The sequence below is a fragment of the Gobio gobio genome (assembly GCF_949357685.1).
Source record: "Gobio gobio genome assembly, chromosome: 19".
NCBI lineage: Eukaryota > Metazoa > Chordata > Actinopteri > Cypriniformes > Gobionidae > Gobio > Gobio gobio.
In genome coordinates this window covers 32979668-33099888 of record NC_137112.1, presented here as the reverse complement: position 1 = coordinate 33099888, position 120221 = coordinate 32979668, and the positions used below count along the sequence as shown (strand labels likewise).

General features: G+C 38.0%; 1 protein-coding gene across 5 annotated transcripts; it reads right to left on the bottom strand.

The window, feature by feature from the left end:
- Positions 1-28735: 28735 nt before the first annotated feature.
- On the bottom strand, positions 28736-115808 carry nfasca (neurofascin homolog (chicken) a). Of its 5 annotated transcripts, XM_079843997.1 has the most exons (32): positions 115527-115805; positions 96376-96433; positions 88761-88934; positions 81755-81860; positions 80542-80732; positions 78123-78245; positions 76284-76454; positions 75900-75947; positions 73089-73200; positions 72649-72833; positions 72417-72560; positions 72184-72327; positions 71983-72094; positions 65553-65719; positions 65283-65430; positions 64625-64755; positions 63847-63888; positions 63613-63714; positions 62631-62828; positions 62405-62475; positions 62096-62318; positions 61892-62007; positions 60514-60724; positions 60296-60415; positions 59983-60156; positions 59691-59720; positions 55168-55449; positions 50687-50806; positions 47537-47683; positions 43431-43559; positions 42914-42983; positions 28736-33304 (listed from the first exon to the last, which is right to left on the bottom strand). In XM_079843997.1, the coding sequence occupies exons 3-32, from the start codon at positions 88852-88854 to the stop codon at positions 33076-33078; spliced, it is 4140 nt and encodes a 1379-aa protein (XP_079700123.1). In that variant the 5' UTR covers positions 88855-88934; positions 96376-96433; positions 115527-115805; the 3' UTR covers positions 28736-33075. The 5 variants fall into 5 exon arrangements, with proteins under 5 accessions (XP_079700123.1, XP_079700119.1, XP_079700120.1 ...); XM_079843993.1 differs by lacking the exons at positions 47537-47683; positions 50687-50806; positions 55168-55449; positions 59691-59720; XM_079843995.1 differs by lacking the exons at positions 28736-33304; positions 47537-47683; positions 50687-50806; positions 55168-55449; positions 59691-59720 and adding an exon at positions 41789-42804.
- Positions 115809-120221: the final 4413 nt, after the last annotated feature.

Genomic DNA, 120221 nt, shown 5'->3' with positions numbered 1-120221 from the left:
CAACCTGATCTCATGAGAAAATATATTTTACGAGGTTATGATTTTGTGTACGATGTGATTAGTAGGGTGAATTCAGAATTGGGACACTTTTTCCAATTCATCTCAATGGCAAAAAGTGTCCAGAATGGTTGAATTGAATTGAATAATCCTTACCAAATTGTATTGAATAACTTAGTTTACATGGTTTAATTGAATAACTGAACAATTAAGGATTGTTCAATTATTCAGTTAAACTATGTAGCCTAAGGATCATTCAATTTGATGGAATTGTATACTATCAACTGAAATGTGTAAATCTAAACAAATCCAAAAAAAAATTGAGTGTGTATAAGCATGCAGGTCCACCTCAATGGGCAGAAGTTTCTCAGATGTTCTGAAAAAAGTAACAGAGCATTGACGAGATCTCAACAGTGTTCAAAAGAGGTTCTTTTAAGAACTTGTCACTGAAAGGCTCTTTGGGGAACCCAAAATGGTGGTATTGCTGGGAGTAAGCTCATTCATACATTTAACTTAAAATGATCATGTAATCTCAAGTTAAATATTTTTAGAAGTGGAAACTTGGCTTTAACTTATCTGTTCTCAAACTAAGCTCATTCTGTCACCATGATGGTTTTCGCAAACATTAAATACTAAATCCCCCATAACTGTGCAAGTTTTTTTTTTCTTTTCATTTCCCCCCCCCAAAAAACATTAGATATATAACACCTAATTGTAGCATTTACTCTCCCTTTTGAGTGTCATCAAAGCATGCTGGGAAATAGAAATCCCAGCCCAGTTTCATTTAAATTTAAGTTTGTCTAAATTAAAAGAAACTTCATAAAACTCATAAAAGTTCATAAAACTCAAAACACTGAAACAATTCAGATAACTAAAAATGTGTCAGTTTTGTCAACTCAAAAGAAAGTTCTAAATACTCATAAAGTTAATTTGATATACATGTTTTTGTTTAATTTAAGTTGGCTCTACTCAAACCAATTATTTATTGGAGCATCGCAATACAAAGCACAAATTATATATTAATTTTGTTCTAGACTTTAATATGTCAAATTTTGTTTCAGATGTCTATCCTCTGGAGGAATTAAAGGAGAAATATCTGAAAAAAGTGAAACTTTCATGAAACATAACTGAGTTAAAGCTAATGAGCAAATAAAAGAGCAACATCCAAGCAATACAATTCTCCTTTGAGATTTTCTTCACATTTTTATTGGTAATACTTGTAATCACAAGAGATCTGTAAAAAAAAAAAAAAAAGAAAAAACACATGACATGACACATTGGTTGGAAAGATTTATGGCCATGACTCTGAGAGAAAATTTCTTTTGAAGAGCTTTTGTTTTGGCTTGATACTCAAAACTTCAGACTGAAAAGCCAAACGTAGAATATCACTCATTTGATTAAATGCCAAAGGATGTTTTCTTTAGAAAAGAACAAAGATATACAGCATATGGATATGACATCCATTTTCTTTTTTATAATTGGTTTTGAAAAATTGAACACTGGACCACAAATATACAGACATAATTTGATTAAAAAAATAGTTTCAGGCAAAAGTTGCTCAACGACCTAATCCAGTAATAAACTAATCTTGAAATTGAAGTTCAGATGCCCCTGTGAAGGAGACAGAAAACACAAAATGCAATGAGAGATGTTTGGCAGAGATGAAGACGAAGAGATTTGTTAATTGATTGTGTTGTCTCAGCATGAAGTCATGAAAGGAGAGATTAAATATCTGTCAGGCCGTGGCAAATGATGCTGGGGCATGATGGTTTTAAATGAATTTATTCTACAAGATTCCAGGAAGTTCCAGACTCCTCATTCTCCCCTGGCTCTCTTGTACACGGACAAGAGGATGCGATCATTTTTCAGTGCCCTTGTCCCCTGAGACCGTCACTGGCCGTCTAAGCCGGACCTCGTCAGGCTGGTATAAGAGCCTAGCCCCTGATTGACTGCATGCGCCGGTCCCTGCTGTCGTATTAATTTTCATTTTGACTGCTGGAGCCTCTACAAATCTCATCAATGCTGTCACGGACTGTGGCGGCGTGCATGTGATTCAGGCACTGAGCCCGTGTGTGTGTTCGCCTGCTTGATGTGATACGTATTCTGATTCTCTTTGTTCAGGCCATGTAATGAATAGCTATTGATGTCAGGAGAAAACCTGTCACTCCATGTGTGTTTACGTGTTGCTGAAAGAACAGAAAGGCAGAGATCGGAATGGCCATTTGCCAAAAAGAACTTGAGTAAAACACTAGGACTATAGTGAGACTATAAAGACTGTCTTAAAGATGCACAGACACATTTTTTTTCACTTTAAAAAAGTTTTAGAATAGTACAAAAAGTACTTTTAACCAATATGGTTCATTTTATTAAATCACCAAAAATATCAATTTTTAGTGAAATCACATGACTGGTCAAATGCAACTCCCTTTTTTGGATAATTTATTTCATATTTCATATTTTAACTATATATTATGTATATACAAATACACACTCATCCATGCATGTATATACAGTATATATATTTTGAAAAAAAAAAGTCTTAAAGGGGTGGTTGATTATGTGATTATGATTTCACTTTTTAACTTTAGTCAGTGTGTAATGTTGCTGTTTGAGCAACATCTGCAAAGTTACGACGCTCAAAATTCAAAGAAAAGGGAGATATTGTCTTTTAAAGAAATTGCTTTTTAAGGACTACAACAAACGGCCGGTAGGGACTACAATAAGCTTCTTGTGGGTTAGTGACATCACTAACCCTGAAATGTACATAAACCCCGCCCCTGGAACATAAACAAAGGCCATGTTGAGAAGCAGAAGAGTTAGTAATGTTGTTGCCATGCCATTGCAACGCTGAACCCTCCTGAACATTATAATCCAAATATAGCTCTTTGTGCTGCGCATTTCACGTACAGCAGTTCTTTAAAAGCACTTTAAAAGCAGAAGCTGTTGTTTATTGGCCACAACCTGTAAGCAGGCTATGTTTTATTCCTTGTTGATGTGTTTTTCATGAATAGTTTCTATCGTTATTTTTTATGCTGTAGCAATGACGTAAACAAAGGGAAGTTGCAACCCGTTCTCACTCCCAAGGCGTCAAATTCCGACGCATGGTCAAGTGCTTTCCGCGTCACAATAAAGACGCTAAAGGCACCCCTAGGCGTCACTATATCGACGCGCTGAGTGCTCCATTCATTTCAATGAGAAACCTTTGGCGTCAGACACAGTTGGGCATGGGAAAGTTATCGTCATGATGATCATATATTGGGTTATGATTTTGCCATTATGACATGTTGGACTGTGATTCTCAATTTAATCAGCCAGCATCATTTCATTTACGCTATCTAGAGACGTTTTAACATGTTACCCAACCCCATTCCATCCCTAAACCTACCCATTTGTGTGGTATAAAACGCAGATATAACAGGCAGAGTCGACTGCATGCACAATTTATTCAAAAAGTACAAATATTCCGAGGCCAAGCGATTGATTTGTGTGAAGGAAATCCCCAAAAGCGATCAGCGTCTCCATCCGCAGAAGATCACGAACACATTAAATTTCAAATATTGCCGCCGTTACGTCAGTTTTCATAGTGAAATTGCATTGGCTCTAGTATGTCTCGTGACCAATTGCGTCATTACGTCAGCTTTGATTGTAAAATGTCATTGGTTCTCGTGTGTCTTGTGACCGAATGCGTCATGCTAAAGAGGCGTGTGTATTATTTGAATGAGATATGAATGAATGCGTTAACGGAGCGGCGGGATCATCATCTCAGCGATTCAAACATTAAGATCAACTCTGTTCTTTACATAAAGACATCGTGGGACTTCAGAAGACTTGGAATGCAACATGAGTTAATACTTTTATACTGTTTTTGGTCAGTTTTTGCAATAAATAGATGTGACTGTACTTGTATTTGCCTGTTATGTGTTTTATATTGTTTAGAAGTGGGTAGGTTTAGGGTAGGAGTTGGGTTAGCTGCTCCAAAATATAAAAGTAACCTTTAAATATGAATAAAATATTAATAAAATCATATATGCTTTTACAAATGCAAAGAATAAAATGCGTCTTCATCTGACGCATTGGGTAAACAACTGAAATCAATGGAGCACCCAGCGCGTCAATAAAGTGACGCCTAGGGGTGACTTTGGCGTCTTTGTTGTGACGCGGAAGGCACTTGACCATGCTTCGGATTTTGACGCCTTGGGAGTGAGAATGGGTTGGAAATGCTGTTTGGCTCCACTAGCTGTTACCTAATTGCTAATTCAAATTTATCTGACAAAAACCTTCAAAGTTATTTTTAACCCCACTAGCAAAATTCGAATGTTGGTGTTTGTTGGCGTTTAAGTGATCAGTGTAAATGCAGGCACGCTAAACATGGTTCTGTGTGTGATATGGCCACTGTAATAAATCCATGGTTAGTCTTCATAATGGACTCTTCGTCCTGGCAGATATTTGGCTACACTCGTATAAAGACAAAACTAACTGTGCTATACAGTCAGTAGCGATCACTATAGATCCAGTCTGTAATCAAATAATCCTTTCGAGAACTGTAGTATACTTCGAAAAAAGCTGATCAACCAACCCTTTAAATATATACATGCATGTGTATGTATTTATGTATACATAATAATAATACACATACACACACATATATAAACACAAACTTTTATTTTGGAAGCGATTAATCACGATTAATCAATTGGACAGCACTAATTTTAACATATTTTTGGATTTTCTAAGAATGTTTTGCTAACGTTCTTTTAAGTTATGAAAATGTTATTTCTGAATGTTCTCTGCCCAGCAGGCACACAACGTCATAAGACGTTGATATTTGGTTACATTTTGGTTGCGACGTCGGGTGACCAAAATTCAACGTTAGCTCAACGTCTAATGCCAACGTTAATTTGACGTCCAATACCAACGTCAGCTGATGTTGATATTTTGTTGTTTTTAGGTTGTGTTGTAAAGTAACCAAAATCCAACATCGAGCCGACGTCTCAAGCCAACATCATATTGACGTCAGATTCTAACATCATTAGACGCTGATCCTTTGTTGGTTTTAGGTTGTGGTATTAACTAACCAAAATCTAACTTTGAGCCAACGTCTCAAGCCAACATCATATTGAGTTCCGGTGCCTGCTGGGTGAGCATTCAAATATAATGTTTTTGTGCTGACGTTGTAAGAACATTATTAAAGACCAGATAACTTTGAATGAATGTTCTATTGATGTTACTGGAAGAACGTTTGTCCATAACTTTGAGGGAACCTTGCCAGAACGTTCTGAGGACGTTCCATATTAGCTATGGGCTTTTGGTTCATGGCACCTTAAATGAATCATCAAATACCTGCACTTGCACTGAAAATGTTTTCTTTGTCACGATGCGTTGACTCAGTCTCCATCTGCAACATTAAAAAAAAAATACTTACAAAGCCTTTTGACTATGTGACCTGAATATTATGCTGATAGTGTTTCTGTCTGGTCATTCAAGGCTTACTGTATCAGCTGGCTCCAAACCCTCTGTAGGCGAGCTGAGCTCCATCTGTTGCTTTCAGAAGGATCAATAGTTGTGATTTCTAATGATGTCTAAAAGCTCTAGGTAACTTGAGCATTCTGCCCAAAGCCCCACTGCTTGTCTTCAACTGCCACTGAAGAACAACCCTTGTGCCCATGCAGAGGTCACCCAATCTCTCTTCTGGACTGATCAAATGCACAGTTCTGATAGTGCTAATATGGGAGATTAGTTTCTAATATACAGTACATTCCACATCATGGATGTATTTGCTAAAAAAAAAGTTTTATTTTATTTTATTTCAGTATCGCAATTTAAAAAAAGTCGTAATCATAAGGGAACCTTTTTAGTGCTATATAGCACCAATTTTGGTGCTTCAGTGGTTCTTCAGAGGTGCTATATAGCACCTTAGTCAAAGAACCGGTGAAGAACCTCTGAAGAACCGGTGAAGAACCTCTGAAGAACCGCTGAAGAACCACTGAAGCACCAAAAATGGTGCTATATAGCACTAAAAAAGGTTCCCCTATGATTATGAGCCAAGAACTATTTTTGGTGCCATATAGAACCTTTTTTTTTTTAGAGTGTATGAATTTTGAATGATTTTCTCCCAATGGTTAACTCCTAATTTTCAAGTAGGCATGTGTTCTGTGTTATGGACTATTTTGATATTCTGTTTTATTTCCTTTAGTTCCAGTGTTTAGTCTCGGTTTCCTTGGTTACTTATTATGTCCTTGTTTGTCCCCATGGTTTCGTATTATTATCACTTGTGTATCGTTATACTTGCCATGAATACTTCCGCTTCAGTTCCGTTCTTTGTCAGTTCTCTTTATGGATATGGTGGTTTTGCGATAGGTGTGTTCGACTTGAAGCGGCACTGCGCAGACCAATCAATCTATGACATCCGCAAGAGCGAATCAAAAGCATACGGAGCCGTCTACTCTCTCCCTTTCGCGGTAGGCTACTTTGGCTACTTTCACACTCTCAGTCCAAATCCGATTTTTGTGCATCCGATTGGAATCTGATCTAAAATGATTGACCATCCACATTAGCTATGTTTCCATCTAAAGTTGCAAAATTAACTTATGCGCAAAATTGGATAATATACAAAATATTGGTTAAAAAATGTGCGATTAAAGCACCGTTTCCATCCAGTTAGCAAAATAAAACAAAATCATCACTTCCTGATACACTGAAAAATGGATGTTGCTGCAGTAGGAGAAATCACTGTATATAATAATTTTTGTATTATTTATTTTGTAATAAATATAATTTATTATATAATTTATTTTACTGCGAGCCTCCGCTGACTGTGCACGCACCTCCCCAAACGGACGAGGCGCTTATTGGCTACTTGACGCGCTCACCGCTGTACTATATAGAAACTACAGGGGGCAACTCAGAGTAATTGTCCCCTAAAACATCAGGAGTCAGTAGTGAGAAGAATGTACACATTTTAGTACACTTCACCAAAACCACACTACAAAAGAATAAAAGTAAATGTGTAAAACCTAGTAAACCTCGAGATTATTAGAGCAAAATATATGGATGTGAGAACATGTACACAACTAAATGAACAATCTCTTAAATATTTTATGTCACTAACATTTTCATTTAATGAAACATTTCGTTTTCAAACATGGACCTTTATTTTCATTAAAAGGACTCATTTCTGCTATTGTAGGCTATATGTAAGCAACTAGGGTGCCGGTGTGTTGAGACGTACATACTTGGCCAGATTTGCCTCAAAGTCATGCATCTTCATAAACTGAGCAGTGCAGAAAGTTATGAAAAATGTCAGGCCAAATGGGGTCTCGCAAACTCAACACACACGACCGCCCCCACCGCTATGGCGTCATCTTTCGCTTGCGCACCTTCAACCATGTAAATTAGTCATTTAAAGACATATTTATTTTCTCTAATTCCTGTTCATTTTCTCACCAATGTGCAAACAATCAAGTCTGGCATATCCTTTTATTGAAAAAGCCCTTAAATGACACAAACAAGTTTGTTTTATGTGAGTTACAGAGTAATGAATGGCACAGTCTGGAAACCTAAATGTTTGATTCCTGCAAGAATGGCTCAAATTTATAGCCATGAAAAAAAACTCCCAGAGTAAAAATTTCTAGATCTCCCTTTTCATGTCAATTCAATCTTACCCCATGTTACCCAGCATGTATTGTAGGACATACACACAGTCCTGCATGCATGTCTGGACTTACAATCACGTTATCCTGCATAGAAGAATGAACTTATGAAAAAGCAATAAACAGAAAAAAAAAATAACAAAGTGTTCCATTCTCTTTTATTCCAATCGATGGAGCCCTTTTCATTCTGTCTCCCTTTCCTCATCTCCAGGCAAAGGGACAATTAGCATTTAGATAGGAAGTAGCTATACCTTCATATAGCCCAGACACTGCATGGCTGGCCCTTTCTGGAAAACTCTTCATACCCTGGAGACACAGAATCAGTGGCAGCAGCCTAAAGCAGCTCTGCCACTCCTGAAGGATGGCACCTGGATACGATCCTCTAGGGGCTGTCTGTCATATCTCTTAAATGGGCGCATGGCCCCCAGCTGTATATATACAGTAGTGTGTGTGTATGTGTGTGTGTGTGTGTGTGTGTGTGTGTGTGTGTGTGTGTGTGTGTGTGTGTGTGTGTGTGTGTGTGTGTGTGTGTGTGTGTGTGTGTGTGTGTGTGTGTGTGTGTGTGTGTGTGTGTGTGTGTGTGTGTGTGTGTGTGTGTGTGTGTGGGTTTGTTAGCATGACTTGAGCAGAGACAGACTGAGTTGATCAGAGGTCCTGCTGGGCTTTGCCTGTCAGCCTGCAACACTCTGTAAACACTTTCCCAGAGTGGCTAGACATATACACCAAAAAATATGGTTCATTAGTCATATTTATTGGAGAGAGGCTCAATATATATATAATTGTTTTTTTAGTTTTTTGTCACACTTAAATGTTTCAGATCATCAAACAAATTTCAGTTTCTCTAGGCACACCCATTACTGCCACAGCTGTTCTCAATCAAGAAATCACTTAAATAGGACCTGCCTGACAAAGTGAAGTAGACCAAAAGATCTTCAAAAACTAGACATCATGCTGAGATCCAAAGAAATTCAGGAACAAATGAGAAAGAAAGTAATTCACCCTTCGCCGCAAGTTTGATTGACAGGCGATCTGACCAATCCCATCGCCGAATCTGCCGTTTTGTCCGACAAAGCAGGAGAGTTAGTAGATTAATGTTGGTGGACTTGAACTTGGAAAAACGGTGTGTACTGACGTCTTTCCGCGGTTGAAACAACATTTCTTTTAGTGTTCATTCATGCTTATCAATGAACTAGAAGGAAGAGATAATCGGTTCACGAGCAGCTTTAACTGAGGCGCTACAGCGATCACGACACATTAAAGAGCCACAAAACTGTAAATTTCTTTTAAAAAAATGACAATTTCAAAGTTGAGAATTTGTTTCATATCAAAAGTAACTTGCTCTGTCCTGTTTGCCGGCGTGTTGTCAGTGTCCTCTTTGCTCCGCGATGTATTTTCTCTACGTGAGAACATGTTTGTGGTGTGAGAGCTGGCTTGTCGGACATAGCAACAGTAACTAAAGGGGGCGGGTCTTTGCGAACGGTCAATTGAGATCTATCAGGAAAAGCTATTTCTAAAGCTTTGGGACTCCAGCGAACCATTATCCACAAATGGAGAAAACATGGAACTGTGGTGAACCTTCCCAGGAGTGGCCGACCGACCAAAATTACCCTAAGAACGCAGCAACGACTCATCCAAGAGGTCACAAAAGACCCCACAACAACCAATCCAAAGAACTGCAGGCCTCACTTGCCTCGGTTAAGGCTTATGACTCCACCATAAGAAAGAGACTGGGCAAAAATGGCCTTTATGGCAGAGTTCCAAGACGAAAACCAATGCTGAGCAAAAATAACATTAAGGTTTGTCTCATTTTTTCCAGATCCTCAAGACTTTTGGGGAAATACTCTGTGGACTGACGAGACAAAAGTTGAACTTTTTTGGAAGGTGTGTGTCCCATTACATCTGGCGTAAAAGTAACACCGCATTTCAGAAAAAGAACATCATACCAACAGTAAAATATGGTGGTGGTAGTGTGACGGTCTGGGGTTGTTTTGCTGCTTCAGGACCTGGAAGACTTGCTGTGATAAATGGAACCATGAATTCTGCTGTCTGCCAAAAAATCCTGAAGGAGAATGTCCGGCCATCTGTTCGTGACCTCAAGCTGAAGCGGACTTGGGTTCTGCAGCAGGACAATGATCCAAAACACACCAGCAAGTCACCTCTGAATGGCTGAAGAAAAACAAAATGAAGACTTTGGAGTGGCCTAGTCAAAGTTCTGACCTGAATATATTGAGACGCTGTGGCATGATCTTAAAAAGGCAGTTCATGCCCAAAAACCTTCTAATGTGGATGAATTACAACAATTCTGCAAAGAAGAGTGGGCCAAAATTCCTCCACAGTGCTGTAAAAGGCTCATTGCAAGTTATCGCAAACGCTTGATTGCAGTTGTTGCTGATAAGGGTGGCCCAACCAGTTATTAGGTTTTTCACGCAGGGCCATGTAGGTTTGGATTTTATTTTCCCTTAATAATAACAACCTTCATTTAAAAACTGCATTTTGTATTATCTTTGACTAATATTTAAATTTGTTTGATCTGAAACCTTTTAGTGTAACAAACATGCAAAAAAAAAAACGAAATCAGGAAGGGGGCAAACACTTTTTCACACCACTGTATATGACTAATTAATTTCTAGTAGTTGGCTATAGTTAGCCTATGCATATAGCTTATATTTCTTGTTTTCGATTTAGTGAAACATAATTTGGTAAGTTTGAGTGTATGAAGATCGACTCGACTGGGTCAAATGCAATGTGATTCACTGACTGGTGGATCTTTCTCTTCAGAATTAGGTGTTTATTTGGATTTTGACTATTACATATGTTTAAAGTGGACTTTAAATAACGTTGATAGCTTGAATAGAAGTATATATCATGGTAAGTCTGTGGCTAGGTTTATATAGGGTGAATACTGGTAAAGTGGGACATTTAAGCTTCATGATTTCTATCTTTACACGTGTATATGCTTCAATTACTAAAAATAAACACTAAGTTCAACTTAAAGTATGTGATAAAAATATTAGTTATGTGGCTATGACATCTTTTCCGGGGGTATGGCGCCCCATATTCAACAACCTTGCAGTAAACTGGGATGGTAACGACATTGCATTCTGAAGTGAATAATGTCAAGGTTATAAAAATTAAAAAAAAACTCATGGATCGTTATTGTTCTATATTTTGTTATAGGATGTAATGGTAAATCAGAATAAAAAAAAAATCACATACATATTAATCTTTTAATTCTAATGAATTTTTTTTTTTTACAAATTATGCGATTTTGACACTGTCCCAGATTGCCAATGGTAAATTGTTGAACTGGGACAGGGTATTACTCGCAAACTGGGATAGCCATTCAAGTCGTTCTAATAGGGAAATTTACTTCCCTTTTTATGTGTCCCTCATAAATGTAGTTAGCTAGATATTTAAATACAAATTGACTTAAACTGCTTATAAAAAACAATGCCAATTCCAAATAAAGGAAAGATGGAGGGAACAAGCTCAGATGGCTGGGACATTTGCAGTATTTGCAAAGCCAGATATGGTGATGAAAATGATCCCAAGAAGACAGAAGCTTGGATCATGTGCATTGTTTGCAAGGACTGTTTCCATGAGACGTATGGCGAGGAGAATGGCCTCATTGAAGACGGGGAGGCATTCACTTACATGGGTTGTATTGACAACGTGTAGACTAACCTACCGTACAAAACACAGAAATGAAATGTAGCCTGTGTGAAATTAATTAGCCTATAAGAAAAGTGATCTTTATTATTATTGTTGTTTATATTTGTGTATTTGATTCATTAGGCCTACACTTGAATAACAATTGAATGCGTTTGAACTGTCCCAGTTTGCCAATAAAGGTGTCACAGTTTGACAGTAGCGCCTGGAGAAATGTGGTCTGGGGTCAATGTGTGTTTGAGGAAGAGTCATCCAACCCTTGTTTAATGTTTCTTTCTTTTTTTATTCTGTAGGCCTATAGTATAGTAGAGCTCTTAAGATATTTAGAATAGTATCATATGAGGGGCCAAGACATTTGGATGATAAATTATGTACAAACAAAATGTAGGCTAATGCTCAGAAAATGCACAACTGTTTACGGAATTCTCCTCTCAGAGTTTAACTGTGCTGTTGAGATATTTAGCTTGAGAATAAGACATACATATGTCTGACATGAATCCACCAGTGGTCACAAGACGGCTTTTGTACATCTTGCTCTTGAATTGTACACCGCGCTCTATTTCTTTAACACAACATCTCAGTGTGGGCAAGCGTGCCAACGAAGAGCTGTTTATCCCTGCCACCCGGGAACAACGGCGAAACGAAAAACATAACGCTCAGAGCAGTTTCAGCATCTTTATCTTTAGAAAGTGTCAGGCCAGACTGCCTGCAAATCCCTGGACTGGGAATTGAGGATGTGCGCTTTGGCAGTCGTAATGCCATCTGCCTGTGGGGCATATTGTGACGGCTCGCCGGGGCGCTGCCAGGGTGTCGCACGTGATGTGACGCGGAGTCAGCACACACCTGCGTTAAAACAGCTGGGTGGGACACAGCCTACAGGAAAAAATAAGATGAGACAAATATAAGAGCCTTGGATTTGGATTCTGCTTCAGAGTGCGTTAGCACAACAGACCCACATGTGGTACTCTTACCCTATAAGACTTTCTAGCAAGGCTGCTGTTAACTCATTGATGGCAAGATGATTTTATTATCTTATTTAATCGTAATAGCTAATTAAATCAGATTAATCAAATAAGAAACCGAAGTTATATTTAAAAACAAACTTCCTCATCGACATGGCTGCAAATACCTTAACCCTTTCATCCATGGCGTCCACTACAGTGGACAGATGAAGCCATTTTGAACTATTTAAGTTTTAGTCGGCTAAATATTCGTAATATTTTGGGTAACACGTTATTTTGAGACATTCTTCTAACTATAAGTAACTTGTTAAATACCAGTCATTAAAGTATTAGTATACTGTCTGCTTAAAAAGCACAAAGTTAACCCTAACCCTAACAGTCCACTAATACTCTGAGAATTAATTGACATGTGGTGCAAATTAATGAGAACTACTTGACATTTTTTGAGTAACAAACTATTCAAATGTAATAAACAGGCATGTCATACTAAAGTGGATAATTACAAATTGTAAATGCAGAAAAATAACAATAAAATGTATAAACATTTCTGTATATTCATGCAGTATATTCACATTATCGCTTTCTCTGCATTGACGCACACTTGACTTTCTTCATTTTAACACTAGTTCCAGGAAACACAATGGGGTATAATCAAAATCTTTTGTAGAGAAATGTGTGTTCATACTGAGCTCTCGATAGATTACAAAATTAGCCATGCAAACAGAATTAATCTGTCATTTGAAGCAGCATGTGCAGATGGTTGCATATGTAATTCGAGTCTGATTAATTCTTCAGTCCTGATGTGCGTATTGAAAATGTAATAAAATTCTGACATGAAAAGAAGGACAGTTCAGTGATGGCCACAGGTGGCGTGGACCCACAACAGATGAGCCACCAAGACCCTAAACAGACCACACCCCTCGGCTCTTATCACAGTGGATGAATGAATCCCACGGGACACGACCCATTAAACCCCATTATCTAGATAGAGAGAATATGAGAGAGCAGGACCATTGATCCGTCAAAGGAGGGGGGTGGAGAGATGGCTATCATCTCTTGTCTGCTGGCTGATCTTCCTGGGGAGGCTGACATTTTTGGAGATGCTCAGAAGCCTGGAGGTGACACCTCTTTGTCATAAGACGGCTGCTTTGTGTCCGTCTGACGTCGGCCTTGGCCCAAACCTTAGTGCATCGACCATTTTCCAAATGAACATCGACCTTAACTCGGCCAGACGCCCTTTTCCTGATCTATAGAGAAGACTTTTAATTGTAGACTGAGATAAAGTTCCTTTCAGCATGATGCCTTGCAAGAAGCTCTGCAGATGAAAGTGATGCGCAAGCTCTATGAACTGCGTATCCGGAGGAGAGACGTGGCTCAGATACAGAGATAAAAGAACCCCTGTGCGTGACGATTAGCGAGATTGACAGAACTGCAGAAGGCACTCTCTTGCCATGCATGCCCACTACTTGAATTCACTTGTCTTGACAGCTATATGTTAGAAAGAGTAAAGCTAAAGAGTTAGATGTATTAGGCTACTGATCTTTGGTACATTACCACTCAAATGTTTGGGGTCAGTAAGATTGATCTATTACATTTTTTTGGAAGACATAAATACTTGTATTCAGTAAAGATAAATTAAAGGATTAGTTCACTTTAAAATGAAAATTTCCTGACATTTGACTCACCTCCATCTCATCCAAGATGTACGTGTCTTTCTTCAGTCAAAAAAAATAAGTTTTTGAGGAAAACTTTCCAGGATTTTTCTTCACACAATGGACTTCTATGGCAACCAAAATGTTGAAGGTCCAAATCAATGCAGTTTTCAAAGGGCTTCGAAGGGCTTCAAAGGGCTCTGCATGATCCCAGCTGAGGAATAGGGTCTTATCTAGCGAAGCCATTTTCAAGAAAAAATAAACATTTATCAGGGTTGCCAACTCTCACTCATTTGGCGTGAGACACATGCTTTCAGGCTTAGTGCTAAGGCAAACTTATTTATACTTATATATACAGTAGGCTATATACAGTACATATGAATTGATACTGAATCAAGATCGAAACTGATATTTATTTACGTTTTAACCTAAATTGCTTATCTTGCGTTGCTATGCGACGTGCAACGGATTACGCAATCATGCCGGAAAGGTCACACCGTCACGCTAGACGTAGGCGGAAGTACCGCCCCAAGCGAACGTGCGAAGACTAATACAAACGCCCTTTACAAAAAAAATCAATTTCCAACTTCAAAATCGCCTGACAATTTGTTTAACCTTTGTTTTTCTAGCGTGGGCTCTCTGACGTGCTTACATAATCCCTGGCCATTGCAGAGCAACACAAGATGAACAATTTAGGTTAAAAAGTATATAAATGTAATTCTTTTAAGAAAATGACTGATGGTTTCGCTAGATAAGACCCTATTCCTCGTCTGGGATCATGCAGAGCCTCTGAAGCCCTTCGAAGCGATTTGAAACTGCATTGATTTGGAACTTCAACATTTGTCCATTGAAGTCCATTGTGTGGAGAAAAATGAAATTAAATGTTTTCCTCAAAAAACTTTTTTTTCCACTGAAGGAAGAAAGACTTGAACATCTTGGATGGCATAGGGGTGAGTAAATTATCAGGAAATTTTCATTTTGAATCCTTTAAATTGATCAAAAGTGTAAATACATTTATAATGTTACAAATAATTTGTAATTCAAATAAACTGATTAAACAAAAAAAATTATATTAATCAAATAATCCGGCAAAAAAAGTATAACAGCACAACTTTTTTCAATATTGATGATAATAAAAAAATTTTCTTGAGATCCTAAATTCAAATTAAAATACATTAAAGGAAACTTGTTAAATGTTTCAATTGTAATTATATTTCACAATATTACTGTATTTACTGTTAATTAACCCTCATGGTGCTGTGTTCCATCATTTTTGACCAAAGAGTTTTCCATTTTGTTGTTTTAGAATTTTTTAATTCTTCGGAATGGTGCGAAAACAAAGGTTTTGGCACTTGCTATGTGAACACACACGCAAACACACACTAACACGTCTGGTTCGCTATCTTCTCCAGATCCTTCAGGTTTTGGGGCTGTCGCTGGGCAACACAGACTTTCAGCACCCTCCAAAGATTTTCTATTGGTTTCAGGTCTGGAGTCTGGCTAGGCCACTCCAGGACCTTGAGATGCTTCTTACGGAGCCACTCCTTAGTTGCCCTGGCTGTGTGTTTCGGGTCGTTGTCATGCTGGAAGACCAAGCCATGACCCATCTTCAATGCTCTTACTGAGGGAAGGAGGTTGTTGGCCAAGATCTCGCGATACATGGCCCCATCCATCCTCCCCTCAATACGGTGCAGTCGTCCTGTGTCCCCTTTGCAGAAAAGCATCCCCAAAGAATGATGTTTCCACCTCCATGCTTCACGGTTGGGATGGTGTTCTTGGGTTTGTACTCATCCTTCTTCTTCCTCCAAACACGGCGAGTGGAGTTTAGATCAAAAAGCTCTATTTTTATCTCATCAGACCACATGACCTTCTCCCATTCCTCCTCTGGATCATCCAGATGGTCATTGGCAAACTTCAGACGGGCCTTGACATGCGTTGTCTTGAGCAGGGGGACCTTGCGTGCGCTGCAGGATTTTAATCCATGAAGGCGTAGTGTGTTACTAATGGTTTTCTTTGAGATTGTGGTCCCAGCTCTCTTCAGGTCATTGACCAGGTCCTGCCGTGTAGTTCTGGGCTGATCCCTCACCTTCCTAATGATCATTGATGCCACACAAGATGAGATCTTGCATGGCGCCCCAGGTCGAGGGAGATTGACCGTCATCTTGAAGTCCTTCCATTTTCTAATAATTGCACCAACAGTTGTTGCCTTCTCACCAAGCTATTGTCTGGTAGCTACAATTTTACCCCTGATGTCCTTACACAGCTCTCTGGTCTTGGCCATTGTGGAGAGGTTGGAGTCTGTTTGATTGAGTGTGTGGACAGGTGTCTTTTATACAGGTAACGAGTTCAAACAGGTGCAGTTAATACAGGTAATGAGTGGAGAACAGGAGGGCTTCTTAAATGATCGGGGTGATCAAATACTTATTTCATGCAATAAATGCAAATTAATTATTTAAAAATCATACAATGTGATTTTCTTGATTTTTAGATTCCGTCTCTCACAGTTGAAGTGCACCTATGAAAGAAATTACAGACCTCTACATGCTTTGTAAGTAGGAAAACCTCAAAATCGGCAGTGTATCAAATACTTGTTCTCCCCACTATATTTATATTCAACAAATATTCAACCCAACAGGTGACTTAAATGATTCAAGAAATTACGAACTTGCCTTTATGTTTTATACCTTTGGACACTTTCTGATAAAGCAGTATTTTAATACTTCATAACCCCTGTACATTATTGAACTATTTTCCAATTTATATCGCCTATTTCGTTCCAGTCTATAAAATAATTTACACAGATAATAATTAAAAGAATTTAATGTGCAGTTTAAAAGTGAAACAGGTAGAAATAAATGATGGTGGCTCACATCAGAAAACCCAATTATCTGCTGACTTAGAAAACACCAGATGACAGCAGAAGTAATGAAATGCGTATTTGAAAGATTAATATCTCTGACTTTGAGGACCCTAAATGAATTATTAATAGCATATGTATTTATTTTAGTTTCCCTTCCCTTCAGTGGGGTGATTAGTTACTCTTCATTTCTTCATGCTCTGTTGTGAAGGTACCCATGGCACTGTCAAGAATGGGACGGGTGAAGGGGGGGCGGGGGGGGTGGAGGGTTGGGGGGATTCTGTCTCTGTGACATGTGAGCTAATTGACTTCCAATGGCATCCACCCATTGTGCCAGCTGGGGCTGTTCAGTCTGATCTGCTTTCATTTGGCCTCAGGGACCAGATCACCCCCACCACCCCTACTCCCACTTCCAACATACGTGGATTTGAAAGGATGGATGTTTGGATAGACAGACAGAAGGACAGAAAACAACTTTCCATTGCACCTTTCCACCATGCATGGCATTAGCATTGCATTGGTCTACTGCTCACTGGTCAGATGCCGTAAGTGACATTAATTATTGAGAGCTTGATGAGTGATGGAAGCTAGCTTTTAAGCACAGAGTGCCGCCTGACGTTCAGACAAGGCTCGTTTGACAAATGAATGCTAATAAGATTACTCACGGCTGCTTTTTGTTTTTCCTCCTTGATAAATGATCAGTGGGTGACAAATGTTGCATGTCCCTGATTAATGTTGAAAGGTAGAAAGATGCATTTATCACAGCATAGTATCACTGGAATCTCTGGCAGCGTCCTAATTTCTTTATTTATCTCCTTTCTTTATGTACATGGAGGTGAAAAAAAATGGTGATTTGATTGTTTACTGGTGAGAAGTAGAAAGTAGAAGAAGAAAAAACACAAGTTTTTTAAAACACAAGTCTTAGAAATACAATCTGTTTTTTGTTTTTTTTGAAAAATATATTAAAAAAACACCAATATATAATTTTTGAATCATTAATATCAATAAATATATAATACATAAACGTTTTCTTGCATACCTGAACTACCTTGCCTTTTCATAGAAGGGTAAACATATATACCGGTATAGTCAAACCAAAATTTATTCAGACACCTTCGACATTTCTCACATTATCACCGTTTTTGGCTATAGTTTAGAAAATGGTAATAAACTATGACAAGAGCTCGGACATCAAACTCAGTCAAAGTGTCTGAATAAAGTTGGTACCAAATTTTTTATAAATTTTACTGGTAGTCCATTGTATGAAGAATTTATGTGTATATTGATCAGGCACAACATTATGATTAATATTGTGTTGGTCCCCCTTTTGCTGCCAAAACAGCCCTGACCCGTCGAGGCATGGACTCCACTAGACCCCTGAAGGTGTACTGCGGTATCTGTCACCAAGATGTTAGCAGCAGATCCTTTAAGTCCTGTAAGTTGCGAGGTCGGGTCTCCATGGATCAGACTTGTTTGTTCAGCACATCCCACAGATGCTCGATTGTATTGAGATCTGGGGAATTTGCAGGCCGAGTCAACACCTCAAACTCGTTGTGCTCCTCAAACCATTCTTGAACTATTTTTGCTTTGTGGCAGGGCACATTATCCTGCTGAAAGAGGCCACAGCCACCAGGGAATACCGTTTCCATGAGAGGGTGTACATGGTCTGCAACAATGCTTAGGTAGGTGGTATGTGTTAAAGTATCATCTACATGGATGGCAGGACCCAAGGTTTGCATGAGAACAATGTCCAAAGCATCACACTGCCTCCGCCGGCTTGCCTTCTTCCCATAGTGCATCCTGGTGCCATGGGTTCCCCAGGTAAGCAATGCAAACACTCCCGGCCATCCACTTGATGTAAAAGAAAACGTGATTCAACACACCAGGCCAACTTCTTTCATTGCTCCGTGGTCCAGTTTTGATGCTCACGTACCCACTGTTGGCACTTTCGGCAGTGGACAGGGGTCAGCATGGGCACCCTGACTGGTCTGCGGCTATGCAGCCCAATACACAACAAACTGTGATGCACTGTGTATTCTGACACCTTTCTATCAAAACCAGCATTAACTTCTTGAGCAATTTGAGCTACAGTAGCTCGTCTGTTTGATCGGACCATATGTGCATCAATGAGCCAAGTGAAAAATGTTCACTTGTTGCCTAATATATCCCACCCACTAACAGGTGCTGTGAGGAAGAGATAATCAGTGTTCACTTCACCTGTCATAATGTTATGCCTGATCAGTGTATGTCACAGTTTACTTTATTTTGCTATCCTCACATAAATTAACTATAGTGTCCTACACCCACTAGTAAAAAATATATATATATCTGGTGTCTGAATAATTTTTGGTTTGAATATATATATATATACAATATTTTAATAATAATAATAATACAATTTTAAAACAAAAATGCCTCTTTTCTTAATTAATAATATTAAAAGACAATTCCAAAGTGCTTAGGCCAAAAAAGTTGATTTGAAAGGCATTTTTGTTTTAAAATTGTATTATTATTATTAAAATATTGTATGTATGTATATATATATATATATATATATATATATATACATACAATATTTTAATAATAATAATACAATTTTAAAACAAAAATGCCTCTGTTCTTAATTAATAATATTAAAAGACAATTCCAAAGTGCTTAGGCCAAAAAATTTGATTTGACCCATTTCTCAAGTTTGTTCAAGTCATTGTCTGTTTGAATTGGATTTTTTATGCATCTTTAGATCCGGACAAAAAAGATGACTGTGACATCATTGACCCATATCTGTAGTGTATATATCTAAAGTGACATTGTGTTTGATGAATGTCATGCAAACACAATAAACACACACACACACACAGCTAATGTAGTGTAGAATGACTGATTGCATACGGTGCACTCAGTGAGATTGAACACTGACAGGCCACAGAGTCTGGACCAGATGTCACCTGACAGACAGCTGTAGGTCCATCAGCGAGGATCAATATTTCCCTGTTTTTGAGAGAGACAGAAGGAAAGGATTGAAGAACAAGGCATGTTTATAACCTTTCTAGTGTAGAGGACAAACCAGACACAGCAGCAACCACCAGTAGGCCTATTTGTGTTTCTGTGATACCAAAAAACACTATTAGCTCCACAGACTGCACTGTTAAAAACGACCTGTATATTTAACAGTAAAATACTGGCAGCAGGGTTGCTAACCAGTTACTGTAATTTTACAGTAGCGGTTCTGTAATTCTTTGATTACAGTAAATACAGTCAAATTCTGTCAATTAAGTTACAGAACCTCTACTGTAAAAATTACAGTAACTGGTTAGCAACCCTGCTGCCAGTATTTTACAGTAACATTTACAGGCAGTTTTTAACAGTGCAATGTTTTTTAACAAAAAGTTTATTTTTTTTACAAATAACTTGAATTTGTGTATTTGCTATATTTAGAGAAAGCGTGCAAAATATATCCAATATATATTCCTGATTGCTGAATATTAATGACTGGCAGCTGAATTTTAAATGGTAAATATTTATTAACCATAAAGTGCTGTAATTTTTACATTTTTACCTCATTTCTGTGGTCTGACACTTTATTAGAAGAGCTGGCATTACTTTTCCATATGCATTTGGACAGTTAAGCTGAACTGAAGTGTATCATGCCGAGTGAAGTCATCAGAATAGGAGGGGCTTTGACTGATGACTGGCAATTATGAGGTATTGTGTACAGCACATCATCAGACACACATATTTTTTTCAGACTCATTGTTTTACTATGTATATGTAAAAATTAAAAATGTGAGCACATGGAAAGCAAATGGAATTTTGTAGTAATGATGGAACCATAGGCGACTGCTGATTAGGACGGAAGGCAGGATGGCTGATAAAACATTACATTTCAAAGTACAAATAATAAAAATAAAAATAAAAATCCAAATGTACATTTTGTTAACAAATGCCATTCTATTTCTATAAAACATACAGGTAAAATTCTGGTAAATTGGACTGCTTTTGTACAGTAAAATAGTGTCCCAATTCACACTATTAATTTAACATATTCAATATAAAATTGCCAGTATTAAATATGAAACATTTAACTCAGAATAATGGAATTCTTTACCATTCAAAAGTGTGGAATCAGTAAGCGTTAAATAATGTTTTTGAAAGTCCCTTACACTCACCAAGGCTGCATTTATTTGATAAAAAAAATACAGTAAAACAGAAATATAATTACAACTATTTTATATTTGAATATATTTTAAAATGTATTTTATTCCTGTGTGTGATGGCATGATCATCACTCCAGTCTTCAGTGTCACATGATCCTTCAGAAATTATTCTAATATGCTGGTTTGGAGCTTGAGAAACATGTATTATTATCAATGTTGAAAACTGTTTAATAACCAGTTAAACCAGTTTTGTGGAAGCCATGATATTTTTTTTTCCAGGATTTCTTGATGAATAGAAATTTCAACAGCATTTATTTGAAATATAAATCTTTTGTAACAGTATGAAACATCTGACCACAAACTTTTCAATGTGTACATAAAATATAGTACTACTTGTTTAATATTTCCATTTTTCTAATGCAAATGATGCAGATAAAATGAGCTCTTTTGCTTGTGTATGTTCCTGTCTGAACTCAACATTTATTACAACCCCATAGCAATAAGCTAATAGCACAACTGACAAATAATGTGTAACTTTGAAGATGGATGTCAAGCGGTTTAGCTGTCAGCGAAGCTCTGTGGTCTCAGTATCCCACTGACTCTTCGCCACAGAGCAAAGAGCTGGAGAAAAAAAAAAAAGACAGTCTTGGATGAGACCGGACAGTCTTTCTGTCTTCACCTTTGAAGTCGCTGGAGGCTGTGAGACATGTCTGGACTTGCTTTTAAAGGAGAATTACACAATTAAATCCAGCCTTACCTGATGCAACACGATGTTCATTCTTTGATCATATAATTACAAGCAGATTTAACAACTGTCGTCTTCTAAGTGGTCGACTTTGCAGAACAGAGTTATTGGTGATTTTATTGCCCTTATAAAGACGCAAAGAGCTCATGTTTGCAGTTTACAGAGTGGACAGTTAGCCTGATGTCATGTGAAAAATGGTTCACTATATAGAATAATCAATAAACACAAATGGGTTCACTAAAGCATCATGAACATGGATGACTTCAAAGCTAAGTGTTTAGTATAAGTAAGTGTTCGGTCTGTTTCACAACACACATGTAAGCAGGTTTTAAGATGCACATCTTTTTTATTTTGATGCCAATGTCAATAGATTAGAGCATTAACACTACTTGCATAAATGTGCAGAAGTCAACAAAATACATCAATAAATCCTTAGAATATAACTATCCTTAGACCTATATGTGTATGTTAAGTATATAGGCTACATAAATATTTTTTGTTTGTTGTTGTTGGTGTTTTTGTTAACACTAAAATTAATTAAATAAAATATATTTATTCATTTTTGTATTCATGGTGTTAGTTTGAGAAGTAATTAAATAAATTGATTAATTAAATGTAGGGGCTAACAAATACAACACTGATATTAAACTAATAAATACATATAAACAAACAACCCAACATTTAAAAAAAAATATATATATTAATGGTTAGAATTTGTATCCAGCCTCTCATGGAGACTTCAGATGCCCCTGTGATGAGACGACTCGACGCCTGTGAAGAGACGATTCAACGCCAGCGTTGTTTTGGCCTAAAATAACACATGATTGATTAACTTATCCTAACATTTTTCTTTAACATTCTCTTTCTAACATTTTTCAATGTACATTTATGAAATGCACTTTCTGTGAAGCTGCTTTGAAACAATGTGTATTGTGAAAAGCGCTATACAAATAAATTTGAATTGAATTTAATTAGAATTGTAGAAATTTGCGATATGTGGTTACATGTGAATAATTTTTATTCTGTATTGGAATGTGTTTGATGTATCATAGTTATATACGGTGTTATTTTAATTATAGTTTAATTATAGTTTCATTAATATATAATATTTCATAATAATATAATATAGCTTTCAATTTTATATTTTTAGTTTCCATGTTCATTTTAGTTGAATTTTTAGTAATTTTGTTTTTGTATTTGTTTTTTTAAATATTGCTTTTTAGGTTTAATTTAGTTTTAGTTGTATGTATTTCCAGTTAATAATTGTAGTGCTTTAACTTAAACTTACTGCCAAGGCATAATTTCTCATTTTCGTTTATTCATTTTCAACTAATATTTAGCCTGTATTTTATTTTATTCCAGATTTATTTCAGCTAACAGAAAATATAATAACCCTGATTTTAGCATGTGCATTTTACATTTTGAATGCATTTTGATGCGATATCATGGGTATTAAGGGGCTTCTTGTTACTAAAAAATATTTTGTCTGGTGAAGAGCTTCTTGCTCAAAACTTCACTTGTCTTTTTGCGGTGCGAATTAAACTGAATAATGGTTTCCATCCCATTATTAAACTTTCTAAAATATTGCACACTATGCCACAACAAGACCGTCAGCATTGGCAAAATAAATCAATCAGGTTTTTGGCTATGGTATCTGAAGTCTAGCTCCTTGATGGAGAGAAAACTAAATTAAGGAGTGACTTGAAATGCAGGGCACTCTGAATGATTAAACCAGGCTGGACGATCTGGACAGGTTGAAATGTGACGACTGAGTTTGCATCACAGTGTTTATCCAAATCATCTCACAGATCTTCATAATCCTTTCATATCTTTCTCAGGGATCAAGGACTGAAGATTATGAGCATCTTTCTGGGGTTTCTGAAGCTATAAATCTGGGACACATTGACTCTAAAGGGAAGCTCAGGGTGGACTGACAGGCAAAACTGCATAAACTTTAACACAATTCTGTTTAGCTAACATTTATTTACTCATTTATTCAATTTGATTGAATTCAAAACAATTTCAGTTTAATGTTGCGCCACGCTTTCACATGAATCATTCGACTGCACTTTCTCAATGCACCTACATTAAGAGAGTAACTTAACCCCATTTATTTAAAGAAGTAATTACAGAATTCTATCTGGTACTGAAAGGTGGCTTGAAGCTCTGGCCATTGATATTTTAGCTAATGGCGTCCGAGAGAGATATATGTGACAGGTGTTTAAAAGGCCTGGCTTTTCTCTCAGACGGCGGAAGGCAGAGGGCATTAATATTTACCAGTCTCAGGGGGGGGTCAAGGCAAAAATGTATTCATCTCTCCTAAATAAAATATGTCTGGTGCACTCTTTCCTGTCCACAACAGATTTATTGTCACAGGTCTGTTATTCATTTCACCAGGTTTTTTTGTGCCTCCTGCCATCGGAGTAAAAGAGAGAAGTGGTATCGGCTACATTAAGCTGTGGAAGTCATTGTGGTCATCCGGATATGAGCAAAATCAATGGAGAGATGTGGCTCAGTGAAATGTAGTGTGTAACCAAGGGGCGTTTACAGTCTGGAGAGAAAGATGAATAGATCTACATTGTTTTTAATCTAGTGTTAGTCTCCCATGAAAACGAAGACTTTAATTGTGATGCTCACTTTAGATAACTTCATTAGAATATATATATATATATATATATATATATATATATATATATATATATATATATATATATATATATATATATATATATATATATATATATATATATATATATATATATATATATACATACACACACACAGTAAAACAACTAATATATTAGATATTTGTGCTGTCAAATAGATTAATCACGATTAATCACATCCAGTTTGTGTTTACATAATATGCTTGTACTGTGTATAATCATTATGTAAATAATATAAATACACACTCATTCATGTATATATTTAAGAAATATTTGCATGTATATACTGTATATATATATAATATATATATAAATATTTTATAAATAAATATAACAAATGTTTCTTAAATATATACATGCATGTGTGTGTATTTATATATACATGATTATACACAGTACACACATATTATGTAAACACAAACTTTAATTTTTTTATGCGATTAATCGATTTTAAAGCACTGATACACACACACACACACACACACACACACACACACACACAAACACACAAACACACACACACACACACACACACACACACACAACACACACACACACACACACACACACACACACACAACACACACACACACACACACACACACACACAACACACACAACACACACAACACACACAACACACACACACACACACACACAACACACACAACACACACACACACACACACACACACACACACACACACACACACACACACACACACACACACACACACACACACACACACACACACACACACACACACACACACACACACACACACACACACACACACACACACACACACACACACACACACACACACACACACACACACACACACACACACACACACACACACACACACACACACACAACCCTTTATATATACAGTCAAAACAGAAATTATCCAGACACCCGATATATTTTTTTACTAGTGGGTGCAGGACACTTTAGTTCATTTATGTAAGTGAGGATAGCAAAATAAAGTAAACTGTGACATATTATAGCCACAATTGTTCATACAATGGACTACCAGTAAAACTGATACAAATTTTGGACCAAAATTATTCAGACACTTTGACCTGATCATGTTTTGCTTAAGTGTTTTTTTTTTTCTTTAATTCTAATGCAACCTTTTACAACACAGACTAAACAAAATGCTTGGTAATTGGTTGACCTAAATTGGTATTATCTAATTGTGTACTTAATTAACAGCTGATTGGTTGATTGTAATCAATTACATACCTTTCTATCAAATTTATCAAGATAAATTTGTTCTGACACAATTTAACCAACGCTATCTCATAACCAATTTGAACGTATTTGTACGAGGTGGCCAATTCTCACTCATATGAATTCATAAGATTTGTCTATACTGCAGTGATGGGTTGGTTTTAGGGGCAGGGTTTGGGGTAGGTAATTCGTACAAAATCATACAAATTGACCAACTCGTAAATACGTATGATTTAGCAAAAAAGTGTGAAGTGAGGTCATACAAATTCGTACGAATTAGCCACCTCATAAAATATGTATGAATTGCCGTGAGATTGGGTTGGTTTAACTCTTATTATAGCGAATGAACTGTGATAATGTGAGAAAATGTTGAAAGTGTCTGAATACATTTTGGCTTGACTGTATATTTACAGTGGGGAGAACAAGTATTTGATACACTGCCGATTTTGCAGGTTTACCCACTTACAAAGTATGTATGGTCTGTCATTTTTTATCATAGGTACACTTCAACTGTGAGTGACGGAATCTAAAACAAAAATCCAGAAAATCACTGGGTTCAGGTCTGGAGACTGGCTAGGCCACTCCAGGACCTTGAGATGCTTCTTACGGAGCCACTCCTTAGTTTCCCTGGCTGTGTGTTTCGGGTCGTTGTCATGCTGGAAGAACCAGCCACGACCCATCTTCAATGCTCTTACTGAGGGAAGGAGGTTGTTGGCCAAGATCTCGCGATACATGGCCCCATCCATCCTCCCCTCAATACGGTGCAGTCGTCCTGTGTCCCCTTTGCAGAAAAGCATCCTCAAAGAATGTTTCCACCTCCATGCTTCACGGTTGCGATGGTGTTCTTGGGGCTATACTCATCCTTCTTCTTCCTCCAAACACGGCGAGTGGAGTTTAGTCCAAAAAGCTCTATTTTTGTCTCATCAGACCACATGACCTTCTCCCATTCCTCCTCTGGATCATCCAGATGGTCATTGGCAAACTTCAGACGAGCCTGGACATGTGCTGGCTTGAGCAGGGGGACCTTGCGTGCGCTGCAGGATTTTAATCCATGACGCCGTAATGTGTTGTTTTCTTTGAGACTGTGGTCCCAGCTCTCTTCAGGTCATTGACCAGGTCCTGCCGTGTAGTTCTGGGCTGATCCCTCACCTTCCTAATGATCATTGATGCCCCACGAGGTGAGATCTTGGATGGTGCCCCAGACCGAGGCAGATTGACCGTCATCTTGAACTTCTTCCATTTTCTAATAATTGCACCAACAGTTGTTGCCTTCTCACCAAGCTGCTTGCCTATTGTCCTGTAGCCCATCCCAGCCTTGTGCAGGTCTAAAATTTTATCCCTGATGTCCTTATACAGCTCTCTGGTCTTGGCCATTGTGGAGAGGTTGGAGTCTGTTTAATTGAGAGTGTGGACAGGTGTCTTTTATACAGGTAGCGAGTTCAAACAGGTGCAGTTAATGGTAAATGGTAAATGAGAGCCGGAATTCTTACTGGTTGGTTGGTGATCAAATACTTATGTCATGCAATAAAATGCAAATTAATTATTTAAAAATCATACAATGTGATTTTCTGGATCACAGTTGAAGTGTACCTATGATAAAAATGACAGACCTCTACATGCTTTGTAAGTAGGAAAACCTGCAAAATCGGCAGTTTATCAACTACTTGTTCTCCCCACTATATATACTGTATGTGTATATATATATATATATATATATATATATATATATATATATAGACACAAACCTATATAATAGATGTGAATAATCGATTAACCGATTTGACAACGCACACATTTCTGTAAGTTTCTTTGAATGCAATTACATTTTTATATTTTACGTATACTAATTGTCTTTGCAATTCTGCATCCTATTTGCTACGTTAATTGAAATTCAAGAACTGAACTCAAATTGTAACCCTTCTTTTTAATTTTGTATTTTGAGATGATTTGATGGTATTTTTTAATATTTATGCAATAATTATGGTCTATTTTTGCCATTGAAAATGATACAATTTTTTTTGTAATAAAAAAAAAAATATATTATTATTGCAGTAGTTCAGGTTAAAATAGAGACTAGGCCTTCAAAATATTTTTTTTGAAGGCAGATTAGCGCCCTCTTTTGGAATTATTTAAGAAATCATGCAACCATGGGTGTAACCACTATAGGTCTATGGAGAGGCTTAAGAATTCCCTAGTTCTGTTTTGAACACATTTAATGATTTTTTTTTTGTTGTTGATGGATTTGAATATATATTTAAAAAATCTCAAAGGCTATTTATTATAAAGTTTTAGATATTTTTTTGTTTGTTAGAAATATAGATTTTTTTCTGTGAATTTTTGTGTTTTTGCAGATTTCCCATGAATTTCCTATGGTGGTCATTTTTGACCAAAGAGCACAAGTGGGAGTATTTTTTTTATGACCACTTAGCATGCTCGAATCATGCCCTAATTTTTTTGTGTTAACATACCTAATGCTAGAAAAGTCACCAAGTTTCATATCTTTCCGATGAAGCTGTGATTTTAAAAAATTCAAAATGTGGTTCATATGCTCAGTTTTTCATAGGTGTGTATGTATAAGTGTGCGTGTGAGTGAGTGGATGTGTCAATATCACACTCTTGATGTTGTAGTGTGTCACCCGTTTACTGCTGTGTACTTTTTTTCAGCATTGTGGCCGATTTGTAGATTGTACACGCAAATATTGTAATTTTTTGTGTTTTTGCCGATTTCCCATTCATTTCCTATGGTCGGTCATTTATGACTGAAGACAATGAACGCTACTTTTTTTTTACGACCAATTAGCATGCTCGAATCATAACCCCAATTTTTTTGTGTGTTTACATACCTAATGCAAGAAAAGTCACCAAGTTTCATATCATTCCGATGAAGCTGTGATTTTTAACATTTCAAAACAGAAAATGTTCCGGTCAGAAATGACCAAAGAGCACCAGAGGGTTAAAAGAATTGTCAATCCAAACAGTTGAATAGCTTACACTTTCACTTTCCTTTAATAAAATCATCAAAACTCAGATTTCATCCCATCTAAAGATCAAGTGGTTCTTATGAATCAGTGGGGATGTATGAAAGAGCAGGTGTTAACAAGTGGAAGAATTATTTAGTAATCAGAGGCAAGCACAGATCAGAAGGTTGAGAAAATGACACAGCTTTACTATAAAGAAAGGCGTCTCGAGCAGATTAAGTTGCAGCATCTCGTCATACACGCATACATGGTGAACAATAATGATTGACCATTTCTATGGCCAGATTTACAGAAAAAACACTGTTAACCTGCATGATAAGCAATTTTTAAAAAGCTGATCCGATGCACAAATGGCTAAAAATATACAATAACAATAATAAACATATGTATGGGTTTGCTGTATTTAAAAAAATCAAACGTGTCACGGGAACAGCTGTGGCAATTATTGTCCTCTTTGATTTATGGATTCTAGATTATGCATGTTACCAGTTAATAAGTACACAAATGATCTGACATTGATTGGGAGAAAGACAGAATAAGCAATATACCAACAAATATATAATCGTATATATTTTATAAACATCGCCAGGTCCACTACAACTCATGGACGGGGGGAACAATCTGCGAAGACGATAAAAGTGGCTGCAGAAGTTCAAGGCAAGGTTGGACAAAATAGGTTCAAGCTGACTTTGAATTGCCTTGATGTGAAACTGTCTACAGTCTGCAAACACACCGCAACGTGTTATCTGTGCATGGAAGTCACTACTTGCTGGAACAACAGCTGGTAGACTAGGCCTAGCCTACTGTGCAGAAAACAACAGCGAAAGACAAACGAGGAGAGTATTGCTTCGAGGTATACTGGAGAGAAAGCGGATCCAATGAATTTCATTAACACGTATTTCTTTGTAGCGAAGGCATCGTATAGGACATCACATCCCGATCAGGAAGTTACGACCTGATATTCAGCCCTGGGCCGTGTCACAGGTGAAAGGCATTATGGGAGCCTGTGGTGCAGTAATACATGAACAAACGACAAACCATTTTCTCTTGCATAACACAATACAAAAAGGTATCATCCTCAGTGCAGAATGCTACAATGGTACAACTCTACAGCATTTGCTATTTACATCGTTATTAACGGTGTCAGCCAGGCAAAATGGAGAGTGACAAAATGTGTCACCTAAATACAATTCAAATGAGAAAGTCTCATTCGAATACCCAAGATTCAAATCTGTGCGTGGAGTCTTCCATTTTGGGATGCACCAAAAAGCATTTTTTTTTATTATGAATTACTTACTTACTGTAACACAGTATTCCTGCTCCAAAAAAATATTTACAAGATGATCAAGGCCTTATTTGAGGAAAATAAATACACAATATTTCCATTTTATGTTATGTAGAAATGACATTAAATAAATTCGAATATATTAACACAATAGCAATAGTGAAATGACATTAATACTAAAAAGAGCAGCACAATTAACAATAAGACATACTCCCTTTAATGGTGACATCACATTTCATTACTTTACATTGCCACAAACATGATCCATGATCTCTGAAGTATGTTTTCATCCTACATTACACAGAGAAGCCTTCACAATGGGCTAAAATCACAGCTTAGACTCCAAATAGCTGTTGTGCAGTCAGCAATAAATTATTCATATATTAGTCCCTATTCTTTTTTATAAATAAAATCAAGATAAATATGAAGAGGGGTCCAGAAGTTTGAGATCACCACCGTGAAAATGCATTAGCATTATTTTGATATTATCAGCAAAACATTTTATGTTTACCCAAAAATGTAAATTCTGTCAATTACTCACCCTCAAGTTGAAGAATTTCTTTCTTCTGCTGAACACAAAAGAAGATATTTTGAAGAATATGGTTAAACAAACAGTTAATGCTCCCTATTGATCTCTATCGTAGCCTATGGGGAAAATGCTATGGAAGGCAATGGGATCCCATCAACTGTTTGGGTACCGACATTCTTCAAAATATCTTCTTTTGTGTTCAGCATAGGAAAGAAATGCATACAGGTTTGGAACAACCTGAGGGTGAGTAAATGATGACAGAATTTTTAGTTTTGGGTGAACGATCCCTTTAATATTTGGTTGGTTGTGCTTTTTCTTTACAGCTTTAAGTTGATGTAAAACCAGATGATCTCCAGCACAATTTGAGATTATCCAAAGAGACAAGATGTTCTTTGAATCCGGAAGTGGATCTTCCATCAGTTAAAGAGTCACAAGAGACTCACTCAACATTGTAATTTAATTAACGTTCGCTTATTTAATGAAATCTATCGTTTTTTCCTCCCTATATATAAACCCCAAAGCTCAAAATAATTAATTGGTTTGAGTAGAGTACACTTAAACAAATGAGAATTAACTTTTATGAGTATTTAGAATTTCTTTTTCTTTCGAGTTCGCAAAACTGACACATTTTAAGTAATCTGAATTGTTTTGAGTTTTGTGAACTTGTTTCTTTTAATTTAGACTAACTTAAATTTAACTGAAACTGCGCTGGGATTTATATTTCCCAGCATGCTCTGCCATGACACTTGCAAGGGAGAGTAAATGCTAAAATTAAGTGAATATAATGTTTTTTTTTGTGCAAGATTAATGGTGTGAAATATAAATAGTGTTTAATGTCTAAAGTTTTGCTGTGTTCATTTAGAAGAGTTTCTGTAATGTTGGGTTGTTTGGGGGTTACCATCATGGTGACGAGTGGAACATGAGCTTAGTTTGAGAATCGATTTTTGTTAAAAATTCTATATTGCTGTACTCATTCAGCTATTGTTATGCTACGTTAATGCTATCAAAGCATTGTGTTACCAATTAGCAAGTTAGTATTTACTGAATTAGCAAGTAAAAGCTAGCCAAAAATATTTAAGTTGAGGTTACATGATAACTTTAAGTTTAATGTATGAATTAGCTTATTCAAAAATTTCAAGTTATGAGTAATGAAAATAAAATGTTCTGCTTGCTTAATTTTTTGAGTTTTGCCAATGTATTCAGGTTTACAGTGTATTGTGACGTATATCCAACTGAAATGGCTTCTCGGATGAGAGCGGGACTTGATTTTGTGATTGATTACAAAAAGGCACATGAATAAAAAAAAAAGAAATGTGCACAGATAAATCATTTACAATAAACACAGCAATATTGCAACAAAAATGCTCATTGCTCATTTCCAGGTGTTTTTCAATGTGCCCTCAGACTTTTGAACCCTACTGTAAGTACATAGTATAGTGCAGAAGATAAATGAATATTAGTAGTGCGAGAGCACAGGTAGAGAACCAACTAACCAACGTGAGTGGCACTAGAGTTACAGTGGGGTGTCTTCAGGGCAGTGTCTCAGCCGCGAACGAACACTGGATAAACCCAAAAAATATGTACACTTCTCTTTACTGTACTCAGTGGCTGTGTCTATGTTGAGTTATTCATGTCTAGAAATCCTCAAATGACAACCCACTGATGTATTGATGCACCCCAAACTTTTTTAGACTCCTTGATTAAACTTATTTTAGACACCAAACTCATCACCAAGCTTATTTAAAAAAAGAATGAAAAACAAATGTGATCAATTTCATCATCATTATTCTCTTTTGAGGACTATATAAAGCAAGTCTTATAAAAAAAACAAAAAAACGCATATATCATTGTGTATTTAACTCTTCGTATTACAACCTCTCCATTGTCCTTTACGCTAAAATACTACCATGCTTCAAAATAATGTTTTTTTTCTTCATTTACATGTGATGCCATCCGTCTAACCTCTGCCTATAAATATTGGTGGCATTGTATAGTTGCAGCCAGTGAAAATATATTAACAGAGCAACAGCAAATGAAAGCATGATCAGTCCGTTGGCGTATATATATAAGAATATAGCCAGGACTATGTTTTTTTCTTTGCAAAAATCAACGTAAAAAAGGAAACATGAGATTCTAACGTCCGATATTAACCCAAAAGCACGAGAATGATAATACATAGTGCATAGTTTTATAAAGCACAGCAAACCGTGCCAGCACTGTATACAGATTTCATGTTTTTGGACGCATCTATCTGCGGTGAAAAAAGGATCATTCACTGCAGAAATATCAATATGATAAACGTACTTGCCGACGTTCTGCAGTTGAGTCGACACACAGTTGATATGTCACAGGTCTGGTGCTTGTATCTCCGTTTCTTTGATGCTAGCTACAGTAAGAGGAGGAGGGGGCAGATTAAAGATTTCCAAAATAAAAAAAGAAGAGCATAAGCCACATGAAAAGCTTGAAAGTCCGCCCCGTCGCCCTAAAGGCACACTAAAGTCTGTGTGGGGCATGGGGACACCTCAAACAAAGGTTTCCGAACACCGGCTGGCTCCCCATCCCTTGTTCAGAAGGATCATGCACTCCAGTGCGTTGTATGTGAATACTCTTAATTCTCTCTGTATATATATATTTATTTGTATGCGTGTAGTGGCACCCTCCGACCTGCTGGGGGCACCGTGCCACTTTCGGGGTGCTATGCCAGAGAGTAGATGGCATTAACGGGTGATGTGGCTTCTGAGCTTTCGTTTCCTTCAGTCTCCTCTTTGTCCTTCTTAACTGTGTACTGGCCAATGAAGGAGCCGTCCTCATTGAACTGGCCATCTCCTCCTTCACCATAGTCCACGAGACTGTCGTCGCTCTCTTTTACGTTCCCGTCCAGGGATGTTTGGCTGCCCTGTAATGGCTTGTTGTCTTCGTCGCTGCTGTAGGTAGAAAGAAAAAAAAAAGAGTTAGAACACAACAAGGGGTGGCGGTTCGGCTGGTTAGCATTGACTGGTTAGCCCCTGCTTGTAGATGTCATAACTACACCATTTGACTACAAAAGCATGTTTCTCCATGGATAACCATTTTAAAGTAGGCTTGTATTATGATTAAATAAAAACAAGCAACTCACAAATCCTTTCATTGAATTAGAATAAAAAAGATAATTACTTTTTGTCTCATAATTCTGACTTTTTTTTCTCGCAATTGAGTGATATAAAGTTGCAATTGCGAATTATAAAAGTTAGAATCACCAGATATAAATTCGCAATTTTGACGTTTTTCTCGAAATTGCGCCGTTATATTATGCGATTCTGACTTTATAACATGTAATTATAGTGTGAATTTAGAAGAAACATTAAAAATTAAAAGAGAAAAACTAAGTAAAAATGTATTATTTCCTGTGATGGTAAAGCTGAATTTTCAGCATCATTGATCACAGTGTCACATGATCCTTCAGAAATCATTCTAATCATTCTTCTTCTTATTATTATGTCTTCTTCGTATTATTAATGTTGTAAACAGTTGTGCTGCTTAATATCAGATTCTTTGATGAAAAGAAAGTTAAAAAGAACAGGATTTATTTGAAATGAGTAAAATTATAAATGTTTTTACTGTCCCCATGATCAATTTAATGTGTCCTTGATGAATAAAAGTACATTTTTTACTGACCCCAAACTTTTGATCAGTAGTGTATTTCTCCCTTCTCTACACTTTAAAAAATGTTGTGTTGTTTCAACCCAAATTTGGGTCAAATATGGACAATCCTAGCCGTTGGGTTAATTTTTTTATTACATTTTTAACCCAACGGTTGGGTTTGTCCATATTTGACCCAAATTTGGGTTAAACCAATTTTTTTAGAGTGCATATACATTGCCAAAAGTATTGGTACACTCCTCCAAATCATTGAATTCAGCGCATACTGAGGCGCGCAATGCACAGAAGTCGTCAACTTTCTGCAGAGTCAATAGCTACAGACCTCCAAACTTCGTGTGGCCTTCAGATTAGCTCAAGAACAGTGTGTAGAGAGCGTCATGGAATAGGGTTTTCATGGCCTAGCAGCTGCATCCAAGCCTTACATCACCAAGTGCAATGCAAAGCGTCGGATGCAGTGGGGTAAAGCACGCCGCCACTGGACTCTAGAGCAGAGGAGATGAGTTCTCAGGAGTGAGTGATCACGCTTCTCTGTCTGGCAATCCGATGGGCGAGTTTGGGTTTGGCGGTTGCCAGGAGATCGGTACTTGCCTGACAGCATTGTGCCAAGTGTAAAGTTTGGTGGAGGGGGGATTATGGTGGGGGTTGTTTTTTAGGGGTTGGGCTTGGCCCCTTAGTTCCAGTAAAAGGAACTCTTAATACTTCAGCATACCAAATCTCACAAATGCGCTTCTAGAAGAATGGTCAAAAATTCCTATAAACACAAGAAAGCCTTTCCAGAAGAGTTGAAGCTGTTATAGCTGCAAAGGGTGGGCCAACTCCATATTAAACCCTACGGATTAAGAATGGGATGTCTTTAAGTTCATGTGGATGTAAAGGCAGACATCCTAAAACTTTTGGCTATATAGTGTATATTATATATTTATATAAAATTCGGCCCATCACATCAGATGGCATTTACTGCGCAGATGATTGACTCAAAAATGACTGCAGAACTGAGCAAAATAAAAATCATTGCTATAAACACTGTAAATAATTGGGGGCAGTGAACCAAGAAGTCAGGAGTTTTGAAAATCCCTCAAGGTATTTGATGCTTTTGGCCATCTGAATAAACAAGAAACGCAGCGAGGAATATTAAAACGTCAAAATCCTATTACCCAGGTATGTGGCAACTAAATCTGATTACTTCACTATTTGAAGAAAAAGCAAAGCTGTCAAATATTCTATGTAAAAAATGATTCCAACTTGACCATGCTGAGAAAAAACCCCCAACAATGCTCACTTTTGGGAAACATCAAGGAGAAAAGAAAACCCAAGGTGAAAGAGCCACAAATGTATTGCCAAAGACAAACTCTCAGCTCTCTGTATTCTATAAAGGATGTCATGGCTATAAATGATTCATTGCACTACATTATCACAGGTAGATCTTTTATCCCCTGTCCAGTGCATGCCCAAACACATGCGACTCGTATATTAAAAAAGACCTCTGCTAGGGGGGTAATAGTGTCATGCATTAGGAGCTGGGACCTACATCAACCCAGAAGCACCAGGGAAACAGAAAACAACAAAGAAACACCTATCAGATCTTAAAAAACGTTAACTTAGCACAGAGGTCCATCTTTAATTTCATGTAATATCCATGGACCTTGTTGTAAACTGTTTTACAGATGGGCTGTTAAATCAAAATATTGTAAATAGACCGCTTTGTCCCCACACAAAATATGGTTTACAACCAGGCTCCATGATATTATCCACTTCCATGGGTCATAAAAATGCTTTTACCAACAGCATATATCCTCTCTATAAAAAAGAAACATTGATGTTTCATAAAAACTGTTTAAGTAGCAAGATGACATTACCAGATTACCAGATGACACGGTTCTGTGCATGCAGCATGACAACTGGAAAATCATGATCATTTAGTATTTTATCTTTAGATTTAATAAGGCACATTCAGGAAATCTTGCTTTTCCCCACCAAATACACTCTCTGCACCAGCAAGAGTTCGGGGAATTGTGAGAATGGGTTTTTGATTTAATCGATCAGCCCTTACAGTATCACCTGCTTTTCACCTCCAAGAGTGGAAAAGAACCTAGATTTCACATTGTACATCACTTTTGACAGAATATGTGAAAAACTCTAATGACATAAGTGCTGTCAAATCGATTAATCGTGATTATTCACATCCAATATAAAAGTTTGTGTTTACATAATATATGTGTGTGTACTGTGAATAATTATTATGCATATATATATATATATATATATATATATATATATATATATATATATATATATATATATATATATATATATATATATATATATTTATACACACACACAATATTTATATATAATATAAATTATAGAAATAAATATACATTCAAGTATTTCTTAAATATGTACATTAATGTGTGTGTATTTATATATACATAATACTTATACACAGTATACACACATATATTATGTAAACACAAACTTTTATTTTGGATGCGATTAATCGATTTGACAGCAGTAGACATACAAAATTTGGCATGAATCAGGGCTTTTTTTCATACTCCTGATTTTGAGTATGAAATGGATGGATGAATAAACAAATAAATAAATAGGACTGTCAGTTAGTTAATTACATGACATGCAGATGAATCATTCAAATTAATAACATATTAATATTTGTAAATACACTTTTTCTGTTTTTGCTTCCATTTTAATTGTACAAAATTAACACATGAACAGCCCTATAAATAAAGTTAGTAAATTCACTATTAGTGTTGGCACATTGCTATATTGCCACTAAATCAAAATTGAAATCATGAATTATGAATCATGTTAGAATGACAGGAAATGTTATGCGCCTAATGCTTTCAATCATTTATCAATACTAAAGGAGAAGGGCGTGTTAATCGATTGAAATCAAAAACACAAGGCAAAAAAAATGCTTTAGTTCATGACCAAAGTCCAAAGGCAAGGTGAAATTAGTGCAGCTCTTTCCATACCTTTCCCTTTCAAGAGACCTTCATTGGACCAACAGGATGGAAAACACCCAAGAATAAAAAATGATTAAGGGAGAAAAAGTGAGAAAAAATTATGAATAAAACAAAACATTTGTGTCATCAAAGAGGCACAAAACTAAGAGGAAAAGGAAAATGATGCAGTGAACATAATAATTATAAACAGCCCTCAGCAAATAATCTGTTGTTAGCTCTTTGTTTATTTCCTAGATGTGGCATCCCATTGAATGCAGATTACTGACAAAACCCAAAGGCTCTGATCTCCAGCAGACTCTCCTCTCAGATTGGAGGAAATGCATTATAAATTCTGAAAGCCAAAGGGTATCGTAGACTCAATGAACTGAAAAACCATACATTCCGCTAGCCTTGCATGCAAAGTTACGTTCAACCAAGTTTCCTCTGAACAAAGCAGAATCATTTTCAAGTTTCATGCATGTTTCTGTGCATCTGACCATGGTCGCCCTGTCACTGAATGTTGTGTATTGTGCTTTCCATTGAACAACATTTCAAGGGTGTTAAGCTATGGAGGAAGAACGTCTTGGTTACGTATGTAACCCTCGTTCCCTGAAGGAGGGAACGGAGACGCCACGTCGGAGTACCGACGAATAGGAATCTCGCTCGCGAGAGCCAATCTACTTCGAGTGTAACTAAACGAGCCAATGCACATTGGCATGCAATGATTGCACCAGGTGCTCATGCCACGCCGTGCGGGTATAAATGAGACACAGGTGATTGCATCAAATCAGCCTTTTGCTGAGGAGCCGGGTAGGTAGATAGGCACCCCAGCAGGGTACAGAGGGCATGGCGACGGGACGTGGCGTCTCCGTTCCCTCCTTCAGGGAACGAGGGTTACATACGTAACCGAGACGTTCCCATTCAGTCGGTCACTCTCGACGCCACGTCGGAGTACCGACGAATAGGAATCCCTACCAAAGCGCCATGGCTTCTGCCCCCATCCAGTGCCCTGTGTGAGCCATGACCCGCTCAGTGATTATTCGATAACACTGGGAAAGCGTGCCCTAGAGAAGGGAACGCTGCAGAGCCCACATCGTACCCCGAAGGAGTTATGTGGAGTACAAAGCTGAGCCGTAGCCCGCAAGGAGAAGGGGGCTGAGTCCCACTGCAGGGAAGGCTCTCCCAAGGGAAAGACACGGGCTTCCCATAGGAGCGACCGTGGAAGAAAATATGGGATCCCTGCAGGGTCACTCATATGGCCCAAGCCCAATACCGGTTCTCAAGGATTCAGCGGCAAGGGGCCTGATGCCAGACGTTCCGCCACGTCCGGCACCAAGGGCGGTGGAAGACTCACAGAGTTTGCTTCTGGAGAATATAAGCGCCGTAGCGCAGCAAGCCGACAAGAGCCGGGGCCTCTCAGTGCTTCTACCCGTTTGAGATGAGAACACAGGAGGATACCGGCTCTACACGTAGGCTATAGAATCTAGCGAACGTGTTGGGTGTCGCCCAGCCCGCAGCTCTAGAGATGTCTGACAGCGAGGCGCCACGTGCCAGCGCCCAGGAGGATGCAACACTTCTAGTAGAGTGTGCTCGCACCCTGAGCGGACAGGGCACACCTTGTGCTTGGTAAGCCAAGGTGATGGCATCCACTATCCAGTGGGCCATCCTCTGCTTGGAGACAGCCTTTCCCTTCTGCTGGCCTCCGTGACAGACAAAGAGCTGATCTGAGGTTCTGAAGCTTTGAGTTCTATCCACGTAAACCCGCAGAGCGCGGACGGGACAGAGCAAAGCTAGGGCTGGGTCTGCCTCCTCCGGGGGCAGCGCTTGCAGGTTCACCACCTGGTCCCTGAAGGGAGTGGTAGGAACCTTGGGCACATAGCCAGGCCGGGGTCTCAACACCACGTGGGTATCACCCGGCCCGAACTCTAGGCACGATTCGTCGACCGAAAATGCCTGCAGGTCCCCTACCCTCTTGATGGAGGCCAATGCAGCCAACAGCAAAGTCTTCATTGACAGAATCTTTAGCTCTGCTGACTGCAAAGGCTCAGATGGGCATTCTGAAGTGCTCGGAGCACCAGAGCAAGATCCCAAGAGGGTATGGAGGGGGGGCGAGGAGGATTTAACCGTCTCGCCCCCCTAAGGAACCTGACGACCAGGTCGTGCTTCCCAACCGTCTTACCTTCTACATGGTCGTGATAGGCGGATATTGCAGCAACATAAACCTTGAGGGTGGAGGGCGACAGCCTACGCTCCAACCCCTGTTGCAGGAAGGAAAGCACAGACGCGATCGAACATCTTCGGGGGTCTTCTCGGCGAGAAGAACACCACTCGACGAACAGGTTCCACTTCAAGGCGTAAGCCTGTCTTGTAGACGGCGCTCGTGCCGAAGTGATGGTGTTAACTACCTCTTGGGGTAAGTCACCTAGAACCTCCGCGTCCTGTCCAGGGGCCAGACATGAAGCTTCCACAGGTCTGGACGCGGGTGCCAAAGGGTGCCCCGTCTCTGAGTCAGAAGGTCCTTCCTCAGAGGAATCGGCCAAGGAGGGGCTGTCGCGAGGAGCATAAGTTCTGGAAACCAGGTCCGGTTGGGCTAGTACGGCGCCACCAGCAGGACCTGCTCCTCGTCCTCCCTGACCTTGCACAGAGTCTGATGGCGTTACCATCTACCACCCGGCTCCGAAGCAAAAGGTTGATTTGATGCAATCACCTGTGTCTCATTTATACCCGCACGGCGTGGCATGAGCACCTGGTGCAATCATTGCATGCCAATGTGCATTGGCTCGTTTAGTTACACTTGAAGTAGATTGGCTCTCGCGAGCGAGATTCCTATTCGTCGGTACTCTGACGTGGCGTCGAGAGTGACCGACTGAATGGGAACCTTGGCTCCCTTTTGACAAATTAATTTAACCTTGACATCACAGAACTGGCTTTTAAAATATTAACCGTACAATAAAATCCAATGAATCGTGATAACTATTTTTCTTATAATAAAGAGATAAAATTCTTTTATAAGGGAATAAAATGCTTCAGTACTTGACCTTTTATTTTAGGCCAAAGATTTTAATACATATTCCAATTCACTCTCAGATTTGAACTGCTTTTTATGAACATGCAATAAGTTGTAAGAGGTGCAAGGTGACGTTTACAGTATTATACCGTGTCCTAACCAGGCGAAAAGTGATAAGATATGGAAGCTAGTTTCCAGCACAGAATAAAAAAGAAAAAAGGCAACTTTTTATCTCAAAATTCTGACATTTTGTCTCAGAATTGCGAGTTTATGACACTAGACTTTATAAACTCAAATTTATCTGGCAATCCTGACTTTTGTCTCAGAATTGCAGTGACGTCAATTCACCCAAAGCCGAGGTATGGCAAACCCAATCTTACTCCCTTGATTTGATAGTAGCCTACTTCACACTTTTTTCAGCACTTCTAAGCAAAACAAATTCTGAAGTTTTAAGATGTAGGATACATCACTTGATTAAAAAAAAACGTATTTTAAAATCTAAATCTTTTATTACCACTATAGCCAGCTAAATAGTGACCGCAATCACTATTATAACATGTAAAAAATCTATTTTTGAACTGGAAAAGTCAAAAAGTCTCATGAAAACAAAAACTTTTCTTCAAAATGCGAACTAAATTAGACACTGAGTAAAGAGAGCTTCGTAATCACTGAAGTTGTCAGTTCAGCGAGTGAAAACTTTGAATCTTTTAGTTACATCACATCTCCGCTTTGCTTATTATAATAATAGGATTTGTGTACAGAACTTAGTAAACTTGCGCTAAATATAAACCCCTTTAGCGCTTTGTGAGCTGCCTTTTCCCCCCTGAATTGCGAGTTTAAATATAGCAAGTTGTATTGTATAACATACAATTGCAAGTTTATATCTCACAATCCTGAGAAAAAAGTCATTAAAGTCTAGTTTTATAAACTCGTAATACTAAGAATAGCATATCTCGCAATTCAGACTTTTTTCTACAGAGATACTCTCCTTTGTGAGTTATAAAGTCAGAATTGTGGGATAAAAAGTCACAACAAGCTTCCATAGCAAGATGCCACACAATCACAGCCAATTCAAACATATTTTATATTTAATACACATTTAAAAACATCCTGCCACTAGCCACACCAAAACTAAGCTGCTAGCAGCTGGCTTTTAGCACTCGCTGCTTTATCGCATCGTGTTTGGTTAGGACACGGTGTGTTAACTTTCATAAAATTGCTGGATTACGTCCAAAATCGAGGGACCAAGGAGTTTAACACCTTTGAAGAGCAGCAGCTTTAGTCCCTGTTCTACCATCCACATGTAGGCTAACCAATGACATGCTCAGGCTGAGATGATGTGCTGAAACCAAATACCTGTTCTCGTTCCTTAACAAACCAGCCGCCAATTTGAAAGAGGAGGGGGAAGAAAAGGGTTCATCATTCACACGTTAGATGGAGAGAGAAGTTAGTACTAGAGCCGCTGCGCAAGGCTTAGCATTACTAAGCTAATCAGTTACTGAAGATCGCTGGTCTCTGATCTCCTTAAAAAGAATTAGCTTAAGAATTAGGCAAACCATTTAATATCACGTAACTAGCTGTTAATCATAAAACTCTTAGACATATGAGTGGTTTTATTAAAAATGATATAGTCTAAACTGTTGGAGCATGTTTTTCAATTAGTGGTTTAGAGGATTACACTGAATCAACCTACTGTATAAACCCATGGTACACTTCTACAGATATGTCTGTATCCAGCTTTGGTGCAGTGTTGGAGAAGCTAGCTTTAGCCTGCCAAGCTAATCGATCTTTTTTTTTTTAAAGGAGTGAACAAATGTTAAAAATCACGAAAAAAACAGCTAACTACAATGTTAAAGCTAATTATATTGTTATCAAAATGAAAAATGTTAAGTTTGAAGTGTTGATAGAGTACTTTCCCAACACTGCATGATAGAGTACTTTCCCAACAAGTAGCATGACAAGTATTAGCTTATCGAGCAAGAGATATTGGTTCAGACATATAATGTGTTGCCTGGAGCCCTCTCTGACACTTCCCTTTACTCTCTGTACACAGATTATAATATTCACACCAACTTGAAATATGTAGGCTTATACAACAAAACCTTCAACTAATAAGGATGACAGAAAGAAAAATGTTTGTTTGTGAAGGTTCACACTGCCTTAAATGCCAACAGATTCAAACAAAAGCAATAAAGCGCCCATGTTGTTTTTGTTAACTAAATTTAAAACGATTGAACGAATTAAAATAATTAAAATATAGCTGAAATAAACTATATATACATATTAGATGGAAAACGTACACTTAAAAAAATATAACCCAATTCAAAATATTAACAAATACTGTAATAGTAGGCCTATTAAAGTAACAAACTAATGTAGCGCTGGATGTTGGAGTTTGCAGAGGAGTTCACACTGCCCCAACAGAGTCCCACACTTAATTCTTCCTGCCATTATGGGACTGCAGGGTATGAAGTTATGAGATGTGTCTGGTTTAGAGAGTAGAGGTAGAACTGTACAGGAAGGACTAATTTACAGTATGTTGGTTAGGACGGTGATAAGAAGCACACTGGAGAGTTTTTAACTCCATGGCAACCACAGTTTCCTGAGAATCTGGTGCATTGGTTTCCAGCTGCTGGTCAGTGAACTGAGACACACTAGCAAGCTTATTTTATGTTTAAGTAAAGCAAAAGCCTCATAAACAAATGTCTTGGGGGTGTGATTTAGTATTTGTTTTGGTTTAAATGGTTAGTTGTTATATTTGTTTAAAATGAGAAAGACATGTTCCCCTCTGCAGGGTGAGAGCTATGTTCAGGACCTGTAACAGGTAAAACAAAGTGATTCATCAACAGGTTCAACATTATAAATAGCAGAACCTGAATAGCCGCTTATCTTTATGGTAAAAGTGATAGAAAGTGAAAACTTACTGATAGTCAAATGATCCATCTTGGTCTTTATGGTCAACAGGATCTAAGGGAAGGTCTTTCTTCTCTCTCACTGATAATTAAAAAAAAAACCCAGCAGGACATTAAAACAGTAGAAAAATAATTTACATTGCATACTTACAGTATATTGTGGTTAAAGGTTATTAATGTTAACACTGCACTTAGTTTACAAAACAACAACGACAACAACAACATCAATATTATTATGATTATATAATAATTATTATATTATTCTATTATGATTTTCTGATCTGATCTTTCTAAAATCCAAACTAAACTAAAAATAAAATGAAATAAAAACTAAAATAAAAACTAAAATAAGATAAGATAAAATAAAAAATAAAATAAGTAAAAATAAAATAAAAATAAAATATTGACATTTTTGTTACCATCCATAAATGAATAAAATAAATAAATACCAACTAACCAACCCTGGTTTAATATATTACAATGGTTTAAGGAAAGTGATCACGTGTGTTGTGTATTTGCTGGATTGTACCTGGGTATTTTCCTCCACGACTCCTCTTGATGAAACAAACAATGAGCAGAATGAGAACCAATAAAGCGACGGCACACATCAGCCCAATGAACCAGCCCTGAGTAGCGATGTCTTCCTGCTCCTTGTAGGCTGTTAACAAGCAAACACACAGGGAGGGGAGGAGAAAAAGAGATGTAGAATAAAATGTTTAAGTTTCGTAACATAACACCCATTAGCAAGAATGTCAGAAATCAACTCTCACAGATCATTTTACACATTAAGAACTTTGTTCTCTTCTTGTATGATTCATTGAGTCAGGAGAACAGCTGAACACAGTAACACCAAACGGAGACCCTAATAAATCTCACTGACTTTCAGCAACATGGTAGGAGTCAGTTGACAGCCATCCTTTATCAAAAACACATTAGCGGTGAGTGGATCTGGATTTGAATTACCCATCCTGATAATAACATCAGAGCACAGGGCTCTCTTTCTATGAAGAGTTATCTGATGAAAACAGAAACCCAGTAAAGCCAGCAGCTTGGTTTGACCACATCATTGAATACTCTCATTTAAAAAAAAAAAAACATTTTAGAGAGTGATTCTAGAGGGTGGACTAGGTGTTTTTCCAACCCGATCTCACGGGGAAAAAAATTAAGTATATTACGAGGTGGCGATTTCATATACGTACTTATTGTACTAATACGTACTAATCGTACTTATGATTTTCAAACAAATCTCATTATGAAGAACCGCCCCTGAACTTACCCTTCACTGGGGTTTAAACAAGATTGTACGGAAATGTATGAATGAGAAAAATTTGTACGAATTAGCCACCAATTCAGCAAAACATAAAATAGTTACGAATCGCAGTGAGATTGTGTTGGTTTTCCCAGTTCTCTACTGAAAGGTTTTTGGATATACACTACGGTTCAAAAGATTGGGGTTAGTTACATTTCCAAGGCTGCACTTATTTGATCAAAATACAGTAAAAACAGTGTTATTGTGAAGCATTATTCCAATTAAAGATATCTGTTTTCTATTTTAATATATTTTAAATATTTTTATAATTTATTGTCGTGATGCAAAGCTGAATATTCAACAGTCATCATGATTCTTTAATGAATATAAAGTTCAAAAGAGCAGCATTTATTTGAAATATACATGTTTTGTAACATTATAAATACCTTTACTGTCACTTTTGATAAATTGTATTCCTCTTTGCAGAATAAAATTATTAATTTCTCTCTCTTACTCTCCAAAAAAATAATTCTGACCCCAAACTTTTGAACTATAGCATACACTACATTGCATCTTATGTGCTTTTCAAACATTATAACATAATATAGTTCACAGAGGTGTCAAGTAACGAAGTACAAATACTTCGTTACCTTACTTAAGTAGAAATGTCGAGTATCTATACTTTACTGGAGTAATTATTTTTCAGCCTACTTTTTACTTCTACTCCTTACATTTTCAAGCAATTATCTGTACTTTCTACTCCTTACATTTTAAAAATAGCCTCGTTACTCCTATTCCATTTCGGCATTTTTTCATTCCGGCTTGTAAAAAAAAAAAAAAAACTATCCAGATAAATCGCGCCATCCGGACAGAGTGAATTTGATTGTGGTTGGATGAGAAGGATAAACACAAACCATTCCGACACCCTATTGGGTTGTAGGCGATCAATCACGCCTGCACCTGCACAAATCACACACCACGTGGCCAGATAGGGCGGGTTCTCGTCGACGAGCACGCACTTTCAGCCAATCAGCGATCAGCAGGCAGACGTGCTCAGCCTCATTCATGACTTTAGCCGGTTTTTAGCGCGATAACTTTAGCTGTATATTCCAGTGATCGCTATGCCAGTGGCACAAATACACAGTAAGTTGTATCTACAGTAAAGAGTGGGAGAGTGACTCAACTCTCAAACGTGAATTACACCTGTGACACGAAGACTCTTTAAATATAACCGCGACTCCTGTCCATCATCATATACACACTTTGGACATCTGCAACCCCGACAGATGCTGAAAGAGGTTTAAATCAACGATTAATCCGTGTTGACTGTGCTAAGTGCATGTGCCATGTACTTCACAAAAGACGTACTGTAGTTTTGTCAAAGCAAAGTGCAACACAAGGGTAAGCGCATTGTTGTTATTTATTTGTTGACGGATTATTGTACAGTATCAATGAATTACGCATTTTGACAGTGGTGTGTGCATTAACGTGTGAAATGCCTGTTAATTACATTGCTTTTTCCAATCTCTATATTGGGCACTTTTTGCACGTAAATTGGCTTCTTACTGTTGACATTGAAAATCTTGTGTTTTTCTAAGGGATTGCTGTTTTGACAGTTTCTACCTGGACATATAGTCATATTTGAACCGTTTTACTGGGATTTTTTTTTTTTTTAATCATCAATGTTATGCTTTAAGGAGATAAAATGGTAACTTACTTATCAACATTGATTGGTGTGGCAATACAATAATATCACATTATTTTGGCAGTTAAAGTTTTGGTTTTTTTTCTTGGAGTGACTAGTTGCCTATAAGTAGCTATTGTAAGAGGTGCAAAATTGTTATCAATAACCAGGCATGTTATCAATAACCATTTTTTTTAAATATAAATGTACATTTGGTGAGGTTTTTGGGCTGGAAATTGTTGACCCAATCTGGCCACACTGATCACACATTCAAAAAATGGTTATTGATAACATGTCTCTGAATTTTGACTTTTTGCACCTTTACAATATTTATAGGCAACTAGTCATCAAATCTTCCACTCCATGAAACACGTTAATGCTCAGTAGTACACAATATGGTTCTTTAATGTATTTGCATTGTCCTAAAATGCGTTCATTTTCAATGGGAATATATGCGGCTGAAACGCGTAGTCAAGTGCATCTAAAAATGTTCAAAATTAACTTTTTAATATAACATTATAGTCATTATGGCCTTTAGAAAAATTTTTTTTTGAGGAGGTGGGGTATGCACTGTGGCGCGGCCTAATCTTTTGTCCTTAAAGGGATACTTCACCCAAAAATGAAAATTCTGTCATCATTTACTCACCCTCAAGTTGTTCCAAACCTGTATGAGTTTTTGTTCTGAAGATATTTTGAAGAATGTTTGTAACCAAGCAGATAGAGCAACCATTGACTGCCATAGTAGGGGGAAATACTATGGCAGTCAATGGTTGCATATAATCTGCTTGGTTACAAAAATTCTTCAATCTTCAGAACAAAGAAACTCATACAGGTTTGGAACAATTTGAGTAAATCATGACAGAATTTTCATTTTTGGGTGAGCTACCCCTTTAATGGCATTTTTTCCCCTTACATTACTTTTACTTTTATACTTTAAGTAGTTTTGAAACCAGTTACTTTTACACTTTTACTTGAGTAAAAAGCTTGAGTTGATACTTCAACTTCTACAGAAGTCTTTTTAAACCCCAGTATCTATACTTCTACCTGAGTAATGAATGCGAATACTTTTGACACCTCTGATAGTTCATATAATTAATATAGTAAATATAATATAATATAATTTTATATAGAATATAACTAAAAATAGTGGCATTTTTGTGTGGAAAATCACAGAGGGAACAGCGAGAGGGACAAACATTAAAGCTGATGGATTATTATGAGCTCAATCTTCTATATCCGAAAAACACAGAGCAAACATCCCACCTAAAATGACATTTGCACGGCTCAAGGATCCTTATCATCATGATGATCAATATCTTATTGAGCGTGCTCTTACAGAAAATGCTGTGAGATTTCAGCTTGCTTACACCACCTGAGGTACATATGCATCCTGCTGGAAAAATAAGTTTGCTAGTGCAAGCTTTGAAAAATGATCTGCAAAGATAAACTCACAAAATAACTTACCAAGCATCACCTACTGTATGTTGATAACATTTACACTTTTTTTTTACTTTAATGCTTACACTGTTTTCCCGTTTGTTCCCCGGGAATTGAACCCATGCGCTTCTCGTGCTCTACAAGTTACCAGTTACATTAACCCATAGGTAAATAAGACAAAATACTGTTTGTTGTAGTTTTATCTAATTCACAAGGTAACATGTTGAAGCCTTTCTTCCTCCCTTGTGTCTTGGCTACCCCTCACCTCTGCCTGTCTCGAACGTGACATAGTCGCTGCTGATGGAGCGGTGCTCATGGGAATACACCCGCAACCGATACTTGGCCCCGGCCACCAGCCCAGCCAGCTTAACAGGCTGGTTGTTTACTTGTATGCTTTTCATCGACCCATTACCTTCAAGGAGAGACACAAGAGAGGTGTCCATCAAACCGAGCCCATCAAGCTAAACTGACCAAAACTAAGCACACAACACTGGCCTCTTCCACAAGATAGCAGGTCGTGTTTGTTAACTGAGGAAATGTGCTGCATCCCTTCCACTCCGAAGTGAGAATGTATAAAAATAATATTTTAAGCATGCTGGGAGCAAAAATGCTGGAAAATCTTTGCTCAGCAAACATCAAAGTCTGGCACTGGTGTATTAGGGGCATCATTTGCTTTAGTGACGCCTGTTAAAAGCTTTGATGTGAAGTTGCCGCTTAACATCTCACACTGGATTTGCTATAATGAACTCAGGTCTAGAGTGGAGGGAGGTGCACCTTGTCTCAATTATCCATATAGACCTCATCTCATCTCTGAGGAAGCTGAGAAGTGGAGAGACAAATCCCAAAGGCATTGTCAAGAGGTGGACGTGATGTTCCAATGAGGTTCCACGATGTTCATAAGGAATCATCAGGCACCGTGTAACTCATGTTTTGGCATGAGTTTGATGCAAAACCCTGCATATCCAAAATGTGGCCATATACAACAGCCTTTGAAGCAAGCAGCCATTGGATTATGCAATCTGCATTACAAAATTCAATTAAAGTGTCTGAAAGTGCAGACCTGGAGATACAAGAGCTACTAGCTGGAAAGGAAGTACTTATCCTTTTTAGACAATTCCCGTCTATTTATCCATAAAAAAAGAGAAGCTTTTAGTCTTTTGTTTTGTAGCTTTAGCTTTAATTCCAATGCTTGCAAAGCTGTGTGTATTACACCGACATTCTGGTTAGGGTTTGTTCTGCAATTGATGTAAAACTGTAGAAACAGTACATACTGATTTTTGACTGGCCAACTTGCACCTATTTAACCATGAAAAGCTGCCAAAAACAGCAAAACAGCTCTAAAACTAAATTTTAATCTGAATTTACACTAGGGATACAGTTATAACCATTCTGACTAATAACAATTATTATTTGTAAGTATGTTATGGCCTAAAAATAGCCAATATTAAAATCGTACACTGTTTTGTCTAAATTAAATAAATTAAAAAACTAAAATCCACTATTTTAGGCATCACAGCATTATGATGTCAGTATGAAAAATAAATATTTGTTCTGAGGTAATGCTAAAGATGATATTTAACATTTATTAAATTGGTGTTTAAAGATTAAGTTAGCATTAGATGATGATAAAAGGTCATCTAAATGTAAAATGAAATATCCAATATTGACCAATGCCTATAAATAAGAAAAGTCTAATATCGGCCAATAAGTGATATGGTACTATTCTATCATGCATCCTTATTTGTGGCCTTGCAAGGACTCATATTTCCTTCAAATGTTCCTCTAGTTCTTCTAAAGATAAAGGTGCTGGTTATCTTTCAAAGCCAAGGTATTTCCTACCTCTGCATCAGGAGCTATGTGCATCTAAATTCTATTTATTCACATATTACATGCACAAAATGGTCTGATAACTCTTCAATGTCACAATGTCCTGCTTTGAGATCAACAAAAAAATCTCATATGGGCTGCTAGTTGTCTCATTAGACACCATGCCTCACACTGACCGCATGCATCTGCCACAATCTTGACAGGACAGGGTGAGATAATGGGAAAGAGGAAGAAAGAAGAGGGATTGTTATATAATGGTATGGTGAGTCTGCATGGGAAGTACTTTTGGAGAAAGGTCCTGGTGTAATTTAATCCCATAATAATGAAATATTCCTAAATGTAAAACAAATGAGTCCAAAGCCGTGATGCACCTCTTGGATGAAACCCAGATTGCTTCAGTTACATTTACACCTGCTGGGTGGTGTATTGCACCAGCACGTACTTTACAACATGTTTCAAGGTTAAACATGTTACTCTGACTCTCCCTTTGAGGAGAAACATTAACCTCATGTTTTTCTGAAACCTTTCCACCAAAGATAATAAACAGAGGCCTAAGGGGCATCAATCAGATACGGCAGGCTTGCTGGCATAATCATGGGATGGAGCAATGGTGGCCAATATGAACAATAAGCCAAGCAGCTGTGGGCAGTCATACAACAAGTGCTGCTGGGAAGCCAATGGTTCAGGTAAGGGTGGAAGTGAAAAATCACATCTGATGAGCCAAACAGATAGCTCAAGGTCGAAAGAGCAAGCGAGAGAGAGAGAGAGAGCAAGAAAATGAGTGAGAGAGAGAGAGACTTTTGTAGAGGAATATACACTAGTTACGTAATGCATGTCTCTTTCCATGCTGTGACCGGCTTAAACATGCACAGGCACAGCAGAACAGAATCATGTTGACCTGCATAATGACCCCCCTGTCCCCCCCCCCCCCCCCCAAAAAAAAAAAAAAAAATTTTTACTGGTAAAAATAAAAAAAAAAGACAAAAATTCTAAAATATTGCAGTGAGTGCAGAAATGTATATAACAAGAGTGGACTGCAGGGTGCCTAAAAAGTCACCGGTTCTCTGTGGCCCAATTAGAGTCAAACAAGCAGGTCTTGGTCGTCTCTTTTTAAGTCTCAGGGCGTCTCTCCCCCTCATAGATTTAATCAAATCTCTCCCTGTTCTTAGCCACCATTGAGAAATAGAGCTTTCTAAAGGGAACATGCATGACTGCTGATGACACAAAGCAGGATGCAGTATTGCAGTTAGACATGATATTATTCAATAACATTGCAGCAGGACTGCATCAGTTTGGTGTTAAAACACATTTTAAGTTAACAAGCTACACAAATACTGTGGAAAAAGAACATTACAGAGATTCACAGCAGGGAGATATCATAAATGTTGAGCAATTCAAATAACATTTACAATACTTCCCTTTCAAATAAACCTGAGCTCCCTGTAATATTTATTGTGTGATGTTCTGTCAATTTGCAGTGAAATGAGGCCCAATTAAACATTATGAGAGAATGATTTGGGTCACCAGTAGGCTCTGTAAAATCAAGCGTTCCCTTTATAAGCTCTCGGAAGGTGCATCTGGCTCTTACTGTCCAGTGTGAACTCTAGCACAAACTCGCTGCTGTCAACGGAGAAGTTGTGCTTCCAGCTGACGTTAGCATAGTCATTGTTAGCATCCACGGTCAGATTCCAGATCTTTACATTCGGGGCTATGCAGAACAGGTAGGAGAGGAGTACACTTAAATATTTTGATACAGACACTGGTTAGGTTACATATACTTAATCTTAAAGACCCCATGAAACCTAAATTAGACTTTTGTATCTTTTTTGTTAATGTTGATTACTTAGCTATTAGGTTATCTCTATGCTATAATAGTTGACAAACTGTTTAACAAATATATATACACATTTAAAGTGTACAGACTTTCTCGATCCTCTGGGGAAACGGACCAAAAATATGGATTTCATCCTGTTCAAATTTTTGTCTAATACAATGATCTTCTTCAGGCGCAGTCACATTAGCAAAACTTGGACTTCCACTGTCTATTATCAAATAGCGTAGCGATGCATAAAGTACCACGTACAAACTACGTTTTTTATTAGTACAGTAAATAAAACAAATTGGCATGTTGAGAGTTTAACAAACTTGAATTCGATGCAAAATCTGGGTGGGAACACGAAATTCCTATTGAGAGGACTGCATTTTGTCCATGGAATTTCACTGAACAAAGGTACTGCCCGATATACTTCAAGGGAAATTGGAGAACAAACTGTTGGGATGTTATTTAGAAGAAAATTGTTTGCAGTTAAAAACTTTCTGGAAAAGTTTGCTAAACAACTTCGAACTTCGTTGTTTCATGGAGATTGCATATAGGTGTGAGATCTGGGGTTCCACCTTCTCATTCAGTCCTTCACTGAAGAGCTGAGAACTGACGTTTTAATTATAATAAAAAATTCTCATTGCTCAAATAGAAGAACTTTGAAATACTTTTGCTTGTTTTTTTCTGTTTATAATCTGTATTTTATAAAGCATTATAATATGGTGGCCCTTATTGGGGGGTAAAACATTTTTTATTTTTGGAAATGTTAACCTCTCACCCCCTCATGTGTTTCTCCATTAGAAGTATGTAATATATGCAAAATACCATCCAGAAAATGTGATATTAGCTAAGGTTTCGTTCACTGATAAACTTTTCACTGTTTCTGATATCAGATGGCCACTTTGCATAACCAGGATAAAGTATACTTGCTTGGATGCAAGAAGTCTATCAGGTTGTAATCTTCCATGGGGGTATTCGTGGCTGTGTGTGTCCACAGTTTGCAGTGTGTGTTCACTATTTACTACTCTGCTCCTAATGTGTGTGCACGAGGGTTAAATGCGTGCATTGGGTTATATGCGAATATGGGTTACCATACTTGGCCTAATTTACTTTCATTGACAATGTTCTTTGAGTATGTCTTCACCAAATGGGAAAAAGGTACAGTGAAGCATGACGCAACATTGCAGCCCATGAAGGAGCTCTACTAACAACACGCTAGCCTAGAAATTTAGACGCACCCTAGCGGCAGAAAATGTATTTTGCCGCGAGTGTAGTCTAGCAACTCTTGGTAGATCTGAGAGCTGGAAAAAACAAACTCTGGTCAGGCCAATCACAACGTGTGTAGAGTAGGTGGGCGGGCTTAACATAATGACGGCACGTCAGGGCAGAGTTGCGGAGGTTCTGCGTGCTAAGCTGGCGAACAGCGGTCTTTTGAATCGTCTTTGGCCGCAACTCTGGAAGACTTGGAGTTAAGCTTTTCTTTGAGAAAAGAACAAAGAACGGCACTGAAGTCATTCTTAAGAAAAGAAGATATGTTCGAAGTTTTGTCTACCGGATACAGCGAAAGTCTATCAACAAACGTTAGCTCGGCTTCACCTTCTTCATTGCTCTGGTTGGTTGTGGCTGTCATGGCGCTATCCAATCGCGTGCAGAGGGAATTTGAAAGACAACCGTTTATCCCGCCCCTCGGATTGAGCCCGGTCAATGGTGAGTTTCCAGACCCAACATCTAGATCTGGGTCTGGCTTGTCAGGCTACTAATTCGCTGTTATGGTCATTAAGACAAAATTTTAATTTTGTTGAGCACACCCCAAACGTAGTCCAATCTCAGCGAAATTTGGTTTGTTACCATTTCTTGTCAATTGGAGTTGACTGGGCAGGTGAGAGCAGAAGATTTCAAAAGTCCAAAAATAATTGCCACCCTGTAATTATGCCCAATGTCGCTAGCTGAGCAGAAGTACATAGTCACGTTTTACTTGGTCCAAAGTTGCGTCGTATTTTCGCATTAGCATCAAAGGTTAAGAGGTCCATCTATCACTGTTTTCCATGTTCGTAGAGTTCGTTTGTGGAGTAAATATTTATCGTCTATAATTATTTTTTTTTTTTAATGGCAGGTGCAGGTGTTTTGTGTGCGTTTGGTTAATCAGAGTAAAATTATGTCACTTGTTTCTATTGTGCTGGCTTAGACCCTACTATGATGTAAGATGTTTGGTTCCCCCAGAAGAAGCTTCTAGTTCCTGTGGTGCGAACAGGCCAAAAAGTGAGTACTACTGCCAATAGTTCTAGGAATTATGATAAGGTTCCTCCGGTTCAAATACCCCCATTATATTTACTTTTCTCAAAACTGTCATTTTTTGTTGTGTGTTTGGTGTGTTATTAAAAGGACAGCGTGCAGCTGTCAGGGTTCGCTCACTTCGATCTGGTTTATTCTTGGTTTGGTGGCAGAGCCCAAACACTCCTGTCTTCTTGTGAGCATGCGGTTCCGAGTTTGCTCAAGCCATACGCTCTATTGTCTGTGCAATATGTGCAGAGCATGGTTTTCGGATCTCGACACTTCTGTCTAGTTTGGTTTCGGTTCAGTGTCAGGGGTTTGGACATTCATCCTCCATGTTTTGTCTCATGGGTTAAGTGTTCATCATTCAAGTCATTTCACTCGGTGGCCATCTTTGAAACGCCTCTCGGGCATGCAAGTCTAGCTCCAATCTCTTTAAATGGGGAAACATTGAATTCTCCAAAACTGTCTGCCAAGCTTATGATTAAATTTCATATTTGAAATCAACAACAACGTTTTCATAAAAATAAAAATAAAATCTAAACTCTCGAATCATCACCAAAAAACTGCATTTATCAGCCTGGACAAAGCTAATGCGCATGTGCAGTCCTAAGCACGCGTCACAGAACTGTTTTTGTTTCTCAGAACGCGTCTGTTTCTATATCAACCAGAGCTTCTAACGGCAGCAGCAGTGACGCAATGACTTTACTAATCAATGATTGGCCCTTTCATTTAGAAGGCAGGGCTTATTCGCCATATTGGCTGTTGCACTTTCTCCCATTCAAAAGTAATTCAAGTACACAGCCTTCTTACATATATAAAGTCTTCAGTTTTCATTCACTGGCAATGGGCTCTTGTTTTGTGGGTTTTTGTTTATGTTTTTATTGGTTAGGCGGTCATGTTTTCGTGTTCTATGCAGTGCGCGGTTTGTGTTTATCATCGGCCGCATGATTTCTCATCATGTTCTGTGTTGCACACGGGCTGTGTTTTTCATTGGCTGCATGTTCTTGTCATGTTTTGTGTGAGGACATGGCTTTGTTTTGTCTATGTGCCATGTGCTCTGATGTCTATTGTCTTAACCCTGTCTTTCTTGTTACCTGATTATTGGTTTATTTGCCCCACCTGCTCTCCCTTGATACCCTCCTAATTTCCTCTCCTATTTATTCTCCCTTTATTTATTCTTAGGCCTGTGCCAGATCGTTGTCCATCATGTCCTGCTGTATATGTCCTGTCCGGTCATGCTCAACCCTGCCTTGGCCATTGCCATTTAGTTTTTTCCCTATAGAGTAGTTTTTGTTTGTTTTATTTATTTCATTATTAATAAAAAAGCCCACTGTTCCCTGCATCTGAGTTCTCGACTTATCCCTTCATCCACATCTGACAGAAGCACATATTTGAATATTCATCTAAACACCGCTTCTAGCAGCGTGGGTGGTGTCAGAGGGTTCAAAAACATTTCAAACTTCCTTTTACCCCTGAGTATAGAATGAAAAAGAACTTCGCCATGAGTATATCGGGCCTTTATACCATCAGTTAGCAATAGCTTAAGCTATTAAAAATATAGCTATATCCCACGTAAATGTACTGTAAATTACTGTCACTAAATACCGCACACAGCAAAGAAAACTTTCATGGGGTCTTTAAAGCAGCTGAATACCTTAGCTAGAAAATGTTATTTGCTAATATATGTGATATGATTTTACTAAATATCTCATAGTTTAGTGAGCAACATCATGCATTTAATTTTCTAATGCAACTAGACTGTTTGTAAAGCAAATGTCAATACTAATTCTATGTAATCTGAGTGTTGTGTGTCCGTGAGAGCACAGGACGAACATCAATCATGCCCCTGTCCTAAATGGTCTGCTAACATAGTCAAACATACATAATAAATGTCATCTAAACAAGAGGACACACTAATTTAATCTACTTTGTCTGTACTGTGGGCTTTTCCAATGCACACTGTCATTATCAGATACCCAGCAAATTCCAATCCACTTTTTTAGTAGACATGGGCCAGACAGGAAGAAGTGTGGTGGAAGCTGTTGTAGTGGTGGTAGTAGTTGTAGTAGTTGTGGTAGTTGTAGTAGTAGTTGTTGTAGTGGTAGTAGTGGTGGAAGTGGTAGTAGGTTTTGGCGGAGCAGCAGTTGTAGGGCTTGGTGTGGCTGGTTCTGGGGTAAGTATTGTTGGGATTGGGTCAGTGGAGAGGGGAGGGGGAGGAGGAGGAGTTTCGAACATCAAGGCATCTGTAAAGTTAACGGCTGAGAGAAAGAACAGAGAGATGTTATGTGGAGGTTCCAGGGTTCAGCACAAGAGAGACAAAGAGATGCGAGAAAAGACAAACAAGAATGAGTTAATCAAATGGAATTCCCACAATTCCCTTTTCCCAAAACAAATTAGGAGGCTATGTTCTGAATGGAATACTGGCACACTGCTAACTGCATATTATATTGTGTTCTACCTGCTATTAGTATTATCTACAGTAATTTGAACTCTGTGAAAACAAATTATTTTATTGCACTCTTGACTTTTGTATGATAAAATGTGATATATATATATATATATATATATATATATATATTCACACATACACATACATACGGGTACGTTCAAAAGTAATATTTTTTAAGTAAGTAATCAATACCATTTCAGGAAAGGTTGCATTAAAAGTAACAGTAAAGATATGTATAATGTTACAACCGATTTTAATTTATAAATGCTAAATGCTGTTCTTTTAGTTTTCTATTCATCAACGAATTGTAAAATGGTAAAATAATCAAAAATAATCAAAAATTTTCACAAAAATATTAAGCAGAACAACTGTTTTTAACATAACATAATAATAACAAATGTTTGTGAGTATCAAATCAGCATATTAGAATGATTTCTGAAGGATCATGTGACTGGAGTAATGATGCTGAAAACTCACATGAATAAAATGTATTAAAATAGAAAACAGTTATATCACAATTGTAATGTTTTTACTGTATTTTGGTATAATAAACACAGCCTTGGTGAGCATAAGAGACCTGAATTGTTTTTAAAAAAGTTTGAAAACCTTACCATCCCCAAACATTTGAACGGTAATGTATAGTATATGTACGCATAAAAATATATAAGAATTACTAGATATTCCGAGCATACAGTGAAAATAGTGTGCGTGGCATAATAGTATGCTATTCTGAACATAGCCAATAAAATTTTTGGTCATGGCAGACATCTAAATACCATGCTTACATATAACCAGGCATGATGTCATGCCTCAAAGAATATTTGCAACAATGCTTACATTGTTAAGTTTGTAGTACATTCTGAAATATTAGCTTGTAGTACATATACTTAAAATAGTGCACTTCTGAAATTGTAGTACATATACTTTGTGATATTTGTGAGCATGAATGTCGGCACGTCATGCCGCTGAGGAATACTGCAGAGGTTGCATAGAGGGTATCTAAAAATTGATTGTTGTGCACCACCCAGGGGAAATATAGGGTCACTACAAACCCCTGTGCTAAAGCTGTGTAATACTAAAGAGACAACTGCAAAATGCTACAGTATTCTCAGATTTCTTGGCATTTTGAAACTATGAAATATAAAAATCATATCTACTGGGACTTGACTTAAACAATAAACTTGATAGATGTGTGGAAATCAGTTAGAACACACAGTCATTACCATGAAATGATGAAAAAATATTCATTATTGTGCATCTTTGCTTATTGAAGCTTTTACCTTGGAAACAATGAAGCTTTGTGTACCATTAACTAACTCCATGACGAAAACGATATAAGCAGTTTCAAACTCAATCCGTACTATGTTGGGAAGGTTAAGCCAGACAGCTTATGTCAGAAAGCCCCGGAGCGCTTGGTGACATTAAGATTTGCCAGACAAAGAGATGCTAATGGATGTGAATCTTTTGCACAGGGTTTCAGATCAACAGCCAATCAGCCAACAATTCAGTGCACTCTTACCTGTATGTCTCCATCTGACTGACACAAAATAAAAAATGCTCAGTAAAAGAGAAATAAAGGTGGCACAAGCAGAAGCGGTGACGTGCATTGCAAAAGCAACGGACTAATGGTGAGCTGATTTGACACTTATTCTTTTTATTCATTAAGCTGCACAACACTCACTATCTTTTCTGGAGGAGTTACTGGAGACACACTAGAAAACAGCCCATAATTGCTTTACTAATTCACTTATTTACTATTCTGCCATTTTCCTCATGGATGGATTCACAGCCAAACATCATCAATCCATTAATATTGTTCTATAAGCAGCTGCATCTCATCCATATATTAGCATGACTGCATGCAGGCTATTTTTCATTGTAAGCTTGCGCAGCATGATTTTTTGTAAAGCTTAGTCTTGCATGTTCACAGCATTAATTATCTAGGAAAATACTGATAGATTTTACATTTTGGAGTATTCATCATAATTTTGCATCATTTGCATCCACTTTGGAAGAGTCATTGGCACAGGAAATTATTCATTTACATAAATAAAACACACACTGCTCCCTCTCTGACTATCTGCAACACATGCGTTAAATCTACAAACGTTATTTTAATAAAGAAAAATCGCTAATGGTTCAATAGGTACAATGCAATGGGCTTATTGTATAACTGCTATCCTCGCATGCAATATTGTATTCGGTATTCATAACAATTTGCCCTTTATTTCCACAAGAGAAAGAGTAAATTGATATTTCAGTACTATCAACACAAAGCGCATGATCAATGGATCCAATTCCCTTCCCCTAACACAGGGGTGTCCAGTCCTGATACGGGAGGGCCACTGTCCTGCAAAGTTTAGCTCCAACCACACCTGAACCAGCTAATCACGATCTTACTAAGGATACTATAAACGTCTAGGCAGATGGGTTAAGGCAAGTTTGATCTAAACTCTGCAGGACATTGGCCCTCCAGGACCAGGACTGGACACCCCTGCCCTAACACAACGACTGCATAAAAGTATTACCACTAGAGGTCTCTGTTTCCTATAACAACAAAGTGCTTCATTCTAGCTTCTGGCTAGATTTTAAACCAAAATGATGAGAAGAGCATGCTGGGATATGCCAAGCAAGGCACGTGGTAGGAAGTGATGTCAGGGCTAAAGTAGCAAAGTGCCATCAGGGATTAGGGGTCAATCAATAAATCACAAATTACATCAGAGCCACACATGACTTTAACCTTATTTGTGTGGCACTTAAGGCAAAGTAGCATCTTACCAGCATCACAAAGAGATAAAACTTTAATCATCTACACTGAGAGCAGATTCAGTGACTTCACAAAAGTGCAAGAGTGTAGCCCATCCCTGAAAGCACACAGTGGGATGGATGAAGGCAGACAGACAATTGGACGGATTGGGACAGGCATTAATAGACAGTGCAGTTGAGCTGTGTTTTTCATCAAGGGAAATATAAGAGTTAAAGGTGAAGTGGGCAATTCCTGAGGCACGAAGCAAAATAAAATAAAATAAAATAAAACATTTCTCTTTTCAAATTAATTTCAAATAATCTCCTCCGTTTTCCCCAGTAAAAACATCCTTAAAGAAAGATACATTTACTTGAGAAGCAAAATTATGCAAGACAAATTTTGTTCACAAATTTGAGAGCTTAATTTACAATAAATGATATTAAACATATAATAAATACATCATTTCATATATATTCTCAATTATAGCTGCACGATTGGAAATATTTCTGTTAATTGTTTATCACAATTGTTTATTGTGCTTGTTTGTTGGGCTGAACAATTTGAACACATTTTGTGATTATATATCAATATGGCTATATAATAATTATTATTATTGCTCTTGTAATATGTGTATGAGTATTTAGTGATTTTATTTTACATTACAACTGTAAAATTACAATTCTAATACGGATGTCTTAATACATTTTCACATGTTAAATTATTAAACTTTTTATTTGACATTTGAACCCAGTGCCACGCTTCACTCTGAAACATGCATTTCATATTTATTTCATTCAATTGTAGCCTTTGTGATTTGATAATCGCACTAATCCATATCACAATTTTGGTTTTATATCAATTAATCATGCTCTCATATTCAAATACAATTCAATAAACTTCTGAAAAAGTTATATCTTATGCAATTTGCTTAAGTAAATGTATTTTGTTAATAAAATGTTGATAAAATACTGAAAAACAAGTTAACGATTAATAATTCTTTAAAAATATAATCTATAGAAAAGCCTTGTAATACCGATTCATTCAAGCCACAAAAAACAAAAAAGCATTGCAATTCCATTTGGTCCCACTTCACCTTTAATTAAACAAATGTATAACTTCCTAGTGTTGGTAAAACTGTTTAAGAGAGTATTTGTGTTTGGCTATGAATCTCAACTCAGCTGCACAGCCATATTTTTAAAAAGTAGATAGACAGTATTTGAGGGAAAGGCAGACAGAGGCTGAAGCAGAGACAGATTGCAGGGCAAGAGATAGACGGGCAGGCAGGCAGTCCATTCCCCCATTACCTACAACTGTAGAGTCAGTATCTGGGGTGCCTTCAGTCAACACCACAGGAAAGACAGGAGGAGAAGAGGGGAGACAGGTGAGAGCAAGTCAGAGAAGACAAAGAAGAAATCAAGCCGTTAAGAGAGAAACAGATTGAGTTAAAGACACCACAAAGCATCAGGAAACAATGAGACAGAAGAGTATTATTAGAAGGAAAGAGAACGACAGGGTGGAGCACAGACAAGAACACCTAATGATTCTGCTCTCAGATTCACTAACAGCGCAGTGACAGAATACAGAATACTTGCTGACCTTCATTGGCGAAATGTGGCGACTCCACAGCGTACACCTCTCCTGCGCCGACCTGTGTACGAGCTGCTAGGTAGAACTTGAACCGCGTTAAGCGGTGGGGCAGATTCACGGCATACTCCGTAACATTGGGTGGAAAACTCTTGACCTTTCTCTCTCCCGCCTGCGTCCCGTTCACTAGAGAAGAACAAATGGAACAGAATGAACAAATTAGCTTTTTGAAGAAACAAACATCAGGGAAAAAGTTGTGTAGTGTAGTTCTCGAAATGTTTATTCACTCATTTTTGAGGCTTCCTTTGGTGTAAGACGAGCTCACCTGTGTGGTATTGGAGCGTGTATCCAATCAGGATGCCATTTGGTTCCTGTGGCTTATCCCACTTCAGGTGAACCATGTCTGTGTGCCTCTGAATCCTAAAGTACTTTGGAGCCCCTGGCTCTATGAAAGGAATATGAAAGCCATTCGTATTCTTCTTTTTGTTGCAAACGTATCTACTGTAATGCTACACCACTAAAGCAAAGCATGGTGAATCCTACCTCCCTCCTTGGTGTGAAACTCCACAGTGTTACTTTGTGGTCCCTCATGCTCTCTATTAGCCACCACCATGTACATCTTATATTTGCTGTATGGAAAAAGCTCTGTCAGGATGCCAGAGGGATGTTCGGCAGTGGTGAAGAAACCTTTATGCAACTTGGTCTTGTTTACTTTCAGGCCCTTTATGACGCTGGCCTCCCGCCAGTAGTACAACTGAGAATATAATAAAAGAGATGGGAATGCACATCATAATTTCAGTAAAAATGTGTGTTGTGTATACACTGATCAGGCATAACATTATGACCAATATTGTATTGATCCCCTTTTGCTGCTAAAACAGCCCTGACCCGTCGAGGCATGGACTCCTGAAGGTGTGCTGTGGTATCTGGCACCAAGAAGTTAGCAGCAGATCCTTTAAGTCCTGTAAGTTGCGAGGTGGAACCTCCATGGATCAGACTTGTTTGTTCAGCACATCCCACAGATGCTTAATGGGATTGAGATCTGGGGAATTTGGGGGTCAAGTCAACACCTCAAACTCGTTGTTGTGCTCCTCAAACCATTCCTGAACCATTTTTGCTTTGAGGCAGGGCACATTATCCTGCTGAAAGAGGCCACAGCCACCGTTTCCATGAGAGGGTGTACATGGTCTGCAACAATGCTTAGGTAGGTGGTACGTGTCAAAGTATCATCCACATGGATCACACTGGCTCCGCCGGCTTGCCTTCTTCCCATAGTGCCATGTGTTCCCCAGGTAAGCAACGCGCACGCACTCGGCCATCCACGTGATGTAAAAGAAAACGTCATTCATCAGACCAGGTCACCTACTTCCATTGCTCCGTGGTCCAGTTCTGATGCTCACTGTTGGCGCTTTCGGCGGTGGACAGGGGTCAGCATGGGCACCCTGACTGGTCTGTGGCTATGCAGCCCCATACGCAACAAACTGCGATGAACTGTGTATTCTGACACATTTCTATCAGAACCAGCATTAACTTGAGCAATTGAGCCTTGGCTGGCCATGACCCTGTCGCCGTTTCACCACTGTTCCTTCCTTGGACCGCTTTTGATAGATACTGACCACTACAGACTGGGAACATCCCACAAGAGCTGCAGTTTTGGAGATGCTCTGACCCAGTCGTCTAGCCATCACAGTTTGGCCCTTGTCAAACTCGCTCAAATCCTTACACTTGCCCATTTTTCCTGCTTCTAACACATCAACTATGAGGACAAAATGTTCACTTGCTGCCTAATATATCCCACCCACTAACAGGTGCCATGATGAAGCGATAATCAATGTTATTCACGTCACCCGTCATAATGTTATGCCTGATCGGTGTACATATTCTGTATGTTTTTGTGTCATGCAGATGTGTGGTCACTCACCTTGTACTCTTTAAACTCTCCGTTCACAGTGTTTGGGTCCACAGGCACCCAGTGAACATTAACTTTGGTGCTGTTGATCTTCGACACCCTGAGTTCTGTTGGTGCAGCGGACGGTTCTGAAGGGAAAAATAGTATTAGTACAAAATAAACCAACAAAGATGACCATAAAGACTATAAAATGAAATATGAAATGTTAGTACTTACTGTCTTCCCCAGAATAACCAATGACTATGTTTGACTCTGAGCTGTGTCCAAAGTCATTAAAGGCCTGTATTTTGATCTCGTATGGGACATAGGTGTCTGTATTATGGATAATGTGCTTTGCTTTGGTTGTAGTTACGCTAATCCACTCTTCCTCTGTGTCTTTCCTTCTCCAGGAGAGCACATATCGCAGGTTTGGCCCATTCCTTTCTGTGTGCTGAAGGGCCTGTGACATTGTACAGACACATTAGCTCAATAACCGTCACATCTGTCTGCTTTTTCAAAGTATTTCAATAAGCCCAGTTCATTTACCTGCCATGTGATCTCCATGTTGTTCTTCTTGCTTCCCCAGCCTTTAAGACCACCTGGGATAACATCAGGAGCTAAAACAAATCATTATATGTTAGTAAATGTCTCAACTTATAATTATTGACATAACACTAACCAGCTAAAACTTCTATGGCTGCATAAAAAAAGCACAAATGTACATTTTTGAACACATTCTTATCAGGGCGATATACTGTAACTGATCACTTACGGGCTCCACTGGTCTGATAGCGTGCAGAGGGGTGACTGGGTATACTCTGACCCACAGCATTGATTGCAATCACTCTGAACTGGTAGTTGACAAAGGGTGACAGCTGCAGGTTAACTGAGTTTAGGTTGCCATCATACATAGACAGGTTCTGCCACTTTCCCGGCTCCCACCTGTCCTCTTCAAACTGGACGAGGAAATCTGTAGTAATGCAGGGAAACAGAGTGGGATCGCTAAAAAAGTGTTTGACAGTTTAAATTCCTGCTATTAGTCATAGAGATATCAATCCAACACACAGTGGGAAACTCAAGTCTCAAGTATTTTAATGGTAGACTATTAATTTTTAAAAACAGCAATTATATTAAAAGATAAAATAATATTTTGATTCAGGTAAAACTCATACTTAAGGCTGAGTAAATCAGAAAAATTACTAATTTGAATCATTTGAATCTATACACCACTAGATGGCGTCATGGTGATTACTGTTTTTTCCCCCTGGTATTATGAGCAGTGTTGCCAATTTAGCGGGACAGATTTACTTAACAGGGCAGATTAGCGTGAGCGCAATTCCAAAAAAGCGCAGATGGGAGTGGAAAGTTCTGCGTGTGATCTACTGACGATTAAAGAACACAGATGCAGCCAGATTAGGCAGAATGAAAATATGACACAATGACTTCACAAATATGCTAATTGCATGCCGTCATCTAGTGATATTTTGTGACTGTTCAAGCAGGCTTTAGCTACTTCAGTCAGTTGGCAACACTGATTATGAGCATATAATCATTCACTCAGAAGATTCATTCAGAGTTGTTTGCAACGGAAACGCACCACAACAGCACAAATTGTAAATGCTTATTTCAATAGGTCATATTTTACTTGACTGATAAACACAAGAGCACCATTAAAAGTGAAAGAGGTGATGACAAAGTTCACTCATTTAACTTTAAAATCCTGTTAAGACATGAGACTTGAACTCTGAGCTTACGCGTAACAGGACTGTTGTTTTCATTCCCAGGCACCCAGGTGAGTCTGACACTACGTGCTGAAGGGTCCGAGAGCTCAAGATCCTGAGGGGGGTCGGGTCGATCTGGAAGAGAACAGTATACTAGTTAACCATGTTAACTTACACAAGCACCAATTATTCGCAGACGTTAAAAAAACAGATTGATTGTTAGAGGCTTTAATTGGACATTAGAAATAACTGTCCTTGTTATGTTACCTGCAGAGGCACTACGATTTGAGGCAGAAGAGATGTCATCCTCTATGAGGTAAAGGTCAAAGGTCAGAGGTCAAGGGTTAGTGTGACTATTAGTAGATAAATATAATAAGAAACAATGGCTGCATCCAAAATCGCATTCCCTGTAGAGTAGGTAATTTTTTTGAATAAGTAATTATTTCATGACCAGCAAAAAAAGTATGTTCTATGAATGTGTGTAGTATAAATCCACTTCATACATGTTGTCATTATCACGTGACCTACAAGCGTCAGTTGCGTCATGTTACCACCATTCACAAATCCTCTCCCGTGGCCTCATGGGATAGTAAAGTGTCTATCGTATGCACACTTCAGAAGTTCGGCAGAAGTAGTAGGTCATCCGGGAACTTTTTGAGTACTGTGAATTTGGACATACTTATTTTGTCACATACTGTTTTTTGCCTATTATATAGTAGGGAAGTATGCGATTTTGGTTGCTGCCAAACACTATAGCTAATGAAGGAGAAACAACAGTAGTAATCTTCAAGCAAACTATTAAGAAAACATGCTTTAACAGGAAATGTTTTTTTTTTAAGTTAAGAAGGACAAATCTGTAAGTTACAAAAGTAAAACAAAATGTTTAGGGAAGTTTAATATCCTCTGGATATGTTACATGTGACTGTTCCACATGCCCATATCCGCTTAGTATCTATTAAGTAAGTTATTAGCCATTAGCAACATGAGAAAGGTGCATGAAAGAGGACCTACATGTATTGTAAGGTGAGTGTGTAAATGTGTGTACCTATAACTGTAAGGCGAGCTGAGGTAGAGTCCTCATCTATCTCAGTTTTGGCAGTGCATGTGTAGGTTCCTCCATCTTCAGGACTGACATTGTGAATAGTCAAGGACTCATCATCCTTTTTAATCCGGCCTCTGAAACATACAGGAATTGTATGTTATGTACAGGACATACAGTACTGTTCAAAAGTGTGGGGTCAGTAAGATTCTTTTTTTTTTATGCATTTATTTAGCAAGGAAGCAATACATTGATTGATCAAAATTGATCATAAGTAACATAAAATACTTTTACAATTTGTTTTTAAATAAATTCTGTTCTTTTAAACTTTCCATTCATCAAAGAATCCTTTGAAAATGTTTCAACATTGATAATAACAATAATAAGACATTTTTCTTGAGTAGCAAATCAGCATAATATTATGATTTCTGAAGAATCATGTGATACTGAAGACTGGAGTAATGATGCTGAAAATTCCCACCACAGGACTAAATTACATTTTAAAATATTAAAATGAAATTATTTACTGTTGGTTAAATAAATTAAGCTTGGTGAGCATAAGATACTTCTTTCTACTGAAAGTGAATTTGGTATATAAGAGTGAAAAATAGTCTTCAGTCTAATTATGATTATATCGTATAAGTGTAATGTTATGTGACATTACATCCAGCCGTAGCTTAGAGGTTTGTCATCTTTCAGCCATGTGACTGCAGCCTGAAGGGAAGAATCATGTTTAACTCGACAGTCAAAGCGAACTGTGCTCCCTCTGGGTTGTGTGATAGGCTCGGGTGCCCGCACTATTCTTGTGGGCTCTGAAATGAAGCACAACAAGGGTTCGCACATGGGCAGTAATGTAATGTTTTCTTGATTAAAAAGTCACAGTTAGTGTGAGAATGTACAATTCTGACATAATAATTAATGGTTCCGATCTCACCTTTAACCTCCAGGCGCACCTGATTCTCCATCTTGCCCAGGATGTTGCTGGCGACGCAGGTGTAGGTGCCTTGGTCTTCTGGCCGGGCCTGATTGATCTCCAAAGTACCGTTGCGGTACAGCTTGTACTGACCACCATCCAGACCACTGCCAAGGCCATTCTTAAACCTGAACACACACATGTATATTAGATTTTTTTTTTAATCAAATTTTTATTCTAATACTCTGCCGTTTAAAAGTTTGTGGTTTTTAAGATTAAAAAAAAAAGAAATAAATTGTTTTATTCATCAAGGATGCATTAAAGGTGGACTGTGTAATATTTAGGAGGATCTATTGACAGAAATGCAATATAATATACATTTTTGTTAAGGGGCCTCATAAGAGCAGTCTTAAATGATCGTAAAGAGTTGTGAGAAAATAAGACGTGTGTGAGATCCGCATTATGTCTTAAAGTGACAGCAGCCACTTATGTTAAAGGTGCAGTGTAGGGATGTCACAAGTACCGGTACTTCGGTACCAAGTCGGTGCTGAAATTTAAAAAATGTGATGATACCAGCATTTCTGTAAAACCGGTAGTACAGACTCCCGAGTATATTCGGTACCCGTAGCTGCGTTCAGTCGCTTCCGTGTTTATCTAAGTGCAGGGCTCCAGATTGTAGCCGAATAAATAGCCTACTAGTGTCTGTGAATATTAAACTGCAAAATACTATTTAAATATTACTCCTGCATGTTCTGCGTCTCTGTGTGAATGACGGGCGGTCGGGCGCAGACGCGCGGGCACACGCGAGTGTGAGACTCGCTCTCTGTCTTTGTAGTCTCTGCCGTGTGTCACTATATGAGGACACGAACCCAAAAACTGTCACTTCATGAGAATTTACCGTTTCATTTGAGAAAACTGTCATATCATGAACACAGACACTCAAGGGCAACGCCAACCCATCTTCATGGCGAACCCGTCAAAATAAAATTTTGTTTAAAAATTGTTTTCATTGACAATATATTAGGCTACTGTTGTAGCCTACTGTAGATTTAGCTACGTCTCTATGTAATAATAATAAGTCTCTACTAATAATAATAATTATGCCTAGATGGTTGATTATTTTTCACTTGATCTTTTTTTATAAATAATGTTTACTTTTAAACAGCATACAGCCTTTAACTATTAATGTATTATTTACTTATAATGATTATCATCATAAATGATAAACTTAATACATTAAAAAATTTTTTTTTAAATAGTTAAATACAATTTAAAGAGCACCTATCATGGAATTTTGAAATGTACCTTTCATGTAGTGTGTAACATAGATCTAAGTGAACAAAAACATCCTGCAAAGTTTGAAATATGACAGTGCACCGTATATATAGTTATTTTCTTTCAAAAGTAAGAGTCGACTCTGAGTAATTTTTAAGAATCGTTAGAAGGCCGAAGCTTTTTCTCTGACTAGATGACGTCAACTTGTCAAGTTATTTGAATACGATACGCCCACTTATTGCGCTCCAAGACACCAGTGAAAACTAGAAAACATCATGGCGACGAGACGCTGTGTTCTGAAGTGCGACTCAAAAGCAAACCTTTTTCATCTGCCCAAGGATGAGCATTTGAAGACTAAGTGGCTTGAAGACAAACCATACATCGTCGCGATTGTGTGTTTATTAGTCTTCAAATGTCTCTATTTGCATGTTTCGCGATCTCAGGAAGCTTTAATTATGGACTTCTATTATGGCACATGGTATCTTCTTCGTCTGTCTGTACATGGACTACATGTGCACAGAGCGCCATCCGGCTGCCAGTATGAATTGAAAACAACACATAAGAGACTCAATCGCTCATGATTAGGCTACATCTGCGCATTTTGAGGAAGTATTGAATAAAAAATACTCCTCTGTTTAGAAATTCGACACAGACATATGAGAATCTATCAATATGTCTCCTCATCTGCACACTTTTGAACTAAAAGCCCTGAGGGATGTTGATTTGTCGCGAGTCTTCGTGAGGAGAAAAGAGGAGTTTTTTTTATGAATGAGATCAGCTGAGGCTCATATTACAATCAAACGGTACCGACGCGGTTTTCATATTCATAACTCCTGACACATATTAACAAATTACTGTCACTATAAGGCTTTGATGGGCATTCCGTTTCCGAAAATATCTGCACAGACTATACCAATCACAACTGACTGGGTCATCGGACCAATCAACGCAGATTAGTGTCACGTAAAGGCGGGGTTTTGAAAAGTGAATCACTAAAGGAATCATTTGAGAATCGCTGTCAAAACAGGTAAAAATAAATGCATATTATAAGAAAACTAAAGTCTTTTTTGTCATTGCATGCATGCAAAACTGTTGTTGGGGACTTCTAAAACAATATTTGGAACATTTTAAATGCCATAATAGGTGCTCTTTAAAAAAAACATTAAGCTGTGGTACCGAAATTGGTACAGAGTAACATAAAATTTTTATGGTATTGGTACCGACTACTGGAATTTTGGTACCGTGACAGCCTAGTGCAGTGTTTTGTATTTATGAGGATCTATGAACTGAAATGCAATATAATATATATAACTAATGTTTTCAGTGGTGTATAAAGACCTTTCATAATGAACCATTATGTTTTTATTATCATTTCATCTACATACACCATGGGTCCCCTTACAGCAGGGGTGTCCAAACTTTTTTTAAAGGGGGCCGGATTCGATATTGTGGACATACCCGGGGGCCGTCCCTTTTCTAGTCTATTATATATATATATATATATATATATATATATATATATATATATATATATATATATATATATATATATATATATATATGACATGTTTTGTTTCTTGGAAACATGACAGATTTGACAAAAGCTTGAGCTGACAGTAGATTCGCTTGAGATAGGACACAGGAAATGTATAGATATTTAACAATATCTGTAAAACTTTCATCAACCAAAAAGTTTTAATGGGTGAAATTTTAATATTATTACAGAGTTAGAACTCTATTCTTATTTAAATTTAATAAGTGCTCTATTTAGATCACCACAGGTAAAACCACACTACAAAACATGCTTTTGTGACTTGGCATTTCTGTCTTTTTTCCCGTCTAAATATATAAAAATTCTTATATCAAGATGCTTTTACTAAGGAAAATTACATATTTTTTCCTGGGGGAAAAAATCTAAATGAATTGAGTTTTTGCTTGAAACAAACTAAATTATCTGCCAATGGATTAGAAAAATAATCTTCCAAAATCTTCCTTAAAGATTCCAAACAGAAACATTATTTTTCTTACCCCATTGGCAGATATATTTGCTTGTTTTAAACAAAAACTCACTCAGAAAACAAGAAAAAATATCTAATGTCATTTAACTTATCTCGTAACATCTTGATTTAAGAATTTTTTGATATATTTAGACTAGAAACAAGACAAAAAATACTAAATGACAGCATTTTTTGCAGTGCACACAAGGCAAAAAGTAATACATACATATATTATATAATAATATAATATATACATACATACATACACACATATATATATATATACATACATATATATATATATATATATATATATATATATATATATATATATATATATATATATATCTAGAATGGTATTTAGTCTACATATAAATTCAAATGCACAAAACTGCAAGTTTATGACAAAAAATAGTCTGCAATTTGGCCTTTATTACTCATTTAATACATGTCTACATTACAAAAATCTAAATAAAATTAGATATTAACCTACATTTCAGACAAATTACCATGGTTACAGCAGGTAGTGTTACTACAGTAAATCCATGATAAATTCGAAATGCGAATTGTTGTTTGAAAAGTATTTTGAATCGGCTCAGCTGATTTGCACGTTCGTGTTGTTGATTAAGTCAGCGCTGTTTAACTGGAAATTAAATCAAATCACCGAGAGATTCACAGCTCGTACCGGAGACCTCAGTGCCGAACTCGAACACTTCTCACGGGCTTCGGAAGGCTGTTTAGTGGTAGCGTGATCGAGACACTCAGCAGGTAAACACATTTTTTCAGAGTCAGAGCTCGCGTGAGTTGCGCAGAGCACAAGTACCGCTGTTTCGTTCCGCTTTGGGCGCTGTTTCCCTGGCCTAAAGTCTAGTACTGCCACCTTGCGGTGACATCGTGGAACTGCATGATTTGTAAATGATCCGTGGCGGGCCACATATAATACATTTTAATAGACGCGCTGCGGGCCGTTTGAAATTCATCCCCGGGCCGCATTTGGCCCGCGGGCCGGACTTTGGACACCCCTGCCTTATGTGGCGTTCACACCGGACGCGATTCGCGCGAATAATTCGCGCTAATCGCGCGAAGGTGGACGCGTGTACATTTTGAGTTTACTCGCGCGATTCCGCGCGAATCGCGTGTGACATTCACTGCACAACAGATGCGAATTCGCGTCATGGGCGGGGCTTCCGCCAGCAGCTCGTCTCGTTGAGAAATGGCTGACATGGGCTGTGTTTACATGTCTTTTTTTTTGTTCATATCTACTGTTAATGTGTGACAAAACGTAGTTTTAAGACTTTTTCAGTCGATAATGTAGTTGTTTAAAGCTCAAATCTGTGGTTTATTTACATAAACAGTGCCTATTTGAACATTTTATCTGCCGTTGTCGGAGCTGTGAGCTCCAGTGGACAGCGCGCTCAGCGCACGTGAAAGCCGGCGAGGGCAACCTTTCCTCGGCCAGTCCTTCTGCCGTCTCCCGCTGGCTCTGATGTCTCTGTGGTGTGTCTCGAGCTATAATTCGTCTTGTAACGGCCGATCTTTGGTCTCATGGATCTATAATTTGTTCCCTGGCAAATCGTTTAGGCTGAGGGCAAAGATAAGTTTCATTACTTTATATTTTTAGGCTATAACTGTACGTTGCAGTTGTAACGTTAGCCTACTAGCACTGACTTTGAATGTTTGACTGCATTGTTGCTTTGTTTCATGTATAGCTTGTTATACATTACTGATACTTTTGTATTATTGATCATACATAAACTTGCATTTAACAAAAAGAGACTGGGTTGTGTTTCATGTAATTTAATGTTATCACAGTGATAATCATATTGTCTGAACCAGATATCAATATACAGATTTTCTCTTCATTGTTGTCACTACTAGAGCAAGCTCCTGATTGGTTAACGCGGCGCGAAATATCCGCCAAAGTTCAGATTTTTCAACTTGAGCGTTTCGCGCGATTCACGCGATTCGCGCGAATCGCGCGTTCAAAACGCTCAAGTCGCGTCCTTCTCGCCGCCTCAATCGCGCGAATCGCGCGAATCTCGCCGCCTCATTCGCGCGAATCGCGCCGCAGAATGCCATTTCGCGTCTCTGCATTGACTTAACATGTAAATCACTCGCGCGAATCGCGCGAATCGCGTCCGGTGTGAACGCACCATTTTTTCTACAGTGAAGTCGCCGTTTTATGCTGCCATGTTTCTACAGTAGTTTTAAAAGAAGAAAAAAAGCTAGCAACTCTCAGCTGTCTCACACAACGACATATTTGTCCTGTGTCGGCCACCGTAGCTTCTCTATGTGCTTCGAAAGGGAGGGGTGTGCGGTATCTTTAGCTGTATCTCACTGCTAGATACAGCTAAAACGTACACAGTGCACCTTTAATCAAAGTTAATCAAAGAACAGAAAGTTAACAGAAAATGACTCACTTCTCTTGACTAAAAAACTTTGGTAGCTTTAAGGTTTGGATTAATCCATAATTTATTCAGTGCAGACTGTTTCATAAATTCAATTTCTGTCGGCATATACTGTTAGATAGGTAGAAAGGCCACAGGCAAATATGACGTATTGTGGGTTTATGTGAGGATTGTTTTAAGTTCACTTAAATTAAAAGTTGTTGTATTTTTTGAAGCCTAATAAATGTTAAAAAAATGTATAGCTTTCAATTACACTGTAATGTTGAATGGCTATAATTAATATTTAAAACTGGAGGGGGGGGGGGTGTCATTTTCATCAAGATATCAGTAGCAGTATTAGTATCAGTGATACTACCTTCATTCATAAAAAGATGTCATTAAATATTTTAAATATACTGTTTTTATGTGTTTTTTCTATAATTTGGAGATTAAATATGAAATTATTATATTATAAAATATATTAAAAACGTAAGTGTTTTTAATCACATAAAAAATGTGATTAATCTAGTTCATTTTTTTTAATCGATTGACAGCACTAATAAAAGTCAAAGAGTAAAAAGCAGCACAACCGTTTTGTGACACTGAAGACTGAAGTAATGAGTTGCTGAAAATAATATTTTGGTAATAAAGTGTAATAATATTTCACAATAATACTGTTTCACCGTATTTTTGATCAAATAAACACAGCCTTGGTGAAAAAAAAAAAATTCTCTGCAACCCCAAAGTTTTGAACAGTAGTGTATATGTTCAAATAATCAAACGTAAGCTCACCAGCGCAGTTCAGGCAACGGTGAGCCAAAGAAAGGGCAGTCGAGGAAGGTCCTGTTGTTTTCAATGACTTTGATCAGCTGGTTCTTTGGGCCTAGCATTCGCGGAGCCATGTCTGGGAAGAAAACAACACTAACTATCTCACAATCTGTGAATTATGTGCTCTCTCGGAACATCTTGAAAGATTAACACCATTGTTTTTACCCAGGATGCTGACAAAGGCATTGGCCAGTAGGTAACCGTGCTCATTGGAGGCGTTACACTGGTAAACTGCGCTGCTGCCGATCTGGGCCGAATGGAACATGATGGTGTCACCAAGAACTTGCTGGTTAGGGTTTGGAAGTGAATCTGTTACACAAAGAGCAGAAAACAGTATGTATTGCTGTTTTGTGGACTATGATTCCAACTGTTAAAACAAAAAAATTAAGTTGACTCACAGGTTCCAATAGGTTCAATAGGTTCCCCATTCACCAACCATTGGATAGTGGGTTTAGGGTTCCCATTGGCACGACACACTAACCGTCCATTCTCATCAGGGGCAAGCACCAGATTGGTGGGCTTATCTAGCCAATAGGGTGCAGCTTTTCAGAGCAATAAAGAAATCATAGAAGTCAGATAAAAGAAAGAGCCTGTATGTCATGAACAAGAAGCTTTTATTCTAAGGCCCACCTTTGACCTGGACTTCAACGGAATGGCGAATGCTGCCGATCTTGTTGCTGGCCATGCAGGTGTAGCCACCAGAGTCTTCTTCGGACACATTGAGGATGCGTAAAGTTTTATTGAAGTTCCCAAGCTTGACTTTTTTTGCTGGCAAGTCTCCTCCTCTTTTGAACCAATTAATTGAAGGAGTTGGGCTGGGGAAGGGGAAGATGAAAAAGAACAGGAAGTTACTTAATTGTAATTGAGAAGTATTTTGTGCTTTTGGTAACTGAATATGCCATGTACACCAGTGTTGTTATTTTGAACAAAAACTATTTAAAAACTTTTCAAGAGTTGTAATAAAGCAAAAATAAAATATAAATGCAAAAAAAACTAATTAAATCTGCTTCTAAATCTTAAGAAATACTATAAAACTATATAATACTAAAATAACACTGGTATACACTCACACTCCAGCTGCTATACACTCCAGAAGAAGCTGTTCCCCTCGAAGCACCATCTTGGAGCTGGACAAGCCCTTTGGAGACAGAAAGGCAGGCTGGGTTTCTGGTACATTACGTGCTGTGGAAAAGAAGGAGAAACATGTTAACATGCACAGAAAAAAAACACTGGTTTGAGTTAGGAACAACGACACACAATTATTATAAGTTATAATATAAAGTTGTGCTGTTATGAATTGACGTTAGATTCAACTTGCACATGAACAATATACTCTTTTATTAATACTTTGTTTGAATTAATAATCAGGAATGTGTTGGTAGCTATAGGTACCCGTTTCCACATCTCAAAATAAAAACTGTAAAGGTAATTGTGAGAAACTTTAAACTCAGAAATAAAGTCACGTTGTGATATATACAGTTGCAGTTGTGAGAAACAATGTCAGAGTTAGTTTCTTCTTTTTTTTTTACTCTGAGGTGGAAACATGGTTCTAATGCTTCCGTTTCTCACATGAAGAAAATGTTGCATTTACTGGAAATACTTTTTTTTATCAGTGATATATTTATTTAAACTTTAAAGAATTCAAGCAAACTAAAAGTAAAAGGTACAAAACTGGTTATACATATATGTTATTTCAAACTATTTTACATTACCATTCAAAAATGTAGGGTCGGTAAATCTCTTCACCTTAGCTGCAATTATTTGATCCAAAATACAGTGCAAACAGTAATATTGAGCAATATTATTACTGTTTTCTATTTTAATAAAGTGTCACATGATCTTAATAAATCATTCTAATCTGCCGATTTAGTGCTCAAGAACTATTTCTTATTTTCATCAATTTGCTGCTTAAATTTTTGTGGAAACTGTGATATATAGGATTCTTTGATGAATACAAAGTTTAAAAGAACATGTATTTAAAATACAAATATTTTGTAACTTTATAAATGTCTTTCACTTTTGATCAATTGATTGCATCCTTGCTGAAAAAAGTATTAATTTCTTTAAAAAAAAAAAACTTAGAGACCCCAAACTTTTGAACGTTATATCAAACAAATATAAAAATAATATTATATTACTTCAAACAAATATAAAAAGTATCATAATAATACACTTTTGTTGTTGTCTCATCATAATTTCAGTAAAATCATTTGAAATCTTTATGCAAAAATAACATCAGCATGAAAGAAGAATCAAGAGCTGTGACGACAGACAGATGGTTAGTCGTGGACATAAAACCCTGGTTATGTGTAGACACAGACATTCTTCTCCCTGAGGAAGACTTGATGAGCATGGCAGTATTAGTCTCTATTGTAATGTATATCTAGCAGTAAGATTAGCTCTCGGCTATTTGCATTGCGAACAGTGCTCTTGAAGAGGGAGTGACAACAGCCTTTGTTGGTGACATTAAGTGGGAGGACAACGCCTGGGAGATTAGACTATGATGCTGCAAGGAACACATGTTTCACGCCACTGTCACGTGTATCTGTGGTGACAGCGGTACCAGTTCTCTGTCAGTGCGACCCCACAATGCCCTGGTGGAGACTATACATTTGAGACAAGAACCAAAATGACTTTAAAAAGCGTGTGTCTGTCAGTGAACCCTGGTCCTGACAATATCGTTATATATGGATATATGAGTGAATCACAAAAAGCCTATCAAGAACCTCATAATTAATCATAATTAACCCCAAAATCAATCAATCAATCGATTGATTGATACTTTTAAATGTAATCTTTAGCAAATATGAGGAATAAATGTCCATTTTTAATACTGTACATTATAATGTTGTAGTACTTAAAACAATTGAGGTTTCAGTGTTTTATTTTTAATATATCTAGATAAAATATGACATTTTATCGGTCATTGTTTATAGGTTATCAACTAACTAGGAATGGCCAATGGTTCATCCTTTTAAAAATATTTATCTCATGCCAGTTTATGCAAACAGAACTACATTGTTAAAAAAAATGTATTAATTAAAAATATACTATATTTAGAATGTTTATCTCCATTACTATAGTCATTCAAGAAACTCAAAGAGTATGAATTTTAATTTAAATAATAAAAACTTATTATTTAAACGAATAGTATGTATACATCATGGTAGTTAATAAAATAAAGTCAAAAATAAAATAAAATAAAAAATAAAATTCTCATTATACAATGAGAATCATTCTGCAAAACATAAAATAAAAAAAACACATTTATATATATATATATATATATATATATATACATAATTTTTTTTTTTTTTTTTAAATTTCTGAAACAAATATAAAAAAATAGAATATATATAGAATTTAAATAGGATATATGGCTTGTTTTTGACAGGGTTTGCGATTTACCCATTTTCTTCATTTATTCAATGCCGCCCTTAGGCCATATCCTTGGATACATATGTGAGGATTTGCACATGGTTATCATTGGATTAATGTTGCTGAAATATTAATGAGCACCTCTAGCCTCTTGCCTAATCTCCTTACTTCCATATATATATCTCCATAATGAGCAACGTGATTAGGATAATTAAAGCAATTACCAGAGAAATTTCAATACTGGTCCTTCAAAATATGACTAAATAGCTGACTCCGGAAACTGCTTAGACTGATGTATTAAAAAAATTGTAAGTAACTGAGTGGTAAGTTCCACGGTCAATACATATTACGTGGCGCATCTTTCTTTACATTGTGGATTACATAACAGACACACTATCTCTGCATTTCCTCTGCTGTATGTGGTTAGAAACATCAGCGCTAACTCCGTTAGTGTTCTTTTACAGAAGCACACAGACAACAGGCTAGCTGTGTGTGGAACTCACCACCATACAGATCAGTGGAGTTGAGAAAGGTGTCATTATAAGGTTCCTCTGCGAATAAAGTTGCAGTTTAATCAACATACAGACAAATACAGAGAGAAAAAATACACTTATTTGCAACTGGGAAGAACAGAACAATACTGATTCAAATGGGAAATGCATAGTCCCTTAAACATATCACATAAACTGTGATAGCGATCAATGAAGGCAACCAAAATAAAAAGCAAAAATACAACCATCACAGACAATTGTCCATTGAGATACTGCAATACTACCTCCTTGCCACTAGATGGACCACAATATTCACCTTAGACAGTGGCACAGCAACATAACAACATGAAATAAAAGATAACACATAATCCTGAATCATCCAAAATCTCTACTCACTTGTTTGCACTTTAAGGGTGTAGGGGTTCTTCTGCTGAATGGTGTGTGTGAACTCGAAGCGAGCATTGCAGCTGTAGTCAGTGGTGGCGTCTTTAGCCAGAACATTGGAGAAGAACAAGTCACCATTAAGGCCCATTGACACCCTCTTGTCCTGTGCTATGGGCAAAATGGCTGTGGAGAGAGAGAGACATTAGAGAATCCAGACTCATTTGTTCAGCTTAATTTGATGTGCAACAGCCGACAGGCAACAGAAGAAATGATGCTCAAGATGAGCGTGAGAATCCCAGGCATGATTATCTTCTTCTGGCCTGAAACATTACAAGGCTCAGCAAATGTGTCACTCAAGGGAAAGGAGCAGTGAGGAGGAGTACGAGATGAAGACAAGACGTTCTGCACTATTTAGCATTGAGTATTTATCTCTGGCCTTGGGGATGAAGGTTTAGTGATCACATACAATTCTAGTAATGGATGTATTATCTCATGTGCAAAGTAGTTAGACGGTATCTTAAAAGTGATGTGAGCAATGCACATGATATCAAGACCAGATGATATTAGATATGTTTCTAATGTATTGTATCAGTTGGAATTGTATATTTAATCATGTGTGCTCATTTCCCCTATTTTTACATTTAGATTACCTTTGCTGTCATCTAACACTCACTAATAATTAAAAATAAATAAATATGAAATTACTTTTAAACGTAATCTTTAGCAAATCTGAGGAATAAATATACATTTTTAATACTGTACATTATAAAGTTGTAGTACTTAAAACAATTGAGGTTTTAGTGTTTTATTTTTAATATATTTAGTCAAAATATGACATTTTATCGGTCATTGTTAATAGGTTATCTACGTACTAGCAATGGCCAATGGTTCATCCTTTTAAAAATATTTATCTTATGCCAGTTTAATATGCAAAGAGAACTACATTATTTTGTATAAATATAATATAATATTATATAATTGTGGCGCTATCAAAACATTTCTTTGTTTGTTTGAGCCTAACATTTACGGAAGAATAAAAGATGATATTATGGAAGATTTTATGCTTTGGTAAATCATAATTATAAGTAACACAAAAAGTTGAAATCATAAGATACTAAGTCATGATTATGACATAAAAGGTCACAATTATGACATACATTGAAATTATGACCAAATAATTATAATTTACAACATAAAAAGTCACAATTATAACATACAAAAAAAAAATCAACTTTAATGTCAAAATTATGATTTAATTTTTTATGTGGCAGAAATGGGCTTCAATATAACAAACACTGGCTTATCCAATAGTGTTAGTTTGAGGCAAGGTTATCTGTTTTTTGACCAACGAAAATGGAAAGTTCAAGTTCTTTATCGAATTTAATACTACACGCAATACTATAAAAGTATGGAAATTCAAGCTAGACGTTACTTCATCTATAAGATCCTTATGTTTAATCCTTCTCGTTTTCACTGACAAATTGCAAAAGAGCCATTTATCACTGTACTAGTGATGACAAACAGTCAAGACGTGTGATAAATGCATTGTAGCGCATGTGTCTATGCTGCTTGATTCTAGGTCTGTTGAAATTTTTCAGTGCCATGCTTGTTTCTGCCCTCTCAGCTTTTTGTCAGGTAGTGCAGATCCGCATACATGCACTAGCTCAGCACTAATGCAGTAACGGACACTGCCTTGCAGAGGACACAGACTGAGAGACTGAGACAGAAAGTAAGAGGAAGTGAGAGGGAGGTTTGAGGAAGAGGTAAAACAGAGCGTGAAGGTGAAGACTGAATGACAAGGTGATGGAGAGGAAGGGTAAGGTTAAGCAGGAAGTAATGAGCAACACTCACAGCTGTCCATCCAGAAGGTTTCAGGAGGGGGGAGACCAGGGGGAGGGTTGCAGGGCAGGACGAGTGATGCCCCCTCACGCACAACCATCGGCTCCAGAACCTCTTTAGGCCACAGCGGAGACTCTGAGCAATGGAGACAAGTTCACCAGATCAGGGAATATAACACAATGACATCACTCTATTGCAAGTGGTGTGCATATTACTTTTAAAGGGGTAGTTCACCAAAAAATTGTGTCACTCTCATGTTGTTCCAAACCTGTATGACTTGCTTTCTTTCTCCTTTTCTTTTTTGGAACACAAAAGGAGCATTTTTAGCTTTTTCCTTACAATGAAAGAGGATGGGTGCTGTCAATCTCAAAAAATATTATAAATCAAGCACCATGAATGTATCATAAAAGCAGTCCAAACACTTTCCAAAAAGGGCACAACAGCTTGTCACAGTACCCTTAAAGGGATAACTGTGTACCTTATTGACCTCTAAATATTCTACATATTAGTACATATTACGGGCTGTGCGATATTGAAGAAAAATGCGATATGCAAAACCTTGTTAAATAATGCGATATTCGATACGATATTGCTTTAAGTGTGTAAAATCTATTTAAATTATATATATATATATATATATATATATTTTAAATTAAAAACTGAGAATGAAGCCATTTATGTGTTTTACATTCTTTCTGGGAAAGGAAAGCATCGCTACAACTTCTGAAAGTGACCAGCAGTGTTTTAGCAAAAATGAATGTCACAAATCTGAAAATATAATTTTAACATCAATGTAAACAAACAAAAACCAAACCAAAAACTCTTTGCTTGACTTGGTCATATATATTATATCAACCTAAAACTTAACATCAAGAACATCCAGGTAAACAAACACACCTGAACTAGGGGTGGACGATTATTTTTGTTGTTTTAATTTATCTTTATTAAAAATAAGAACTAAAAACAGTAGTCTTCACATGAATTAAATATACACTGATACATAATAAAGCTACAAAGGTTATTCAGCCAAGAGCACTGAGTGATTCTCTTTTTCTTTTGTTGTTTGACAGATAGCGGCAGGTTTATTGTATTAGCAGGCTGTCACTTTAAGACCTAATGCACTGATCCTATTGACACGCATTCGGTTTCTTTCCCCAACTGATATCTTTCACTTAAAGCATAACCGACTGTGTTTACATGAATACTCGTCAAGACAGCAATTTTGACATAACTGTGTGTGTATTTGACAGTTTGAGTGTGTAACAAGACACTAAACAGAACTGAAGGGATCACACGCAGACAGTTTCAGACATGTCAGACAGCAGACAGTGCGAGACTGCAAGGAGTTTTTTTTCTCAACCTTAACGCAAAGTTATTGCGTTTAATAACTCTTTTTAACGACACATACATAACAGTCATGTGCCCAGTCTGTTCTCTGCTATATGCGTCGACCTAAAACGTACACTTTTCACAATGTTGAAGTAGCCTATTAAAATCATTCAGATATTGCATGCCGTTGCGATATGCATATCGCGATATGTACATTTGCGATATTTCGATAATTTCGATATATTGTGCAGCCCTAACTCTAACAAACTAATATTACATTTTTAGGGGTAGATAGGGTATAAAGTTGACCCTTTAACAGGGTACTGCCACAGCGACAAGCTGTTGTACCCTTTTATGACAGTGTATGACTCCAAGTGAAAATAAATAAATGATATCGAAGATTCTGAATGACACTGGTTGCTGTATGTTTTGTAACCAATTACATTGTGCTAAATTAGAATGTTGAAACAGATACAATATGAGAGCTAAGGAGAGGAAGATTATTGGTCTGTTCCAAAGCCAATGCTATGTATGACTTCAGAAGACTTAAAATATAACATCATGTGGAGATTTTCCACTATGACAAAATCTTCTACTTTTGTGTTCCATGTAATACAAATATCATTGACCATTTATTATTGTATTTTTAAATACAAATGCATTTTGTATTTTTTTTAATACTGTCAAATCGATTAATCACGATTAATCGCATCCAAAATAAAAGTTTGTATTTACATAATATATGTGTGTGTGTACTGTGTATAAGTATTATACAGTATATGTATTTATATATACATAATACTTATACACAGTACACACACATATATTATGTAAACACAAACTTTTTTTTGGTCGCGATTAATCGCAATGAATCGTTTTGACAGCACTACAATATACACAATCCCGCATCCAACCTCATTATGTCAAGTATACTTACATAAAGTATAATGTAAACCACAACCACAGCGAAAGTCATATGGTTTGAAACAACTTGATGGTGATAGATAAATGACAGAATTTACAATCCATTTACAGTCAGTTTGCATTATGCGCATGCTGTGTACAGTGCATGTTGTGCTTTGACATGTTAACAAGCCCTCACTTGACACTCGAAGCAGGATTTTGTTGGAAATAGCTGTGCCAAAGTCGTTGGTGGCAAAGCACTGGTACTCTCCTTCATAATCTTCCGGTTTCCCGCTGCTCCTGATCTCCAGAGTTCCGGAACGACTCCGCATGGTCACCCGCGGGTCCTTCCCCACGTTAAAGAACTTCCCATTCCGCCGCCACAGAAACCTGCACAGACCGGTCACAAACAGGATTTGAGCCAACTTGACGCTGTTTATGTACTAGGTCCATTGTTGGAGCTTTATATTAAGGGGGTTTACACACACATCAAACCGACAAGAAGAAGAACATGAATGCCTAACCAAACCAAAGTTGACACGAAATAGAAATTCCTTCTATTTTCTAATAGCATGTTATCCATCTTAATTAAAAAAAAATCTTTCTTTCTTCTTTCTTTCTTAATAAAAATGTCATAACTCGATCTTCCAGAGAAAATACTTCTCATTTCGTCCACATAAACCTGCTCTTTCTTACAATTGCTAGTTTGCATTCAGAACTGCATCCATCCAATTAACAACCGATGGATAGAACCAACATTTTTTTTCTTTCACTTGGATGTACGTCACAATATGAAAAAAAAAGATCTTCTGTTTCATTGTGACTTTGAAAACGGTAGGATTGCGTGCCTGGAGTTGACCGGGTGCCATTTACTAACCTACTGAATATTCTGTGAGCGTGAACACTAAACTGAGCGTATTATTAGACCACAATGGTTTCGTGGACCAGGCTGAGTGGAAGGTTTTGTAAAGCCCAACATAACACCAAACAAAAACAGGCCATCTGAATGGCCACACTGTGTTGAGCTGGTCAGGCCTGCTTTTCACAAGCAAGCACAAGGGACCAGAGCCATAGTGAGCGCACCCTGCATATCTGATGGCATGAGAAGGGTACAAGTGGGAGGGAGAGTGGACAAAACTGGCAGCGCTACTGTCAGGTTGGGGCATTGGGTGTCACTCTCACAAAAATGTGCTGGTCTTTGTCATGCCGAGACTAATGGCCGTCTGGTTTAATTAGAGGGCGACAGAAGAGGAAGAACGAGAGAGAGAAGGACAGGGTGAAGTAAGGTGGAAATGGACGTATATACAGTAAGAGGTTGCTGACAAACTGGAAATGTAGAAGTGGCGAGAGATGGAGACAAACAGATAGAGAGGACGAGACGGCACAAAGAAAAAGGTTTCATCCATTCTCACGTTGGCACTGGGTTCCCTTTGGCCTCGCATTCAATGATGATGTTATCTCTGGGGTCCACAATGTAGTCCTTTAGTGACTGCTTCACAATGGTGGGGGGCTGTTTCACTGTGGAGGGAGGGACAAAGAGAGAAAGTCTTATCTCAACGGCACTGTGGAAGAACACTCAACTCAATGTCATGTATACATATGCAAGCCTTGCATTTCTTGCTGCTGTCTACAGTACAAACTAAACAAAAGCTTGTTCCATTCACTCTTAGTAACAAAATATAGACACAATTAGTATAGACCATACATGGGCAATATACGGCCCGGGGGCCGGATCCGGCCCGCATAGTGCTTCAATCCGGCCCCCGCGATGCGCTCGATGTGCTGGCAATTTGGATGAAAGTTGAATTTTTGTATTCAGGATTACAAATGAAATGTTTAAGCTTTTGATCGTTATGGTCGCATATATGAGATTTTTACTTCTGTGCCCCTGAGAGTACGGTCCCACATGGTATTTAGGATGTTCAGTGACGTCGCATGACTGCCGGATTGAAACTGTGCTGTTGCGCGTTGGTTGGCGCTGAGCCAGAGACGGACGAGCTTAGCCTCAGCGCTGTCATATATCACAACTATGCAGTTTTTGTTCAACCTCATAATGTTTATTTTAGGTTTCAGACATTTCAATACACATAAGCACGAGTAAAACAATACATTTGGAGTTTGTAAAATACACACTGATGGCTGTGGAAGCAGCAATAACAATCTATTCAAATATAATTTTTCCGAAGTATATTATACCAGACAAACATAGTAGAAGTAACTATTAAGTTTACTCTATTCTTGTCACAGTTCACCGGCCACTTTCTTGCACGTATTTCGGGAGAAACTGATGACCCTGATTCTCTGGGAATAAAAGCGATGCATCTGTAATGCAGTGTTATTGTGGGTGCGGTGTCACGTGACAAATATGACGCATCGCCATGGAAACATTAAGGGGGAACAATCTAAAATAGGAACCGCCTTGAAAAAACTCACTGGGGAGTCAGTTAGAATATTAAAATTAAGCGTGAAACAAGGGTTAATATATGCATAATAAATGACGCTGGCTTATCTTTTTATTAAGCTAGTTATCAGTGTGTATTGATCATTGATGGTATAACGTTAAGCCCCCTTAACAATTTCACGTGCCCCATTTCATACTGCATTTCATACTGCATGCATGTCCTGTAGATGGTGATGATGATACAGCTAAATCAAATTTAAATTCTGTGAGACGCATTGGACTATTCCATGTTGTTCTTTATCTTTCAAGCAAACATACGTGTGATGAAGTTGATCTTCACTTAAATTGTTCTATTTTATAAAAGATTTAAACAACATATGTTAAAAAAGAAATTACAAAAAAATCAATAATAACAAGTGAAATAAGCTGAATATGTTTTTCATTTAGTGATGAAGGTATCCCCAATTCAATTTTATAATTCCAAGCCAGATTGCCTGAAGTCTGTATGTTAATGTAACCTGCACACATACATTTGCAGTTTTGTTAATAGTTTTCGATATTGAATAGCTACAGCTGGCATGAATGACAGTTGAACAATATGCAGGGTAGTGTAGTAAATGAATCCTTGAAAGTAAATCCAGTTATTGTAACCTTAGAGTAGCCTATGTCAGACAGGCCGCACAAATATATATATATATATATATATATTAGGCCTTGAAATAGGCTGGCAAAAGTCAAAGTAACTGTAGCCTTATACATATCTGCATTTAATTAAGCATTTAATTAAGTACTGCATTTAATTAAGTACGATTTAATCATGTAACTATGTTTAATTGCAATTGTCCAAAGTGTGGCCCTCCGTTTACTTTGCCAAAGTAACTGTGGCCCTCAGACTAAAACTGTTGCCCACCCCTGGTATAGACAGACAGTTAAGTTTTAATGGAAAAACATCCCTTATTCATCTTTCATAACACAAATTCCCTGCCGCTTTACTAAATGTACAGGCTATAGGGTGCAACAGATGTTGCTATGAGGTTGTTAATCGATGGCAGGCCTATATGCTTTTGTTGAAGCCATCATGTGTTTAAAAAATTGTGTTTAACAGCAAAATTGGCCTCATGGGACAGTAAAGTGTCCATTGTATGCACACTTTAGAATCTCAACGGAAGTAATAGGTCATCCGGATTTACTTTTATGAGTACTGTGAATTCTGATATACTTCTATTGTCTAATACTGTTTTTCGTCAACTACATAGTAGGGAAGTATGTGATTTCGGATGGAGTCAGTTTTCCTACGCTCTCAAACTACTTAAATATTTGTAGATACTGAACATGTATATTTTGCAATTAACGTTAAATACTTTGTTTCTATATGCATAATCAACATTTATCCATAGTTTATGTCATTCACAATGTTTCTGGGGGTTGTAGTTCTTTTGCTAGGCTGTTAAGTCTTCTACTATTTTACAAACGTTTAAATACTTTTTTGCTTTAAATCAAAGTTTGTATTGTTTTGATTCACCTCAAAGCTGGCTGGTTTAGTACGTGGCTCACAGCTCTTTCACAATTTTTTTATGGGTAAAATACTTCCGAAACAAAGGTTGGTGAAAAAGTGGGCAGGCACTGCTGCACTCTATTGCATGACACCAAATTGTACCCATTAGTCTCGGTGTTCACTGTATTATATTCATTGAACCTGATGAACGATTAGCCACAAGATTCCTGACTGCTTTGCTCCAGGGCCGTAACCACCATAGACACTGAGGAGGACAAGTCCCCCCGAATAATTAGAAATGGCCAAATTGTCCCCACAATATTTGACATTCTTGATGCTGCTCTGCTGTACTCCATTACACACCGCTCTGTTTGTTGCTAGGATGACAAAAGTCAAATGTAACATTTTTAGGTTGGTCTGCCTCAGCGGTCTAACATCACTCATCAGTGTCAGAATGAGTGAGATGGCCAATCAGATCAAGGAAGGCGGGGCTTACTGTTAGTGCAGTGAAAGAGTGCGTTTTACCATAAAAAAGTTCTGCGACCAACAGTAATATCCAGAGATGCAGACATTTTTTATGAAATTTCACCATTTTGAATTGAAAATAGGACATTATTTATGTAAATCATAACTGGATTAGACATGACAAGAAACATTTAGCATTTTTACATATTAGGCAGATGAAAATAAGACTGAATGTGTGCATATTTAAAAACAAGTTTACTTTATAACTACAACAGAACTTGAATTTTACTGTTCTTATTTATTTTTCCTTAAATTCCTTTTAATCCTTTAATAATTTAATTCCTTTAAATAAACCAATAAGACCAATACCCCCCCCCCCCCCCCTTCCCATGCAAAAAAAGAAAAGAAAATGTTGGCCCCCCCCAAAGACATGGTTACGGCCATGCTCTGCTCTACTTCTAACTGGCTGAGAACTGTGGGTATTCTGGCACGGCTAACAAACCCCTGAAGTAATACTTCGTCTCAAAGACATGGCCTGCCAAACAGACATGCTCTTGGGCTTACATTAGAATATTAATCAGCTTTAATAAATGATAGACTTTATAATTTATCGGGAGTAGCACAGTGAACTTATGGGAGCTCTCTTGAGACTGTGTTTGAGGGTCTTTTCAATAGTTTTTGTGAACTGTATTTGCTCTAATTGTAAAATGAGATTGGGCAATGTCCAACAGCAATAATTCTGTTCTTTAGATTTCTGATGAGATAAAATGTGTTGTAAGCTGTATTAAAACCAGCCGCTGATTTAATGAACAAGTTAATCCGTGTTAATGAAGCACTTACGGTCTTGCTGGATCTTTGCTGTTAGTTCCAAGGAGGGGCGGACGAAGAGAAAAACATTGATTGTGGGAATTGTTAAAAGAGACAGTGAGGAAACATGGGACATGTTAAATAATGACTGTAGAAATGACAACATTTAAAACATTTAATACAGTTCCAAGTTTAGTTAATGGCTGCTAAACTGCAAACTGAATTGCTACAGTTATTAAACACACAACACTATGTCTACTTTAGCATAGTAATACCAAAAGAGCAACCAAACAAATGAACCTACCTGTTAATGGGCCGCCAGATGATTGAAGCGGAGACAAAATTGCAAATAAACAGAGAGGGCATATTAATAAGTTCATTCCAAAAATACATCACTGTCACATTAGCAAATCATAATCGGTGCATTTGTCTTCCCCATATGGCAGCGTATTTAATCTTCCACTGTCTTTCTTTGTCAGTCGGTTAAAGCGACAGGCCCTGCGGGGGTTTCGCTCACATTTGATAATAACCACAATCACGATGATGTTTGTTATCAGAAGAGTCAAGAAAATTGCTTTTGAAATTGTGCTTTGCTAATTAAAGGAATACGACCTTCATCCTCAGGTTATAGTACCAGAAAGCATCCATGTGTCTGTGGTGCTTTTCATCGGATAGCGACAGGTGCATCTCTGGCTCTGTGCCATTCATCATCTGACATCAATCATAGCACATAAGCAAGGTCACGGGGGATGGGACGTCATGAGCAACATATGTGTTAGTGTGTGTGAGCGCATGTGTAAAGTCAGCTGGGAGCCGATGACAACCCTCGTCAATAGAAATCACATTTGGGATGGGGGGTATTAGGAGTGAAGGAACATTAGGGAAATAATGGAGAGACGCTAAAAGACACATCTAAAGTTCAATTTATCTTTTAGCTCAGGGGTCTTCTGAAGGCGGTCTGACAATTATTGTTTGAACTACTAATATCAAACTAAAATGTCTTAAAAAAAACGTTCACCTTTAAATGAAACAGTATGACTGGTCGGCTTTTTCTTTTCCACAGTACGAAATTTTCAATGTGAGATTTTTTAGTTTGTTCCTCACACAAAGATATTTTACTTTACAGAATTATTATACTTCAGTATACTTAGAACATAGACATGAACAAGTCATGGACTACTTTTATTATGCTTTTATGGTGAGTTTTTATTTGTCCTTTTTGGAGCTCACTTTGCCTCCATCCACTTTCATTGTATGGAAGTCACATGGGTGTAGAAGTACATGATGGTGAATACATGATAACATTTGTTCACTTTTGAGTAAACTAAGGCAAAGTGAAGAAGCCAAAGTTCAGTTAAATGGAGGTTTCAATTGCCCCTCCTAGTATGCAGTGCTGTTCAAAAGTAGTTTTTTTTATCTTTTTTGAAAGAAATTAATAATTTTATCCAGCAAGAATGCATTCAATTCATTAAAAGTGACAGTAACGCCTGCTACATTGTTACAAAAAACATCTATTTCAAATAAATGCTGTTCTTTTGAACTTTTTAAATTGATAATAATAATAAATGTTTCTTAAGCAGAAAATCAGCATATTAGAATGATTTATGAAGGATCACGTGACACTGAAGACTGGAGTAATGATGCTGAAAATTCAGCTTTGCCAACACAGGAATCTAAACTGGAATCATTTCACAATATTACTGTATTTTGATCAAATAAATGCAGACTTTGTAAGCATAAGATGCTACTTTAAAAAAAACTCATTTAAAAATCCAATTACCTCCAAACTTTTGAACAGTAATATATTTGTATTGTAAGCATCTTAAAGTATATAAATCATTAATATGGTATTATAATCTCAATTTCATTTTATATTTATTATATACATATACAGTATGTAACTGCTTTGTCCCTATATCCAAACTAGGTCTGAAAATGATGAGTCCAGCTTATGATGGTGCATGTAATATGGAGTATAAGCTTACAAATGAAGACACAACACAGTCACTAATAGCGTGATCAGATGCTTGTCATTTCCCAGTAGCCCTGCTGCTGCATACATTCAGAGAGGTCAAGAGGTCAGAGGGGTATTATGAAGTGTTCAGAGACAGGATCAGTGCTCCAATCTTCACAGATCAATAGAGATTCACACAGACGGGCCCAGAGCCTGTAGTGAAAGCTGGAGAAGGAGGGGGGAGAGTAGTTGCCAAAGACGGAATGCGAGAAAAAAGCAAAATGAGAAAAAGAGAAAGGAAAGCGAACGAAGGAGCCTTGGGAATACAGGCGGAGAAGGGGAGCTGGGGAGGTGCTGACAGCCCCTGGTCAGGCTGAATCTCTCTCTATTGTTGAAGCTGGTGAGCGCGAGCGCCGCTGGGGTTGTCTCGCTCTGTATGAGCTTTCAAATCATTTTTCATAAAAGATAAAGCCAAACCTGGACTGCTATTATTAGAAGGAAACTGAAAAAAATGTAGGGGTAACACAGTAAGACAACAGAAGGCGGAGTGGATTTATTGGTTTCTTTGTTGCAGATGCAGTGCGGATATAATGGATTGTCCTCATTTATTGTGTTTTATGAATGGTATGACCATGGTAGGAATGTGCAAAACTACATATTTTCAAATTGGCTCAGCTGAATAATCAGACTTCTAAGAGAGCATGAAACCACTGAGATCATATTTTGTGCAATCAGTTCTTGTGGCACAGCATTGATGTCCAATGTAAAATCTGGATCCTGATGCAAAACCATTATAATTTAGTGTAGTGCTGTGTTTTTCAGAAAACATCCTAATAAAATTGGTTTAGCAGGGTAATGAAAGCTTGTTTCTCGCATAAAAATATTTGGCAAAGTTGTAAATGGATGTCACGTCTATTATTTAATGCATAATGGCAGAACAATAACGCCATTAACCTTAAAGGGAGGTTTAAAAACCGCACTTAGTGCAGAATATATCATTTATGTTGCGGGTTGAAGTGGCACAATGCAGAAGTCTAAAAATGTCTGCATGTTCGTATATGACGGGGGATGGGACTGCATGTGATTCTCTGTCCCTATATGTATCAGATTTAGGTTAGGTGCTTCTACATACATCAGTGTTATTCAGCGTTTATGGATAAGTTAGCATTAGCGTGTAGGGGTAGGGGTAGCGTTAGGTTTAGTGGAAGGATAGGACCAAATTTTCGGGGCACGAATGTTGTTCCAGGATCCAAAAAAATGTAATAATTATATATACGGTATATGATAATGACTTACGGTCCAGTGGGACTTCAATTGGAGCCGCTTCCTTTGACAGTAGTAAGATTATTGACAACACTGCCAGTGCCGCCCACCGCCCTTGCGTCCACATCTCTCTCCTCCAATTGGATGACCCGTCCCGACCCAGCTCCCTACTGATTTAGTTGCACACTTTTAGCTGTGTTGTGTGATCTGTGAAAAAAAAGAAACTGGTTGTTAAGGAACTTCACTGAATAATCCTATTGACGTTACTGTGACATTTAGGAGGTGCCACTGGCCTTCCAAACAAACAAATCTTCTCATAGAGGCCTGTTTATTCAGATTTTGCAGGGACACAAAATTGCTAAAATACACAGATGTGAATGTGTACTGCAGGCATGGTCTGTGCATGCGTGGAGGTTTTTTCAGCTGGCCTACATTTGCAGTTGACACTAGCATTCCCTGTAGCCAATGACACACCTACACAACATCATACAAACCTCCAAACCAGGAAGAAAAAGACTCTCACTGAGTCTTTTTCGATGCCCCTGTCAATCAGTTCCCTTGACAGGGGCATCGAATCCAAAGATGGAGGACAGGGCTGATATACAAACCACTGAGGTCTGATAGCAGACGTTAACTCCTCTGGCTTTAGCTGTATGCTCTGGCAGCTCTGCACTAGTACATCTGTCAAATCCTGCCTTCATAAACCTGACATTCTCTCCAGACTTTCCTCTACGTTCTCTTTCCCTACTTGAATAACAGCATACACACGGTGTGGAGGTCACTTACAAACAATTCCCTGCAGATACCCTCTACTAGTTGATCTTAGCGCCATTATGCAAATGATGGCAGTCGTGGCCCTGTAATTCACATGCCTAGGGTGGTCTGGGTGGCAAGACCCTTTATTATATGCAAAAAATGCAATTTCAGAAACATGATTGCTGGTTGAAGCATGGCATATTCCTCGCCGCCTCCTTTCTCTCTTCGCTCTACTGAACACAATGAGTCTGGAACAATGATATTCCAGCATTCTGCTCTGGTGTTCAAAGTATGAAATGAACTAAACAGATGGAAAAATGAGAATTGGATCAAGTGCGAAATTCTTTCAACACACTGATGTGATCATTATTAAATATCTGCACACAAACCATCTGCTGCATCTGCAGTTCAAAATACCTCATCAGGCCCCAAGGGAAGATAACACATGCCTCCGCTTCATGCCACTCAAGAAGGGCTAAAACTGACAGTACTGTAACATACATGCTAGGTGTGTAAATCAGAGCTGGGAAAGCTACTTTAAATTTGTAGCTTTTTTAAAATACAAGCTTCTCATAGTTTTAGAGTATGAAAACAAATCAAAGCAAAGAATGCGGGCTTTACTGTTACAGCGGAATGCTTCAGTTGAGTTTTCTGACATCTTACATTAAAAATGGTAAACAACTGACAGTTCGACTTCGTTTTGACAATTTCCCCATTTTGAATTGCAAATACAGCATATAGGCTATAATTTACAATTCATGTAACTCAATATGACCAGGCAAGAAACATTAACAGAGTTTTTGACATGTTAGGCAAATGTTTAAAAATGTGTACGGATTTAAAAATCAAGATAATATTGGCAGTTTAAATTGACTACTTTACGATAAATTCTGGTTATTTTACAGTTCTTCTTTATTTTTCTTTATTTCCTGCTCTGTAAATAATATAAATGTAGATCTATATAAAAATATTTTTTTCTTTTTTGTGGTTATTAATTTTAAACGGAGCAGAATTTGAATCTGAAAAACAATCTCCAGTGTTCAACAATCCTCCAGGTAAAACTGAGCATTGAACTAAATATTATATTATTTTATAAAGTTATTACAATACAAAAAACATGCTTGCAATACAATTCTTGCTATAAAAATATGACAAAAAGCTATTTAGTGAGTAGCTACACTGCTACTTGTTAGATAAAGCAGCTTGTTACAGGAAAACTACATTGTATGGAACCATTGAGTTAAAAGAACCCTATTTCAAAATGCATTTATTAGTAGCATCGCTACTTTTAACTAGTTATTCCAGACTTACTGTATGTGAATGTGATGAGACAAAAATTGAGAGTACACAAAAACAAAATCGAAAGATGCAGTGAACTCGTCTCAAAAACACCCTTCATCTTGACCATCATACCCGTCATAACAGAGTCCAGGTGGTTAGAAAGAGAGACAGTCTGAGGCCCGGAGAGAAGATGGGCTTAAGCCAAAAACAAATCTGCCAGAGAGGACACTGTCTTTTTTTTAATTTCTCGTTCAAACTCTTTCAAAGAGCCAAAACTCTTTGGCTGCCGGGAATCCCATAAGCACAATTACAGGAACCTACTCAATCTTTTACCCCTTTGGTGTCAAGGTAAAAGCGACTTGCCATAATCGGTCTGACACATATGCATAAGCGCACATACACACATTTATATAGCATACATGCCTCCAGGATGAAACTCTGGCAAGAGTTCTTTGGCAGGCTCAGCTGTCTGAGAAACTCCCAATATGGTGAATGTCAGTGATCAAACCCGAATACAGTAAAAAGACCCAAGGAAACCAACAGCCTTGCCAGTCTCACCCCCCTCATCCAACTGAGGCATTCCAGTTTTTTCTAATGGAGCAAACGAGAGATATAGGCACATCTGATGAAGTGTTTTGTGCTCGGTGAGTTGTAGTATATTGAGATTACAAAGAAACATGTGGGCTAATAGCATGTGTTAAAGCCCCCTTCTGTGACCCCAGCAATGATTCGTGGCACACATCCTAGACTGGGTGGAACAGGGTTTGCTTCCTGCCAAAGGCCAGACAAGCCATGAGTTAGTCACTCACTCAGTGAGTCCTTCATCTAAATGTCCTTCATTTAATAACTCAACAACAAGCGCTAAATGAAAATAAAAATAACCTTGGGGAGTAAATACAATAATTGACCAGAAATGGTTAGTCTGACCCTCGCTGACTCAAGCAAATCATATCAAAAAGATACAAAAGGTCTACTAAAGAAAAGCCAAATGACTTCTAATAACGGCACCAATCTTTTTATGACTATGGAAGCATTTATTTAAAGAATAATGTCATTTTGACTAATTATTTCTAATTATTAATGACTAATTATTAATAATTATTTCTTGTAATTACATCTCATAATGTGAATTCCTAAAGTCACATTATGAGATTCCTAACTAAAACCATCAAAAAAATATAATTGGAAATTGAAAAAAAAAACACAAAAAACAAAAGCAAAAAACAAACATTAGGGGCCCTATCATACACTCGGCGCAATGCGGTTCCAGGCGAAACGCAAGTGAATAAAAATGCCTACATTTCATAATGGATAGTCAGTGCATGTATTAGAATTAACTATTTGCAGTAATGACGAATTAAATTCCTACTTATTTAACCAATCGTGGCAATACACACATGTATTTAAACTGACCCGTCAGGTTGAGGGTGTCTATATATTCCACCATGTAAATAGCGAATCCGCCATGGTGCAAGCGCAAATGGCTTTTAAAGGGAATGGGAAATGAGACTCTGATTGGTTTAATGCACGTTATGGCCAAAATACACCCATTACTCATTAAGAGAATAGTGACAACACTTTTAGACCATGCGCCGGGCGCACCGACCATTTACCCCGTCGTTAAACTAGCAAAAGTGGATCCGGACACACCCTAAGTGCACTTGCGATGTACACTTTAGACCATGCACTTAGATTGTTAAAATAGGGCCCTATATGTTTAAATTAACATTATTATTACTTATTTAACATTATTTATTACTTTGGGAACTAACATAAATAAAATAAGTTTAATTTGAAGAACTAAATTACTAAAAATATACAAATTTGAAATATTATTAAATACTATAATAGCATATAAATAATGCTAAAATCACACTGAAATCTATCTGGTTTATTTTGTACTGTGAGGCTTCCATAGAAGTTTTCATGGTATTTTCAAAATACCATGAAAACAAACACTACAAGTCTCGAAGGTACAAGTGATACAAAGGCATGTGCTGTTTAATACATATATAAGAAAAAGAAAATTATATATTCATAGAGAAAAATATCATGGCTACTTAATATTTTTGGACCTAAATTTACTTGACACTGTGTGGAGAAGTTAATTTTGGACACTGGTGTGCATCTTGAAATAACAGCTAGACCCTTGTTAACTCTTCCTCTTATTTAAATTATTTTAAAATTAGACCTCACATTTAATTATGTTAACACCAGCTCATCAATTGCTTTCTGGGATTCATTAATGCTATATAATTAAACAGCCTGTGTGCTCATATTTGCATTGATGTCTAGAGGCATTCGTGTTTCAAATTAGTATCCTTTCAAGTAAGCATCCTTTCATCAACAACCACAAAAAAAAAATAAAAAGATAATTTGTACTGCAGAAAAACAGAAACCTTCAGATGGAGTGTTTTTACCCAAATGGCTTGAGGACTGAGGGGAGTGAGGTGAGGTGGGCTTCAGTGTGGAACTGAAACAGTGATTAACAACATAATAGTCCTGAAACCCACTTGAGCTCCATCAGAGCAGGTGAGTGGGCATAGTGTCAGACTCTTCACTCGTTAATGGTCACGGTTATCACAGCTTATTAATGCATGATGGCAACAGCACCCACTGGAAGACCTCATTCAGAGAGAAAAAGTGATGCATTTTGAAATTGTTTTGATGCACTTCATGGCTGCACTAAAACTACGCCAAGACATCTAGTATTTAGGAAACGAGAATGAACACATGCCCATATTTATACTTCCAGCCAAACCTGACTTCTAAAAGATATATGGTGGTTGTTGCATGTGAGTGAACAGTTCATATGCGGTTCTAAATCAAAACATATCCAGTATCTGGTCCTCTGACCATTTGTATCCGATTCTCCTCTTATTTCACAAATATATGTCATTAATATCCACTGTAACTATATATTTGTTCATCTGTGCATGTCTAAACAAAGTAATGTTGGAGCAATGAGATTTCAAGAGCAGTTTACTGACATCTTTTTCCAAACATTAAAAGAAAATGCCATAAATCAATATGCAAATGTTTGAAATCACAGTCTCTCACTGTCGATAAACCTAAGATGCGCACATTTTAACATAATGTGAAGGACATGAATGTAAATGATATTTTTTCCATTAAATTACTTTTCTGAGTTAGTCAAATGCAGCGTAATAAATGGTATGAGTGAGCATCTTGAATATTTCCAGAAGCGAATATCAGATGAAGAATAATAATGACTTTGAATTTAAATGTATTTGTAATACTCTGTATACAGCAATATTTTTAAGAAATGTACATTGTCAAATGTACAAGTGTCTTCATTTGATGTTTGATGTCACTGTTTCTAAGGACAAACAAACAGACAATAATGTAATGTTTGGTGGTGTTAATGGAGTAATGCCTTAAGACAGGACAAAAGAAAAAATCAGATCAGTGCAGACACGAAAACTAAAATGATAAATAATTAAAGCCCATAACTAAAATTATAAAAAAGAATCAGGAATTTTGGGTGGGAAATATTGAAGGGCTTGTCACATTTTTATTAAAGAGCCAACAGGCTTTTTTAGAACACTGTTTTGCTACAGTACTAGCAAGGTAGTCGGCTGTAGTTGATATTAGTGAGAGGGGATTTGCATCTGATTGAACTCAAATCTTTGTAGTGCAAATGTAACCGGTCCCAATCGACCTGATCTGAGCAGGATTCAAACCGGGGACTCCAGCATGGGTCTCTTGAGGCCAGGGGAGTGAGGTTTACACACACAGCTCTTACTGGCCTACGTCTGCTACACTCACTCCCTAAACCTCACTTCCATCCGGGTCACGGCACCAGATGCAACCGGTCCCACTCCGAGCGTGATTCAAACCGGGGTCTCCGGCGTGGAAGGCAGGCACACAAAAAAGGACACTAAAGACCGCAGCCGCCAACACATCTCTTGAGGCCAGGGGAGCGAGGTTTACACACACAGCTCTTACTGGCCTACATCTGCTACACTCACTCCCCTAAACCCCACTTCCATCCGGGTCACGGCACCAGATGCAACCGGTACCACTCCGAGCGGGATTCAAACCGGGGTCTCCGGCGTGGAAGGCAGGCACACAAAAAAGGACACTAAAGACCGCAGCCGCCAACACATCTCTTGAGGCCAGGGGAGTGAGGTTTACACACACAGCTCTTACTGGCCTACATCTGCTACACTCACTCCCCTAAACCCCACTTCCATCCGGGTCACGGCACCAGATGCAACCGGTCCCACTCCGAGCGGGATTCAAAACGGGGTCTCCGGCGTGGAAGGCAGGAACACAAAAAAGGACGCTAAAGACCACAGCCGCTAACACATCTCTTGAGGCCAGGGGAGCGAGGTTTACACACACAGCTCTTACTGGCCTACGTCCGTTGCACAAGTTTAGTCAATCAATCAATATTGTTACTCTGTTTTCTCAAAATACAAACATTTTCTAAAAGTCAATTTTGTCAATATTAATAAACTTTTTAAAAAATCTAATTTTGATAACCTTCCAGTCTAAAAGCAGCGTAAATGACCATTAAAACAACTTGATGCATATTTGTAAAAAAAAACAAAAAAAAAACTGACAACTAAATGGCACTGTGAGGGCAAATGTCCTTGGTGCCACTGTAGGTCTGACGGTCTAGCAGTCTGGGGTTTCATCTCTCTTCATGTCCCTAGTGTGCTGATGGTAGTACAGCCCCAGGCAGTCTTCTCATCCAAACACACGCACACACATTACCCATACTCGCGTTCTATAAATACTCACATGCCCATCACAGCCAATTACCCTCAGTGGAGCCGTGCCTCTCCGCCCAGACGCCCCAATCACTCCTCCTCGGGCCCACTTCAGCACTGTTCCTCACTGAGACAGATTCAGAGGATGCTGGACTAGATGCCCCCTACAGCTGTCACTTACACACACCATATGCATGTTTTAACATTCCATTTTCAATAGACATGAAAAACGCTACACTCGTTTTACCTGAGGCCATGGAGGAGATTTGCCATTCTTATGTATCCCACAGACACTGTTGACACTATGTATTTATATGTGATACCATATATCCATGAGCATACAGCAACATAACAGGGACATCTGATATCAAAAATAGAAGCTACTTTAAGCAACATCAGCAATCTGCAATCAAATACTTTTTAATGGCCAATGATCAGTAAATGGTATAAATGGAGTTAACTAGTTAACTGAGGGCCACACCTCAACCAATCACCTGACTTTTCAAGTCTACCCCTTACAGTATTGTTTGTCTCATTCTCTCGAACCTTCCCTTTTCCTCCCAATCGACCCCTTTCAACCTTCTTTACCATCCCCTGTTCTCTTCCCTTCCAGGTTGTATTGGGGGGTTCTAATCACTCTGCCTACATTTAACTGAGAGGATGCCCCCACTCTGAGTCTCCCGGCCGCCAACACCAGACTCCCAGATCAGCCTGACTACCATCCCTTTCTCCCTTCCTCCTTTCCCTAATCATCCCTAACTTCTTCAATAAATAATTCTCCAACATTCATGGTTGTGGCGTGGTCCTTGCTCGTGAATTGACCATAAAATAAAATAGCTGCAGAGCAATAAAGATAATAGGTATAAACTTACTCAAAAGGGTTGGAATTTGGCCAATGTCAAGGCTGATGATGGCAGAGACTTCTAAGACCTGTGAAGACAAAAAAGGGACAAAAAAGGGGTTCATGATCATTTCAAAACATGCTGTTTTTTTCTGTTCACCTGCATTCATTTATTGAAATTGCTCTCATTTTAGTCTGTACCTACATACCACTGGTTCTTAATAGAGAAAGTAACATAGAAGCAAAGCTTATTGTCCTCTGCCTGCAGACATGAGGCATTACACTTCACTTAAGTGTACCATCAAAACCTGTGGCCCAGAAGACAGCTGAGATTACGGAGTACTGGACAGGCACTGTGCAATCTTGACCTCTGAGGCATGGGAGCTTGACCTCTGTCAAACAGAGGCACTATAAGGACTTTCCTGACATGACAAAATATTGAGAGAGGAAGGAGAAAAAAAAACAGTGAAAAAGAAACGAGAGAGAGAGAGAGAGACGTGAATAATATAGAGCGATGGATGAAGTGCTGATAGAGAGAGAATCCTGCTGACGTCTCGTTCTCCTGTGGCATGCTGCACAGATTGATCTCTACAGACATTAAAGACACTGAGTAGGAGAACACAGGAAATACACACTTTGTGGGTGTGAGCATGATCAAGACATGCTAGAGATGTGCGACTTGGGGACAGCTTGTCTGTGTCCATTACATTTCCCAGTTGCACAATTCTGAGATGTCTACAATACTTTGCTTCATAACATTTGACCTAACTCCAAACACTATTGCCAACACCATTTGTGCTATGAATATGAATGATATATCATATGGCTTGCTGAGAAGAGGTGAGCCATTACTTTTTTTGCATGGTAGACAATAAAATGGGAAAAATAATCAGTAAACAACCACCCAGAACATGCTAATAACTTCATCGCAACATGAACAAAAACAGTCAGAACACCCTAGAAACCACCCACGACAACTGCATAACAACTAACAACCCCCAGAACATCCTAGCAGCCCATAAGACTGTTTAAAGGTGCAGTGTGTAATATTTATGAGGATCTATTGGCAAAAATGCAATATATTATACTTAAATGTTTTCAGTGGGTATAAAGACCTTACATAATGACCTGTTATGTTTTTATTACCAAGAATGAGCCAATTCTATCTATATACAACGCGGGTCCCCTTACAGTGAAATCGCCATTTTGCGCCGTCCTGTCATGTCTCTACAGTATCCCTAAATGGACAAACTGCTCTACAGAGCGCTTAATTACATGTTAAATGTTTTCCTCCCATAGAAAACTGTTATAAAGAAAAAGCTTAACGCAATGTAGCTTACTAAGTGATATTAAAAGATCACATTTTGCACAAACCAATTTTTCTGTATAGTATGCTTTATTAGTATAGTGTTTACTAAGTTTGGTCTTTTAATGTCTTAGTACATTAAGCCACGTTAAGCGTTTTCTTTATGGGAGAAAAATGCTTAATTAAATGTGTTGCGTCATTCAGGGCTCATCTGCTTTTCTGTACATATGCTTTATTAGTATGGTGCTTATAAGTTTGGTTTGTTAATTAAGCACGTTAAGCTTTTTCACATTTTCATGTTAAGCGTTTTTAGAACGTCCCAGTGGCGATATCATTTTCAACTGATTCACATTATGAAAACTGGTAAAACCTTTAGGAACTTCAAAAAATAAAACTGCAAAACTCATTTCCAATAATTCTAAATTATGTTAATTTTCCCGATTTACCGGTCACATAGGTTGCAACGGTGCATTTGTTCTGCAAACAGTAAGGTGGAGATCCGTGTTGCATTTGTTGAAATTCATCCCTGAAGATTTGATCATGGCAGATTTAGTCACACAAATAGTACAAGTGGCTTGTGAAGAAAAAAAGACTGGCTGTACAACACTTTGTATGAATTTCGCTGTTGAGCTCGCTAAACTCCAGCACACGGTTGTTTTCAGATCATCAGCGCTTCTTCCGCATTTCCACAGAGTTGCCAGATTGCACAGATGAAGTAAAAGACAGGGAAGAAAGTATTAGCCTGGTCTCACCAGACTCTCGTACATTTCATTTGTACAGAGAGTCTGGCCACTCTCCATTGGCAAGTGTTTACTTCCTTGAAGGCGGGTACTCTGTTGAAGTTTAAAACTATTGGATCTGCCCAGAGCCACTCTGGATCTGCCATAACCAATCGCTAACGTTTGGTCGTGACGCATGTCATGCGCCGTTCGTCTTTTGTTTCTCACATGGAAGTCCGTAAAAATAAATGGGCACGCCACCTCAGTGATAAAACCTAAAACGCGTGCATTCGGATTGTGATTTATTCACGCTGGAGGGGAGAGTTTTGTGATCGGGAATGCACTGCTCACGTTGTCCGTAACATGCTTGTATGCTGTAAATAAAATGTAATTTGCTTGGTGTGATAAGAATAAATGCTGCCGTAAATAGCAGCAATTCAAATGTTTACGTGTTTTTCTTCTTTTTATTATTTGAGCGATGATGAAATATATTGCTCTTGTAAATACTTGCCAGCATTTAAAGAAATACAAGTCTTGAAATGCATCCAAATTACAGCGAAGCGCAACCGCATGGTGCTCTGCAGTGGTCAAAAAGTATGTAAACAGTGAATTTTTAAGTGATATATTCTTGAAAACTCAGAGATGTGGATTCGGACAGCAATTAAATTACCACACGACCATGATGTTTGTCAAAAGCAGTAGGTCATTCGGCCTGGGATTTTTACGCGGGTGGTGGGAGACCAACGGCAATAAAATCACTGACTAGTCCCTGTAAATGATGACAATACCTTCCGACCCCACGAGAAACAATTACCGTCCGAATAGGGCTTCAGCCAACTCCTTCACCACTAACAAAGCAAGCTGGAAAATCAAACTTTTCCCGAACCCCGTGGGGAGAAGGGCTACAACATCATGGCCCCCAACAATACTCAGCAAAGATTGTTCTTGCACCGGGCTTTAACTTCTGGATATTCGGCAGCGGTGCCACAACGGAATGAATGGCTTCGCTCGCATCTTTCTCCGCCGCCATAACTGAACTACAACTCAAACTAGCGCACGACATCAACGTCATCGTTTTCAGCCACTCCCTCTGTTCGCTGATTGAAAACCTAAGAATATACCGCAGTCCCAGACGAAGTACTGTAGGAAAATTTAAATTGAGCGGAAGTACGTAGGAGGGCGGAGCCAGGCTAAGAAAGTATATCCTTTTAAGGGAAAAGCTCTATTTGGGGGATTTAAGCTCTTCGCATCTGGCAACCACAAGCATGACTGCTAGTGGAGGCTCATTACCAATCCCAGATAACGCAAATCCCAATGAAAAGGGATTTCACTTTAAGGATAAATAACGAGCGGGCCAATATCGTGACGATTATTTGTAATCAATCGTCTATTAATCGATTAATCGATTAATCGTGCAGCCCTAACTACTGCATGAAAAGAGGGATTTTCGTCAGTATGTGACACTGTAGATTATCGTGGAACTTCAGGTTTACGACTGTACACGGCAATTTGCAGGCAACACCGAAAACTGCCGTAAATTGTCGGAAATTGACGTGGGCCTTGCTTGGCAGTTGTCCCCCCATGACCCCCCCCTCCCCTTAATTCTAGGGGAGGCTTTATCATGTAAATGAATATGCTGTGAGCTACACAAATGCAAATCAGAGTAGCAGCAGGGGGAGTTTTATCTAGGTTCTGAATTTTTTTTAACTAAAACAAGTTTAAAGTTTAAGTTAAAATGTTAACTTAAATTTAAGTTAAATGTACTCGTTTTAGTTCACATTACAACATTTTTAGGGCAACCAGTTTGCTCCAATTTTTTAAGTAGATTCAACTTGTCCGGGCTCACAGTGTAGATGAATTACTCTGTATGTCATTAGCAATAACCAATGTTATGTAAAAAAAAAAAATACAGGACAGCAGTTCATGTCTTCAACCTTTAGAGAGGTTATGTGATGCAACAAGACAATGAACCAAAGCACACAAATAAATCAAGTAAAGCATACAGTTTACATACCAAAATTAATTTTTCCACCCTGCACTGTGAATGATTTCTAAATGGCTATTAATGTACAAAGTAAGAAGTACAAGTTCGTGTGTTAATAGTTAAGTCAGATTGGGTTTTTCTGTAATTGTCATTTAAATTGAGCTCACACCACATTTTATGAATTATCAATGCAGATTTTCAAGAGGTGGTTTCCTGGACAGGGTTTAAATTATGCCAAGAGTAGGCCTTAATCTAGTTAATCGTGAGTTAAAAAAATTGTTGCCTGGAACAAAGATTAAGCACAGATTACTAACACCTGGACTAAGAGTCCTGAACTAAAATAAACTGGATTCATTTCCAGTTTTATCTAATTGCTTACACACAATTTCTGAAAATATGGCTCCATTTCTTGTAACTCTACACACAAAACACACAACATGCAAAACATCAGACATCGCTTGCAAAAGCAACACTTTGTGCAAAACTATTTTAACTCTTCCAAAAATGTTGTTTTTGCATATATCTAACTACACACAAATATGCACAACTGAGGAATTTTACAGTTGAACTGAAATCAACTGAACTGAATCAACACTGAAGTCACTTGAGCTGAATATTGACACTATTGGCTTGTTAGAGCCGGTTTACAGCAGAATTTGTTTTGAACTTGTTACTAAAGCTGCTATGAAACAATATATTTTGTTGTATGCATATTCTTTCTTTTTCAAACCTTAGTTTTGATTTCTAAGTGATCAATTTATGTATAAGTATTTTCACACATGATCATTGGCTTATTCTTGTCTCTATAACTTATGACTTCCTAAAGACACGTTTATGGGTAAATAAAATATTAATAATATAAATAAAATGAATATCAAAACATATTTTAAATATAATGAAGTCATTTTATTATAGCACTCATCAGATGTTCCTGGAAACAAAACAGAGACAGAACAGTATAAACAAACTAAACACCAAATTACAAAAACATTATTATGTGAAAGTGAATAAAGTTGTGTGTGTGTGTGTGTGTGTGTGTTTTCAGTTATAAATTTGTGCTGTGTAAATTAGCCTATATATACTTTTAGAAATTATATATAGCCTAACTTTAAAAAACAAACAATAACCCATATAGATAAATTATAATAATTGTATAATATTAAGCATTTACTTAATATACATTGTAACATTAGGCTACTTTACTCTAGCACAGTAGTCAGTTAAGCAATTAATTAATATCTTATATTAACTGCGTTAATATAAGCTGCGTTGACGCGGACAAACAGTGCGTGTTGACACGGTCAAAAGCGTTTCGTATAAAGAGATTTGGCCCCGGGCGCGTTCCATAGTAGAGCCCTAGTTCAATAACGTGCGAGGTCATGGCCATGACGCGTAGAAGACGAGCTTTATACTTTTTTTTTTTTTACATTTCCTATGTTTTTTATGCTTTCCTTTTTCGTGATCAACAATGACAGGACGCCGTCTTTAACTCCTCTGCATGGACGCGACCAACTTTTTGGACTCATTTTCAGGAGGCTGTCTTCGTCTTCACAACTCTGAGGCAAACTGCAGGCGCTATGAACCAGAGCATGGGTAATGTAACGTTACGATTTAAAGAATATGCTTTTATTCAGCTGTATAAGGAAATGGATGCGTTAATAGATCCGAGCTTAAAACTGCACATTTTGTTTACACAGACTATCCTCGCCTCATAACGAAGCCGTGACCTCTTATCTGCTTGGAGCGATTTCCGCGAGTCCAGATTTAACCGCTGATCACGACGAAATTGTGTGTAAGTATAACTTCTAATGTTTTTCTCATTCCTCACCACTAGATGCCGCTAAAATGTACACAGTGCACCTTTAAGATAATGTAGTCACATTGCGTAAGTTTGAAAGAGCAAGAAACTTAATGTGGCATAATATAATTCAACAAACAATCCATCTTTTGAATGATATATTGTGCTGAAAGCGACTCTCTACAGCTGGCATAGTCAGATCTGAAATGGTGAAGATAACAGTTGCATAGTTTTGTGTGACAAATGTGGACAGTTCTGACGTAAAGGACAGGCATGAGGACATGTCAAACCAAAAACAACCCACAAAAGCCGGGAGGAAGCTGGTTTGAACTTCTGTTTTCACTGACAACCAGACAAGCAGTTAGTCATGCAATCATACACAGTCTCTTGCTCACACTTCACTAGACCTCTTCCCAGGAGGCAGCCGCAGCTCGTCTGTAAGGGCAGATGGGGCAGTACCCCACCAAAATATTCATCCAAAACAAAGACCTCTAAAATGAATCAGTATAATAAATTGTAAATGTGTTCAGCATTCTGCAATATTTTTCAGATATTCTATGTTATTTTAAGTCGTAAAGTAAGCAGTATATATTAAAATTTAGCGCATGGCTTCGGCAGGCGTGTATTATGATGCTAGGCAGGTGCCTAAAGGCCCATTTATACTTCTGCGTCGAGTGTACGCCGTAGTGTACGCCGTAGGCTACGCGCGTAGCCGACGCCGTCGTGAGCATTTATACTTCTGCGCTGTTGTCTGCGTCAATGTGCAATTACACATGCAGACGCTAGTGGGCAGTGTCCTCGGGCATGTTGGTGTAATCAAGACAACAGCCGAAGAAGAAGCAGCTTGATGTGTAGAATCTGTACATTCATGTCGGAATATCAGCAGCAGTGAGAGAGCGGCTTTTCTTGCAGCTTGAGTTGTTGTATCTAATACAAATTAAGCATCTCTAGTTGATTAGTAAAGTTAAATAAGGCGATCTGGCGCTGGAATGCGTTTGTGAAACCATGCGGAGCTCGTGGCCGCTGTTTTCAGCAGCGGTGGCTCAGCAAGCGATTGCTGTTGCGGAGACTTCATTCACAAAATATACCCTAATGTGTCCCTGTTCTTGATATACAATTACTGATTAACATCTTTGGTTTTAATGAGAAAATAAATAAACTATATTCAGCGGATCTATGTATTTATTTACTACCATAAAGAATCGCTGGACTGCAAAATAGTGTGTTATAGCAGACGTAAGGAACTATCATCCAATTTCTGGACACACACACACACACTCCTATCGCAGATTTTTTATTTATTTATTGACCTGAGGGAAGGGTTCTGGCAGACCAATCACAGCGCTTGCGGTCCGCGTAGAATTGACGCGTTGTTACATTTTTGGAGAGGTGCGCGTCAGGCTACGGCGTAGGGTACGGCGTATCCAACGCGTCTATGCGTAGGGTACGCCGTACCCTCTGCGTGCACTCGACGCAGAAGTATAAATTGGCCTTAAGCCCTCCCCAACTCTACAGCGCCCCACAATGTAAAACTGTGGTAAAACTGCCCCACTTATTTTCACGTTGTTGTTTGCTATTTGAATCAACAATAGAGTTTAAAAAATATGACGATGGGCCGACGGCAAGGTTCAAAATCCGTACAGTCCTACGTCACCGGACTAATCTTCATGGTACTTTAGACCACGATGGAAATGCAGACAGCAGCAGGTCTGGGAAAAAGAGTTCCTGGGACAAATTGTTCCGTTATTTCGGGGGAAACGGGGCTCAAGTTAGCATTCTATGTGTGTGTCAGATATAATGATATGCTGAATAACGCAACCTCTGCCAAAAGTGTTCTGCGTGTGTTCAGCGATAACATATCAAGCTTACACTTTTTTTTTTTTTAATCATAAACAGGCGCTAAGACCCAGAAACTGCCTTCCCAAATTTACAGCCAGAAGCCATTACTGCCAGGAGGTCACAAAAGGTTTTCCCTGCCTCCCTTGAAGCGCACTGTTTACATGCTTCTTTAGTTTTACATCTATTGTCTGTTTGTACCCTAAATATCTCAAATTGTCCAGTAACATCTGCTCCTTAAGGAATACTTCCTGTCTGACCTCTGACATCATCCATTACCGGATCTTTTTAGCCTTTACAGGTCAGAAGGCCACAGTAATAACGGCCTACACAGATGGGCGAGACAAATATGCAATGCCATAGCTTGGTTGTGGATGGTTATGCTTTAAAATGAAACCAAAACTTGCACTAAAGATTTAAAAAAAATTGACAAATAAATACGTTATGAAGACTTCAGGGAAGGTAAGAAAGAAGGGTGCAGAGCTATGTGGATCTCATGGTTGGCAGGAGCGATGGTTCAATGTTGCAGAATGACCTAGTTATACCAGGATGGAGAGAATAGATGTGGGGAGGGGGTGGCAGGGAGAGGGAAGGGAGGGGACGGAGAAAAGGGGGACCATGGAGGAACAGAATGAGAAGTAGTTTGGTGAAAAGCGAGAGGAAGTAGGAGGAGGAGGAGGGAAGGATGAAGATGGTGGAAAAAGAATGGAGTGAAAGAGGCATATCTCCAGCCCTAAGGGGAACGATAAATCAATCTCGCCTCTTCCTGATTAGAACCGAAACTCTTCCTCTTCTGCCTCTTCCTCCCACTCATTGCTGTCAATTATTACCTGATGTAAACCCAGAAATAATGTACACCTCTGAAAATCTGGAAAATAACACATTTGAGACATTTACGCATAAACGTTATCCTGTGGATTCATACAATCCTCCTGAGCAGAAGAGGCAAGAGCTGTGTGGATGTTTACCGGAAGCTGCCAGATGCTGACCTACTCTAGTGAAGGTGGCACAGGATCCTTGCGGCAAGGAGAAGATCTGGGTCAGGATGCTCTGAAGAGCTTGTGGTGACAAATAAAATAAAAAAACGTAAAAACACATTTTTGACAGCACGGGTTCCAAATGACCTGAAGGCTTGAATCACATGAAAGTCAAAGACTTAAATACTTTTACTTACTTTAAGGATGGTTGATTTTTGTTTGGAGGACGATATTTTTGGCAGAAATTTATATTTGTATTTGGCAAGAATCATAAATCATAAAATCCTGAAAAAAATTATTACGGTTTCCATATTAGAATGATTTCTGAAGGATCAATGATCAAAACTGGAGTTATGGCAGCTGAAAATGCAGCTTTGCCTTCACAGGAATTACATATCATTACAATTTAAAATAACTGTTTTATATTTTTATATTTCATCATTATAATTTTTACTGTATTTGTGATCAGATAAATGCAGCCTTGAGGGCATAAGAGACTTCTTTCCAAAACATTTTAAAGAATCATACCGATCCCATGCATTTGAGCGGTAGAGTATAAGTCGATATGATCAATTTAAAATGAACAGCGTTGTTGGCTTGGCTGTTCAAAATACAAATATTCCAACAACGCTGTTCATTTAAATTGATAATATCGACTTGTACACTATTGCTCAAATGTTTATGGTCGGTATGTTTTTTTAATTGTTTTTGAAAGAAGTCTGAATATTTCAATGTAGATTAATATCATCATATATATATATATATATATATATATATATATATATATATATATATATATATATATATATATATATATATATATATATATATATATATATATATATATATATATATATATATATATATATATATATATATATATATATATATATATAGATGATGAGTCTCTTGAAGAGACTTTGACCAAACATACCTACACAAACTCTTTTATATAACCCAAACTAATCATTCAAATCCATCTCAAATCTAATCACCATCAGAGAGATCTCTATTATTAGGAGTGCTTTATATTTTCTTCACTGTGTGAGGAAATGTGTCTGATCGTGGTCAGGAGAACCCGAAACAAGCCAAATAATTCAGGCCAGGGCTTTTCAAAGCATAGCCAATTTTGAAAACATGCAGTTTTTACACCATTACATGCTCTGAATTAGATATATAAAGGGAAATGCTCCTTGGTTTGTTCACTGTTCATCAAATACTAACCTAGCAGTGGTTTTTATCTGCCTATTTCATGTCCAAAACATGCTGTGCCACATCTGAAATATTTAAGACCCCCCTAATATTCCTCTCCTATAACCCTTAAAGAAGACCACCCTCCTACACCCTTTCAGCACCGCTTTAGTCTCTTCCCTTCTAAAGTGAAATTGGATTCTGTCTAATCTCTTGTCTTCACATTCTGTTTCCTCTCATTTCCTCCTGCACTGTTTAATTCAGTATTTATCCAATCGCAAAAAGGTCACACATTCAAGTAAATAGGCCAATGGAAAACCTTCTTTGATGTGTTTTTGTATTGATTTGATATTTCATCTCATTTATTCTGTTTAAGTGGATTATAAAAATCTGTTTTGCTGTGTGGATGTCCTGTAACTCAATAAGATGAGATGAGTTTGTGCCTCGGGAAAGACAGCGATAGGTAGGAACGAAACCTACCAAGCACACACCCAAACCCAGCTCTCCTGCAAAACACTGCTGATGACCCAGTAATCAATTCACGCAAACTATTATATGTTTCTAAGTTACTTCATTTCTTTCTTTTCTTTCTCACTTTCTTCCTGCCCCCATCTGAACACACAAACGCAACCCAATAGCTTATTATCCAATCCTGAGTTCCTGTCGTGGCCAATGGTATACGACCTGGTCGCTAAGGCTCCATAGCAACATCATCGGGTGAGGGGTGTTTGTGTGTATATGTGTTTGAGTGTAAAGCTCGTCCCAGAGGAGGTGTGTGCTACGCCCATTACCAAGCCTGTGAGTGCGTGTCCGTTAAGGGCTGGTTGTTGTTTTTTTAAAGTCTAGAAGGGAAGGTACAAAATGTACAGCCCTTTTATTTACATTATCAGGTCTGTTAGGCACGGTGCTGTTAAATCAGACTCGAACGACAGGCTTAAGCAGGCATAAAAATGGAAAATAAAAATGAAAACGGTGTAAAACGCACCTGTGTGCTGTTGCCGGGATACTAAGTAATAAGGGTTCATTAGAGGTGCAGCAGATATGTGTTACTACACAGCAGGATTCTGGTAATTTCCCCCCAAAAATACTCTGCTAAAATTATACCAGACAATATATTTCTGAATGACTTCCCTTTTTAAGTATTTTTGGAACAGCTTTAGTGAATTCAAAACAAATAGACGCCATAAACTAGCCTTAGACACTGTATTCTGTATGTTTTATACATATAGATTGAGAGGTCACATACAGGTCAGACATGAATATTTAACACATGCTGATTCCTGTGAAGCTCATGATAAACCCTCTTCTATCGACAGCATTAGAGAAATACCTTAAAGGTCACGGATGAAAAAAAAAATATTGATGTATCATAAAAATCATTCAATCTAATATCCTCTTAAAAATAAATGTACCATGGCAAAAATATTTTTAAACATATTTTTAATCAGTAGTTTTGGGTTTTAAAAAAATATGTAAATATCCTTACAACACAGAAGAAAATATTACAAAAGATATTGAGATTCATTTTAATCACAAATCTGCAAAATTTTTAAGACAAAAAAGACAAAAAAACATATTTTGTCAAAACGGGAAAAAAACATATTCAATAATATAATATTAATGTTATTTTGCTGCTCAATTAATACAATTCCCAAGCTAATGTTATTTTAAGACTGTTTAGATATTTTCATGGAAAAAGCACACAATGTTTTTTGCAGTGAAGATGCACAGTGGTTAGGAGTGATGGGTTACAAAAATAGCTGCTGGGACTCATTTCCTGGATGGGTCCATCTGCCTGGGGTTACCGTGGTGATTAAATACATTCTGGATCTCTTAATGGTCGTAGCTGTGCCATCCCACCTCCTGGGACACGGGTCCCCCACTCCTCCCCTTGTCTTTTGCTCCTCCTCCACTTATCATAAGGAGGGATTGGTGGATAGTGTGATAGGTGTGAATATATTCTCTAGAGACTCTCGCTCGCAAGATGATAAGAAACGGCTGTTAGCATTTGTGTGCATGCATACGTGTGCGTTTGATTGAATTTGCATGTGTGTTTGAGTCTAAGTGTGAACGAGTGTGATAGAAAAGGGGGGTCCGAGAGATGAGCTGCTGACAAATCCATTAATTAAACCTCAGAAATATATCCACTGCAAAATAACAACTACAGAAACGCCCCTGGAGCTAATTTAGGAGGGTGGGCTTTTCATTCTTTTGTGATTATTCTGGACACGCTGCAATAAAGCTCTCGTAATAGAGAAAGCCAACCAGCGAATGAGATGAAAATGGAGAATATGTCCCTCCTCATACAGACAAAGAGCAGACATGATGTTTTAACCCCAATTTTTAAATAAATAACTTGCGAGATGTGTGATATTCCATCATGTAAGCAAAGTCAACAGTGATTACAAGGTGTTTGATTTCATTTCTTTGACATGTTCATGTTCTAGACTAGTCTATTCTATTCTTGGGCTATGGTTAGACGTCTATTCAATTTTCACTGACAGCCCAAGTTTTACCTTGTACTTAGACTTCAGGGCTGTGTTTGGATGGCTATTAGACGTCTTTTAAATGCACAATTGCTTGCAGGGTTTAGTCATTATCGCAGGTTTTGCACACCAAAACCGTGTGAACCACTGATCTATATAAGAGACGCTCTCATAAAGACGCCTCTTAAACAGCTTGTGAATACGAAACTGACTTCTTTTTCGTGGCTTATTGCGCTTAAATGGTCAAATACAAAATTATGTCAAAATGTCCATCTTGCCAAGTATTCATATAAACAAAGTCAGTTTTGGAATGTAAATTATTTAGAGAAAACGCATATTGTGAAACATTATATTGAATCTGTGCATGCATTTTTAAAGTGACAGCAGCCTAATAAACCTGCTGCTGTCATATTAAAGGGGCTATATGCGTTTTTCTGAAATTTAAACTCGCGACTGACACCTGTGGCCAAAAAACAGAACTGCTCTTATTTTCTGCTCGCTCTCGCAGTGGTGGTGACGTCACATCCGCAGACAGCGCGGGAAAAGACGACCCGCCAGAAAATAGGAAAAATAGGATACAGGCTTATAGGTGCACCCACTGTGAGCGGACAAGGTGTCAGTATGCTCATCAGGAGATGTTTGAGTCATAAATGGTAAAATAAAAAGGCTATTGTTACGTTTATTTTGGGGAAAAAGTTGCATATAGCCCCTTTAAAGGTGCACTATGTAAAACATTTTGAGTAAAATATCCAAAAACCACTAGGCCAGTGTTATATATTTTGTTCAGTTGAGTACTAACAATATCCCAAATGTTTCCAACTATTTGTAAATCATGAGAAAATTGCTATTTTAACCAAGGAACCAGGACGTGTGAGGGAGTCGCCTGTCGATTGCGTCATATCTACGTTACCCTCGTTTTCCGGTTTTATTCTGCAGAAACACTTTACTCTCACTGCAGTGTGAACAAGTATCATGGCAGCCGCCGTGTGAACGCATGGAGTAACGTCATAACATAATTTTCAACACACTCAGATGTATCTAATATGATAAACAGAGCTGCGTTACCTCATACTCATGACCGGAAAAACGGAAGTGGCGCCGGCGACTGTGGCATAATAAAAGTCCCGCCGGAGACTGTGTCATCATAAAAGTCCCGCCGCTCTTCCATTAACAATCGCTCCAGCGGCCTTGCTCAGCTCCCCAACACTCGGTCCTGCTCTGCTTCATACTACAGTAATGTTAATAATCGCATCCATGAACATGATTTCTGCCTGAGTCCTATCCCGATTCTTTTCCACCGGCTGTGAGGTGAAGACCACATGTCCCAAGATTCTGCACTCAATAGTGGCGTCATTAAACTACGCCTTTGTTTTGAACAGGCGACCTCTAGTGGACGGAAAAGTTACATATTGCACCTTTAATCAAAGAACAAAAGACAAGAGAAAATCACTCGCTTCTCGACTGAATAACTTTTGTAACTTTAATTGGAAGCATTAATCTGTATTATTTTTTACAATGAAAACTATTCAACTACATTTGACTACTTTCCTTTCTGTATTTCTTTGTTAGACCCACCTGAAAAACTTAAAGCCATGTTTATTTCATTTGTTTCTTTATTCTGCTGTATTTATTTGTGCTATTTTATTATGACCTCTTACTTGTCTTTTTTTTTATCTAGTTCAACAATTTAAATAAAGCCTGTGCTGTCTGTAAGCTATTACAACAAAATTACCCAAATTATAAAAAAACTGATATAATAAATGATTTATATGGTGGTAAATATTTATTATTTATATTTTTCCAGTGGTATCGAAAATGGTATCGAATATCAATATCAGTGAATCCAAATTCCAGTATTGTGACAACAGCCTGATAATAAATCACAATTATTTAAAATAAACTATATGTTCAATATTTAACAAATGGTTAAAAAGTGAACCCATGGTTGGAAAATCTGTGGAACAAATGCTTCAACAAAAGGCTCCTCAAAGAAAGCACAGCTTTAAAACATGACAAGCATGCTGCTAAGAAACCCATAATCACACTTGAAACACGTTTCACACAAACACTCTTTGCTAATCATATTCAAACAAAGAGACAATCCCCCAAAAATACTGCTAATTACTTTGTGCTTCACCTCACAGGAACCAAAGGGTTCATGAGCAGTTTTTCAAGCCCCTGAAGCAGAGAGAAGAGCAGCTTTGTGGGAGACCATCCCTGTCCTAAACCATTCCGATTGAACCTGTTCCAAACGCCACAGGGTCAGTGCAGTTGGTGCATTCAGGCACTGAAGATAATATATGCGCATGCTATTTACGGTGCTTTCTTAATTCTGTAGTTTATGCTAAAACCTAAAGCCTCAAGATTCACCCTTCAGTCAGATCTTAAGACACCAGCAAATCATAGTGAACTGACTTCTGATGAATCAGTATTCCATGCCAGCCTCTGTTGAACTTCATGTCTGCTTCAGCTCGTACTATTGCCCTCAGGCGCTGTGATTGTGCGTATGAGGCAACGCGAGGTCATAATTCAGGTCAGTGCTTTTTAGAGACACATAAATCGTACCTCTGAATTTATTCCTCACATTTTTGGTGGATTTGGCATGTAATACACTTAAAGGAAATGCGTGTGGATTATTTCACGTTTCTGTCGCCGTCCATCATGCGACATCCATAAAACATGCTCTGACAGCTTCGAGCTACAATAATGGTTATGAACGGATCAAAAATCGAGGAAACCAGAAATATATTCAAGCTTTTGATGGTGTGCTAATACTGTAGACTTGTCCTCTAATCCCACAGCCAAGTCTCTTCAGATTAGCCTTGGTCTTCTGGTGATCTTGGCAAAACAAGAACATTTATAGCTTTTCCATGTTCCTCCGTATGTTTTTGAATGAAACCAGGGCAATGTGTGTGATATTAAATTACAACACATTACGTTACTCGTTCACTCACACACTTTCAGCAGGAAAAAAAAACGCAATGCTCAAGGGTCCAACAACTGTTCCCCATCTGGGATTTGAGCATCTGGCTCCATATTCTCTTCACAATGTCAGTTCTTACAGTATGATCTAACTGTAGCCTAGCTGTAAGACTAGTACATTCAATTTCAAAACAGAAGCAAAGGTCTGGAAGTGCTGACTAACAGCTGAACAATGCTGTTGGTGAAATTATGCTGCATATGATGGTAATTCTGCTGAGATTGCCACAACAGACTATGTACATTCACTCAGCACCACACAGGCGGCAGAAGCGCTTAGCTAGTGTTGACACGAACACAAGGGAAACGATTAATACTCCAGAAGAGCATCACCAGTGTCACCAGTGCTAAATCTCTCATTATGGAAAGCAGAAGGCTTTTTAAAAGACAGACATGGACTAATTGGAGACGTTTTGGAACAATCCATCCACGTCTGCCCCAAACTCAGGATGTAAATGGCTCTTTAATTCCATAATAGTGTATTTATCCACTCTGAAAGGTAGAATAAATGAGATGGAAATACATTACTGAATTCAGACATTGATTTTACAAAGTAATTCATCTTGTTTTTGTACAATCAAAGTGCATTCTGGTAGAAAATCAGGCTAGTTTGGCAAGGAGATGCGCGCACACACTGCACAGTATGCTAGTATTTCTTCTGAAACTAGTTCTGAAGGTGTGTGTTGGGGCTGGAATGAGTATGAATGTGCCACTGTGGGAAATTTTTTAATGTTCCTGGGATGAATTGATGAGTCTTTGAGCCTTCAGTCTAAATATTTACTGTGAAAGAGTATCTCTGTGCATTATCTGTGAGCACATTAACCTCCTCGTGTTCAGCCCACACAAAAGGATGGGCTTTCCAGCCCCCCATATACAGAAACACATACATTTACACACAGATCTACACAATCACTCCCTTGTATTGCATGTCCGGTTGTATGGCTGATTCGACGGCGCTGATGATATTACACAAACATCATAATGTCATTGTCACAAGCCCGAGATGTCTTTGCTCTTTTTCAGGTGCATTCATCCAGAACTTCGCGCAACATGTATCTGGTTCTGGTCTAGTTCGCTAACAATATTTACAATAAGGTTTGACAGAAGCTGTTTTGTAAAATGACACTGGCCTATTTATTCCCATGTGTGTCGCAGAGATACACATGGCAGAACAAATCCTGACATGTCGCCATCAGCCACATGTGAATGCTGTGTATCAGCTCAATGAAAGCTGATGTTTCCTGGAAAATATCAAAGTCTGGACAGCCAAACAGCCTTTTTCTGATTGCACATATGACTTCTATGCTGTAAATATGAAACAGCTGCTTTCACCACAGCGCATACCGTATATTACAATAATGAAATGAGAATTTTAGTTGAAACGCTTAATTTTTTCTGACATTGATGAGAACAGACAACAAGTAAGCCATTTGACTTCTCCAAAAGATTTAAAGTCACCCAAAAAATTAAAATTTTCTCATTAATTACTCACCCTCATGTCGTTCCAAACCCGTAAGACCTTTGTTTATCTTCTGAACACCAATGAAGATATTCTGATGAAATCGGAGAGCTCTCTGACCCCTCCATAGACAGCTATTTAATTAACACTTTCAAGGTCCAGAAAGGTAGTAAAGACATTGTTATTGTCCATTTGACTACAGTGGTTCAACCTTAATGTTATAAAGCGACGAGAATACATTTTGTGTGCAAAGAACAAACCAAAAATAACGTCTTTATTCAACAATTTAATCTGGTCTGTGCCAGTCTCCTACGCTGTTGACGTAGTGTAAACAGTGCAGCTCTATCGAGTTCTACGGCAGAACGGCGGCTCACCATTGGCTAGTTCCTGCGTCAGCATAACACACATGCGCCATTGTGCTCACATGAACAGCGTCGGCCAATAAGAAGCCGGCGTTCTGACATAACGATTTGAAAGCGCTGCACTGTATTTACTACGTCAACAGCGTAGGAGACTGGCACAGACGAGAAGAGATTGTTGAATGTTACTATTTTAGGTGGGGGGGGTTTTTAGGACAAAAAGTATTCTCGTCGCTTCATAATATTAAAGTTGAACCATTGTAGTCACATGGACTATTTTAACAATGTCTTTCCTACCTTTCTGGGCCTTGAAAGTGTTAATTAAATTGCTGTCTATGGAGGGGTCACAGAGTGCTCGGATTTCATCAAAAATACAGTATCTTAATTTGTGTTCCAAAGATGAAAGAAGGTCTAAGGGGTTTGGAACGACTTGAGGGTGAGTAATTAATGACAGAAATTTCATTTTTGGGAGAACTAACCCTTTAACACTGTGGCACTTTTAAAAATATAAAAAGTATCTGCAGGGTCCAGCATCTGACAAATTTTGGCTTAACCAATAGCAAGAGTTTGGAGGCGGGACCACAATGCAATGCAGAACGAAATTCAGTGTAAAATCGCTTATAAAACTATTTTTACATAAACTATTGCATTGAATTGAATAAACTGAAGGGGTTTGTAAAGGATTTGTATAAAAATACCCTTCACTTTATATTTACGGTTGTAAAATTACAATAACAGTAACACGATAAAATGCTCCCTTTATAGTAAGCATCGAATACACTAATAGTTGAGTACTTTAAACTGTTAAAAAGTGCAAAACCGACACAGGTCATTGTGTAATCAGAGAAAGTCAAGAAAAAGAGAAAGAGAAGAAATTACGTTGATAATAAAAGCAAATCAAATAACCAAATAGAGAAAAGAAACACCCTAAACACTTTCATTAGTGTGCCCTAATTGCTGTTTAATGGTCTGTGGAAATAAATAGTAAGTATTGTAATTAGGTCTTGTTACAATCTCTCAGAACTTACACTGAGACAAAGACAGAAACACAATGCAGAGTATCAATCTACACAGAACAGACAACGACAGCTCATACAGTGAAATCAAGGTGTGCTTCAGGTTGTCAAGGGCAGCTGACGTGTGTTGGTGTATGTGCTTCAGTAAATGAGCATTTTCTTCTGAGCGTGAGCGACATGCTCCATACATGCTCAGCTAAACACAACATGCATCTGAATGACAGCTCTGGTCTAATTTTAGGGTAAAACAAAGACTCCTCTTCAGTCTGGCAGGAACTGAGATGACATTTAGTCATGTGGTAGCAGCAAAACACGCAGAAAGAAGACTTTAGAGTTCAATGCATCAGAGTTCACAAAGGTCATCGCCAGAGCCAGTGAAGTTTACGAGCACCCGATCGCGCAACATGTAGCCCAGCGCCAACTCAGAGATCAATATGTCCTCATCTGCAGCCGACCGCTCATCAATAAGTGCCTGACTGATTTAGGAAATGACTAACTCATAAAACCACATGCATTGTACTCTTTTCATATTATTTGACAAATAATACATTATTCAACATATTGTCTACAAGTGGACACAAAGTCTCAAAGGCTCTTTATTAGAATAGGGTGCAGCCACAATGACCAACCAAAATCACAGATCAAAGGCACACAATTATTGTCAGTGAGACAATAACACTGCAGTTTGACTAGTTTAATAAGATTGCAGGAAAATGTCCTAGCTTGCCAATCTCACAAATATTCACTTAACATAATCTCTCCTAATTTAATCTGTCAAATATTGATTTCATTTATCTGCTTATTTAAACATTTACATTTTATTTTTACATAAATTAAAAGCACAACATAACTTATAGAATAAGCCACAAGTCTAAACGTGTCAGACCAACAAAGACCAGCGAAATGCAGTCAGCATGTGGCATGCAATACACACAAGAATGAATGAAAGAGAACAGAGACATGCAAACAGAAACAAAAAAAGGGCAATTATAAGCCCGCTGTAGTCAATGTCTGCTTTTGAATCCAGACAGAGACACACCAATGAATATGTAAGCAAACAAATCCAATTTACCTTTCAGGCAAAAAGGTCACCGTATCTGGTAGGAGTGAGCTGAACTGTCATTTCTATTACAGTAGATTCCCCTTTCATTTGTGCCGGCTTGGTTTAAAATCCTTTGACTACAGGAGTAGGTCACTGTGGCTTACAACCTGTGCTATCAAGAAGCAAAGCATGTGTGTAGTTCCTTAATCACGTGTCTTCTGGGGTCTGTTATGTCTCTGTGCATCCTTTCCTCAAGCCCTTACTAACTGTCTCTGATGTTCCTTCTCTCTTTCTGCCTCCCTCACACACAGCAAACACAGATTGCCCCGTCTGTTGCCTCCTACTTTGACTTCTCCCCGCCCACCTTATGAATAATTAATCGCCATGTGGGCAGACCCCTCCCCCCTTTGAAAAAGATCCACACAACAAAAAGGCATACACACGACAAGGAAAAATACAAACACATGACATATATGTAAAATCGAGACGGCCGGGTGCGCTGCCCTCCTCCCCCTCTCCGAGCGGGCCATCGCCTGCTCTCAGCTGGGGGGAATTTAGCGTTTCTCAGCCTGGGATGGAAGACTCTCCCCTCCTCCAGGGCTTTCCCTCTAAGCTTGACCTCTCCATTACGACCCGCGTCTCAATCTCGTGTACGTCTGGACCCCTTTTCACTCCCCGCCAGCCCTCATGTCACCTACTGACAAATCAATACAATGTCAACTACATGCAAATACTTGCTGTATATGATTATAGAAGCCTAATATGGAAAGAGATCGATAGATGCCAGTGCCAGCCGGGCAGCGAGAGTTGAATGATAAAGATATTTGACCTCTTACTTCTAGTCAAAGCAAACAAAAGGTTCATTAAAAGAATAACAATTAATTCTAACTTCATTTAAGATAATAAATGCTTAGTGCATGTTGACATCTAGGAGCGTGGGACATGCTAGCAAGGTCAAACACGTTCATAGCAACATCATTAAGAACTATCTAATAATGTAAACACCTTCTGAGATTAATCCAATTAAAATGAGGTGATGGAAAATCTGACAACAGCAATAATTGCAAGTACGTCATGAATGTTATTCCAATCTAGTGGTTTGTCATCATTAGTACAATGGAATACCATTTTATGTAACATTTTTATGTCCTTTTATACCTTACATCACTTTTGATCAATTCTATTATTAACTATTAATTTATTTAAATAAAGTCTTAGTGACCCCAAACTTTTTAATGTATACCATGATATATAAATATGGTAATCATGCATGTATTACCATGACATATGTGTCAAAGTACCAGTTTTTTACTATCATACAGGGCAGTCGCTCAAATTTATGGGGGACCTGGGACAGAAAGAACTACGGGCCGAATGACAATGCTAAAGCATACAGAACCTTAGTGAGATTCCCTTGTCACAGGAGTTAATGCTGGTTCTGATAGAAAGGTGTCAGAATACACAGTGCATCACAGTTTGTTGTGTATGGGGCTGCAAAGCCACAGACCAGTCAGGGTCCACCGCTGAAAGCGCCAACAGAGGGCACGTGAGCATCAGAACTGGACCACGGAGCAATGGAAGAAGGTGGCCTAGTCAGATGAATCACATTTTCTTTTACATCACGTGGATGGCCGGGTGCGTGCACGTTCCTTACCTGGGGAACACATGGCACCAGGATGCACTATGGGAAGAAGGCAAGCTGGCGGAGGCAGTGTGATGCTTTGGGCAATGTTCTGTTGAGAAACCTTGGGTCCTGCCATCCATGTGGATGATACTTTGACACGTACCACCTACCTAAGCATTGTTGCAGACCCTGTACACCCTTTCAAAGGAAACGCTATACCCTGGTGGCTGTGGCCTCTTGACTTGGCCTCCAAATTCCCCAGACCTCAACCCAATCGAGCATCTGTGTGCTGAACAAACAAGTCCGATCCATGGAGGCCCGACCTCGCAACTTACAAGACTTAAAGGATCCGCTACTAACATCTTCAGGGGTCTAGTGGAGTCCATGTCTCAACAGGCCAGGGCTGTTTTGACAGCAAAAGTGGGACCAACACAATATTAGGTCATAATGTTATGTCTGATCTGTGTATATGGAATATATGAATGGAAGTTTTCAAGAAAATCTCACCTCACTCACTGTCTAAATGAAGCGGACAGATCAAAACAAATTACTGCTTACCATAGACCATCTACAATTCAAAGACTGCAGGTGATTGACAGTTTAGCTCTAAGTAGGACCCTTGATCCTATGTCTCCTAGGTGGATTTGCAATTTGGAGGTATTTAGTTCTCTGTGGTAAGCACATTAAATGATGATAAGGGGTCTCCTCCGTGACTGCATATCTATAAGCAGTAATTTAACAGTGAGCACGAATGCAAAGATAACAGCTCAATCCCTCTTTTAAATGCAAAGCGAGATTAAACACTGCAGCATTTTCTCTATTCCCCAGTTTGCAACAATCTAGAAATGTTGAGATTAAACAGAGTTTGTTGTTGAAGCGTATTTGCTTGTGACCTCAAACATGTACAGTGCAAGCACAGTGAATGGCAGAATGGGTTTCCCTTATTATGAGAAATGTTTCACATTTTTTCCTTTCCACTGACGTCTGTTGTGGGGGCTCCTGTGTTGGCAGATGCAAAACAGAGGGAGTAAGACTAAATAAAAGGTTTGTTTCAGTTCTTCATGATTGGCACAGAAATTACAACGAGCTGATCTAAATCGCTCTGGGGAAGCAGAGATGGAGAAAACAGAACCAAAACTCCCTGACACAACTTCATGCATGTAATAGGGACGGGAATCATAATGAATTGAACGATTCTGGTTCTGATTTTGACTCCCAATAATGATTTGATTTCTTAATGGTTCTATTAACAATTTGTTTAGTAATTTTGATGAAGAAATATGAAGTAAATCCAATTTTTTCCCTAATTGACATCAGCAATCTGTTGACAAATGATGAATACATTTTAGATTTCAATGCAATATATGGAACAAATCAGAAATAAATTTATAATTCTTTCAAAAACTGCACACACATTTCACATACTTTATAAAGGCAACATGAATTAAATCTATTACCTTGTCCTGACTATATATCAAAATAAAAAACTAAACTAACAGAATCATAAGGTTCATTTGTTCAAGAATTGGTCTACACTGGTTGCACTGTATGTTTCTGATTCACTAAAAAGAACAAGCGAATAAGAGTCATTTGTTCGAAAATAGGTCAGTGGTCACGCAGTATGTTTTGTGCTATAGATTCAGAAGTGCCATTGTGGCACTGCTGAGAACAGCTAAAAAAAAAGGTTTGAGAACCATTAAACAGCAGCCATTTCACCCTGTAGCCTAAGCCTGGTTTCCCACTGAAGCTAAGCAGGGCTGAGCCTGGTTAGAACCTGGATGGGAGACCAACTGGGAAAACTGGTAGCTGCTGGTAGAGGTGTTAGTGAGGACAGCAGGGGGTGCTCACCCTGTGGTCTGTGTGGGTCGTAACACCCCAGTATAGTAATGGGAACACTATACTGTAACAAGCACCGTCCTTCAAATGAGACGTTAAATCGAGGTCCTGACTCTCTGTGGTCATTAAAAAAATCCCAGGATGTCCTTAGATAAAGAGTAGGGGTGTAACCCCGGCATCCTGGCCCATGGGCCCCTGTCCATCATGGCCTCCTAATCATCCCCATATATACACATATATACACAATTGGTATCATCACTCTGTCTCCTCTCCACCAATAAGCTGATGTGTGGTGGGCGTTCTGGCGCAATATGGCTGCCGTCGCATCATCCAGGTGGATGCTGCACATTGGTGGTGGTTGAAGAGATTCCCCCCTTCTATGTAATGCGCTTTGAGTGCCTAGAAAAGCGCTATATAAATGTAACAAATTATTATTATTATTAAATTATTAAAGGTATGCTAAGAGATTTTCAGAGGCCAGCAATAGCAAGTTAGCTTTGAACGCATAAGACCCCACCCTCCCTTCAGAGCATCTCCAAAACCACACTTGAACACACATAAACGCATACCACAAATTGCCAAATTACAGTAGTTATGGCATGGACAGAGTATAAGCTCATTGTTTTGGTTTAGGAGGAACTGTAAATGGTCCTTGCACTGACATTTGTCTAACTCGGCATCGCATAAAACGTGCTGATGACGTATGATGTCTGCACGAACAGGGTGCGAGAGGGTATGTAAAACATATGTTGACAGGCAGGTAGGTCATCCTATCATATCCCTTGGAACGAGGTCTAGGATTAGATGAACATTTTATGGTCCTACACCTTACACAGACGATATTGCTATCGGGATGTGAAGAGACTTTTAACCAGCATAACAAAAAATTTTACCAAATGCAAATCATTCAGTTCCGATATTTTTTGAAAAAGCAACTGGTACTGAAAAAGACGTTTCCCAAAACTACCTCTGACAAATTAATTTCACAACTGGAAAGTGTCCACTAATATGGGGGTTAACAGGAAAAAAAGGAATATTATTTGACTGATAATGTGAAGCGAATCGACACGTTTGTGTAAGAAAAATATCCATATTAAAAACTTAGATTTTTCCGCCTTCTGTGGATAAGTGTTGAATGTTGAAAGTGAAACTCAAGATGCGTATGTGACGTCATGACGAGCCTACCTGGTCGCATTAGTCTTTCGATCGGCAGGGGAACTTTGAACAATTTTTCCATATATTGAACAGGGAAGGCGGTCGGCCGA

Coding starts and splice junctions, on each gene's coding strand:
- nfasca (XM_079843997.1), bottom strand. CDS start 88,854: ATGTGGACGCAAGGGCGGTGGGCGGCACTGGCAGTGTTGTCAATAATC. Junction 65,431..65,552: donor GGTGCGCCTGGAGGTTAAAG/GTGAGATCGGAA, acceptor GCTTCATTTCAG/AGCCCACAAGAATAGTGCGG. Junction 64,756..65,282: donor CCTCTAAGCTACGGCTGGAT/GTAATGTCACAT, acceptor TGTATGTTTCAG/AGGCCGGATTAAAAAGGATG.